The sequence below is a fragment of the Myotis myotis genome, unplaced genomic scaffold (genome assembly GCF_014108235.1).
Source record: "Myotis myotis isolate mMyoMyo1 unplaced genomic scaffold, mMyoMyo1.p scaffold_m19_p_31, whole genome shotgun sequence".
NCBI lineage: Eukaryota > Metazoa > Chordata > Mammalia > Chiroptera > Vespertilionidae > Myotis > Myotis myotis.
Window position 1 is genome coordinate 1,556,372 of NW_023416337.1, and position 142,413 is coordinate 1,698,784.

General features: G+C 53.4%; 1 protein-coding gene across 1 annotated transcript; it reads left to right on the top strand.

Annotated features, from left to right (window-relative positions):
- Window positions 1-39,709: 39,709 nt before the first annotated feature.
- SYK (spleen associated tyrosine kinase) lies at window positions 39,710-117,073 on the top strand. Its single transcript, XM_036302340.1, has 14 exons — window positions 39,710-39,877; window positions 73,212-73,650; window positions 75,721-75,881; window positions 87,661-87,799; window positions 91,127-91,208; window positions 91,580-91,629; window positions 92,985-93,053; window positions 99,404-99,488; window positions 100,100-100,277; window positions 103,492-103,701; window positions 104,427-104,616; window positions 108,713-108,853; window positions 109,491-109,603; window positions 116,033-117,073. The coding sequence occupies exons 2-14, from the start codon at window positions 73,246-73,248 to the stop codon at window positions 116,103-116,105; spliced, it is 1,896 nt and encodes a 631-aa protein (XP_036158233.1). The 5' UTR covers window positions 39,710-39,877; window positions 73,212-73,245; the 3' UTR covers window positions 116,106-117,073.
- The last annotated feature ends 25,340 nt before the right edge of the window (window positions 117,074-142,413 follow it).

Below are 142,413 nucleotides of genomic sequence, written 5' to 3' on the forward strand. Positions count from 1 at the left end.
ATACCTAAGTAGATATATAAATATCAAATAAACATTTACATTTATACCTTTTCAGTGAACAAGTACTTTTACAGTCTTGGGAATTTTGGCAGATAACAGGAACACTGCCCAAGTCCCCTGATAGGGGCCTGACAAGAACAGATGTGGGGTCCTTTGGCTGGGGGGTATAAAGTCTTCATTCTTTCTCTCTCGGCACTGCTAAGGACAGGATCATTGGAGAGGTCTCTTCACCTAGGCAAGGCTGTGCTGAGCCATCTGGGGTAAAAGTGGTTTCTGCTTCCATTTTGGCTAAAAGGTCTCTGCCCATTAGAGGGACCAGGTCAACTGGTAAATATAGGAATTCATGAACCACCTGATGGCTGCCTAACTGACATCGGTGGGGGTGGCAGAACAGTCTGCAGCTGTGGTACCGGTAGCTCCAATAATGGTGACTTCCTGTCCTGAGAGGGGAGCTACCTTCTGAGTAACTACCGAGTGCTCTGCCGCTGCATCAATCATAAAGTTCCCAGTCTGGCCACCGATCTTCATTTTGACCATCGGCTCATGGGGGCCCAGTTGGAAAAAGCCCAATCTGTCCTAGTCAGAGTCAGCTGTTGCCAGTCCGAGGAGGTCCGCCTCAGGCGGCTCTGGCCAATAGCGGCTGGGTGGTTTGGATGGCCTTGCCAGCTTCTTCTGGCCTTTACTCTGTCCCTTCTTACACATGCAGAACTGGACCCAAGGCAGCGAGGTTTGAGCAATTTTAAAATTCCTTAACATACATTTTATCATTTATGTTGCAGGGAGGGACTGGGTTGGCTCCTCCTGAATAAAGGAACTATTCAAGATAAGGCTTATTTTTTAACTTCATTTGTCCCTGGGTGTGGACAACAAATGACACTAATCAGATTGACATAAACGATTTAACCTTTGTTTTAGGGAGGTAAATGCAAAGCATTTACTCCCAAGTGTCATTGGTTTAGGGAAGATAGGATTTCTGCTCAGTTTCCCTATTTTACTTGTTCCAGCTTACTGGTTTATCATGCATTCAATTTTTTTTTTAAATGTATTCTGGCACAGGAGAAAGTTGTTTTGCTGTACAAGGTAGCTTAGCCCCTATATAACTGGGCTTGGACCTCTGCCCAGCAAACTGCAGTCTATAAGTTCAATATGCAGCCTCCGGTTTTTCTAACCCAACGAGGTTTCGGCCAGTCTGAGTCAGACTCCTGTAGGCTCTCCTTGACTGTGAGCACACCGCTTCTTCTCCACCAGGGGCTTCCGGGCCTTGCGGGCAGCTCAGGCATTCACCCCTCCCCCCCTTCTTTGACCTGGCTCTCAGGGGCTGAGTCTACCTGGCAAACAGTTCTAAATCACCAGGGGGGCTGTGGATTCTAGCTTTGTTCCTCCTCCGCTTTTCTAGCGGGAGTTCAGTTGTTGTTTTATTTCATTCTTAGAAACCTTAATCCTTTAATGATTACCAAAGGTGAACATTCGGCAATTTTAGATTAATATTTATGAACATATTTTAAATGTACTTTTACTCTCAAGATATATCTAGACATTTTGTGATAAAACTAAGAACAGGTATCGGTCTGATTCAGCATTGGAGGGGTTAAAAGAATAAACCAGGGCAGAGAAAGACTGTGCTTACAGTTACTTTTTGTAACCTTGAAGTTCATTGATAAGACCTGTTAGGTTTGCAGCCAGCAGCATAACTGCCAACCCCCCCACTTCTCTCAGCCCAGGCTGCTTTTCCTCACAGATTTTCACTCAGGTACCCGCCTGACCAAAGTTGTGGAGCCACACAAAGGAGAGGAGAGGGCAGGCCCCCTCCCTCCACACTCGCACACTTTCACCAGACATTCATTCAGCAAAGGCATTTAGCTACCACAACACACAGTTTTTCTCAATCAGTAACATTTTTAAGAATAACCTTCAAAAATGCAAGACATAAGTTTTCTATCATTTGAATTCAGTAAGCTTCAAGGTCCCAAGTTCTCAGCAGTTCTGGAAAACCACACCTGAGGCTGGCAAGCAGGTTTGACCCAGCCCTTGACTTTAAAACGACCATAATGCTTAAAGGAGTAGTTTGAGTCTGCCCCATAGCGTCCGTCCAGTGAGTCCACAAAATCAAACAAAAGAACACAGACACCAAACAAACAAAGACACCTAAGAACAGCCTTCCGACCCCGCGGAAGAAAAACTGAAAAAAAGCCAGATGGGGGCTTTTACACCCCGCCAGATGGAGGTTCAAGGCATCCCTTGACTCCTCCTGCCCGAGATCCGCCAGTGCGTCCACTTAGATCTTATCAGGCCAGATTGCAGAAGCGAGCTCGCATAGGACAGAACAGACAACACATAGACACTTACCGCGGACAGCAGACTCTCGGAGTGGGGTCCCTCGCGGGTTTTTCTTGGGGATCCCGGACACGCCCCCAAAATGTTATGCCCAGAGTTCGGGGTCCCCAATAATCCACCACCAGGGAGCCTCCTCTGATGCAAAAGCAACGAGTCTTTATTGATCAATTCTAGAATTGGCTCCCAGCCTCTATCCGGCGCAGCGGTGAGGCGAGAGAGCGTGTCCCAGGAGAACAAAGGTTATATAGGGCTAGCTATTTGGGGTGGGCTTTAGGGGTGACGTGAGTTACAGAGATTGGTCAGGGTTTTACAGCATAAGGGTCAGGAAGTGACCATCACATTCTGAAGGTTGGAGCCATCCTCCACTATAGCCTTATTAGGACCTTAGCTACATTTCTGGAGCTTCATTGGTCCACTCAGGTGGGTGGTTGGGAGAGTTAGGACAATACCAGCATTCTTGTGGTCACTCTCGGGGGTTGGGGGCGGCTTGGGCTGAGGGCCCAGCCTTGCAAGACAAGATAGAGGAGAGGGAGAAGAGTATGTCTCTGCTTCGTCCTTGAAGAGGGAGGAGGGTGCATTTCTGCTTAGTTCTTTAAAGTTTCCATTCTGTCCCTTCAGAATCGTAATGTAAATATCTGATATGCAGGATGGTCTTAGGTGACCCCTGTGAAAGGGTTGTTCGACCGCCAAAGGGGTCGCGACCCACAGGTTGAGAACCGCTGCCCTAAGGCAAGGCGAAGGAGTTTCCCAGAGCTGAAGAGCAAGCGCCCGAGAAAGACGTTTGCCCGAGGACGCTTTGAAAAGCCGGGAGGAAGCTGACCTATGAGAAAGCTAAGCACTACCACAGGCAGATGAGCAGAGCTGAGACTCGGGTGGCCAGGATGGCAAGAAAAGCTGGTAACTGCCAGGTACCCGTGGAACCGAATTGACATCATCATCAGGGTCAGAGGTATCAGTGGTGCGAGCCCAAAGGGCCGAGCGAGAGGTGCTGCAGCGCCCTCGCCTTCGCCAGGTCTCCAAGGGCCCCTGGCTAAGCTCAGCCAGGCTGGATGAACACGCCCAGGGAGCCGGAACCATACAGTGCATGGGGGACCCAAACCTGGTGCCAGTAAGCGCCCGATCCACAAGCGGTCATGGCAAACTCAACACAAGCGCACTGCCCTGACGGTAACAGTGATTGCTGGATGTCGCGGTAAGTATGACGTCATCGGCATGAGGGTCCCGTCCATGAGATCTACGCGGCTGGAAAAGCATCCAACAAGCAAACAACTTCCCGCGGCCCTTCCAGTGGTCTCCACGCAGCCGAATGAAGCAGACCCCCCACGGTGCAGAGGGCGAGAGGCGGGAACGAGACCAATCAGCAGGCTTGCTGGGAGGGTGAGCTGAGGGACACGCCAATGTGGCTTTTGCAAGTTGGTCAGTCAACAAACAGTGAGTGCTGTGAAATTGGAATAAATCAGGCGAGGCGCAGGCGTACTCGATAGCGAGCACATGCCCTGGCCCTTGCCTTAGGGGTTTGCGCCTGTTTCCTTAGGGGTTTGCAGGATTTCGGGGAGGTGCAGGGAGCCCCCGCAGAGCGTCCACCAGCTCTCCCGGGGGCTCCTCCAGGGCGTGGTCTCCACTGCTTGGTGGGCACAGGGCAGGGGCACTGGGCAGCGCAGCTGGGCTGGAGGAGCCACGTCATCACTGGTCTGGTCTGGCTGCTTTTCTGGGCCTGGAGCTGACACACAACTGAGGCCTAAGTACTAGCTCTAGGTTGACCAGAACTCGGGCTTTGTTCCTAAGATTGTTTGATGTGGCCACAACTTCCGTGTCCTGAGGGCTTAATGCTTAAGGGAGTGGCTGTGCAGGGCACGCATGCACAGCTGAATGAGACTATTCTCCGCCTCCTGTTCCCCCTCTAAGGGGTCTAAACCGCAAGGCTGTGCCCTGACCAGTGTGGCTCAGTGGATAGAGCATCGGCCTGCAGACTGAAGGGTCCCAGGTTCGATTCTGGTCAAGGGCATGTACTTTGGTTGCGAGCACATCCCCAGGGGGGGGGGGGGGGTGCAGGAGGCAGCTGATCGATGTTTCTCTCTCATCGATGTGTCTCTCTATCCCTCTCCCTTCCTCTCTGTAAAAAATCAATAAAATATATTGAAAAAATAAAAATAAACCGCGCGGCTAGCGACGGGCTAGTGGAGGGAAGGCCCCACTGCGGGAGGTCCTCGCCCTTCGCAATGTTTTCTCCGCTTCGCCCTGTGCTGGGCTGGGACTTCCCGCCACATCATTGCCGGAGGGGTGAGGCGTGAGGAAGAGGAACTCAGCCTTCCTGAAGCTGACAGAGCAGGTCGGGGAGAAGTAGTTGCAAATCCAGGACCTGCCCAGGGCAGCCTGGGTGGAAGCCGAGCGGGGTCTCCCCCCCCACCCCCCCTCCCCCCGCAACCCTCGCGGTTCCCCCAGCAGCCCGGCTCGGCACATGGTGAGCCGTCAATGTCATGAGACAACCACGTGCAGAGCCTGGGGAAGGAACTCACCATTCCTGATGCGCCCGCCCAGGCGGGACCGCCCCAGGGGAGCTGGTCAGGGACGCCCTAACCTGTGCGGGTGCAGGAAGGGCGGACCGGCTCCTTGCAGAGAGGCATGCAGACCCTGCTCATCTCCTTCGGGCTGTTATTCATGGAACAGGTGCTGGCTCTCATCCCAGAGGGGGGATTATGTCGTCCCCAACCAACCTGTGGTATCTCCTCCTCCCCCAGAGGCAGGCCCAAGCCCAGCCCAGCAGGAGCCTGGGATGGGTGGTGCAGCGGGAAGCCGAGGGGCAGCGGGTGGGGGGAGAAAGCGGGGTCCAGGCGTGGGCGGGACGGCACCCCTCCAAGCCGCTGGAGCGCCCCGCAGGAGACAGTGTCGGTGGAGCCCACACTCAGAGTTACCCCAGATCCGACAGGCAGCCATGCGGAGGCACCGCGGGCCTGTGCGCCGCAGTACTCAGTGCTCCGGCTCTGGGCACACACAGACGAAGCCAGGGACGACGGTTCCTCCCGCAGGTGCCCGCACGCCAGCTCAGCAGCCTCGCCAGTGGGCCGCCCGGGTGAAGCAGGCAGAAGGCGAGCTCAGCCCTGCAGGCAGACCTCTAGGCCGGCCCTGCGAGGCCCTGCAGCTCCGTGAGCTCCAGCAAAGCCACTAGTGTCTGCTTGACTTTTTCCTCTTTGCAAGGGGGGGGGGGGTGACAGGGGGGCAGTGTCCTGGTGAGGCTGTGGTGAGGATTGAGTGTGTTCATACAGATAAAGCACTTAAAAAGCACGCAGCATGATTAGTGCCCAAATGGTTTTTATTCTATAGCTTCTGTGAATTGCTTCTTTTTAAATATATATACTAGAGGCTCGGTGCACAGATTCATGCACTGGTGGGGTCCCTAGGCCTGGCCTGCGGAGATCAGGCGGAAACCAGCTCTCAGACATTCTCCGAGGGGTCCCAGGTTGCAAGAGGAAACAAACCAGGCCAAGGGACCCCACTGGTGCATGATCAGGGCTGGGGAGGGACTGCAGGAGGGCTCCAGGGCGTGTCTGGCCCATCTTGCCCAGTCCCGATTGGGATCCCAGCATCAAGGTAACCTACCGGTCGGAGCGTCTACCCCCTGGTGGTCATAGTGACTGGTTGAACAGTCGAACAAACAGTCAGACACTTAGCATATTAGACTTTTATTATATAGGAAATATATATATATATATATATATATATATATATATATATATGATAGAGAGGAAGTGAGAGGGAGAAACATTGATGTGAGAGAGAAGCATGAGGTTGCCTCCTGTATGCACCCTGACCCAGATCAAGCCTGCAACCTGGGAGTGTGCCCTGACCAGGAACTGAAACTGACCTTTGGGTGCAAGTGCTCAGAAGTTTGCCTCGTTCACTACAATGAACCAAGAACCGACAGAGGCATTGCTGGGAATGAGCTGGTCTCCAGAGAACCCTGGCAGTGTGGCCAGGGGCTGCGGCCGAGGTCACTTGCAGAGTAGCTTCATCACCGACAGCCACTGCTAGTTACTGCGATAATCCAGCACTCAGCTCCCAATCCTAGTCGCCTGTAATGTAAAAGGGAATAACCTAGAAAATGTATAAGGTCTTAAAGCACCTGAGAGCTGCCCAATGTGTAAACTGATCATTTCCAAGAATCTGAGCCTCGCCATGCTGGGCGGGGCTCCCGGTGCCCTGTCAGCCTCTGCCTCAGCCCAGGGAAGGGCAAATGGCTTCCACCACAGGCCTGCTAGGAACTTGTGTAAACAGAGGCAAGAGGAGGCACAGACTTTTGTCACCTTTCTGTGCATGAAATGAGAGCTCTATTTAACAAACATGCCTCATACCTCCCGAGGAGCAACACTGAAACTGTGCCTGTTGATGAGATGGCATTTCATCATCGGAATCTATTGCGTGCACCCGCAGGGCTCTCTCAGGGGCAGCCCTGGCCGGCTGGCACTGGCTGGTTCTGGGAGCTGTGAGACGCAGTGCCTCCCCCAGGGTGAACAGGCTCCCGCCTGAGACCGCACTGCCCTCTGCTGGGCATCAGGGGCTAAGCGCAGGAACGTTTTCTGGGGAAGCTTTTCCTCATTTTGAACAAACTTTATGAAATGTATACCGGAGCTTTGCATGGAAAGCAAAGTTGGGCTGTATCAGTTGCAAAGTCTCTCTCTCTTCAGAGGCAAAATTTGGAGAATTTTGAGAATTTGTAGCCGGTGGGAGTGTAGGGTGTGCACAGGCAGATTTGGAGTCAGGCTCATGCTGGGTCCCAGCTTTCCTGCCTGGTTGTATCATCTCGGGCAAGTTTGACATCCCCTCTCAGCCTCAGTTTTCTCATCTGTGAAATGGGACAATCGTAAGGATACCCAAACATTAAAGAGAAGGTATGCACAGTCCCCCGCAGGGCATGTGACACAGAATTTCAATAATACTGGTTATTGCCTAACCGGTTTGGCTCAGTGGATAGAGCATCAGCCTGCGGACTCAAGGGTCCCAGGTTCAATTCCGGTCAAGGGCATGTACCTTGGTTGCAGGCACATCCCCAGTAGGGAGTGTGCAGGAGGCAGTTGATCGATGTTTCTAACTCTCTGTCCCTCTCCCTTCCTATCTGTAAAAATATCAATAAGATATATATAAAAAATAATACTGGTTAGCATTATTGCTTCCATCTTCTCCTTAAAGATGCAGAAGCTCAGAGGACTGGATCAAGGGTCCCAAGGCCATGCGTCTCTGTAGGGTTGAAGGAGGGCAATCCCAGGCCAGAACCGTCCATTCCCCCCTCGGGTCCTGGGCTCCAATGAGCTCCTGTCACTCCCCTGCCTAGCTGTTGACGCCTGGCCTTGACCCTTTGCCTGAGCAACCCCGTCGTCCCACACAAGGAAGTGTTGCCTTCTCCCGGAGCAGGGGCTGTAATGCAGGGGCAATATGAAATCTCTCGTGGGGAAAGCATTCCCTAGCCATCACCAATCGGCTGGGGCAGTGAGGCCTGAGGGCGGGGCTGTCAACTGGCTAAATGTAGGACCCATAGGAGGGTTCATCCCTCACTTACATTCACTCACTCACAGGCCTTTATTGAGTGCCACCATCTGCCAAGCGCGTCTCCTCCGCACCCAGGGTGAAGGAGAGTGACGGTGACTGGGCTGCAGATGGGCTCTGCCCCGCCCCTGGGCACCTGGTGGGGCTGGTTCCCCTTTTGTGTGGTTTGTCACATCGCCAGTGTGACCAGAACCCACCCTGGGGCACCAGCCCCTGCTGTGGAGGGAGTGGCCCTCCGATAAACAAATTACAGACGGTGAGGGCTTACTCTGACGTTACACCGCCTGCCACCAAATGACATGGCGCTGGCAGGGTGACCACGAGTGCCCAGCACCGCAGTGTCCTCCCGGCAGGTCCCTCTGCAGCCCAGGGCCATTGCACAGGCCGGGCCGGCAGCACCGGCGCCGATGGCTCAGGTTGGCGTTCCAGGACTGACCCTGCTCAGCCACTCACACCGTGAGTTCCTGCAGTCAAGGGTTCAGTCTTTCCTGTCTCCAGCTTCTCATCAGATGATGAATAATTGTGAGGATCAGACAGTAAATGTCAAGCCCCCGGAAGCTGACTGAGATGGGTGCTCAATCAATGGCAGGCAGTCATTACCTCACACCTACGCGAAATGTGTGCACATATGTGCTGTGTATATGGAAGTTCACACACACACACACACACACACACACACACACACACACACTGATGCATGTGAAAACATGTGTACCAACTTCTATGTGTGTGCATAAAATATTTAGTCAAAATCTGGAGGCAAGGAAAATATGTACACTCTTGCGATTATAGGGGGTAAATATGCCCACTTGGCCCAGTGCAGAAACAGGGGAAACTAACGTCAGGTGACAGAGATCAGAAGGGTACCCCGCAGAGTGGAGACGTGCTGGACATGGCGGCCGCCGGGCGGGAATGCCTCTGTGTTCACTCGGTGGGGTTACCCAGCAGGCAGCTTGATACACATTTGTCAAAGTTAATTAAAACACGCACCGAGCTTTGTATTTATTGTCTGTGCATGTTGCCTCAATTTTATGAGTAGATCAAGGTCAACCCAGTGAAATGGAATTTTGCTTGAGGATTTTGTTAAAAGTCAGATGAAATACCCCTTACTGAAATCTTCCTATGGCTTCTTCTTGGTTTATAACAAACTCAAAGTGTTTACTGTGGTTTATGAGCTGACCTGACCTAGCCTCTCTCCTCCTCTCCCTCGCCTGCCAGCCCCGGCTTGAACGCCCAGGTGCTTCTGCCCCCTCTTTAGGACATTCTTGCCCACAGCTGCCCACAGACCCCTCGTGATGACTCTCCCTTCGCTCCCACCCTGACGTCTGCTCCAGAGACGCCTCTGGCCACAACCCTTCCCGCAGGGCCTGCCCCTCCGCACGCGCCCACGCGCCACTTCTGCCTGGAATCAAACTGCAGGTGTGTCAGCGGGCTGCTTGATTGTCTATCAGCTTCTGGGGACAGAGACCTTGCGGGTCCTGTGTCCCCAGGGCTTAGTACTGCCTGGTGCACAGCAGACATCACCCACATACGTACACACACATTCACGCATACATTCACATATATGTACATGCACACACGCACACATACACATACAACACACATATGCCTACATGCACACAATATACATACACACATGCATGTGTGCACACACACACAGACAGACTCACATACACGCTGAACAAGGACCGTGGGGGAGAGATGGCGCCCCTGGTTTGATTACATGAAGCACTTCCGTTTCCACGTGAACGCGGAGACCTCGGGAAGCGCTTTGTAGAAGTTTCCCTGGACGCTCTGCTCCTCCAGAGGCCCCACTGTTCACGCCGCGGAGAAGTGCTAGGGAGCAGAGCACACGCCCGAGACAGGCACGCCAGGTCACACGCGGGGCGCTGCTCTCCACTCGGCGGGAATGCAAACATCGCATCGGCTAACAAGTACCTGGCTTAGGCCACTCTCCTTGAAAAATAACGAGGTTGTTTCAATTCTACCTCAAATATAAATTAATTGAAAAAATCACTTATACCTCAGGAGAGAGAGAGAGAGAGAGAGAGAGAGAGAGAGAGAGAGAGAGAGGAGAGAAAAAGAAAGAGGGAGGGAGGGAGGGAGGGAGGGAGGGAGGGAGGGAGGGAGGGAGGGAGGGAGGCTGTTTAATATGTAAGAATCCACCGAGGAAAGTTTGGTGGTAAGTGCGTAGACGCCAGATGCCATAGTAACCACCTTGCTGGTGAGATGCACCCAGGTTCATGCAGTAACCGTCTTACCGATCGCTCATTAATAATGACACCTTGTCTGCAATATCAGAGCCTTTCAAAGGCTGAAGTTACCGGGTTTCACAGACGTAACCTGCTTTCAAGTGATGCTCCCGCAGCCTGACAAGCACACAGGAAACCTCGCTCCGTTTCTGAGCGGCAGTGGGAGGGCCGCTGTGAACGTGGGCACAGATGTGACCATCACCCCATCTGAGCGTTTCTTCCGTGACCCCGCAACACGCACAGCGATGCGGCTCTTCCTCCAGCGGCTCTGGTCCCGCAGCGGGCCTGGCCCCGCAGCGGGGTGGTGCCTTTCCCCGGACAAAGCGCGGCTGCACGGACGCTGATCACGGAGGCCCACGCTGGCGACACCTCACTGCCCCCATTTGCTTAGGTTACAACAACACTCTTACTATTTGTTGAACTAATACAAACTGCTTAGCTTGCGTTTTAAACTGTGAGAATAAGTTACTCGTGTTCTGAAGCAACTGTACACGTAATCCTGAAAACTGTTCTCGGGTTGGCGTGTACACGCGCTGGGGTCCCAGGAACTTAAGGAACAAAACTGGGAGTGAGGGATTTAAGAGCAAAGAGATCTGGGTTCAAATCCAGTGTCTACAACGTCCTGCCTGTGTTACTTCACCTCTTCTTCCTCGGGGTCTCCATCTATAACATGACCCACTTCACGATACCCCCACTTCACAGGGCCCTAACTAGGTGACCTGCACACTACTGGCGTTTGCCCAGTAACTGAATATATTCATAAACATATACTTAGTGCCTCTTATAAACAAAGGGCTATGTAGATGCTCTAAGTGCAATAAAAAGAGGGAAGTGCCCTGCCTAGAGTGAAAGGAGATACAGAAGTTGTTGTGTGCGCTAGAAAAAAGGGAAGTGGAATCCAGAGGGGTATAAATAAAATAAACACGTTCACTGGTGTCAGGGATCTGACACAAGTTACCTCTTTTAGTTTCACAGTAACAAAATAGAGCACCACATTGTTCAGTACTTCCAAACCTAACCCAAAATGGCTTAAGATCGAGAGAGAGAGAGAGAGAGAGAGAGAGAGAGAGAGAGAGAGAGAGAGAGGAATGTTTGCTCCCAGGACTGGGGCGCCAAGGTGGAAATGGAGCTTGGCTATGGCTACTAGTAAGAGGACCACAGGTTAGGTGATGTGTACATGGCTTTCTCTTTCTTGGGCCTTTCTCCCAGCTCCCGCCATATGCATCTCTCTTTCCTCCTCTTTGCCAGCCTCATTCCCTCCTAGTTTGGACCTGCTTCTCTGCGAGCCAAGCAGCATGGCCCTGGAAGCCTTGGCTATGTTCCTGCAGAAACAGTCCAATGGGAAGAGAGGCCTTGTTCGTGATTCCTACGCCAATGAGCCAGGGGAGCATCTAGGTGGGCCTACCTGGTGACATGCACACCATTTGCCCGGCCACTGAGCTTCAGCACATGGAGTGCCCTGATTGGCACTAGAGAAAAGAACAAACTAAGCCCAAAGTCAGAATAAGAACGAAAATAATAAGAGCAGAAACAAATGAAATAGAAAAAATTTAAAAATCAACAAAACTAAAGGCTGTTTTTTTCATTTTTATTTTTTTATTGATTTCAGAGAGGAAGGAAGAGAGAGAAATTGTTAGACACATCAATGGTAAGAGAGAATCATTGATTGGCTGCAACCCACAACCCGGGGGAGTCTGCAACTTGGGCAAGTCTGAGACCTGGGCATGTGCCCCCACCAGGAATCAAACAGTGACCTCCTGGTTCTTAGGTCGACAATCAATCACTGAGCCACACCGGCCAGGCAGGGCTGCTTTTGTTGGGGGGAAAAATCAACAAAATTGACAGACCTTTAGCTAGCGTAAAAAAAAAGAGAGAAGACAAAAAAATATCAGAAACAAAAGAGGATGCATTATAACTGAAGCCACAGAGATTCAAAGGATCATAAGAGACTACTATAAACAAATATACGCTAACACATTGCATAGTCTAGAAGAAATGAATACATTCCTAGAAACATATAACCTACCAAGATGGAATCATGAAGAAACAGAAAACCTGAACAGACCAACAGTGAGTGAACACACTGAATAGGTTATCAAAAACCTCCCCAAAAGAAAACCCAATATCAGATGGCTTCACCGGTGAATTCTACCAAATACGTAAAAGAATTAACACTTATCTTTCTCAAATTCTTCCAAAAACTAAGGAGGAGAGAGTACTTTATAACTCATTGTACAAGGCCAGCATTGCCCTGAAACCAAAAGCAGGAAGTGACACCCACAAGAAAAGAAAACGACAGACTAGCATCCCTCATGGTCTTAGATGCAAAAGTTCTCAACAAAACACTAGCCACCTGAATTTAAGAGCAAAGTAGAAGGATGAGACACCGGGATCAGGTAGGATTTATCCACAGATGCAGGATGGTTCATCATATGCAAATCAATAAAAGTGATAGACCACATTAAGAAAATGAAGGAAAAAATCAGATGATCATCTTTTAAAAGTGCAAAAAAAGCATTGAACAAAATTTAACATTCTTGCCCTCGCCGATGTGGCTCAGTGATTGGAATGTTGGCCTGCACACCAGAGGGTCATTGGTTTGATTCTTGGTCAAGGGCACATACCTGGATTGCAGGTTCCATCTCACCCCCACCACCACAGGTGAGGTGCATGTGTGGGAGGCAACCAATCAATGTGTTTCTGTCACATCCATGCTTCTCTCTCTCTCTCTCTCTCTCTCTCCCTCCTCACTCCCTTCTTCTCTCTCCAAAAATCAATGGAAAAATATCCTCACTCCTAGGATGAGGATAAAAATAAAACAAGTTTAACATCCTTTCATGATAAACACACACACACACACACACACACACACACACACACACACACACACTAGGAATAGGCCCTGGCCAGATAGCTCAGTTGGTTAGAGCATCGTCCTGAGAGGCCAAGGTTGTGGGTTTGATCCCGGGTCAGGGCACATACAAGAAACAACCAAGGAATGCATAAATAAGTGGGACAACACCTCTCTCTCTCTCTCTCCCCCTCTCAAAAATTATAAAATAAAAAAAAAGAAAACTAGAAAAATATAGGAGGAAATGGCCTCAAGTTAACAAAGGCCATAAATGAAAAGCTAACATCATCCTCAGTCAACAGTGAAAACCTAAAAGCTTTTTCCCTAACATCAGTAACAAGTCCAGGGTGCACACTCTATTCAACACAGAGCAGTCTAAGTCCAAGCCAGAGCAATTCGGCCCACCCTGCTCCCTGCCCCAGGCCCTCACTCCACCCCTGTCTGCATTTATGGGTTATGCATATATGCATACAAGATCTTTAGTTGATTACCTCCCACCCACCCGCCCACCCTCCTCTACCCCCCTCCCAGATTCCTCACTCTGTTCCCTGCTTCCATATCTCTGGATTCACTCAGTTCATCTGTTTATTTTCTTACTTAGATTCTACATATGAGTGAGATCATGTGATACTTGTCTTTCTCTGACTGGCTTATTTCTCTTAGCATGATACTCTCCAGGTCCCTCCATGAAGTCTCAAAGGGTAAGAGGTCCTTCTTTTTTACCGCTGCATAGTATTCCATGGTGTAAATGTACCACAGCTTTTTATCCATTCATCTACTGATGGGCACTGGGGCTGTTTCCAGATCTTAGCTATTGTCAATTGTGCTGCTATGAACATAGGGGTGCATATATCCTTTCTGATTGGTGTTTCCTAGAAGTGGGATCACAGGGTCAAATGGCAGTTCCATATTTAATTTTTTGAGGAAACTCCATACTGTTTTCCATAGTGGCTGCACCAGTCTGCATTCCCACCAGCAGCGTACTAGGGTTCCCTTTTCTCCACATCCTCACCACACTTGTCATTTGGTGATTTGTTGATGGTAGCCATTCTGACAGGTGTGAGATGGGACCTCATTTTCATTTTAACTTGCATCTCTCTGATGATCAGTGACTTTCAGCATTTTTTCATATGTCTCTTGGCCATCTGTATGTCCATTTTGGAGAAGTGTCTATTTAGGTCCTTTGCCCATTTTTTAATTGGATCGTTTTCTTCCTTTTGTTAAGTTGTATGAGTTCCTTATATATTTTGGAGATTAACCCTGATAAAGGGCACATACAGTGGGCTCCCTTTTTGTTTTGTTGATGGTTTCTTTTTCCGTGCAGAAGCTTTTTATTTTGATGTAGCCTCATTCATTTATTTTCTCCTTAGTTTCCTTTGCTGTAGGACATGAAGCCATAAATATATCGCTATGAGACATGTCTGAGATTTTGCTGCCTATGGTCTCTTCTAGGATTTTTATGGCTTCCTGACTTACATTTAGGTCTTTTATCCATTTTGAGTTTATTCTTATGTATGGTGTAAGTTGGTGGTCTAATTCATTTTTTGCATGGATCTGTCCAATTTTTCCAGCACCAATTATTGAAGAGACGGTCTTGATTCCATTGTATACTGATGCCCCTTTTGTCAAATATTAATTGAGTGCAATGAATTGGGTGAACTTCTGGGTTTTCTGTTCTGTTATGATTTATACTAGAGACCCAGTGCACAGATTCGTGCACCAGTGGGCTCCCTCGGAGTGGCCTGCGGGGATCAGGCCGAAACCGGCAGTCCAATGACACCTGCTGCTCCTGCTCATCCCAGCCCTGCTGCGCCTGCTGCCACCAACACCTCTTAGTAGGTTTGCTGCTGCTCCGCTACGGTCTCCAGGCTGTGGCGGCCAACTATGAGCCCTGCATCTGGTGCCTCTCAGTCAGCTGAGTGGCACTCCCACTGTGGGAGCACACTGACCACCAGGGGCAGCTTCTTCATTAAGCGTCTGCCCCCTGGTGGTCAGTGCACGTCATAGCAACCAGTCGAATGGTCGACCAGTTGAACAGTCACTTAGGCTTTTATATATATAGACTAGAGGCCTGGTGCATGAAATTTGTGCATGGGGGGGTGTCCCTCAATGCAGCCTGCACCCTCTCCAATCCAGGACATCCCTCTTGCAATCCGGGACTGCTGGCTCCTAATCGCTCCCCTGCCTGCCTGCCTGATCACCCCTAACCATTCTGCCTGCCTGTCTGATGCCCCTAACTGCTACCTTACCTGCCTGATCACCCCTAACTGCCTCTGCTTGCCTGCCTGATCACCCCTAACACCTCTGCCTGCCAGCCTGATCTCTTAACTGCTCTCCCTGCTGGCCTGATTGCCCTTAACTGCCTCTGCCTCGGACCCACCACTGTGGCTTTGTCTGGAAGGACATCTGGAAGATGTCCGGTCTCATTAGCATATTACCCTTTTATTAGTCCAGATGCCTGTTCTTGTGCCAGTACCAGGCTGTTTTGATTACAGTGGCTTTGTATTATAACTTGATACCTGACATTGTGATTCCTCCAACTTTGTTCTTCCTTATCAACATTGCTGCAGCTATTTGGGGACTTTTTTGGTTCCATATAAATTTTTGGAGGATTTGTTCTAGATCTGTGAAATATGCCATTGGTATTTAATAGGGATGGCGTTGAATCTGTAGTTTCCTTAGGTAGTATGGACATTTTAATGATGTTGATTCTACCAATCCATGAACACGAAATATTCTTCCACTTGTTCATATCTTCTTCTCTCTCTTTTTTTTCAAAGTAGTTCTCTGAGTACAGGTCTTTAGCTCCTTGATTAAGTTTATCCCTAAGTATCTTAATTTTTTTGTTGTTGTTGCAATGGTAATGAGATTGTTTTTTAGTTTCTCTTTCTGAGAAGTCATTATTGGTGTATAAAAATACCATCAGTTTTTGGGTGTTGATTTTGTATCCTGCTACATTGCCAAATTCATTTATTCAATATAGTCATTTTTTTTTGGTGGAGTCTTTAAGGTTTTCTATTACAATCTCATGTCATCTGCGAGTAATGGGGGTTTTACTTCCTCTTTTCCAAATCGGATGCATTTTATTTCTTCTTATTGTCTGATCGCTGTGGCTAGGACTTCCAGTACTATGTTGAATAAGAGTGGTGACAACAGACATTCCTGCCTTGCTTCTGTTCTTAGGGAAAATGATTTTAATTTTTGCCCATTGAGTATGATGTTCACTGTAGGTTTGTCATATATGATCTTTATCATGTTGGGATATGCTCCTTCTATTCCCACTTTACTAAGAGTTTTTTATAAAAAATGGGTGTTGGATTTTGTCGAATGCTTTTTCTGCATCTATTAATATGATCATGTGATATTTGTTTTTCAATTTGCTTATGTGATTTATCACCTTTATTGATTTGCGAATATTGTACCAATCTTGCATGCCTGGAATAAATCCCACTTGGTCATGGTGCATGATCTTTTTAATATATTGCTGGATCCAACTTGCTAATATTTTGTTGATGATTTTATAATCTATGTTCATCAAGGATATTGCCCTGTAATTATCTTTCTTTGTAGTGTCTTTTCTGGTTTTGGAATTAGGATAATGCTGGCCTCACAAAAAGAGTTTGGAAGTGGGATTCTCTTGGATTTTTTGGAATAGTTTGAGAACTATAGGTGTTAGTTCTTCTTTGAATGTTTGGTAAAACTACCCTGTGAAGCCATCTGGACCCAGGCTTTTGTTTGCTAGGAGTTTTTTGATTACTGCTTCTATTTCCTCAGTTGTTATTAGCCTATTCAGGTTTTCTGATTCTTCCTGATTCAGTTTTGGAAGATTATATTTTTCTACAAATTTGTCCATTTCATCCACATTGCTGAGCTCACTGGCATATAGTTGTTCATAGTATTTCCCTACAATCCTTTGTATTTCTGTAGTGTCAGTGGTTACTTCTCCTCATAAGTTTCTGATTTTATTTATTTGGGTCCCCTTTCTGTTTCTTGGTGAGTCTGGCTAATGGGTCTTCAATCTTTTTTATACTTTCAAAGAATCATTTCTTGGTTTTATTGACCTTTGCATTATTTTTATCATCTCTCTGTCATTTATTTCTGCTCTAATCTTTATCATTTTCTTCTTCTACTTACTCTGAGCTTTTCTTGTTGTTCTCATTCTAGTTCTTTAAGTTGTAGGGTTGAATAGTTTTTTATTTATTTTTCTTGTTTTTTAGGTAGGACTGGAGTGCTATAAACTTCCCTCTCAGGATTACTTTTGCTGTGTCCCATAGATTTGGAGTTGTTGTGTGTTCATTTTCATTTGTTTCTAGGGAGTTTTTTATTTCTTCTTTGATCTCAGCGGTAACCCATTAATTGTTTAATAACATACTATTTACCTCCATGAGTTTGAATATTTTGGGGTGTGTTTACTGTAGTTGATTTCTAATTTTATTCCACTGTGTCCTGAGAAGATGCTTGATATGATTTCAGTTTTCTTGAACTTATAGAGACTTGTTCTGTTTCCTAACATGTGGCTTATCTTTGTGAATGACACATTTGCATTTAAGAAGAATGTGTATTCTTCAGCTTTGAGGTCATATGTTCTAAAAATGTCAGTTAAATCCATCTGACCTAGTGTGTCTTTTAGAGTCACTTCTTCCTTGTTCATTTTTTTTTCTATGGAAGATAGATCCAGTGAAGTCAGTGGGGTGTTAAATCTCTCCCTTAAAGTCCTCTAAAAGTTTTTTATACATTTAGGTGCTCCTATATTGGGTGCATATATATTTACCAGTGTTATATCCTCCTGTTGGATTGATCCCTTTAGTATTATGTAGTGACCTTTGTTATCTTCATTTGGAAGTCTATTTTGTCCGATATGAGCATTGATACTCTAGCTTTTTTTTTCCCCATCACTTCGCTCTCATTCTGTGTGAGTCTTTTGTTCTGAGGTGGGTCTCTTGTAGACAGCATATAGTTGGGTTTTTAATTGTTTTCTCTTTTTGGTTCTCTGATTGAGTATTTTTTTCAACACTGTCTTCTAATTCACTGATTCAATCCTCAGCTCCCCTTAATCTGCTGTGTATTTCTTCTAATGTGTTCTTTATTTGTCCTGTGTCATTCTTTATTTCTGTTTTCATATTTACTATATATTTTCTCATGCTGTTAAGCATCTTTATCTTCATTAATCTGTACTCCATATCAGATGAATTTCTTATCTCCATTTCATTTATTTCTTCTTCTGGAGAATGCTCTTGTTCTTTCCTTTGGGGGGTTGTTTCTTTTTCTCCTCTTTTAGCTGCCTGTTGAGATTTGTGAGTATGTATTAGGTAGATCTGCTACACCTTTCAATCTCCAGTGCAGGAGTGTCAAATGCTGTTTCTGACTAATTAGATCAGGCAAAACTTAAAGCCCCCAGGGACTGCCTCTGCCTACAGACAGATAGGATTCATCTTGAATAGCCCTTAGGCAATTGTCCACAGATATGGCGGGATTTTTTTCAATAAGGTGGGGCAATTGCTTCTGCCTGGAGGCTAATTGTTATTCACAGTCTCTTACTGGGCCTCAGAAACACTGAACCACGGGGCAAGGTGTTTTCCCATAGTGTGGGTCACTTGTCTTCCCCTCAGGCAAAGCCACCTGTATAGAAAATGTCTGCATGAGAAAGATGACCTCTGCAACTGAGGGAATGACTCAGCACAGGAAACCAGGGTGTCTGAGTTCTAACCCCAGAGCCCCCAATCCTGGCCTTTGCTCACACAGCTCCAGGCACTCTGCCCTCCCTCTGCTGGAGCACAAGGTAAGTGGCTCCACAGGAATTTTGTGTGTTGGCCCTTTAAGAGGTTGCCTGAATTTCCAGCATGTCTCCCTGGCAGACTGCAACCCCAGTGCTTTTCACCCAGATGTTATGTGGGTACCCTTCTTATTTCTGGTGCTCTCTTCTGGGGGGCCCAGTTTGGGGATTAGACTCCAGAGTTCTCAGTGGCAACTCCCCATAGCTGAGATATCTCTCTGGAAATTTAGTTGCTGTCTGTCAGAGCCTGGCCAGCCCTTTTGTTCATCCACCCCTCCTACCAGTCTCTATGCAGTCTCCATTTTCTGTCCTCGGTTATCAGGGTTCTTTCCAGTGAGTCTTCTGTTGATTAGTCAGGAAGTTTTTCTATATTTTAGTTGTAATTCCAGTTTGGTCCTAGGAGCATGTCTGTGTAGCATCCACTTACCCTACTGCCGTTTTTAATCTTTACCTTCATTATTAAAGTTCCTACTGGATACATATTATCTTTGGAAAACCAGAGTTCTTTATAAACTCAGGTCCTTTCATAAATTTTGTTCCCATTTATCCTCACTTATCTAGTGGTTCCCATACTCTCCTCAGAATCCATTTTGTCTTTGACTCAAATCAAAGAGTCCCCCTTTGGAGAGGTGGGACCTGGGCTCCTGGACCCGCGGATTCAAAAGTCAAAGAGTGTAGATAATTTTAGTCAATCACTCCTTTCTTCAATTCCTACTTGACAATCACATTTTGCAGCAAACTGTGTTAACAATTACAAAAATAGATTGTTAACAACTTTTCATTTTTTAATGTTAAAAATAAATATGATTTATTTGAACTAAAATAAAAATCTAGTTTATTACACATTTATCCCACCACTCAACCCCCTGACTCTGGCAAACACCAACCTGTTCTCTATATCTATGAATTTGGTTATATGCAGGGTGTCCCAAAAAACGTATATACATTTTTTTGATAGCTCAGATGATGTTACTTTCTTTTTAGATTTAACCCATTAGAATGAATAATTATTCAAAGTGTGTATACATTTTTGGGACACACTATATATGTATTTACTTTCCACACACAAGTGATATCATACAGTACTTGTCTTTCTCTGTCTGACTTATTTCACTTAGCATAATGTCCTCAAGGTCCAGCCATGTTGTCACAAATGGCAAGATTTCATTCTTTCCTATCTACACTAATAAAAGACAAAGATGCTAACTGACTGTACCTTTGCTATGCCCCCAAGCCATGCCCACCAGCCAATCAGAGCGACCATATGCAAATTAACTCAACCAAGATGGCTGCCGGCAGCCATGGAGCTGGAGCAAGCAGGAGGCTTGGTTGCCCCGGTGATGGAGGAAGCCAAACCTCCCGCCTGCCCTGGCTGGCTGTGACCTTCGCTAAAGGCAACAAAGTTTCAATTATAGAAGCTAAATAACTCCCAGATACCTGCTTCCAGGCAGCCTCCACTGGGAGCTTGGGTGGTTGGGGGCTGTGGCCAGCCTGCAAACAGCCATCAGCCCCTCAGCCAGGATGGCCACACCCTCATGGGGTGAGGGTCCCTGCTTGGGGGCTTGGCCAGCCTGCAAGCAACCATCAGCCCCTCATCCAGCTGGCCACACCCTCATGAGGTGAGGGTACCCACTGGGGGGCTTAGCCAGCCTGAAAACAGCCCTCATCCTCTCACCTAAACTGGCCAGGCACCTCAGCAGGACCCCCATCCTGAAGGGGCTGTGGCCAGCCTGAAAATGGCCCTCAGCCCCTCACCCAGTATGGCCAGGCACCCTAGTTGGGACCCCCACGCTGAAGGGGCTGTGGCCAGCCGGAAAACAGCCACCAGCCACTCACCCAGGCTGGCCAGACACCCCAGGGAGGACCCCTACCCTGAAGGGGCTGTGGCCAGCCTGCAAACAGCCATCAGCCCCTCACCCAGGCTGGCCAGGCACTCCTATATAATAAAAAGGGTAATATGCAAATTGACCCAACAGCAGAATGCCTGAGAATGAGTGGTCACTATGACACACACTGACCACCAGGGGGCAGATGCTCAATGCAGGAGCTGCCCCTGGGTGGTCAGTGTGCTCTCACAGTGGGAGCCCTGCTCAGCCACAAGCCAGGCTGACGGCTGCCACTACAGAGGAGGTGGTGGGAGCCTCTCCCACCTCCTCAGCAGCACTAAGAATGTCCGACTGTAGCTTAGGCCTGCTCCCCGATGGCAAGTGGACATCCCCCGGGCTGTCAGAGGGATGTCTGACTGCCAGCTTAGGCCCAATCCCCCAGGGAGCGGGCCTACGCCAGCAGGTGGTCATCTCCTGAGGGTTCCCAGACTGTGAGAGGGCACAGGCTGGGCTGAGGGACTCCCCCAAGTGCACAAATTTTTGTGCACTGGGCCTCTAGTTGCTTAATAATATTTCATTGTATATACATCACATCTTCTTTATTCATTCAGCTGTTTGGACACTAAGGTTATTTCCATATCTTGGTTATTACAAATGCTGCAATAAACATAGGGATGAATTTATCTTTTTGAATTATTGTTTTTGTTTTCTTTGGATAAAGGCCCAGATGTGGAATTGGCTGAATTATGGTAGTTCTATTTTATTTTTTTATTTTTTGAGGAACCTATATACTGTTTTCCATAGGTTGTGCAATTTAAAGTCCTACCAACAGTGCACAAAGGGTTCCTTTTTCTCCATGTCCTCTCCAACATTATTTCTAGATGTTTTTCTTTTTTATATAATAGCACTAACTGATGTGAAGTGATAGCATATTATGGTTTTGACTTGCATTGTGTTGAGCACCTTTTCATGTACCTGCTGGCCATCCTATATAATAAAAGAGAAACATGGTAATTAGCATACATCCGCTACCCTTCCCATTGGCTATTCAGCGAGATATGCAAATTAACTGCCAGCCAAGATGGCGGCCGGCAGCCAGGCAGCTTGAAGCTAACATGAGGCTTGCTTGCTTCAGTGATGGAGGAAACCAACATTCCCCGCCTGCCTTGCTGGCCTCTGAGCTTGCAGTTTGAAACACTGTTACAAATATAGAAGCTAAACAAAACCCCAGAAACCTGCTTTCAGCCCTCCGGGATCACAGAGCTGGAGTTGATACAGTGTTTCGATTATAGAATCCAAACAAACCAGATACCTGCTTTCAGCAGCACAGGCCTCAGAGCTGGAGCCAGAGCTAAAGCTGGCCCAGAATAGAAAAAAGGAGCAGTAGGGAGCTTCAGTCACCCGCCAGACTGAAAACAGCCCTCAGCCCCTCACCCAGACTGGCCAGGCACCCCAGTGGGGACCCCCACCCTGATCCAGGACACCCTTCAGGGCAAACCAGCCGGCCCCCACCTGTGCACCAGGCCTCTATCCTATATAGTAAAAGGGTAATATGCCTCCCAGCACCAGGATCAGCAAAGCTGAGAGGCCTCCCGGCACCGGGATCAGCATGACAGGGGGCAGTGCCCAAACCCCCTGATCACCCTGCGGCTCTGTGTGTGACAGGGGGCAGGGCCACAACCTCCCTATCCACCCTGCTCTGTTCGTGACAGGGGAAGGTGCCCCAACCCACTGATCAGCCCTGCTCTGTGCCTGATAGGGGGGAGCTCCCCAGCCCCCTGATCGGCCCTCCTCTGTGGGTGATAGCAGGTGGTGCCCCAACCCCCTGATCGGCCCTGCTCTGTGTGTGACAGGGTGCGGTGCCCCAACCCCCCCCCCCCCCCAACGGGCCCTGCTCTGTGTGTGACAGGGTAGAGCCATAACCTCCCCATCGGCCCTGCCCTGCGTATGAGAGTGGCAGCGCCCCAACCCCATGATCGGCCCTGTTCTGTGCGTGACAGGGGGCAGTGCCCCAACCCCCTGATTGGCCCTGCTCTGTGCGTAACAGGGTATGGAGCCCCAATCCCCCTGATGGGCCCTGCTCTGTGCGTGACAGGGGGCAGCGTCCCAACCCCCTGATTGGCCCTGCTCTGTGCGTGACAGGGGACAGCGCCCCAACTCCCCTATCGGCCCTGCTCTGTGCATGACAGAGGGGAGCTCCTCAACCCCCTGATGGGCCCTGCTCTGTGCGTGACAGGGGGCAGCACCCCAACCCCCTGATTGGCCCTGCTCTGTGCATGACAGGGGGCAGTGCCCCAACTCCCCTATCGGCCCTGCTCTGTACATGACAGAGGGGAGCTCCTCAACCTCCTGATTGGCCCTGCTCTGTGCGTGACAGGGGGTGGTGTTGCAACCTCCCCATCGACCCTGCCTTGAGTGTGACAGGGGGCGGTGCCCCAACCCCCCAATCAGCCCTACCCTGAGTGTGACTGTGGGTGGCATCTCAACCTCCCGATCCACCCTGCTCTGTGCATGACAAGAGGCGGCGCCCCAACTCCCCAATTGGCCCTGCTCTGAGCCCGACCAGGGGCTGCACCTAGGGATTGGGCCTGCCCTCTGCCACCCGGGAGCAGGCCTAAGCCAGCAGGTCGTTATCTCCCAAGGGGTCCCAGACTGCGAGAGGGCACAGGCCGGGCTGAGGGACCCTCCCTTCCCCCCGAGTGCACAAATTTTTGTGCACTGGGCTTCTAGTCTATATGTATTCATGTACCTGTTGGTTATCTGTATAAATGAAAAGAATAAAACCTTTTCAATCTTATCTGAGTTTCATTTTTATCCAACCTTAACCCCAGTCAATCCTAAAAATTTAAGTCAGTCAGGTTTTTCAAACATTACTAATGGAACAGATGTGTGAGCAAGCAAGAAATGCCCACTCATGGAACTGAAACGTATTTGAGTCAGAAAATATAATTTCTGTTCCTTGTTTCTATGCATACTTTATTTTGGGTACATCTAAAATAGGTTGTGCTTCCCAGAGTAGTAATATTTAATAAGATTTCACAACAACACACTTAATGCTTTACATTAGAAGACTTTCCTAAAATCATGTTATGGTGTTTGTCAAGTTATTTTATATTTAATTTAATTTTTCTAATCAATAATTCACCATCCCCCTAAGACCACATATAGACTGAAAGGAACACTACTGAACTGAAAGAAAAATACCAGTCCTTTGTCACACAGTGTCAGTTTTGTGGCCTAATTTTCTACTGTCTGGGGTAGGCATTTATAATCTCTAGCATTCAGGGGCCAAGGACGACACACAGGCTATTTGTCTGGGCGGCCATGAGTAAGTTGGTACTAATACTTCAGCCCCAAGGACATCCTTAATAAGTGGCCTGGGTACTTGGCCCTCTTCCCAGTGCTGGATCCTTTTGCTCTAGTCAAGGCCTCCTTCCTGCAACCCCTGCCCTATCCTCCCGTTTGCTGTGAGGCACGTGCTCTCTCCACCCGCAACTCCTTCATAAAAACCCTCAAATTTCAGTGCCTAAGAAAAAAATAAGAGTCAGAATTCTAGAATGAGGAGTGCAAGGAGTTTGGGGAGAACTCTCTCCAGCGAAACTATTATTTAACTGAAAAAAACATTATATATGTCATTGAACAATTTTTAATCTCTGGAAGTTGTTCTGTGGTCATACAGCAAATAGAGAAATATTTATTCAAGAAGAATAGCAAAATCTCAGTAAGAATAGGAGGGTGTGTGTCATTTGAGCCATGACCCACTTCTACCTCCTCCCCCAAGCTCAGCAGGCCAGGGCCTCATTCTGGGTGGATGCAGCCAACAGGGCTGCCTCCCTCCCAGCTCCCAGTCTACAGCAGTGGTTCCACCCAGGAGGGGCAGACCACTGGGATCTCTCATGTTCCCCACATTCAGCTCCATGTTGCATAAGTTCTGCTCCAGGCAAGTTCATCCATGAGAACAGGGCTCCCTCTCCCAGCCCCCATTTGTAGGGCAGAAGTTCTAAAGGGAGAAGACCAAGACTACCACCCCACCCTATGCCCTGCTAGATTCAGGGATGGGTGGGGAACATCTAGCCCATGGACCGTATAAGGCCCTTGGAATCATTTGGTCTGTTCCTGCCAAGGCATTAAGGTGAGTTAATTAAATGTTTGACCAAATATAGCAGGCTAATGTTTAAGTTGATAATTTTATATGGCCCACGAATGATGTTATAAATATCCAAATGGCCCTTGGCAGAAAGAAGGTTCCCCACCCCCGTGCTGGAAGAAGGTATCACCCAGAAGCAGCAGACTGTGGCCCTCAGCCTCAGCCCAGTTCAGGCGCACAGTGTCTCTCCCAGGGGAGAGGTAGGTTGTAAGGACAGAAGTCTCCCAGCTCTCCATACAGGGCCTGGTTAGTTCCTGGGAGTAGAACATTAGGAAGTTCACACCTAAGAGTGTTGTTGAAAACAACGGAGGCTCCGGAGGTGAGCAATTATACTAGTAAGGAGGCTGGCAATTTGATGACAGTAGTAGCAACAAGCAGAACATAGAGCCGCTGAAAGATTAGCAGAGAGAAGCAGACAAGAGGAGCTGAGGAGAGCCTTCCTCCTGAGTAGTTAGTAGTTACAAGCCTCAGAGACTCAGAGACTGGTGATACCTGTCTCTGCAAAGAAAATGGGTTTTTCAGGGAAGCCCAGAGGTCAGAGTGGGACCATCCAGTTTGCAGCTCCATGGAACCATAAAAGACACACTTAGGGGGAAGACTCAGTGAGCACCAAAGCCCCATTGAAGCAAGTCTAGCCCCAGAGGGGTGTCTCCAGCACAGAAGTTCTCCCACTGCAGACACAGCTGATTCTCACAGCTAATTGGCCTGGAGGTCAATTCCTCCCAGTGATAACTACAACAATCAAGGCTTAATTACAACAAGACTGTGCACAAAGCCCACAAGGGGGTGCACCAAGAGTGTCTACCTCAGGTAATTGGGACACTTAGCACAGAAAGGAACTCTATCGACACAGCGAAGCATAAAAAATGCCGAGACAAAGAAACAGGACACAAACGACAGAATTGGAGGAAAGCAAACTGCTGGATATAGAATTTAAAACCACACTTTTAAGGTCTTTAAAGAACTGTCTAGAAGCCGCCGATAAACTTAATAAGGCCCTCGAAAAGACTGGTGAGACCGCCGATAAATGTAGTGAGATCCTCAAGAAATCTAATGAGACCCTCGATGTTGTGATAAAGGACCAACTAGAAATTAAGCATACACTGACTGAAATAAAGAACATTATACAGACTCCCAACAACAGACCAGAGGATCGCAAGAATCAAGTCAAAGATTTGAAATACGAAGAAACAAAAAACACCCAACTGGAATAGCAAAATGAAAAAAGAATCCAAAAATACGAAGATAGTGTAAGGAGCCTCTGGGACAGCTTCAAGCGTACAAACTTCAGAATTATAGGGGTGCCAGAAGATGAGAGAGAGCAAGATATTGAAAACCTATTTGAAGAAATAATGACAGAAAACTTCCCCTACCTGGTGAAAGAAATAGACTTACAAGTCCAGGAAGCACAGAGAACCCCAAACAAAAGGAATCCAAAGAGGACCACACCAAGACACATCATAATTAAAATGCCAAGAGCAAAAGACAAAGAGAGAATCCTAAAAGCAGCAAGAGAAAGAAAATTAGTTACCTACAAGGGAGTACCCATACAACTGTCAGCTGATTTCTCAACAGAAACTTTGCAGGCCAGAAGGGAGTGGCAAGAAATATTCAAAGTGATGAATACCAAGAACCTACAACCAAGATTACTTTATCCAGCAAAACTATCATTCAGAAGTGAAGGCCAGATAAAGAGCTTCACAGATAAGAAAAAACTAAAGGAGTTCATCACCACCAAACCAGTATTATATGAAATGCTGAAAGGTATCCTTTAAGAAGAGGAAGAAGAAGAAAAAGGTAAAGATACAAATTATGAACAACAAATACACATCTATTAACAAGTGAATCTAAAAATCAAGGGAATAAATAATCTGATGAACAGCATGAACTGGCGATTGTAATAGAATCAGGGACATAGAAAGGGAATGGACTATTCTTGGGGGTGGGGGAAGGGGGGGTGAGGGAAGAGATTGGACAATAATCGTGCACCTATGGATGAGGACAGTGGGTGGGGAGTGAGGGCGGAGGGTGGGGTGGGAACTGGATGGAGAGGAGTTATGGTGGGAAAAAAGAGTAACTAATGTAATAATCTGAACAATAAAGATTTAATTTAAAAAAAAAGAAAGAAAATGGGTTTTTCTTGTTTCAAAGGGTGAAGCAAATTATACCTTGAGGTGTTGTAGAAAACAACAAAGAAATCAAGCAAGTGAAAGAGACAACAACAAGCCAGACGCTTAGCAGGGAGACGAGAGAGAGTCAACGAGAGCCCTCAGACCACAGTCATTCCTGTGGTCAGAGATGCTCATGCCTCACGTCCAAGGCTGAACCCTGGGAGGAGCCAGGGACTCGTCCAGCCAGGAGACTAGAGAAATGCACAATCCAACAGGCAAACATCAACTAGCGCTAAAGGGAGGGGCCAATGTCCAGACTGATTATACGGGTATATATGTCACCTATCATGTCCAGTCCTCAACCAAAAAAGACAAAAGGGTGCATAGATTCAGGACAGCATCACCTGTCCACGGATATAGAAAGCAAGCAAATAGAAAGGGCCTTTGAGGGACCCAGATGTGTGAACCTAGCAGACAAAGACTTCAGAGGAGTTACAAATATGTTCAAAGAAGTAAAGGAACCATGCTTAAACGATTAAGAAATTAAAGAAGATCTAAAAACAAGTGAACTATGTTCATGGATGAGAATATTTAAGATTGTTAACACGGCAATATTCCCAAATTGATATATAGAATCAACACAGCCCTTGTCACAATCACAGCTTCTATTATAGAAAGTGTCAAGCTGATCCTAAAATTCTTATCACAATGCAAAGCAAGCATAATAGCTAAAAACGTATTGAAAAAAACAAAACAGAAACACAAAGTTGGAAGAGGCAAACTTTCCAATTAAAGAGTAACTACAAAACTACAGTAATTTGGACTCCGTAATTCTGGTGTAAGGATAGATACAGAGATCAATGAGATGGAATTTAGAGTTCAGAAATAAGCCTTTGTATTGATCTTCAACAAAGGTGTCAAGATAATTAGTTGTGGACAGAATACAGCTGACTCTTGAACAACAGGGGTTTGAATGGTGTGGGTCGATTTTAGGATGACTTTTTCAATAAATACATACAGTGCTGTAAATGTATTGTCTTTTCCTTGGAGTTTCTCAATATTTTTTTCTTTTCTACAGCTTACTTTATTGTATGAATACAGTATATAATAAATATAACATATGAAATATGTGTTACTTGACTATTTATTTGTCAACATAAGAAAAAATCAAATCTAAAGAATTTTTGTGAGTTTATTTGGGCCAAACTGTCAACAAATACTGGGCCGCAGAATTGCAAGGGGCTGAGCTAATGCTCCGGAGAGTGGCAGTTTTGCAGCTTGTTTTATACATTACCAACAAAGGAGGAGACGAGGCGTAAGTGGGTTACATGAAATCCACTGGTGATAGATTAAGGAGATGGAAGAAAGAAAAGGCGGGAGACCTCTGGGATTGGATAAAAAGTTAAAAAAATATATACACCTACTTGTTTTACTTAGATGGTGCAGGATAGTTAATAGTCAACAATCTATATATGTAAAAGCCTAAGTGACTGGAATGACCGGTCGCTCTGAGGCGCCCTGACCACCAGGGGCCAGACGCTCAATGCAGGAGCTCCCCCCTGGTGGTCAGTGCACTCCCACAGCCAACTTCCCCCAGCCGGCCAACTTCCTGCAGTCCCTCCCGGGGCCAGCAGGCCCCAATCACCTGATCGCTCTGGGACGGGGAACAAGGGGTGGGTGCTGGCAAATGTGGCCCCTTTCCCAGGTGGGCAAAGGGCCAGCTCCCTCCTCGGCACCAGTAGCCAACCTCCCATGCTCCATCCCTCCCTCCTGATAGGCCTGCCGCTGTGGTGGTGTAGTGGCAAGGGAAGGAGGAGGGGGGGAGTCCGGGAACCGCATGGCGTCCATTCCTTCTGTGCCTGGCCCAGCAACCATCACTTCCTCTCCAGCCTGGCCCTGATTAGCCTTGCCCCAATTGGCCCTGATCACTGGCCAGGCCTAGGGACTGGTGCACGAATTTTGTACACTGGGCCTCTAGTTAACTCAATAACAATAAGGGGACTTATGGTCTCTGCAGAGTGGTGCCTGTGCTTTGAGGGGGCTGGGAAAAGGTAAATTACTTTGACACTCCAACAGTATGTTAGATAAGTTATCTTAGATGCAAAAAGACAGTAGGCTAAGTTAAGGTAAAGATTGATCTTTTTCAGAGAAGATACTGGCCTAGGCATGACTACCCACCATAAATTGTTTTTTCATTAAAAAGTTTTAATTTCAGACCATGCTTTATGGTTACCTTAGGTCTCTGAGTTTGCAAGGTCACCATGTAGGCCTTCCCTGGGCTCATCAGATTAGCATGTGGCCCCTTTTTGTTCACAAATGTAAGAAGTAAATTGATAAAACACCTAGAGAAATACATAAGAATAAATACCAGGACCTTGGATTAGGGGATGGTTTCTTAGATCTAATACAGAAAGCACAAGCAATAAGAGAAAAATTAAATAACTTTAACTTCATCAAAATTAAAAAAGATAAGTGAGTCCATTGCAAATAACCTACATTTGCATTAGAGGCACATAGAGTATATGCAAATAGAGTATATGCAAATATGCCTAGGCCACTTTCTTTGTGTGGATTCAGTGTAGTGCTCTGATATGGCAAATTTCAATTTTGCCTTTTGGTACTTTCTGGGATTCCCCTCTCTCCCCTCCGCCCCTCACCCCTACCCCAAATATTTCTATCTGTAGCCCATACTGAGAGCTGGCTGTAATTATATTTTGAAAAAGTAACCTAGGCAAATGCATGGCTGCATGTTGAGGTATGTGAAAGGGAAGTTATGTTCAGCATGGTTTTCCCTCCTTTTTCTTCCTTTCTAGTCTCTAGTGCCAAGGATCACCTCTGGCAGTAAAGACACACAGTAATTGTTTGCCAATTTGAATTTCACAGAAGATGAGAAACCTGAAGTACACAGAGGAGACTTGACTTGCTCAGAGCCACAGGCCCAGGAAAGGAGCAGTGTTGGGTGCCTGGGCCATAGCCCATGCTGCGACCCCTGGCCAGAGTTCTCACCACCGGGCCAAGCCTCTGCACGTGGGCTAAGCTCTGATGCTATCCTAGGTCCTAAGTAACTTTTTCTTTCTTGTTCAAAACCTCACTGACAACAGAAAAAGAAGGAAGTCTACCATTTGTAGGTGAAAGGTCACTTTTTAAAATAATTATTTTTAATCATCACCCACAACCTTGTGATGTGCCCTGACGGAATGGAGCCTTCTGATGAACAGGGCTGCGCTCCAGCCAACTGAGCCACACCAGCCAGCTGAAAGGGCACTAAATCAGGGCTGAATGGAAGGGACCCAGCGGCAGATGGAGGCTGTCACATTCGGTGGCGTTCTGGCAGGTCGAGAGGTGTGGCCAGGTGGTGGGCATCAGGAGATTCAGTGAGGCTGGCCGAGAACAGTAACTTGCCTACATAAGACAAGATAGGGTTAAGTTATTTCAATGTAAAACAGTTAAAATGGTGAATTTCATGTTGTGTCACTTTTATCTCAACTTGAAATAATTTGTATAGCTCTAGCCGGTTTTGCTCAGTGGATAGAGCAGAGGCCTGTGGAACAAAGGGTCCGGTGTTAGGCCTGATCAAATAATTGACAGGATATCCCCTCCCCTGGGAACTGGCCTTTAGACTACTTCACACCAGACATCCTTTAGCTTAGCACTTGCTAAGACCACATCCACTTGCTAAGACCATTATGCTTCTCCTCAGGACCTGCCCAGAGAATTCTCCGCCCAGAAAAAGCCGCCTAGAGTCCTTTAAAAACCTCTGACTCCCCGTCTTTGGGTGCTGGTGCCATTTGGGGGCTCAGCCATCTGGTATCCAGATGACCTCCGCTCTCATCCCTCACCATTTGGCCTCATGTGTTCCTCCTTCGGTGACCTTTACACTTGGTGCTGAAACCCAAGAGGGTCACCCCGAGTTTGCTACTCGGAGAGCAGTAGGCAGCGGCAGCTCGTCCTGGGCTTACTTCCCAACCCTACTCAGGTGACTCCATTGCCGGCCTCAATCAGGCCTCCCTCCCTTACGGGCCCTCCCGAACCAGCCAAGGAGGACACCGGATCGGGAACCTCTCCTTCTCCATCGCTGACCCTCCATCCCACACCGGCCAGTCTTCTCTAGGTGAGTGACGTTCCACAATTTCCCTTGTCTGGAGTCTTCTGTCCACTCTCTCTCACTGACTTCTCGAAGGTCTCTCTTCTCGAAAGCCCTAGTGCTAAGCCAGAAGGCTCCTCAGCCATTCAGCCCCGGGTCCTTCTGGACTGGGGACGCCCAGTCTGGGGGGTCACCCCTTGTTTCTTGTGGTGATTTGTTTAGCGTTGGGGATGCCTGCCCTAAGCAGTCACCTTTGGATTTGTGATCCGTCACTCACCCTTCCTCTCTCGTGGGTCACACTACACTCCCTCTGCACACTCACAGGGCAGATCAGGCCCAAGGCCCTCATTTTCTTTTCTAACACTGTTTGGCCACAATGTGAGCTAAATAATAAGTCTCAATGGCCTGAAAACTGCACTTTCCATCTTAACATATTGCGTGACTTAGATAATTGCTGTCACTGCAATGGAAAATGGTCAGAGATTCCCTCCGTCCAGGCCTTTTCACCCTTCAGTCCCAGCCCTCTCTCTCAGTCCTGCTCTACCCGTCAGATCCTTCTCCTTCACACAAAACATCACCCCTAACACTTCTGATTCAAAATCTACTTTTGACCCAGCAGACCACCAACTCCCTTACACACGCCCTCCCTCACCTGCAGTAGATTCCCAAAACCTAGACCCTCCTAACCAGCAACCACCTCCCAGCCTCTGAGAGCCCAAATCCCATGAATGCAAGCTCCTAAATAGCCTTTTCCCACCTAACACTCACTCTCGGGCCACCCAAAGGCCACCCTCCTCAATAGCCTCTTTTATTCCCACACCCATTCAACCCCTGTGGGAGGTACCAGGAACTGAGGGTATTGTCAGGGTACACGTCCCATTCTCTATGTCCAGCCTCACACAGATTGAGAGGCGTCTTGGTCTTTTCCCATTGACACAACCACCTTTACTAAGGAATTTGAGTACCTGACCCAGTCCTATGACCTGACCTGGCACGACGTCTATGTCCTCCTGTCCTCCTCGCTCACCCCAGGACCATGCTGTGCCCTCCACAGACAGGCCTCAGTGGCCAACCCAGTTGGTGCTGATGTGGTCCCCCAACTGACCTGAGATGGGACTAAAGGTTCCTTCTCCAGGGCACCAGCTCTGAAGCCATATAATCACCTGTCTCGTTGCCAGACTCAAAAGTCTGTCCATAAGGTGGTCAGCTATGACACAATAAAATCACTCAGGGCCCTGACGGAAACCCAGCTCTCCTCTCCCACCTCACGGAGGCCTTACGGAAATTTACCACCTTAGACCCAACCTCTGCAGAGGGAACCCTTCTTCTGAACACACATTTCATATCCCAACATATGCTGCAAGCTTCAAAAAATAGACCCAGGTCCACAAACACCTTAAAAAGACTTTGTTAACCTGGCCTCTAAGGTCTTTAACAATGGAGATGAGGAGACCCAAATCCAACAACAAGGTGAGATCAGGTCAAGGCTGAGGCCCAGGAGACCTTCCAGCTCCTACCTACTGCTCTCACAAGCCCCAAACGAAGTGCTGGTCCTCCAACGAGGGTAAGTCAGGGTCTAAGCCTCCTCCAGGCCCTGCTTCAACTGCATCAAGGAAGGATACTGGGCCAAGTCCTGCCCAAACCCGAGACCCCCTCTCGAGCCCTCCCCAAGGTGAAGAAGGGAACGCCACTGGAACTCAGGCTGTAGTCTGGCCCCTCTAGATAGGACCTCAGCCAGCCCAGCAAGGCTACCCTATGGATCTGGTTTGGAGCTTCCAGACCTCCTGGGATTCGGCACTGAAGACTGAAGCTGCCCAGGCCCTGACAGGGCCCCCACAGACTTACATCACCAGGGCAGAGCCTCGGGTAATGATTGTGGTGGCACATAAGGCGATCACCTTTTAATGGACACTGGGGCCACTCATTCTGCCCTCCATGAATTCACAGGGACCCTTGTCCCCTCCTCAGTCTCTATTGTGGGGTTGACAGACTAGTCTCACAGCCATTAGCCACCTCACCTCTACATTGCATCTTACTAGACACCCCTTTATCCACCCTTTTCTCATTCTACCTCGGTGCCCGGCCAGGGCTGCAGTGCATCCCCTCATAAAGCCCAGTTGTCCCAAACCACAGTCACCTACCTCGGTTTCACTCTCACCCCACAAAGCCGAGCCATTCCTTGGACTGTAAATGCATTATTTCCTACATGTCTGTCCCCTCCTCTAGACAAGAAATATTCTCCTTTCTTGGGCTCACTGGGTACTTTCACCTTTGGTCCCCAACTTTAGTCTCCTCACAAAGCCCCTCTATGATAAGTGAAGGGACCCCTCACTGAGGCCTTAGATCCCAAGGCCAGCATTCTCACCCCTTGAATGCTCTGAAAACTGCTCTCACTTCAGTACCTTCTCACCCCCCTTCCCAAAGAACAACTTTCTTTACTGCAAAACTGCAAATGCTTACGTAACAGTCCTGCTGCTATCAGAAGCTGAACTCATTATCACCAAAACCTTAGCCTGTTATCCCTAAGGAAAATGTGGCAGTTTTAAATCCAAGCGGCTGGAGGCCTGGGAACTGCAGTCCTAGAACAGGCTGCAGGGCCTGCTCCTTCCTCCCCTGCCTTTTCTCCAGCCCCATGTGCCTGTACATCATTATCCACAGTCTTCAGGAACTTAAAGGCTTTGGAGCATTGCTGGGTTAAATGATAAACATCTAAATATTTTTAAATAACATAAAATACTGAAACATTGATTGCTAGACATGTTTTAATTTGCCTGTTCTTAGTTTTCATTACAGAAGGTCTCTTGTGCTCTGTTGAAGATATAATTTCTTGAAAGTAAGAGTGATAAATGTCAATCTGAGAAATGCTGGCTGTTTACTTTTTGGTTATCATTGGAAATTAAAGTTTCTAAGAGTTAAGAATTCTAATTAAATTGGAAATAAATTATGTGGTTTTAATAATAGAAGGCATAAGGCATAGTCATGCATTTTGAAGAGAAAAGAAAGTGAGAACGACACAGGCCGCTGAGCCAGGACAAGCAGAATAGGGAAACTAATGTGAAAGCACAGCTTGCAGACACCTATAAAACCAAGGACACTTAAGAATAAATGATTTGAGAATAAACCTCATTTTGGTATATTAGACTACAACCCTCCAAACTAATGTCTCTTTCCTTCCAGCAGACCATTTATCATAATTCTTACTGTTCTAGCTTTTGCCCCCATAGTACTAAATGTATAAAAGTTTGTCTCCACCAGGTTACAAGCCTAACTTGTATTCAGGAAATACCACCCCTAGACACTGTCACAACCTCCTTTTGTGCCCAGGCCTCACCATCCCTCTGAGCCCCAGAGCAAAGAAGATGGGCCAGGGCCAGGTACAGGTACAGCAACTCACTGGGGCAGAAAGCTCTGGATGCCTAGCAAAGGGCAAAGCTGTTAAAACAAGAACTTCATCCTCAGGGTAACCTATCCTCCCCTTTCATATCACTAGTCAGGCAGCTTAGACCCCTGATCTTTTCCTCCCTAAAGACAATATCTAGGCCTCAGTTGCATTTCAGCTCCAGGCCCAGAAAAGCAGCAAAACCAGGCAAGTAATGCTGTGGCTGCCTCAGGACCAGCTTTTGCCTCCCAGTCACTCAACAGGACACCCCCAGCCGTCACCAGCCCGTCTCTTGGGGAAATCATGCTGCAACCCTTCGTCCAGCCACTAACATCACAGTCCACCCCCTGTGGTCTCAACATCTGCCTCAGCAGGAAGGAGTTACAGAAGATAGGACCTTCTACTCTAGCCCATAACAAAAAGGCTGGAATATTAGGCTTGATAAAATAATTGAATTAATACCCCCTCCCCTGAGAACTGGCCTTTAGGCCACTTCACAACAGACATTCTTTTGCTCAGCACTTGCTAAGACCACGTCCACTTGCTAAGACCACGTCTACTTGCTAAGACCACAGCCACTTGCTAAGACCATTATCTTTCCCCTCAGAACCTTCCCAGAGAATGCTCCACCCAGAAAAAGCCCGCCTAGAGTCCTTTAAAACTGCTGACTCCCCGTCTTTGGGTGCTGGTGCCATTTGGGGGCTCAGTCCATCTGGTATCTAGATGACCTAATAAATTTATAATCCCTTACCACTTTGGCCTCATGTGTTCCTCCTTTGATGACCCTAACACCAGGTTCGATTCAGGTTAAGGGCAAGTACCTTTGTTGTAGGCTCCTCCCTGGAATGGGCCCTGGTCTGGGCTCATGCAGGAGGCAACCAATCAATGTGTTTCTCTCATCAATGTTTCTCTCTGTCTTTCCCTGTGTCTTCTACTCTCCCTAAAAGTCAATGGAAAAATATCCTTGGGTGAGGATTGACCAAATAATAATAATAATTTGTATAGTAAGCCTGATACTGTCCTCACTCTGGAGATTTCTCTCTTTTGTGCCAATAAAATTTTACTATGTCAATAGTTGGAGTTAAATATTCTTTTACTTGCAACCTAAAACATCCTATCATATATCTTGTGTGACTGGTATATTTTTAATTTGAAAGAGATAAAATGAAGATCTTGCATTCTAAATCTTAAAATGTGCAATGGATATTCTACAGTAAAAATGTGTGATATTAAATTTTGGATAAAAGTGGTGAACTATTCAGTGAGTATTAAGACCCCAAAATCTTTAGGAAAAAAAGATCCCTCCCTCCTTGCCATCCAAGATAAAAGGGAAGGAGGAGCAAACAAGAATGTAAAAGTTACCAACAGTGACCAAACAGGAAAAGGAGAAGGGCTGAAGAGACAAACTCGGGGAAATGCTGGCTCATGTAAAAAACAGAAGTTTGAGAGGATCAGGGTGAGGTCACATGCCCACCTCCCAGAAACCACACCTGGCCAGTCCACAAAATCCTGACACTTCTCACTCAAATTCTGAAAAAGGAATAACAATCTATTCTTAGCTTTTCCCATTTTGGATTATGGGGTAGTGAAAATGGCTGCAATGGAGTCAAAGAAAAAAGAGAAATGTCTGCCATCAGCATGGTTGTCAGGGTCTGAAGCCTCCAGGGACCCACGGAATGGGGAACCGATGCTTAAAGCTTCCTCTGAAAGAGCAGGGGATCTGTCCCTCTGCTTCCCGCAAAGAGCAGTGAAGCCGCCTATATTCAACTCAGTCTCATGTAGGAGGGAGGGCCCAGTCATTGCAACACAACTCCATCCTCCATGCTCAAAGGCTACGGAAAATCAGCAAAGGGGCTAATAAGCCCTCACACTGTCACCCAGAAAAGGGAAAGTAAAAGGACCTGATGATGTAAGGATCAACTGTAGCCTGCAGAGGAGGAGCAAATAGAAAGTGTGGAGAAAGCTGGCAAGCGTGGCCAAGGTAAAACAACGGACTAGCAACTATGCTCAAAGAATAAAGAATCAGAATGCAAAGATGGTAGATAAAGACTCAAATGGCTTGGATTTCTCAACAGAAACATTGGAAGCAAGAAAACAATAGAATAATGACTTAAAACTGTGAAGAAAAATAATTTCTGAAGGAGAATTCTATACAATCCAAGCCATCAATCAAATTTGAGGGTAGAACTGTTTGAATATGGAAGGTCTTTATAATATCTACTTCCATTTCTCCAGAAACTCCTGGTTGTTTGTGATCCACCAAAATGATGGAGTAAGCTAAGGAAGAGAAATGCATGCATACAAGAAACGAGGAACCTGAAATAGAGGAGAAGCAAAGGAAGCATAGAGCAGAGACAGAAGAAATGCATCCTTGAGAAGCTGTAACCACAAGTTGACCAAAATTGTACCCAAATTCACATCAGTCAGCTGGGCCAGAAAACAGAAGCTGGGAAATTTTCTTAATTGTCCAAAAACTAGTTGTACCCTGGGCTTCTGACAGAAGCAAAGGCAAATTCTTTCTGAAAGAAAATACCCTCTTCCTAGGCCTCAACTAATTCCCACAAATAACATTTCAGGGACAATGAGTGGCTGCCGGTCAGATGTGGCCAAGCACACACAGGAAGCCAGGCACCAGGGACAAGAACCACAAAAGCCCTCTGACAATGGCACCACACAGGGGACTGCATGTGGTGGAATTTCCACAGCAAAACTGAAAACATGGGTTGACTACTTTTAAAGAAATTTCAAGAAGACTCCACAGGGGACAAGAGACTTTAACCACTGACTTTGGATGTCCCTGAGACCATCCTGGTTCAAGTTTTGCCAGGAGGGCTTCCAGGACTCAGGTACAATCCCAGATAAGAATTATTACCATCCTATATAATAAAAGGCTAATATGCAAATAGACTGAATGGCGGAACAACTGAACAACTAAACAACTGGTCGCTATGATGTGTGCTGACCACCAGGGAGCGAGTACGGAACATGGTGGGCATCAGCCACAGTGGGATGGCGGAGCAGGTGAGTGGGGGTACCAGATCAAGGCAGGGTGCCGGTCACAGTCATCGGGGCAAGCCTCTGGTGGTTACTGAGAATTCTTTGCTCCCATGCACCACGGTCCCACCCAGCACTCACACCTGCTGCTGGCACCAGAGCTGCCACTTGCACCTGCTGCTGGTGCCAGAGCTGCTGCTTGCACTCACTGATGGCACCAGGCACTGGCCCCAATCGCTTGGTGCCATTAGCAGTTGCAAGCAGCAGCTACTGGCCCCGATCACCCCTCAGGGATTCTCCTGAGGGATGATCGGGGCAGCAGCTGCTGCTCACACCTGCTGACAGCACCAGCCCCGCTTGCACCCACTGCTGGCGCCAGCCCTAATCACTCTGCACCTTCAGCAGGTGAGGGGGCTGGCACCATCAGCATGTGAGAGTGGTGGCGGTGGGAGTGGGGCTTCCAACAGATAGGGGGCTGGGGGCCATGCTGGGAGGGGTGTATGGGGGCATTGAGGATGGGCCAAGACCCACCCCTGTGCCCACTGCAGCCTTGCGGCTCACAGTTCCTTCCAAGGTTCATGAATTCATGCACCGGGCCCCTAGTGAAAGATAAAAAGCAAAGTCAGGACATGGGGCAAAGGAAGGAAGCCAGTGAGAAGTGTGTTGACTTTTAGGAAGAAATTTTGTAGGTGTTTGTATGATGATTTTAACATATTTAAAAATCATTTCAAACATACATGCTGATTAACTTTTTAAAGTTTACTCATAAAGGCCCACAGCAGCACTACAGGGTGGCATGAAGGTGGACCTATACAGCTCTCATCTCCATGAGCAGTCCATAAAGAAATGGCATCTTAGTAAACTCAAGACAGGTCCTAGTGCCCATGGCCAGCAGCATCACCAGCTCTGAAAACCTGTGTAGACGTCCTGTAACCTTCATTTAGAGAACAATGGCGATTCGCTGGCTTTTGAAGCACAATACAGTCCAACGGTCAGCAAGTATCCTATCTAATAAAGAGGGAGTATGCTAATTGACCCTCACACCATCACAAAATGGCAGCACCCACAGCCAATAAGGAGGGAATATGCTAATTGACTGCCCTGCCCTCAAAGATGGCGGTGCCCACAGCCACAAGATAGCAGCGCCCAGTCGCCTCAGCCCCCCAGCTCCCCAGGCCCAGCCCGAGCTGCAGGCAAGCCTCAGATGGTGGTTGCCCAGCTGCCCAGGGCCGCCTGAGACTCAGATAATCAGGGCCAGCCGAGGTTTGTGCTGCTGGCAGTGGCAGCAGCTGAGGTGTGATGGGGCATCGCCTTCCCCCGATCGCCGGGTCGCCTTCCACCCCTGAGTGTTCCCGGACTGTGAGAGGGGCAGGCGGGGCTGAGGGACCCCCCCTCCAGTGCATGAATTTTCATGCACCGGGCCTCTAGTAACCATAATAAAAACCCTTCACTTGGGTTAAAAAGGTAATGCAAACTGAATGGGAGAGTGTCCGTGGGAAGGCTGAGGGGCTCCACGGGAATGCGAACATGCTCCATCACCCAGCTGTCTCCACGCATTTATAAGCTAACACACTGAGTGTTCTGTTTGGGTTATTGTATTTGGGCTCAGGGTACAGGTTTTAAAAACAGGCACTCCACCCAGTGCTAGCGAGAATGTGAGGGGCTGGAAACTTATAGAGAGGTTTTAAAGAGGACTGTCCAACAGGAAAAAAAGGGGGGGATGGGACGGGGGAACCTGGTGTTTTTAAACCATTTGAAGAACTGCAGAAAAACCATGAAACTTAATTTAGCTCCAGAGGGCAAGCCTCTGTCGGTATAAGGAAACAAGTTAAACTCACTGTCAAGAACTTGGTAATATTTAAAGCCAAAGGCATGGTGAATTCTGGCGTTCACTAAGGCCACCTGGCCCCATCCGTGGCCTCCTGGCCACCTGTCAGCGGGGATGTCTTGGGTTGGTGACTGGGAATCCCCGGCCGGAAGGAGACTCCCTCCTAAGCAGTAGCACCAGGGAGCGGCCTGCCCGGGGAGAGGGCCTGTCATCCCAGCAGGAATGGGCTGCAGGTGACAGGGGCAGAGGTTTCTGTTGTTGGCAGTGGCCCTCTTTGTGTAGAAGGCCCGTGCCTGTGCCAGGGAGGCAGGTGGCGCAGCCAGCGGGCTTCTCTCCTCCTTCCCTCTGACCTCTGGCCTCTGAGGCCAACCTTTCCCGTAGGATCCTCGCACGCTCAGGTGCAGCTGCCCGCCCTGAGCTCTCCGGGCGTCTTGGGCGCAGGGGGCACCCGGGGGCATTAGGCGCAGGGGTGCACTGGGCGCAGGGGGGCGCATTGGGCGCAGGGAGCGCACCGGGGACATTGAGCGCAGGGGGCGCCTGGGCGCTGGGGCGCGGCCGGGAGGAAGTGCGGGGCCTGCCCGGGCTCGTTAAGGAAGTTGCCCAAAATGAGGAAGCGCCGCTCTCTGGGCGGCTGAGGCCACTCAGGCGGCGGGAGGAGCGAGGAGGACCTCGCGGCCCGCGCTGCTCCGGGACAGCCCCAAGGACCCACCGCCCGCGCCCGCCACCCGCCGGACCCCGCGCCGCAAGGCCCGCTGCACAGGTAGGAGGCGCGCTCCCTGCCCGCCTGCGAGGCGCGGGCCCGACGCCTCGGGACGGGGAAGGCTGCGAGCGCGGGTTGGGGGGCAGTCGCGGGCCCACTCGGCCGGTTTCCGGGTGCCCGGCGCTGTGCCAGGGACGCTCGGAGCCCTCGGCCCTGGGACAACGGGACATTGATGAGAAAGAAGCAGGGGACGCAGCCTTTCGTCCTGATCCTGGAGCCTCCGGGGTGCGGCTCCCACGGGAGCGGGGCCTGGGCCCAGGGACTTTGCGGGAACTGGGGACCCAGGGTCGCAGCGGAGACGGTGCGGAGGCAGCGGGTCCTGGGATCCGCGGGCACGTTTTCCTTCCGCCACTGACCTGACAGCCTGGCACATGCCCTGGCGCTCACCTTCGTTTCAGTTACTCCCGGGCCGGGCCGGGCTGGGCCGGTCCCACCGCGGGGGGCGCAGGGCTCGAGCGCAGGAGCCCTCCGGACCTGCGACCTGCTCCTTTAGAGCGGTTCCCCCTTCCCCACGCGTTTTCATGGTAAAGCAACTTATTTGCCAGTGAGTGCTTGGAGAGCATGCAAGTTTTATGTAGTAAAACGTACATTTGAGCTAATTTTTTAGAAACTGAACTGAATAACTATTCAAAGGCGATCCATGTTTGTTTGTTTGGATGTTCAAAAACTAGAAAGACAATCATTGGAGACATAGAGTTTGAATCTTCCCACGTTGGGAACGGTGTTGTGGATTGTTTTAATGAGTTTCCTTGACTCGCATAGATTTCATTGAGCCGGAGTTAAACTGTTGGCTGGCGGATTGCGTTTTTCTTAAAGCGGCAGAGCGGTTCAGCTTGTAGTTAAGAAGAAGTCTGACATTTGAATCTTCATAATGAAAAGCTAATCATGCGACGACGGAGAATTTCTGGAAGCAATGGAATCGACTATACTAACTGATTTCTTGGTTTTAGTCAGAACAAATTCATCAGTATCATGCTGGAAGCATTTCAATTAAATGCAATTAAATTTATTAATGGTCCCTTCACACCCTCCCCCCAAGTGCATGGATATATTTGTATTAGAGCTAAAAGTGAGGAATCTGGTCAGTTAAAATTATTTTATCAAATCATTTTGTTTCTACATCATACTTTTTATGTTTAGAGAAATTTTGCAGTAAATAGAAATTGATTTGTTACTCCGTAGTGGTCAGATATATAGGATTATATAGTTTAACTAGAATGTTTTAATGTTTAAGCTAAGGTAAAAATTAGGTGTGTATTTTAGGTCTTTGCCTTTCCCGAGGGATGAAATTGACAGATCATTTCATTGCTAGGTTTGCATTTCAGAAATACCACCTTAGCCTCCCTTAGGCTCATATTTAATATTGTAAGTGCAGGTCTACTTTCTCTGTTTTTAAACCAAAGATTTCTTAGCAGGACATCACTTATGCAGCACATTGCATGTCCATAATCATTATTCAAGACCCTTGTGCTCAGATAAGTTTTTAACTCAGGACTTTTCAGAATTTAGAATTCAAATTTAGAATGTGAGGTCAGCGCTGAGAACGCCTGTGAGAATTTAGAAAGGTGTGCGTGCTGACACCTTGCCCCAGCACAGCGGCCTGGGACCCCACACCGGCTCTGCACCTGCACTGTGAATGCTCTCATCAGGTGGCACAAATAACAACTATAAATAGCTGTGTCGTTCAGGGCAGGCGTGGCCACTAAATGAAGGTCCCCAAAATTACTAAGAAACCTCCTTAGTTAGAGCTTTCTGGAGTTGGGCTAAAAAACAGTAGTGCTTTGGGAAACAAATTGCTTTCCTATTGCCCAATCCTCACCCTTTCCAGTAATTAGACAGGCAATTTCCCCTCTGCAGATTCTGAAATATCAGGACTTCACTGAACTTTCAATGATAACCATCAGCATAGGAGCCTGCAAGTGAGAATGGGAGGTGTATCCTTACTGATACACGTTGAAGCAGCAGCTTTCCTGCCGGTCTAGGATTGCAGAGCGAAAGCACAGCTCCCGGCAGGGGCGTGGTCACCCTCGGAGGCAGTGTCCCTGGGAGCAGAGCAGGTCCTGTCCATGTGCAGCTGGCTCTCCGGCCCTGGCACCGGACCGGGGACCGGACTGGGGACGGGGCCCTGGGCTCTGTCAGCCCTCGGCTCCACCCGCCATCGGTGCCCAAGGGATGGGAGGCGCTTTTCACAATCGGGGCTAATTTTTGCTTTTTTAACTTTAACTGTCGTAGACTTTTCCTAACTACACCCTAACTCGCCTCTTCTCCCGCCTGTGCAAGTTTTCACATTTTCTTCCACTTTTGGAATTTAGCTATAAATGAGTGGAGGAAAAATTAGGAATTTAGGCCTTTGGGGAGACTTTTTCTTAAATGTCTACATCCTTAACTTTCTCTTTCATAAAAAGCAATTGCAATCAAAAGGCAGTCTTTTAAGGAGAGAGTGGGATGAAATCGCCTGATGTGTCCTAGCATCTTATCCTTCTACTTCAGCGGTTCTCAACCTGTGGGTCGCAACCCCTTTGGGGGTCGAACGACCCTTTCACAGGCTCGCCTAAGACCATCGGAAAACACATATATAATTACATATTGTTTTTGTGATTAATCACTATGCTTTAATTATGTTCAGTTTGTAACAATGAAAATACATCCTGCATATCAGATATTTACACTACGATTCATAACAGTAGCAAAATTACAGTTATGAAGTAGCAACGAAAATAATTTATGGTTGGGGGTCACCACAACATGAGGAACTGTATTAAAGGGTCACGGCATTAGGAAGGTTGAGAACCACTGTTCTACTTTGATTTGAACAGGTTGGTTTCTTTTCACTTGGAAAAGAGTTTTTATTTTTTTAACTGAGGAATTGTGAGAAGGTTGAAAAAATAAAAGTAGGCTGATTAAATTTTAAAGGAAAATTTTATTCATTTTGATACTATATTATCAGGGAAATTTTCTGTTAGGTTATAACTTTGTCTGACAAAGTTATCTTGTATCACTTTGAATTTTTTACCCTTAATAATTAATTATGTACTGTTTGCCTATGAAACTTGAAAGATAGTTGAATTGGAATCTTAAGTATAATCAAATTTAGCCAAGGTAATACATACCAGCAGGAAGAACATTCAGTTTATATAGTAGTAGATTGAACAAATAAAAAATGACTCTCTTTTGATTCTTTCATTTCTTGGAGAAACCGTGCAATTATTTTTGGAAGCTGCCAAAGGTGGGTGATGAGAAGAGGAAGGTAGCAAGGATTTAGAATATTGGGGATGCCTCCATGGCAAAGGCGGGTGTCCTGATTAAGATGGGCAGGGTGTGGGGAGCAGCATCCTCTGTCCTGGGGTACCAGGCTCTGAGACGGAGTCCTTGCTCCTGAAGCTGGTGGCAGGACCCCTCCCTGCTGTGCTGGGGGACTGGAGGGAAGGGATGTGGGGTGCTGGCCTTCCAGACGGGCATGCTGCTTGTTGGAGACCTGGTCTGAGCGGGCCCAGCAGGAGCAGGCAGCAGCCACGGGGAGCATGGGCTGCGGTCAGGGTGAGACCCAGGCCTGGCTGCAGGGTGTGGAGGATGGAAGAGGCCTGAGGCAGGAGGTTCAGCAAAGGCCCGAAGCGTTGGATTGTGGGGTGACACTCTGTAGCTACAAAGAGCATTTGGATGTCCAACGCGTGACCTTCTACTTTCTCACTTTGTCTTAATTGATAAATCTTCATTCTGCTCTGCCCAGTATAATAATTTAACTTAATAAACCTGCCCGTTTCTGTTGAGCTGTCATGGAAATGTTTTGGTACGACCAGAGTTAATTTATTTTTTATTAATTTTAATTAATAACAATACTTTCCCATTCTGTAGTACTGCTTCCCAAAAGCAGTCTTTTAAATTTTTATTGCTCTTTCTTCTAGAATTCTCCTCATTTGCGTATCCTGTGCTTGTTTGCTTATGTTTGGCTGTATCAGTTTTGGACAATGTCTGCCGACTTCCTTCTGGGAAACGGGCTGCGGCCGTCCTTGGCTGGCCGCCGCCGGGAGGAGCACTCGAGAACGGGCCGTGTGCTATCGGGGTGCACTTCACGTGCTGACGTTCTCCGCTAAACCATGGGGTGTAATGTGGTCCCATTTTCCTGGTCTCCTTGTGACTTTTCCTGGGTAAATGCTTGCGTGCTGTGTTCTCAGGGGGTCCTGTGCCTGTTACATGAGTCTCCCCGATGCTCAGAGACTGAGCTCAAACTCTTGACACAGCTTCCCACTGAGTCAGACCAAACAGCCTATCAGTTCCACTTTTCTCTCTGCTTTTCTGGACCACCCCCCCCCGCCCCCGTCTTCTTGCTCCAGTCCGATAGTTTCTCTTCAGTCTCGCTGCACACACACTAATAACGAAGCACCCGTTGGTGTGAGTGTGGGGACTGGCTGTCTGAAAGCATTTCCTGCCAATTACTTAGAGCCTTTGCTTGACCTGTGGTGTCTTAACCCGCCTCCCGCTGCACTGAGGCACACTTTCCCTGCTGTGAGCCCTTGTCATTGATGGGAACACCTCCCACCCTTAGGATTTCTCTGGTTATTTATTTATTTGTAGCGTAGAACTTTTCTATTTCTTCCATCAGACATGACTTGACTCATAATAGTGAAAGATGATTTGTAACTCCATTTTAGTCATTGGCGTCTCCATTTAAAATCAGCCTCAATGTCACCTCTGTATTTGTCCGACACTGATGTTTTATCATCTGATTGCGGGACTTTGTACTTTCCGGGGAGTGGCGAGTCCGGGCTTTCCCCGGACAGCTGGCCGAGGCTGGTCCCAGAGCAGTGAGTGGGTGAGCGGGCGAGGTGGGGAAGGCAGCGAGCAGTGCTGTGCAGTGGTGGGTGGCGCTCTGGGGGAGCAGCCCTTGCTCCAGTAGGTGGAGTGCTGGGAGCACCATCGCCGAGCAGGGTAAGCACAGATCATGCGGCAGGTCCTCAGCGCCATGTGCGTGATGTGCACGGGCCGTGTCCTGTCCTCGCACACCTCCGTGGTGTGGGCGCACTGGTTCTGGGAGCAGCTTGGGGACCAGAACTCCTGGGGTCCGCTTACGGAATACGGTGGCCTTCTGCTCCCCTTTACAAGAGTCTCAGTCCTTGCTGAGGTGGAGGCAGAGTCCAGGGTTCATTGTATCTTAATCATCTGATTGCTCTAATGCCTCAGTCCCAGTTCCTGAATATTTGTGCCGGGGTGTTATCCAGCATCTAGGAGGGTTCAGGAATCTGGAGAAGGGCTGCGTTTAAGTAATAAAGAGACTAGAAATATAAATTTGTAATACGGGGGAGCCAGAGGAGACAGCTACAGCAGCCAAGTTCCCTGAGCCTCTGGACCCTTGGCTCTTCATTAACACAAATTGCCCTAAGGCAAAGCAGAGATACATTTGAAAGGCTGAGGTTTGGTGCACAGCAGGCGTGGCCAGGTTTGGGGGAGCTGCACCGGGCTATCAGGCAGCAGGCAATAATAGATGCAAATCTTTAGGTTTGGGGAAATGCCTACAGTTGTTCAGCTGTTTGGCCAGCTGCAGGTAATAACATGTAGATTTTCAGGTTTGGGGAAATGCTTTCAGCTATTCCAGGAGGCAATAATATATATCTTCAGCCCTGCTGAGCCTCAAGGTTCCATCAGCCTCTGATGAAACTGCTGTGTTCATGACCTGCTGGAATTAGCCTCCATCATATTTGTACCAACAGTGGCTGAGAGTAGCTTCTGAGTCCCCACTGGGCTCCAGTCCCACGCTGTGTTTTAAAGCTACTCTTAGTCTTCGTTGACGGGACGATCACTGTGGGTGTGACTGTGATGCAGGATGGAGGCCGCGCGGGCACAGGTACCTGGCACCAGCGGGTGAGAGCTGACGCCTCTGCTGCAGCCCCTCCTGGTGGGTGGCCCTGGGAGCCGGCCCCTGCCGTCCTGGGCAGAGCTAATGATAGCACTCCCAGACAGGTGGGCGGTGAGGGAGTTCCGTTTCTAAAACAGTTTTCTCTGACCTCCAAGGTGAGAGAACTCTCCATCGTTTTCTTTCTGAAAAGTGTTCAGTTGAGTAATGGATGCACCAGTCCATTAGTGAGGATTTCAGAGGTGACAGGCACCTGCACCCCTGGGGGCAACGGGAGGGATTTTCTCCACTTGGTTGTCCTGTGTATGTATGTGTGTATCTTCAGGAGACACAACCTTGTGTGTGTGTGTCTTCTTAATACCAGTATCATTCTGCACCTTTCTTTTTTTCATCAACAGCTACTGCTAGGGATGGGGAGCCCTGGCTCTCAATGACTGTGGGCTTACTCCGCCAAGGGGAGAGCGCCTGCCACTGGGGGATGCGAGGCTCCCCCTGACTGGCAGCACCAGCAGAGCCCGAGGCCCGCCCTCGTCCCCGCCCTGCCCTCTGCATGTTTCATGGAGCCGCGGGGCTGACCTGCGGGTCAGGAAGGACCTGTAGCCCACCTCCTGTCTTACATTGTAGCGAGCAGGTGGTTAATTTCCCGGGAGTGTGTTTAGTTCTTTATTTGTTGCTGACACATTGGGCTCTTGCTTGTTATTGCTGGTGCCAGTGTGGACATTCTCTTGCTGCTTCCTGATCTCTGCCCCGACCCCCTGCTCATCGTACCCTCCCGCACAGGGTTTGCTTCCGTGGTCTGCTTGGTATTTTGCTCCACCAGAGGGCTGGCCTTTATTTTAACTGGGAGTCAGTCTTCTAAGGCTGCATCTGTTGTGTGGCCCTCTCTTAGCCGGTGCCGCACGAGAGAGGAGGCAGGTGACCTGTGCATGGGGAATGTGAGCCCCTGACCAGTGTGTGTGGGGACTGGGGCTCCCTGCTCTTTGCAGCTGGCCATGCGCCTCTGCACACGGAGGCCTTTCTTGTAGAGGGTCTTCTGCTGCTGCTCGGGTGCCACAGCGGAGGGCTGGGAGAGGGCTCCCCCCGGCTCCCCCAGGCTCGGTCATGTCCAAGGTTTCTCCAGCCCTCCGCTGTCCTGCAGCAGCTGGGCGGGAGTCGCCCTCTGCGTTGGGGGCCACGTTGCTCTGTGTCTGTCAGGCCCGTGCTGGTTTCACACGCTGCTCTGCTCCCAGAACAGGCGTGGACTCACACTGTGCTATGTCCTCAGTGCTAGTTCTCTTCTTTCTCTGCGTTTAGAGCTGCTGCACATGCTTGCAGGGGAAGTCCACCACTTCCTTTTTTGTTTTTTTAGCAACACCAATCAGCTGATGGTTGCCCTGTGTGAAGGAAGTGACAGCGAGGAGGAGGGAGAGGAGCTCGCTGGAGCGGGGAGGGTCCCAGGATTGGGCTTCTCTGTTGCCTGGGAGCTGGGCTCCGGCAGAAAGTGTGTCTGCAGGGAGGGCGGCCTTCCCAGGTCCATTCTGATTTTCAGGAGCTCGCAATGCACACCTCATTCCTTCGCGGCCTGGGTGAGGATGCTGGGATGCTGGCGGTGCCCAGCTAGGAGCCGCCTAAGCCAACCAGCTGGGAAGACTCTGAATATTGCTGCTCCTCCAGGCCCCAGCCCGAGGTGTTTCTAATTCAGAACCAGATCCATGCCCACTGCTCTAGCAGGGAGTGAAAGCAAGGGTCTGCCCCGGCTTCGCGCTGAGGAGTGGAGCCACGTGAGTGGACTGGGGAGCTGAGAGGCAGCGCAAGGCCACGCGCTCAGCTCCGGCGGACACGTCAGTTTCACACGTCACCTGTAGTTCTGGAAAATATGTAACTTATCTTTATAGTTTTGTGTTGAAACGTTAAGCAAATTCAATATGACTTGGACCAAAAAATCCCAAATCAATGAGAGATGTGACAGCATCTCTTCCCTCAGCTTCAGCTGACTTTCCACCGGCCATCCAGCATGAGTAGAGCCCTGCGGGCAGCTGGTGGAGAAGGGTGGCAGCCCCCCACACAGTGAGCGCAGCCCGGGCAGTGAGCACAGACACCCCCGGCCCCCCCAGCACAGCCCCCAGCAGTGGGTACAGTGAGCGAAGCACCCCACCCCTGCCCCCAGCACAGCCCTAAGCTGTGAGTGGGCACAGCCCTGGCAGAGAGCACAGCGGGCAGAGAGCACAGCGGGCAGAGAGCACAGCAGCCTTCATGTCTGCTTCCCCAGCAGGAAGATGGCCTGCACATGCCCCTATCACAGGGCCAGGAGGGGAAGTACAAAGAGTCCTTAGGGGTGGGAAGAGAGCAGGGGAAAGGGGCCATTTCACATGCCTCTCCAGCCACTGTGGGAACATTGTGACACAGGTGGAATTTCAGCATCGAGTCTCCGGCTGGGGGGCTGGAGTCTGAGACCCAGGTGTCAGAGGCTGGCCCACCCTGAGGCCTGTGGACCGAGCCTGCTTCTGCATCCCCATCATCTTCCCGGGTGTGTCTCGCCCTAGTGTCCCCTTTCTATGTGGACAGGCATATGGACAGGGCCCACCCTAAGGACCGCATTTTAACTTACTAGCCTCTGTGGAAGCCCTGTTTCCAGAGTCCTGTTCAGAGGAAGGGAGTTAGGATCCAACGTAGGACTTGGGGAATGGGATCAGCCCCTGCAGGGGGTTAGGTGGGGCCTGGCCTCCCTCTGTGGCCTTGGCAGGACGTAAACACCACACTGAGCAAGTGGTTATGCCTAAGACACAATTTTCCACCTTAGATTGATGAAAAAATTTAAACGAACTGACGAGAAGACCCAGAGAAAAAATAAAAACTAGGGGTGATAAGGAGTGGCAAATTCTACAGGATCTTAAGGCAAAGCTACAATGTTGAGTGGACTGACAGACCCAGATTACACATGGAAAGTTATTACAAGGCAAGGATGGCACTTCCCTGCCGTCAGGGGAGAAGAGGTTATTGTTAATTAAAGGTCTTGGGAAAACTGGCTAATAATTTGGAAGAACATAAAGCTTTGTTCTTTATACCAAAACTAGGGCCCAGTGCACGGATTCTTGCACGGATGGGGTCCCTCAGCCTAGCCTGCACCCTCTCCCAATCTGGGACCTATCGGGGGATGTCGGACTGCCGGGCCTTCAGGGATCGGGCCGAAACGAGCAGTCCGACATCCCCTGAGGGATGTAGCAGTGCTGAAGCGGCAGGAGGCCGGGGAGGAACCCGAGCCAGGGCCGGGCGCCCCACAGCTTCTGCTCCCCGCTGCACTGGCCACCGCTGCCTACCGCCCGCCGCCCACCGCTACCACTGCCTGCCACCGCCACAGCTGTGCTCGCCAGCCATGACCCCGGCTCCCACAGCAACACTCACGCTGTGGGAGTGCACTGACCACCAGAGGGCAGCTCCTGCATTGAGTGTCTGCCCCCTGGAGGTCAGTGCATGTCATAGTGACCAGTCGTTCCGGTCAACCGGTCATAACAGTCGCTTAAGCTTTTATATATATACTAGAGGCCCATTGCACGAAGAGATTCGTGTAATAGGCCTTCTCTTCCCCTGGCTGCTGGCACCAGTTTTCCGCCAACACCCAGGACCCAGGCCTTCGCTCCCACCAGAGCCTTCAGTCTTTGCCGCTCCCACTCTGCTGCTGCACGCCTATGTATGCAAATTAATCGCCATCTTTGTTGGGTTAATTTGCATACTCTCCTGATTGGCTGGTGCACATAATGGAGGGACTGTCAATTTACATGTTTGTCTATTATTAGGTAAGATAGATACACTCCAGGTTGAACAATGAATAAAAATATAACAGTGAAATCATAAAAGCTCTATAAGAAAACTTAGGTGAGTTTTTAAATAATTGTGGAGAGAAGAAGGCCTTTGTAAATGGGACAGAAAATATGAAACCATGATAGAAGAAAGATTGATGGGCATGATTTATAAAATTTTAAGCAAGTTCTCAGGGGAATGAAAAATACATATAAATAAATGGGGAAAGTATAAGGTAAACTTATTTTTAATGCCTGTGGTCAAAGTATCAATAGGATAAAATATGCAGTGAGGTCTTCCAAATCACGTAGGAGAATAAGCACAGTCCAACAGGAAAGTCAGTCAAGAACTAGCAAGCAGCTAGACAGGCAGGGACCTGGTGCATGAATGCCCTGCTCCCGCAGCGGCATGGTTTGCTCTGTGGCAAGATGTGGGCAGAGGGTGGCGCAGCCAAGGGCACTGGAACAGCTGTTGGGTGGAAGCTTCTGAAACTTGCTTATTTATTTGTTTATTGTTGACACTATTACAATGTGCCCAGTTCCCCCTTTCAGACGCACATGTGCTTTGGCTCAACAGCCTCATTGTTAGGAACTTATTTCACACAGAAATTGACAAAGATGGAGAAGTATATGCATACAGTAATTCATTGCAACATTTTATTTTGTAAGAGCAATAAAAGAAAAGGAAGGGGAAAGGGCTGCATGTTGTGAAGGACTGTGAATCAGCCATGGTGTGCCTGTGCCTGGAACCCCTGTGGGCTTTGCACAAGTGTGGAGTCTTTGTGAACCAGATTATTGCCGGGGCTGACCAGCAGACCCTGAGTGACGGATGAACAGATTACTCTGACACACGTTTCTGTGAAAGAGAAGGCTAAGGGGCTGCTTCGCTTTAGGAACAAAGCATCCTTGATTGCCCACCTCCTTAGGCTTTTATTATAACAACAGCTTGAACTAAAATTAACCTCTAGTTACGATCATCAGGGTAAGTATCCTTGAGAAAGCACATGCTTCTACAAGGTCAGGTCTTTAAAGACTAAACATAGAGATTCTAGCAAAATACCCAGGGGATCGGACTTATTTGGAAAAGTCAACATAGGGGGTTCTGCCTTCAGCAAGGTCCCCCCAGAGAGCCCCAACCTTTTGGAGAATCCTCTTTACAGACCTTCCAACCAAGTCCCGTGCTTCCCCACAAATTATGAATATGTCCAACTGATACTCACTTAAAGGGAAAGATGTAATATATTTTTAAAAACACATACATGGCCTTAATGAGGTAAGTGGCAGTGAGTTATTATTTGCTGTGTACAGATGCAGGCCTGCCTATACAGGAGAGAGAGAGAGAGAGAGAGAGAGAGAGAGAGAGAGAGAGAGAGAGAGAGAATGAATAAGAGAATGCAGGGAGGTCTGGAAGCAAAGGCACCAAACTGTGAGCAGCAGTTAGGCGGACAGTGGGATCAGTTTGGAGAAAAAGGTGAAATATACTTTGTACTCTGCACACAGAAGTCTGCAGTGCTCATAATAGAAAACTCTTTGTTGGGTGGGGGAGTGAACAGGAGGAAACCAGGAAGAGAACTAACTTAGAATCAGGCATCCATCACGGCTGTTGGGACCATTCTGTCTCCAAGCAAGGACTTTGGCTTGGAGGAGGGGTGGTGTGTCTAGATGCGGCCGTCACCCACGCTGGCCCACCCTCGGCTGCACAGGCTGCCTCCCCGGTTCTGGTGTGGTCTGGCCTGTAGCCTGCTTTGGACTTTAATTAAGGCCACCTTCCCCACATGTGCAGCTGCCAAGGTTGAGAACCACTGGTTTAGGACCAGCTAGTGGTTTTACAATGCACAGCTGATCCATAAAGCAACAGAATTTCCACCAAATTTGAATTCACGGCATGCTGGGCATAGGGCAGCCACGTGTGCCTCTGACTGCAGACTCTGGGTGTGTTAGGGGTTAGAGTGGTGGGGGGTGGTGGGGGGGAGGAGACAGGAAGGGAAGGTGAGAGGGAGAGAAGGATGGAGGGAGGGAGAGGGAAACAGAGAGAGGTAGAGAGAGAGACCGGGAGAAGACAGAGAAGGACTATGTGTGGGCTCTGTGGGAGCTTGTAGTCAGGAGGCCAGGAGGCCTGCGGGGGTGAGAGTGGCCCTGTATCCTCAGCACATGCTCGCGACCTGTAGGGATGAGTGAGTGGAAAAGGGTCCTCAGAGGAAGAGTGCGTGCATTTGTGGCATTTTCTGCACAAGGTAATTTGAATATTTCCGTCTTGAATAACAGTGTTCAGCATTTTTCCTCTGTGCTTTTCTGCCAGACAATTCCCTGTCCAGCTGTTTCATGTGGATTCTTTCTCATGAGGACATGGTTTCTCGGTGTACGTGGCTTGGCTTCTGCGCCTTAGGGTGCAGCTGATGGGGAGCTGCGGGCCATTTCGGGATGCTCTGTAGCTGTGTCTTCCCTGGCCCTCCCACACCCACACACCCCCCCCCCCACACACACACACACACACGGAACACCTTGCAGCCAGGGCTCATCCGTGTGTCTGCGTTAGACTTTGTAATAAAACTTTTAGGAGTGGGGGCTTGAACTAGAAACGTCCAGTTCAGGGAAGTGGCTTTGAAGCCCCTTGCTGGGGGCGACGTGGTTGGCAGGAGCAAACCAGGCACATGCGGTGGATTCCACCATTTGCTGGAAGGGCTCAGGCTCTGGGACCGCACCTGCAAAGCGATGTGCCCGGGCGTGCGGCGGGCAGCTAGAGACGGGCTGAGCAGACGTGGAGCAGAGCGGCTGCCAAGGATCAGCAGCCAGATGCTCCAGGTCGGCTCCCGGCAGGTTGGCTCCTGGCAAGTCAGCTCCCAGCAGGTCGGCTCCTGGCAGGTCAGCTCCCGGCAGGTTGGCTCCCAGCAGGTCGGCTCCCAGCGATCAGGAACTGAACAGCCTCTGCTAACCTGGGGCTGAAAAAGCAGGCATGCGGGAGAAAGTGATTGTAGAAGATGGAGTGGGAGGGCCCGGAGGCAGCGTGGCTCTGGACTGTGCCGCAAGTCTGTTCCCTGACCATGTCCTGGGGACCCTGCCATGGGTCCTCGGCGGCTGTCCCCAGCGCGCAGGGACACCCCTCCCCAGGGCTCACGGCACCTGAAGCGCTAGGACACGGTGACTTTTTGGGGCGCAGGTCATGCACTTTAAAAACGTCCAGCTGGAGCCCTGTTGTAGGAATGCGTGTGCTCTGCTCCCAGCGCGCCTCCTCTGCACGCATTGGCGCCCTCACAGCTCCCTCCTCAGGTCCCAGTGGATCCATGTGAGCTCTGATACGAAGTTGAGGCATTTGGGGTAAATGCGTCTCTCCTTAATAAAATAAGGCCCGGAGTCACCACATCCGGCCTAAGTAGGAGCGGTGTTGGGAGGGCCACACAGCCTGCCCGTGGTGACTTGATCTATAAGACCCCCCTTCCCCCCCTCCCAGCCCACGCCTTGGTCTTTTTTTTTTTTTTTTTTTTTTTATATATTTTATTGATTTTTTACAGAGAGGAAGGGAGAGAGATAGAGAGTTAGAAACATCGATGAGAGAGAATCATCGATCAGCTGCCTCCTGCACATCTCCTACTGGGGATGTGCCCGCAACCCAGGTACATGCCCTTGACCGGAATCGAACCTGGGACCTCTCAGTCCGCAGGCCGACGCTCTATCCACTGAGCCAAACCGGTTTCGGCCCACGCCTTGGTCTTAAGGAGCACTCTGTGCTCCTCCACCTCCGACACTGGCCCAGGTGAAGGCAGGCCTTTCCCAGCTTCCCGGCCAAGAATCTATTGCCACGCTGTCCTGTGCACCCCCACGGCCTCACATGGCCATTCATATTCAAGTACTTAATTAAATAAGATTGAAAATTCAGTCCTCAGTCACACTCACCATACATGGAGGGCAGAAGCCACAGGCGGCCAGTGGCTGGCTCTGCGTGGGGCCGAGTGGACAGGCATTGGTCATCCAGCACGTGTGTGAGGCAGGTCCAGAGGCCACGCTACACCTGAGCCACAGCCGGTGCGTCCTGAGGACTCGAGAGAAAAGCAAGCTCCTCCTCCCACCTTCCTAACCGCTGTGATTGCACTTGTCCACGCTGACTCCTGAGCACACCCATTTCCTTAAGGGGACCTGACCGTGGGAAGTGACGGCAGCACCAAGAGACCCCGAACCTTGTCCACAGCCTCTGGCCTGGCCCTTTCATCCTCAGCATAGTGACAACCTCCCATTCAACACAGCAGCCTCACACACACATGCACACACACTGCACACGCAGCAGGTACATACAGCACACACAGCATGCACATGCACACACACTGCACAATGCAGCAGGTACATACAGCACACACAGCATGCACATGCACACGCAGCAGGTACATACAGCACACACAGCATGCACATGCACACACACTGCACACACAGCAGGTACATACAGCACATGCCGCATGCTCATGCACACATAGCAGGTACATACAGGCATACATAGCATGCACATGCACACACACAGCACATGCACACAGAGCAGGTACATACAGCACACGCAACATGCACATGCACACATAGCAGGCATACATAGCATGCACATGCACACACACAGCACATGCACACATAGCAGGTACACACAGGCACACACAGCGTGCACATGCACACACTGCACACCTGCACACAGCACACACATGCACTGTCACAGCCTGGCTCAGTGACAGGAACGGAAGTGGTTCCGTTCTCCCTGGAGCAGTGCAGGGGAGGCCGGCCTTGGAGGACAGGGAGGGGTCCTCGGGTTAAGCACACCCGGCTCCGTCTGGTTTCTGGAAGAATAAAGCACTTTTGTTCCAGAGGATTCAGAATTGAGAAACCTTAGTACTTGTTATGTTCTCTGCAGTAAAAGCAACTCCAACATCATTTTCTCAAAATATTTGGGATCCGGGTTTCTGTCCTTTAAAGGAAGGTTTGAAGAGGGAACATGTCCCTCATTAAGGCAAAATGAAGAAAGTGTGGCTTCGTCTGTTCCATCAAGTTCAGCAGAACAAGACTCCTTTCTGGGAACAAAGAGCCCGGGAGCAGCAGCGGCTGAGGGCTGAGAGGCGGGCGCACCCGTGGGAGGAGGGCGCACCCGTGGGAGGAGGGCGCACCTGAGGAGCGTGTGCGGGAGGAGGTGATGCGGGCACTGTGCCCTGGGCTGGAGCCCTGGCCCCAGGCTCCCCCTGTTCGGGGTAGGGGAGAGGGCCGTTTTGCTGTCGCTGGAATTCCGAGCTGCTGAATTTAGGAAAGATAAAGTACCACAGAGAAACAGTTTGGAAGGTTTGCAAGTTGTAGGACTTCCTTTCATGACTCAGCCCGACTTCAGGAAGTGGAGCAACGCGTGCTGCTCCTGCAGCGGCCTCGGGCATACGCCTGGGCACAGGGACCCGGGCAAGCCCCCCGCCCCCCAGGTTACTGCGGTAGCAAAACCAAAATGTCTAAAATAGCCCTAGCTGGTTTGGCTCAGTGGATAGAGCATTGGCCTGAGGACTGAAGGGTCCCGGGTTCGATTCTGGTCAAGGGCACATGCCTGGGTTGCGTGCGGGCTTAGTCCCCAGTGGGGGGTGTGCAGGAGGCAGCCTATCAATGATTCTCTCTCATCTTTGATGTTTCTCTCTCTCTCTCCTCTCCCTTCCTCTCTGAAATCAATAAAAATATATTTAAAATATAGTGTGTGAGGGTGCCAACTAACAGTATCTTCTTGAGTTATGGCTTTGGCATTGCTTTCTTCCATTTCCATGTGAAATTGCCAACTCTACTTTGGTCTGGCATCTTCCCTCGTTGTTGCCCTGCATCGCTGCCCACGTCGGGGTCAGCTCCGTCCAGGTCGCTCTGAGCCCCTGGTCCTGCTGTCCTGCGTCCTGGCTGCAGGCCAGCGTCACCTGGAGGCTGTGAGGAGACTGAGGTCCGGGCCCCGGAGGTTCTGCGTGAGGCCTGGCTCACAGGCCCCGGGAACCACAGCCCCTGCTTGCCCTGCAGGAGGGCAGCCCGGGTCCTGCCAAGAGCCGCCTGGCTCTGCCGGGAGCCGGCTTGCTGGTGAAAGCAGCCGCTCTTACGCTTGTCTGCACGTCGGAAACTCCTGGGGCCAGGCCCGGCCTCACATTTCAGGAGCATCTGGAGGGGGTGGGAAGCAGGTGTCCGGAAGGGTGAGGGCCCCGCTGCGCCCCATCTCTGCGGAGCCCCAGCGCCTTCCTACCTCCACCGCTGTCTCCGCCGAAGCGCTGCCACTGTGGGCTCCCAGCAGCCCGTGCCCAGGCTGCCCCCACTAGGATGGCTCCCGGTCTGCTGGCTCGGAGTGTGGCCAGAAGGCCTGGGAATTTCCTTGGCTGGTGCCTGGGTAAGAGAATCCAGGAGAAAAGCTTCTTTTATTTCTGGACGTTTACTTTCATTATAACTCGGGCGTGGGCGCCACTCCGTAAGTCTCTGCTTCAGGGCCTCTGTCTTGCGTGTTTTGGATCTTTGTCCTCGTGTCTTTCTGTTGCGTTGTCACTCTCTGTTAATTCCATTGCCTTTTCTCAAGCTACTCCACCCTGCCCACCATGCTCTCTGCAACCTAATGCCTGTTCCCTTTCGCTGTTGAAATAATACCGTCGCATCTTTCCTCCTTTGTTTCCTGATCCCTGTCGGCTGTTTTCTGATGCCTTTGTGCCTCCCGACTCATCCCCTAACTTGTGTGCATCACTGGTTTGATTTGCTTTAACGAAGCGTCTGCTGTCGTCACGTTCTTGGATCTCACGGAGGTGCGTGGCCTTGATGTCCTCTGCCCTCGGAACGGCTGTCTGGTGGGTGTTCCTATGGGCCACACGGTCCTCCCCTTTCATTTAGTGCAAGTGGGGACTCGGGCAGCTTCCTTATCGTGGAAGTGACTCGTGTTAGAGAGCAGCCCAAGATGTGTTCTAGCCTGCCAGGGTCTTTCTTCATTCTCACTAGCGCTGTGTGTGTGTGTGTGTGTGTGTGTGTGTGTGTGCGCGCGCGCACACACACCCCCCTACCCCCGAGACAGAGAGAGAATTGGTTGAATGTTTATTTCTCCCCAGGGAGGCTGCTGGCCATTCAGAATCTCTCCACCCTCAGGAAGATGCTGGCTCCCAGGGCTGTGGGCCCGGGTGTGGCCCGAGGTCTGCAGCTGCCCCTCCCGGACACTCTTCCCTGAGGGTCTCCGTGCCCCAGGTCCAGCCTTTACTGTGCAGGCTCTGCTCACCGTAGGGTTGGGGATCGAGGAATCTACTAGTCCCACGGCAAGCCCCTGTCTTGTTCTCGCGGTGGGTGATTTCAGAGAGAATGGGGTTGTGAAACCTTTACTCTGTCCCAAGCTACCTGATATTTATCGTATGGAGTAACTTAGAGCAGCGGTTCTCAACCTGTGGGTCGCGACCCCTTTGGGGATCGAACGACCCTTTCACAGGGCTCGCCTAAGACCATCGGAAAACACATATATAATTACATATTGTTTTTGTGGTTAATCACTATGCTTTAATTATGTTCAATTTGTAACAATGAAAATACATCCTGCATATCAGATATTTACATGATGATTCATAACAGTAGCAACATTACAGTTATGAAGTAGCAACGAGAATAAGTTTATGGTTGGGAGTCACCACAACATGAGGAACTGTGTTAAAGGGTCGCGGCATTAGGAGGTTGAGAACCACTGACTTAGAGTCTTGGGTATTTTTCTTGAACAACTAAGTGTCTGCAGGAACAGTTATGGCCCCTAAGCTGACGCAGCCTCGGCTTCTGCCAGCCTCTGACCCAGGGGCCAGCCAGGCCATGGTGTTGTTGGCTCCACCTTGCACTGGTTTCCACAGTAACCTGTCCTTTCCCATCATGTCTGCTTATGACCAACAAGGCCACGTGATAGTCTGGAGGTCTCTCACATGGGTAAGCATAAGCCTGAGGCCTGCGTTTAGCACTCTTAAGACAGTGTCCAGTGTGTCCTCAGATGTGCAGGTCTGCGCGGTGGCCGGGGCTGACCAGCAGACCCTCAGTGACGGATGAATGATTAACACACGTTTCAGTGAAAGAGGGGCTAAGGCACTACTCGGCTATCGCCGCCAAGGAGCCCCATTCGCCTGCCTCCTTTGGCTTTTATTGTCCTAACAGCTTGAACTAAAATTAACCTCTACTTACAATCAGCAGGGTAAGTATCCTTGGGAAAGTATATGCTTCTACAAGGTCGTGTCTTTAAAGACTAAACAGAGATTCTAGCAAAACACCCTGGGGATCAGACTTGTTTGGAAAAGTCAAGGTAGGGGCTGCCGCCTTCGGCCAGGTCCCCCCAGAGGCCCCTGACCTTTCAGAGAATCCTCCTCACAGACCTTACAACCCAGTCCTGTGCTTCCGCACACACGTGAATTCGCCTACTCACCACATGGATGGAGACGGCCTTGGTCTCATGATGGGGCAAGGCGCCTGAGTCACCCCGGTGTGCATGTGTCCCTAAGCGGGGACACGGGGACACTCGGCCCAGGGGTCCTTTTCCTGTCAACTGAGGGCCACATTTTCCAGTTTTGTGCTTTTTGTTGGGGATCTTACTGTTTAAAAATATTTCTAAACAAATATATTTCTCATAACCAGAGACTGATCTTATGGCAGGTTTGGTGCCGCCTTTACAAGTGGAAATAGATGGTGCTATAGTAGATGTGCACCCAGCAGGAGTGTGATGGAATAGATGCACACCCAGCAGGAGTGTGATGGAATAGATGCACACCCAGCAGGAGTGTGATGGAATAGATGCACACACCAGCAGGAGTGTGATGGAATAGATGCACACCCAGCAGGAGTGTGATGGGATAGAACACACACCCAGCAGGAGTGTGATGGGATAGATGCACACCCAGCAGGAGTGTGATGGGATAGAACACACACCCAGCAGGAGTGTGATGGAGTAGATGCACACCCAGCAGGAGTGTGATGGGATAGAACACACACCCAGCAGGAGTGTGATGGGATAGAACACACACCCAGCAGGAGTGTGATGGGATAGAACACACACCCAGCAGGAGTGTGATGGGATAGAACACACACCCAGCAGGAGTGTGATGGGATAGATGCACACCCAGCAGGAGTGTGATGGGATAGATGCACACCCAGCAGGAGTGTGATGGAATAGAACACACACCCACCAGGAGTGTGATGGGATAGATGCACACCCAGCAGGAGTGTGATGGGATAGAACACACACCCAGCAGGAGTGTGATGGGATAGAACACACACCCAGCAGGAGTGTGATGGGATAGAACACACACCCAGCAGGAGTGTGATGGAATAGAACACACACCCAGCAGGAGTGTGATGGGATAGAACACACACACAGCAGGAGTGTGATGGGATAGAACACACACCCAGCAGGAGTGTGATGGAGTAGATGCACACCTAGCAGGAGTGTGATGGGATAGAACACACACCCAGCAGGAGTGTGATGGGATAGAACACACACCCAGCAGGAGTGTGATGGGATAGAACACATACCCAGCAGGAGTGTGATGGAATAGAACACACACCCAGCAGGAGTGTGATGGGATAGATGCACACCCAGCAGGAGTGTGATGGGATAGATGCACACCCAGCAGGAGTGTGATGGAATAGAACACACACCCAGCAGGAGTGTGATGGGATAGATGCACACCCAGCAGGAGTGTGATGGAATAGAACACACACCCAGCAGGAGTGTGATGGGAAAGATGCACACCCAGCAGGAGTGTGATGGAATAGAACACACACCCAGCAGGAGTGTGATGGGATAGATGCACACCCAACAGGAGTGTGAAGGAATAGAACACACACCCAGCAGGAGTGTGATGGGATAGATGCACACCCAGCAGGAGTGTGATGGAATAGAACACACACCCAGCAGGAGTGTGATGGAGTAGATGCACACCCAGCAGGAGTGTGATGGGATAGAACACACACCCAGCAGGAGTGTGATGGAATAGAACACACACCCAGCAGGAGTGTGATGGAGTAGATGCACACCCAGCAGGAGTGTGATGGAATAGAACACACACCCAGCAGGAGTGTGATGGAGTAGATGCACACCCAGCAGGAGTGTGATGGAATAGAACACACACCCAGCAGGAGTGTGATGGGATAGAACACACACCCAGCAGGAGTGTGATGGAATAGAACACACACCCAGCAGGAGTGTGATGGGATAGAACACACACCCAGCAGGAGTGTGATGGAATAGAACACACACCCAGCAGGAGTGTGATGGGATAGATGCACACCCAGCAGGAGTGTGATGGAATAGAACACACACCCAGCAGGAGTGTGATGGGATAGATGCACACCCAGCAGGAGTGTGATGGAATAGAACACACACCCAGCAGGAGTGTGATGGAATAGAACACACACCCAGCAGGAGTGTGATGGAATAGAACACACACCCAGCAGGAGTGTGATGGGATAGAACACACACCCAGCAGGAGTGTGATGGGATAGAACACACACCCAGCAGGAGTGTGATGGGATAGATGCACACCCAGCAGGAGTGTGATGGGATAGATGCACACCCAGCAGGAGTGTGATGGGATAGAACACACACCCAGCAGGAGAGTGATGGAATAGAACACACACCCAGCAGGAGTGTGATGGAATAGAACACACACCCAGCAGGAGTGTGATGGGATAGAACACACACCCAGCAGGAGTGTGATGGGATAGAACACACACCCAGCAGGAGTGTGATGGAATAGAACACACACCCAGCAGGAGTGTGATGGGATAGAACACACACCCAGCAGGAGTGTGATGGGATAGAACACACACCCAGCAGGAGTGTGATGGGATAGAACACACACCTGGCAGGAGTGTGATGGAATAGAACACACACCCAGCAGGAGTGTGATGGGATAGATGCACACCCAGCAGGAGTGTGATGGAATAGAACACACACCCAGCAGGAGTGTGATGGGATAGATGCACACCCAGCAGGAGTGTGATGGAATAGAACACACACCCAGCAGGAGTGTGATGGAATAGAACACACACCCAGCAGGAGTGTGATGGAATAGAACACACACCCAGCAGGAGTGTGATGGGATAGAACACACACCCAGCAGGAGTGTGATGGGATAGAACACACACCCAGCAGGAGTGTGATGGGATAGATGCACACCCAGCAGGAGTGTGATGGGATAGATGCACACCCAGCAGGAGTGTGATGGGATAGAACACACACCCAGCAGGAGTGTGATGGGATAGAACACACACCCAGCAGGAGTGTGATGGAATAGAACACACACCCAGCAGGAGTGTGTTGGGATAGAACACACACCCAGCAGGAGTGTGATGGAATAGAACACACACCCAGCAGGAGTGTGATGGAATAGAACACACACCCAGCAGGAGTGTGATGGGATAGATGCACACCCAGCAGGAGTGTGATGGGATAGATGCACACCCAGCAGGAGTGTGATGGGATAGAACACACACCCAGCAGGAGTGTGATGGAGTAGATGCACACCCAGCAGGAGTGTGATGGGATAGAACACACACCCAGCAGGAGTGTGATGGGATAGAACACACACCCACCAGGAGTGTGATGGGATAGAACACACACCCAGCAGGAGTGTGATGCGATAGAACACACACCCAGCAGGAGTGTGATGGGATAGATGCACACCCAGCAGGAGTGTGATGGGATAGAACACACACCCAGCAGGAGTGTGATGGAATAGAACACACACCCAGCAGGAGTGTGATGGGATAGATGCACACCCAGCAGGAGTGTGATGGATTAGAACACACACCCAGCAGGAGTGTGATGGAATAGAACACACACCCAGCAGGAGTGTGATGGATTAGAACACACACCCAGCAGGAGTGTGATGGGATAGATGCACACCCAGCAGGAGTGTGATGGAATAGATGCACACCCAGCAGGAGTGTGATGGAATAGATGCACACCCAGCAGGAGTGTGATGGATTAGAACACACACCTGGCAGGAGTGTGATGGAATAGAACACACACCCAGCAGGAGTGTGATGGATTAGAACACACACCCAGCAGGAGTGTGATGGGATAGATGCACACCCAGCAGGAGTGTGATGGAATAGATGCACACCCAGCAGGAGTGTGATGGGATAGATGCACACCCAGCAGGAGTGTGATGGATTAGAACACACACCTGGCAGGAGTGTGATGGAATAGAACACACACCCAGCAGGAGTGTGATGGATTAGAACACACACCCAGCAGGAGTGTGATGGGATAGATGCACACCCAGCAGGAGTGTGATGGAATAGATGCACACCCAGCAGGAGTGTGATGGAATAGATGCACACCCAGCAGGAGTGTGATGGAATAGAACACACACCCAGCAGAACTGTGATGTAATAGAATCCAGGAGGCCCCTCCAGCTAGCAGGACCAGGGTCTCAGGCCAGCTCAGCTCACACTGGGCACAGGTTGTCTCAGAAGGCTGGCGGACAGAACCCCCTCATCACATCAGGGTGCCAGCAATTGTTTCCTTGGCTGGTGGTCGCTGCATCACACAGCATGGGTGCCATGGTCAGGCCTGTACCTGGAGCGGCCAGGTTGCCAGATTTCACTTTGAACACTGAAGGCACAGCGTCCATGGCCTCACCAGAACAGGCCCGAAGCTTTGGGCTTTATGGGATATTTATGGTTCAGTATTGGCAGGTGACAGTGGTGCTGGCCCCACCAGCCTCTCTGTGGCTCCACAAGAGTTTCAGCCCTCATCGAACGAGGACAGTGGTCAGCAAGCATGGCCAGTGAGTGAGGGCAGTGAGCGTGGCCAGTGAGTGTGGATCATGAGTGTGGCCAGTGAGCGTGGACCATAAGCATGATCAGTGAGCATGGCCAGTGAACGTGGCCAGTGAGCATGGACCATAAGCATGATCAGTGAGCATGGCCAGTGAGCATGGCCAGTGAACGTGGCCAGTGAGCGTGGACCATGAGTGTGGTCAGTGAGCATGGCCAGTGAACATGGCCAGTGACCGCAGTCAGTGAACATGGCCAGTGACCGCAGTCAGTGAGCATGGTCAGTGAGCGTGGTCAGTGAGCGTGGCCAGTGAGCATGGACCATGAGCGTGGTCAGTGAGTGTGGTCAGTGAGCGTGGACCATGAGCGTGGTCAATGAGCGTGGCCAGTGAGTGTGGACCATGAGTGTGGTCAATGAGCGTGGTCAGTGAGCGTGGACCATGAGTGTGGTCAGTGAGCATGGACCATGAGTGTGGCCAGTGAGTGTGGCCAGTGAGCATGGCCAGTGAGTGTGGTCAGTGAGCATGGACCATGAGTGTGGTCAGTGAGTGTGGCCAGTGAGCATGGCCAGTGAGTGTGGCCAGTGAGCATGGACCATGAGCGTGGCCAGTGAGCGTGGTCAGTGAGCATGGACCATGAGCGTGGACATTGCCCTGTGATGAAGAAAGGAGGGAAAATTGCCCTCACAGGCCTGCACTGTGTAGTCACTGTAGTTCTCTGGGTTAGTGCTCACATTTTGTTAAAGGCTGTGCATAAGGAAAAGAAGGAAATGAAGATGATAAGGCCCATAGTGGCTCCGTGATGTGGGACAAGGGCTGGAGGGCGGACAGGAGAGTGACTGAGGCGTCACTCCCAGCCATGGCAGAGGAGCCACCTACGAGGGTCTGGATGTCTGTCTCCCGTGGGCACGTGGGTGGCACTCTTCCGCCCAGGTTGTCAGACCTGAGCTCGGGAGCCCAGCGCCTGGTTCTGCAGTCGGCGGGGCCTGAGCATTTCCAGCTCCTGCAGGTTCCCGCCGTGCGGGTGGCACCGGGGCCAGGGCTGCGCGTGGAGAGCCGGGCCTGGGAGGTGGCCAGGAGGACCCTGCGGCCCTGGCTGTGGCTGAGGAGACTGCTGACCTGCACACGCTTCTGCCCGGCACTGGCGTGTCCTTCAGAGGCAACCGCCCACCTTGAGCCAGTGTCCAGCTGTGGAGTGGGAAGGAGGGCAGCGTGGCTTTCGGGGGCATCGTGTGGGTCAGCGGGCACCATGCCGGGCAGGTGGGTGCTGCTGGACCAGTGCTCCTCCGCTGTCCTGGGCCTCTTTCCCCGTCGTCCTCACGGCTCCCTGGCCGCACACAGATGGACGCCAGGCCCCTGCCAGTCCAAGCTTCTGACTGTACAACGGCAATGCTTGCGTCACAGCTCTGTCACCTCCCGGTTGGGTGAGGCCGGCGCCCGTTGCTTTCTGGAACACGTCCCTGTGCTACACCTGGTGCACCCACACAGGGCTCCTCCAGCTCCCAGGCGAGAGGGGGCTCCCCAATAGCCTGTGTCCCAGTGACGCGCCCTCCGGTGTGGAGGGGAGCCTGGCTGCCCTTCCCCCGGGTGACGTTTCACGTGTGGGAGGCAATGGAGCCTGGAGTGAAAGATTCGGGTACGCAAGTGTTTAGTGGGCGCTCGAGAAGCACCCCATGTCAGCCGAGGGCGCGGCCAGGAGCCTCAGTAAAGCCATGTCTGCTGGCTGGAGCCGCCATGTGCAGCACCTCTGGGCTCAGGGTCAGAGAGCACTGGTGTCGCCGTCCTGGCTTAGAGACCCCGCCACCCAGCCTCCCGGTCCCGCTGTGAGTTGGCACCCTCAGGTCTCACATAGGGCCTGGGTAGGATTTCTCTCCTATTTGGGGCTTTAGTATCACACTGTCCTAGGGGTTTTTAGAACAATGCAATAATGAAGAAATGTTGGTATGCACTTCCTGGCAGTTTGAGATCAGGTTCACTCGGTAAGAACTCTCGGGAGCGTGCATTTCAAGTCCATCGGAGTGCACTCCGGCTCCGGTCTGTTTGGGATCCATGGCCTTGTCCTTGGTGTGTCCTGGCCTCATTTACTGTGCAGTTGGAAGAGGCCCTGTGCGCGGGAGATCTGCATTTCTGCTCTCTGGCGGCTCTGCACGCGGACACGGGAGAAGCCCAGGTCCCGAGGCCCAGGCGGCCGGAGCAGGAGGCGCGCCAGCTTGCGGGCTGGGCTGCTGCTGTCTCGCTGTTTCTTCCCCCACCCCCGCCCGTCCTCCCTTCGGTCACTTCTGTCCACTTGGAGGGCTTTCTCCCCACAAATTCCACGCTGGCCTGGGCTCCTGATTCTGGCCTGCGTTTGGGTCAAATATATGAGTCAAGTCCAGCCAGAGCCGTGACCCCAGAAGTCCGCCCCCTGTGGAAGGCGCCTTGGTCTCAGCAGGCTCATATCTGTGCTCCTGGGTCTCCCCTGAGCGGCCGCGCTCCCCCGCTGAGCACCTGCCCGCAGAGCTGGGGTCAGCCCTCGGCCATCCTGCCTCCTGCACTCGCCACCTGGCTAAGCCTCCTGTCTCCCTGTCACATAACCTTTGCCGCCTGCTTAAGCATTGGGTGTGTTTATGTCACCGGTTTGTGAAATCTAAGGACACCGTCATAAGCTTCTCTAAGAGTTTGCAACGAGTCACTCAGTTATTCTTTAACTGATTAGGAAGAATGATAGAGGTTTTCACATGCATGCTCAGTAAAACTTTCTGTAGCTGTCCTGGTCCGCAGGCTCAGGCCCGGTGTTCAGAGCAGGAGGGCGCCTTCTGCAGCAGCTGCAGGGCCCGCAGACATCCTGAGAGAAGGGAGGGCTGGGCAAGGAAAGGGTGCCCACGGCTGAAAGCCCCACACAGCACCTGTGGACCAGACAGGAGGACCCCGTCACGGAGGTGGCCGGGCCCCCAGGAGCCTCTGCGCTCTGAGAGGGGTCTGGGAGCGCCACTGGGAGCAGGGCCATAGCCCAGGCACCCGCGGCCTGTCTGTCTTCCCTGGGAGGTTTGCCCGCTGACGAGAAAGCCAGCGGGAGCGCTCAGCCGCGCTCAGTGCGAGTTCTCTGTATTATTTTCTCTCTTGTTTTTCTTTCTCCGCAGCGGAGCGTGAGCAGGGAGGCGGCACGGGACACACTGGCTGGGTAACGGTCAGTGGGGAGGTGTCCTTGGACCCGCTCGGGGTCCAGCTGCCTCGGCCCACTGCATGCACCTCCCCTCCCTCTTCTGCTCAAGGGGAACGTCACCCCCCACTGTGGCTCAGCGGGCCGGAGCGTCGTCCTGGGCACCAGAAGGTTGTGGGCCCAGTCCCTGGTCAGGGCACATACCTAGGTTGCAGGTTTGGTCCCCAGTCAGGGCACAGACAGGAGGCAACTGATCAGTGTTTCTCACATCCATGTTTCTCTCTCTCTCTCTCTCCCCCTCCTCCCTCCTGTCCACACTCTCTCGCTACAGATCAATGGAAAAAATGCCCTCCAGTGAGGATTAAAAAAGATAAATTAACTAATTTACAAAGTAAAAAGAGGGACATTACGGTGACACCGTGGGTGGGCCCCAGTCCATGGGTCACTCACTAAGCCCAGGGCTCCTTTTAGCCAGGTGCCTCCGGCTGGCACAGCTGTGCGTGTGGGCGGGAGGTCGTGCAGAGGGAACCGCTCCTCCTGGTGGTCAGAACCGGGTTTGCTGTCACTTCTCTGAAACTGACCAGCCACCCTGACCAGCCAGGCAGAACCTCTCTGTAGGCCTGGCCTCTTTCCGCTTTCGTATGTAAATGAATTGAACCCACAGATGATGTTTTTCTTTTTACCCAAGACCTGACTCCATTTTCTTCATCATCAAGCTGCAGAGGAGACTTCCGAGCAGCTCCCAAGGCTGCTCTGCATTGAGCTGGCTGTGGCTTTGGCAGGAGACGCCCAGATGGCTGTTTGCATCTTCTTCATTTTGTTCCCCAACGTGGAAGGATAGGGCAGACATTGTCCCCAGTTGTTTGTTTCCCAGAGCACCATCCACTGCTTCCACTGTTACCTCAGCCATATCCTACGGGGAGGCTGTGGCCAGCGATGCGAATGCAGCCAGCAGCCGCCTGACTGCCAGTGCCGTGGGAGATGCTCTCGGCAGGAAGTGGAGGGGTGCACCCTGGGGCTCGGTGCCAGGGCTCAGTGCCAGGGCTCGGTGGGTCTCCAGAAAAGCAGAAGCCTTGGACCTGAGTCTGGGCCTCTGAGAACCAGGACAGACCCGCGGCCTGCTGCTCCCAGGTCAAGCTTAAAAGCACTGAAATGAGCACAGATTTGGGGAACAAGAGTGCTGCCTTTACAAACACTCTTACACCCAGACAAATGGTTCCCCTTGCAAATGAGGTTGGGCCTTATTGCAGGCGGGGAGAGCAGAACGTGGTTGACAGTTGACCCTCATTGTTTCTGAGATCTAGATTCATAGCTCACCTTCTCCCTAGTGTGTCTGTGAAACCCCAGTGAATACTCGCTGTGCTGCGTGCGCTCTGGGGGCCGGCACAGAGAAGGGCAACCTGCCTCACCCACACGCCCACTCCCAGCGGAGGCTGAAGGGGTGGCTGCTCCTCCTTGCCTCAGCTCCCACCGCACAGAAGTGTCCCTCTCATACTCTGCTCAGAGCCACTTGTCGGCATTTGTTGTGCTCTGTGTTGCTGTGCTGTTTGAATGGCCGCAGCACAGCGCCAAGTGCAGCCTGGCTCCGTGGTGAAGGAGGCCACGCTGTGCAGCTCTGTGGGCTCTGAGCTCGGTGTGACAACGTCAGCAACATGCACACAGTATGTTTATTTGAACAGCAGCACAGAAAACCAGGCTCTATGGACGGGCTGAGATGTCATGAGCACGGGCTTCCAGGGAGAGGCATTGCCCTTCCCCAGGAGCAGGAGTGGCTCGGTGCTGAGAACTCCGTGTCCACGGTGACTGTATGGGACCTGCTGCCATGCACAACGGAATCCACTAGAGACGCCCAAGGCGACGAGAATAGGGAGAGGAGAGGAGTTGATAGAATGAGGGGGGAGGAGGGAGCAGTGACGCGGTGGAGTGTGAGGGTCTCGCTGTGTGAATCCAGGCCCTGCGTGGAGAGGCAGCGTTCTGTGCACAGAGGCAGGTGTGGGTTCCGGGGGCTGGGGCCCTGGATGCATCTGTGGCCACTGAGTGTGGACACAGGCGGAGTTGTGCCCAAGTGTGTCTAGATCTCGGTGTCTGCTGCCTTTTCAGGAGGGTCTTGGGCAAAATGGAATTGTGTGGAGCCAAGCAACCAGGATAGTGAATGTGCTAGAATGACATTGAGTGTGGAGGGCTTGTGAGCCTGAGCAGAGCTGGGAGCAGGTGAGCCTGGAGCAGGTGAGCCTGGAGCAGAGCTGGGAGCAGGTGAGCCTGGAGCAGAGCTTGGAGCAGGTGAGCCTGGAGCAGAGCTTGGAGCAGGTGAGCCTGGAGTAGAGCTGGGAGCAGGTGAGCCTGGAGTAGAGCTGGGAGCAGGTGAGCCTGGAGCAGGTGAGCCTGGAGTAGAGCTGGGAGCAGGTGAGCCTGGAGTAGAGCTGGGAGCAGGTGAGCCTGGAGTAGAGCTGGGAGCAGGTGAGCCTGGAGTAGAGCTGGGAGCAGGTGAGCCTGGAGTAGAGCTGGGAGCAGGTGAGCCTGGAGCAGGTGAGCCTGGAGTAGAGCTGGGAGCAGTGAGCCTGGAGTAGAGCTGGGAGCAGGTGAGCCTGGAGTAGAGCTGGGAGCAGGTGAGCCTGGAGCAGGTGAGCCTGGAGTAGAGCTGGGAGCAGGTGAGCCTGGAGTAGAGCTGGGAGCAGGTGAGCCTGGAGTAGAGCTGGGAGCAGGTGAGCCTGGAGTAGAGCTGGGAGCAGGTGAGCCTGGAGTAGAGCTGGGAGCAGGTGAGCCTGGAGTAGAGCTGGGAACAGGTGAGCCTGAGCAGAGCTGGGAGCAGGCATCTGAAGACCTTGGGGATGCTGATCCGGATGCCCTATGCATCCCGAGGGCAGCTGAGGGTCAGGGCTGGAGGCGCCGAGGCAGGGCCTGGGCTGAGAGAGCCCTTTCCGCCAGGCGCGTCCTTCCCAGGCTGGACCAGGGCCACTGGGGTGGGAGCAGTGAGCTGGTGCCTGCGTCCTGCTCCCACAGGACGGGGAGTCTCGGGCTGGATGCATGTTCCCCAGGCTCCTCGGGCTCCACACTGCGCCGTCCACGTGGGCGGACCACCCCTGCACGGGGAGTTTGTGCTGCGACGGCGTGTGCGCTCACGTAGAAATGGAACAGAGGCCCCTGTGCTCCCAGATGGCAGCCTCCATGGTGAGGGGCCGGGGACACTCCGGCTCGAGGCTCAGGGCCAGGCCAGAGGGCAGGCTGAGCTGACGGAGAAGGAAGCGCTCACTTGGGTCAGATAAAGATAAGCGGGGCCATGAAGCCACCTCGGCCGCGGTCCTGGGCCCACGCCTCTCTGAGGTGGCCGGAACTGAGACCACGCGCCTGAGAAGGAGAAGCCCAGCAGGTTCGCGTGAGGCCTGGGGTCAGGAGAGGCCACCACGTGAGGACAGGAAGGAGGGCCGAGCGCTGGGCAGGGCGAGCACGGCGCAGGCGGGCAAGAGGAGCCAGGGCTCTGGCCGTGCAGGGAAGCAGGGTTCGGGGAGGATTTGGGGTGTCCGGGGGCTGGGAGAGGGCTCGCCTGCCTCACACTGCCCACGGTGCAGGGCATGGCCAAGAGGGAGGGCTGGCGAGGGAGGGCTGGGTGCAGCTTCTGTCCACATCAGGGAGGGGTGCCGCGGCTCCAGGCAGCGTCGGGGAGGACCGCAGCCAGGGCTTGGGTCGTGTTAGAGAAAGCTGTGAGGTCCCTGGATACCGGCTGGGGCTGTCTCCTAGGCCCCCAGCCCGGGCAGGTGGTCCCTGCCTGGACTCCTGCTCCCTGAAGGAGCCCGTTCCCGCGTCGGGTGGTCACGTCGGGTGGTCACGTCATGTCTTTTCTGACTCAGTGGGTGAGACGTGCACGAAGACTGAGAGGAACCCTGGAAGTCCAGGGCCTCACCTCGGGCGGTTGGTCAGGGCTGGTGCCATTTGCTCAGGTGGGAGAGGCTGAGGAAGGGCGTGCTTGAGCCACGAAGGCTCCATGCTGAGCACATGAAGGCTGAGTGTCGGGCAGACCCAGGTGGAGGCCTCAGACGTGCTGCATCCGGTCAGGGCGGCGTGGAGGGGCCTTGCTGGTAGGCGGTGTGGATGGAGACCACGGGCTGCAGACCCAGCGCTGGGTGCTGAGCGAGAGGAGGGGAGCCCCGAAGGGAAAGGGGCTGTCAGGAGGGAGATTGACCCCTGAAGTGGGCACTGCCGGGAGGCTCGGCCCGTGGAGGTGTGACATCAGGAGGAGCAGAGGACAGGGGGGTGGGGTGGAGGGGAGGCGGGGAGAGGGGTGGGGGCGGAGGGGAGGGCCGAGTGGAGGGGTCAGCAGTGGACGCATGGGAAGCTGCCCAGGCTCTCTCCTCTCCCTCGTGTGTGTACGGTCACGTCTTTGCACACAGAGCCTTTAAAAATAAAACTGGACTCTCTGTACCCTTATTTGGAAACTGGCTTTCATGTAATTTTAAGTCTGTCCACCTGCCAGGTGCAGGAATGTTCCAGGGGTGGACAGGGCAGCGGGAAAGGCATCCCTTCCTGCCCACTCTCCGCTGGGGGAGCCCGGCTGGAGGGGTCAGGTGTTAAAGGGCCTCGTCCGTGGGGAGACGTGCGGAGAAGGGTGAGCAGGGTGCATCCTGGGCGGCCTGGGCATCACAAGGCATTACTTCATGTCCCACAACATGTTTCTATCACGAAATGTAGTTACCTGTGCCTGGGAAGGCCCAGACCATGAGGGAGCTCACCTCACAATAGCCCGAGGCCTTGCCTGCTGGCAGCACCTGTCCAGGAGCTCACCTCACAATAGCCCGAGGCCTTGCCTGCTGGCAGCACCTGTCCAGGAGCTCACCTGACAATAGCCCGAGGCCTCGCCTGCTGGCAGCACCTGTTCGTTTCTCAGCGCTGAGCATTTGAACAGGTGGTTCCCCACCTGGAGAAAAGGCCTGGAACGTTGAGTTGCACAGGGACGGGCAGCCTTCTCGGCCACTGAGGACGTTCCCGGGTGTGAGGTTTGAGCGCAGACTCTGGGTCCCAGGAGAAGGCAGAGTGAAGCAGCGCCTGTGATGAGTCCCAGGGCCAGCCAGGTTGCTGGGCGCGGGGAGGGTGCAGAGCAGGAAGCCTGTCCACCTGGCCGGCAGCGGCAGGAGCCGGCAGCGTGGCCCCACCTGAGGCTGAGCGCCAGGCAGACTCCGTAGTGAGCGAGTGGTATCTACAAAACGGGCTGGAACTGCGCCGTGGTGACAGCACCTGCAGACAGCGGCCGGGACAGAGGTGGCAGCCCCATCACCATGGTCTGTGTTGTAGGAAGCAGGTCGGAGACCAGAAGCAGGCTCTGGGTGGGCACCTGTGGGAGCCAGTCCTGACAAGGCATGAACGGGTATCAGAGATGTTCACCCCCCAGTTAAATAGCCCAAGAAAGTGCACGCATTGTCCCTGCAATAGCCCATGCCTGCCGTCCGCCGGCACAGTGCGCGGAGGCCATCCTCCGCACAGGAAGTGGCCCGGCAGCCATGGCGCCACGCAGGGCAGCCAGGAGGCGCACCGCTCCGCTCGGGTGACTGCAGTGTCCCGCGGAGCCACACAGGAGTGCCCGTGGGCCTGCCTGCCCCATGCCGACTGCTTCAGGGTGGGTCACAGCAGAGGCGCACCAATGTACCTGTTAGATGAATGTAACTTGTGTTGGGAGTTATGTAACTTTAAAAGTATGTGTACACACTTAAAATATTGTTCTTGAAGACTTACAGCTTCAGTTGAGCTCACGGTGGGCAGCCGCTATGCCAAGGGCCCTGAGTGTAGGGACAGTGGACAGCAAGGGTGCTGAGGCCGGGCTCCGAGACGATCCTCCTGCCCCGCCCAGAGCAGAGAGAGTGAGAGCAGGACCTGGCCAGGGCAGCCGTGGCCCGGGGAACAGCCAGCTGGGATGAGGCTGACCGGCATGGAGGGACAGGGACAGAGGGACAGGGACATGCTGCCGGGATGGGAGGAGGAACAGGACGGGAAGGAGCAGGCTGGCGGCCGCCATTCTTGCAGAGTGCAGCTGGGACAATGCGGTCAAACCAGACAGGGAATGTGTATGGACAGAATGGAGGTCACAGTAAAGGCATGTGCCACTCAAGTCTTTGGAAGGAGGCTGGGCCCTGGCTGGGCAGTGCCCGGGCGAGGGAGGCTCAAGTGGTGGAGGTCCCGGCCACAGGCACGGCCCGGGCCCCGCATCGGCAGCACCGAGATCGCTGGCCTGCAGCCCCACAGGCCCTGCGTTTCAGATCCAGGTGATGCTCATGTGTGCGGGCTTGTAAGTGCTGGGCTGAGGGGGCTGAAATGCGGATGGGGCCCAGGGAGTGAGGGGTGGCCAAGGCCCAGGGAGCGAGGGGTGGACGAGGCCCAGGGAGCGAGGGGTGGCCGAGGCCCAGGGAGCGAGGGGTGGCCGAGGCCCAGGGAGCGAGGGGTGGCCGAGGCCCAGGGAGCGAGGGGTGGCCGAGGCCCAGGGAGCGAGGGGTGGCTGAGGCCTTAGAGACGGTCGCGGGAGCAGAGCGAGTGTAATGAAGAAGCCGAGGCCGCACTGCGAGGCAGGGCCCCTGCGAGGCGAGCGCCGGGCAGAAGGCCCCGCAGAGCAGCAGATCCCTGGCCTCTGGTATCTGCTTCTTAGCTGAGCCCTCGGCCTGACATGCGTGTGGACTGTGCTAACAGGTGGATTTTCAGAAACTGGACAAAAGAAAGCAATCACTGATACACAAATGCTGGAAGCAAGAAATCAATTGTCCCATCAAATCATAATAAACGCAGTGTCCTGGGCCCGTCGGGGGCCCTGGGCTGGCACATGGCCAGGAGGAGGGTCTGCTTCACGGGCACCTGTGCTCCCGGGGCCACCACGCCCAGCCAGCACCTCCTGCTCAGGGCTCCCACCCTGTCCTGTGTCGGGGTGTGTCTGTGTGTGTGTCTGTGTGTGTCTGTGTGTGTCTGTGTGTGTGTGTGTGTGTGTCTGTGTGTTTCTGTGTGTGTCTGTGTTTCTGTGTGTGTGTGTGTGTCTGTGTGTGTGTGTGTGTGTGTGTGTGTGTGTGTGTGTGTCTGTCTGTGGGTCTGTTTAGTGAAGAAGTGTGTGTGCTGGAACAGGTCTCATCGGTGTGGAGCCTGCACTGCTTCTCAGTGGGGAGGGTGGGCAGGTGCCAGGAGCGATCTGGGGGAGGGCCGGAGGGGACAGGGACAGCCGAGGCCGGGGCCCTGGGAGGATGTCACTCTCCATGCCCCAGGGCAGAGGCTGGTAGGCCCGTCTCTGGGCCTGGGGTGTGCAGCCCTGGGGATGCTGTCACAGGTCTGTGTGTGAGGCTGGCCTGCACTCCAGTTCCTAGAAGTAACTGCGTCGGGCAGGTGCCTGGCACCAGGGGAGCGTGTCCAGGGAGGCTCCCTGCTCACAGCTCTGACCAGCCGCCAGTTCCGCGCCGGGTCTCCGTGCCAGGGAGTGCAGGCACTAGCACATCCGGGCCCCACCTGCTCCTTGCTGACCGTCGGGCCAGCACCTCAGCCCCGCTTGCAACAGGACTTCTCTTTCTCACGCGTCTCTTCGAATCCTGTCCCGTGGGCACGAGTGTCCAATTCTCTGGTTTCAGGCTCCATGCAGCGCGCGTGTGCGGGAAACCCAGTGCCTCTGTGAGCGGATGGGGTGGGGTGGGGAGGAGGGGGCTGCGGGGTGAGGAGGGGGGACAGTGCGTTCACTGGTGCCATGTGCTGGCTCCCGGGAGGGGCTCCCCTGGAGGCCTGTCTCCTGTCTCCAGGGGCGGAAGGCTGGCAGTTTCACTCCAGTTCCTGCTGTTCGGGCGCTGACCCCTGTCCCTCTTTGTGCTGCCAGGTGGACACGTGTGGCGTGGCGTGAGGGAGACAGCATGGCTGCCGGCGTGGCTGACCACCTGCCCTTCTTCTTTGGCAACATCACCCGGGAGGAGGCCGAGGATTACCTGGTCCAGGGCGGCATGAGCGACGGGCTCTACCTGCTGCGCCAGAGCCGCAATTACCTGGGCGGCTTCGCCCTGTCGGTGGCGCACGGGCGCAAAGCACACCACTACACCATCGAGCGGGAGCTGAACGGGACCTACGCCATCGCGGGCGGCAGGGCGCACCCCAGCCCGGCTGAGCTCTGCCTCTACCACTCCCAGGAGTCCGACGGCCTGGTCTGCCTCCTCAAGAAGCCCTTCCACCGGCCGCCCGGGGTGCAGCCCAAGACGGGGCCCTTCGAGGACCTGAAGGAGAACCTCATCCGGGAGTACGTGAAGCAGACCTGGAACCTGCAGGTGAGCCGCCGCGGGCGCAGCCCCGCCCTCCCCAGGGCCCGCTGCCCCAGATCAGCAGCCCAAGCCATCACCCACTTGGACCAAAGCGCTGCCCCAGGAGGCAGCCTCCTCCCTGTGCTCACAGCAGCGAGGGTGGCCCCTGTGTGCAGCGATGTGGGTTTCTCCACCAGGAAACCGCGTCACCATTCATGCCGGCCTTTTCGGAGAGCGTGGCAGGCACCCTGTCCGTTATTTACCCGAGGGGGTCGCACTAGACAGGATTCTATAGCTCCGTGACCTCTCGCAGGACATTGGGTCAGCACCCATGTTAACTAACCGCTGTGGCTGCCCGGCATTCCTCCTGTCCCCGGGGTTCACTTACCCGTGGTCGACAAACAGCGGCTCACGAGCCACATGCGGCTCTTTGGCCCCTCGAGTGTGGCTCTTCCTAAGCCTTAGGAGTACCCTAATTAAGTTAATAACAATGTACCTACCTATATAGTTTAAGTTTAAAAATCTGGCTCTCAAAAGAAATTTCAACCGTTGTACTGTTGACATTTGGCTCTGTTGACTAATGAGTTTGCCGAGCACTGACTTAGCCGGTTCCACTGATGGACTTCCATTGTTTACACGCAATGGGTGGGGAGCACCCTCCACAGCCATCCTTCCGGCCACCGCCGTGTCTGCGGGGCGGGCCGAGCACCTGGTTTGCCGCAGCGAAGGGCGTTCGTGTCTGGTTTGTGTGTGTGGACAACTTGTCGTCCACGAAGGTCCCGGAGGCTGTAACCACTCACACCACGGCCTCCGGGCCCTCTCTGGGCTGGCCTCCTCGCCAGCCTCTGGTGCGCCTGTGCTCCGCCGAGTCATCGCCCGTGCAGGGACGGCTGTACAGGCTCCCGGGCCGCGTGCCGTGACTGCTTCCTCCCGGGAAAACATTCTGGACTAAGTTCCACCTTGCAGAGCGTGATCGTACTGTGCCCAGCGTGCTCGATAGCAGGCACTGGGTGTGTTAGACCATCCTTCTCCTCCTTGAAAGTCAGGTGGATCAGATTCATTGAGGTGTAATTTGCACATCCTTTATAGGTACCATTCTGTGCCTCCTGACTGACACATTGTATAACGAGGCCCCATCCAACCAAGATACGCAGCAGCTCCACTACCCATCGAGCACCCTGTGCCCAGCCCCCGGAAGCCCCCATCTGATTTCGGTCCCATAGCTTTGCTGCTTCCGGAACTCCGTATAAACGAGCTCATGCAGCAGGTAGCCTGTCAGACCGGCTGCTTTCGCTCAGTGTCATGCCCTGGTGAGGCAGCCGCGTGGGCCTGGCGAGGAAGGCAGTGTGTCGGCCACGGTCATCCTCTCTGTCAGGGCTGTGCAGTGCCACACCCTTCCACTCGGACCTTGATGCACTTGCTTTGCAGCCTCCCTGGTATGTAACTTATCGCTGCTTTGCTTTCTCATTTCATCTGTGAGGCATGACCAAACTCCCACCCTCGCCTGCCCTTCCCTCCTGCTCCTAGTTTGGGTTGGTTCTACTTTTACTTTTTGACTCTTGTGGTTTGTTTTATAACTTCAGACCATCAGGCCCTGGTCCTTCATTGACTGCTCTGCGGGATGTGCGTCTCCCCCACTAAGAACAGAGAGGACAGAGCTCACCCAGGGCTAGCCCCTCCTGTTTCTGCTCGGGGCCATCGTTTCCACAGCGAGGCGCGCCCTGCAGTGCCCGCGGTCCCACCCCTGCAGGACAGGCAGCACTGTGCGCGTGGTGCCCTCGGGGCCGGCAGGAGCGCAGGGCTCGGTGCTGCTCCGTTGCTCATGGGAGATTGACACGGAACACTGTCCTAGACGGCTGAGCCAGGGACAGGGCTGGGTCATCCCGGCGTTTCTCGTCCTGGTGTGGCCTTTGGAAGGCCAGACGTCTCAGTGTTCTGAAGTCTGCTTTGTTGTTCACGTCTGGAAGGTGCTGGAATACTCCGCAGATCTTACTGGCTTTATTTATGGGGGCGTGCACGCGCACACTCGGTGATGGTGCGTCAGGACTCAGGCCGGTGGGCGCCTGAGGCCTTGCCTGAGCGCAGCTCTGCCCGCAGGGCCAGGCGCTGGAGCAGGCCATCATCAGCCAGAAGCCGCAGCTGGAGAAGCTCATCGCCACCACCGCCCACGAGAAGATGCCCTGGTTCCACGGGAAGATCTCCCGGGACGAGTCTGAGCAGATTGTCCTGATCGGGTCCAAGACGAACGGGAAGTTTTTGTAAGTACTGCCTCTTTTCCTCTCCCGCACCACGGCCTGCTGGGCGTCAGGGCTGACTCGGGCCTCCATCGCCCGACCCACATGACCGGGAGCCCACACTCTCACCCGAAGACACATGCGGGCTCCGTCCCATCCGGGGCGTTTCCAGTCTGAGCTGCCCCTCGTCTCTCCCGTTTGTTTAGCCCAGTCTGACCCACGGGGAGCCTCCTATGGGCACTGGGGGCATCATTTAACGGCTGTGCCTCAGCCTCACAGCCAGCTCTTGATGGCAAGCTCGGCTGCATGGGGATGCCTGTGGCTATTCGTCTAATCCAGAGGCTGAGCGGGGCCCGCCCAGTCTTAGCCTCCCCCCCTGTCTTCCTGGGGACTAAGTGCCGGGGGTGCAGGCGGCGTAGGCCTTTGATCACCGCCGTCTGGTCTTTGCCTCCTCAGCTCAGGGGGAGGCGGGCGCCCCGATCCTGCTCACTGTTATCCTCAGAGACCAGGAGACTCTCAGTGTCGGGTCCTGGAGACACAGGCCACCTTGAGGGTGGGCATGGCCCAGAGAAGGAAAGAAGCTGCCTCGGGCAGGGTCCCCCTCCTCCCCAAGGGGCCTGGCCAAGGCGACACCACAGCCTGCTGGCAGGGCCGCTCTCCTGTGTGTCCCGGCTCAGGGACCCCAGAGGTGCTCACGGGGGCTTATGAGGGCAGGCGCCCCCCTCACCTGGACAATGACACGGCCAGGCAGCCCGTGAGCAGGTAGGCTCATCCCAGCTGACTTCGTAAACTTTCCCTTCAAGTACAATGTTTCTAAAGTATCTCTTCAAAGAATTTTTTGTAGACTTTACCATAATGCCTCTTATTTAAGAAATGATCTTAAACACATCATCTTATTAAAAAGTCATCCTTAGAACCAGCACAGACACCCAGGTCGCCTGGCAGTGGCGGAGCGATGGTAGTGGGTGCGGCGGCCGGCAGGCCCTGTGCTCAGAGGCCTCCACTGCTGCCCGAGGTTTGGACGATTACCAGCTTCTCAGGAACAGTTTCCAACACAAACGTCATGGGGCTGTGGACAGGGCGTTCAATGTGTTAATCAGCCAGACTGCATCTCTCAACAGCCGGTGAGGCCTCTGCCTTCTTGCTGGTCCAGGGCTTGCAGGACCCGGAGGACGTGTCCTTAGGACCAGGTGCTGCTGTCCGGGAGGCCACGCCCCTGGGCCAGGTGCTGCTGTCAGGGAGGCCATGACCCTGGGCCAGGGGCTGTGGGGGGAGGGGAGGAGGCCACGCCCCTGGGCCAGGTGCTGCCATGGGAAGGCCGTGCCCAAGGAGCCTTGAGACGGGTGCTGCAGGGGGTGCTGCAGAACGGCCGGGTCCACAGTGGTGGCTCCTCCCCACATTCACATTCACCTGAGACCGTGCCTCCTGCCTACTCTCAACCATGTAGACTGCGTGTCCCTCTCTGGACCCGCACTCACTGGTGTCCGTAGCTGTCTGGGGCGCAGAACACCGGCATTGCTCTGGGCACGGTGGAGGCGTGAGCCATGCCAACACGTGCCTCGTGGAGCCTGCCTCTTAGTGGGGAAATGGACGTGGAGCCTTGAACAGAGCGGCACAGGACGCTGGGGCTCGACACAGGACGGGGCTGCTGCCAGGTGCCTGCGCTGTCCTGGGCTGGGGGTGAGGCAGGGCCTGTGCGAGGAGACCTGAGCAAAGACCCGAAGGCAGTGGGGCCACCCGGTGGGGGATAGCCTGTGGGTGCCCTGAGGCAGGAGCATGCTGGGAGCTCCTGGGTAATGGGAGGCCTGGCTGTAGGCACGTTGGTCTGCCCATGTATGGGCACGTGTCAGGGAAGATCCAACTAAAGTTCAGTGGGACCTTCCTGGGGGTGCAGAGGAGACGCTCCTGTGAGCACCCACAGGTGCCAGCCCAGGGCCTGCCTCGCTGGTGACACCAGGGACTGGGGCCGTGGGGGTGCCCTGGGCTCCTGAGGGCTTGCATGATGGCGCAGTTGGCCATTTTGAGAAATCAGTCATAGCTCAGGTGTGACCAAAACACAAATTTGTTAAAAAAGGGAAACAAACTTATTTTCCAAAAATTATGAATTCCTTCCCTAGGGGAAGGATCCAAGATCAGTGGGGTTCAAAGCATATACAATTAGGAGACCCTCTTTTAAAAATAGAAAACATACTTTTTTAGAATAAGAAATAGATCACAATAAATCGTCATTTTAAAGCTGTAAGCGTACACAGTTTAGAAAAATGGTGTAATGTTTACTTCCCTGCCTGACACATCGATAGCACCTTTTCTTTCCCTTATTTGGCCGCCCAGCATTTGCCTCTTCATTTGGTTATAATTGGGCACGACCACTTTCCGCTCATAGGAGAGACCCTCCCAGGCCCACGCTCGCTGTGAGTAATGCAGGCACGTTCTCAGTTAGGACTGCTGTCAGCTTTGGAAGGAAGTTGGAGTAGGAGGAAAAGCAGTCTTCTGTGGTTATGATTAAGCATCTTTTACTAATCAGATAAGACCCTAAAGCCATGTGGTCACATTGCTGGGCCCGCTGGGGCTGGCGGAGGCCGGGGGGCAGGCTGTGGTGAGCAGGCCTGGGCCCTCCCTGCAGGAGTGCCCGTGCGGTGTGCCCAGGGCAGCACACGGCCCGGCATGGTGCTGCTCCTGGTGCGTAGCCATCTCCTCCGTGCCATGTGCTGCGCTCTTTGTTTCATTCTGTAAAATATGTTACAAGTAAAATGCTCCCAAAATGTCGTGTCCTGCAAAAGAAAGAAAAGGAGTTGTCATTGTCTCTGTGTTTAGTACCCAGGTAAATATTTTATCGTTTTGGGCTAAAGTTCTTATAAACCCGGAGCCGAGCCCGGGTGCTGGCCGCAGGTGCTATTTTGGAAATGCCCGTGAGTGCCAGGCAGCACTGACGTGGGATCGGAGGGCAAGGAGTGGACGGCGGAGGTCACAGGAGAGTGGGGTCCTGGTCGGGGCAGATGGCAGACTGGAGAGTGGGGGCCGCCATGCAGAGCCTCCCGGGTCACACCAGCAGGCCAGGCACACCTGGGAGACTTGTCAGGTCTTAGAAGGACCCCGATCTCTTGAATGGCCCCGGAGTGGGGACCGTGCAGGGCAGTGGCCCCAAGGGTCCTGCCAGGAGAGGCAGCCCAGAGGCAAGGATTAGATCAGGCACAGAAGTTTGGAGAAATCAGGAGAGTGCTGCCCATGCAGTAGCTGAGAGTGTTTGAGGTCAGGGATGTGAGAAACTGAGGCAGAGGGAAAGCCCAGGAGAGGTGGAGTTCCATGATCTGACAGACGCATGTTTTGGCAAGCGTGCAAGGAGGCCAGGCGCTGTGGCCTGCGGTTTCACCGCCCCCTCTCCCCCCGGTACCCGCTCGGTGGTGCGGGCCTCAGCGTGCGCTGGCCTGGGGTTGCTGCACATGATGGGCGGGACCCCTAGACACACTCCCTTCCCATCCTTCCATGGCCGCTCTCCAGTGTGTTAGTTAGTCATCCCGGGGGCCTCTGTCCCGCACGCAGAGGCCTGGGCAGGGGCCAAGGACAAGTGTGGTTTGCCCTGCAGAGGCCATCAGTGTCCCGTCCTCGGGGACAGCTGGTGGGTCTGCGTGGCGGCTCTGACCCGCCCTGCATCTGAAATGCAGGGCCCTGACCTTTCTGTCCGTCACTCTCGGGGGAAATGAACACTGCAGTCTTTGAGTCGAGCCTTCTGTGTTAGCTCCCATGACTTTCTCTCTCCCTCCCCCCCCCCTTGCCATTCTTCCTGTCCTTACACACACTCACATGCACACATTCACTCACCCACTCACGCCTCCTACTGCGGGGCCCTGTGGGAGGCGCTGCCCTGAAGCAGTGATCAAGATGCACAGATGGACCGGTGAGGGCACACTGTTCTGTACACACTGGAGCCTGGAGGACTCAGTGCCAGGGCTCTCTAAGGAAAAGGCTGGTGTCCACCAGAATCAGAGGAGTGCAAATCAGAGCCTTTGTCCAGGACGGACCTGGCTCAGGGACACCAGAGGGCATCCCTGTCCCCCTCGACTATCAGAACAATACCTTCCCCCAGTGTCCTCCCCTCTGTCCCCGCCAGGTGGACTCGATTGCAGGTGGATGCCTCCCTTTGGAAATAGATCCATATTGGGAACACTTTTCAGTGCATGTGCAGCTGTGAAAGGTAGCCATAAAGAAGTATTCCCAACATGGCACATTTCTCAGGGATGTCTGGATGGCTTATAAGAACATATACTTGTATTCCCTATGGGCAAGGAAACATGTAAATCAGGATAAAGGATGAGGAATGAGAGCTGTACCTTCCATTGTGTTCCACAAGATGGATACAGAAGCCCAAGATGATTCTCAACCTTCTGTGGGGGAGGAGGGAACCACCTGGAGGAGCTTAAAGGCACAGATTACTGGGTCTCCCCCTCCCCGAGTTTTTAACTCACTAAGCTGGATTATGGCTCAAGAATTTGCATTTCTAGCAAGTTCCCAAGGCATGCTGATGCCACTGGTCTGGGGACCACATCGAGGCTGTCGGAGTGCCAGTACCCACTCATCGAGGTTAAGAATAATGATCATTTGAGATTTTCAGAGTTCATGGGGTGGGGGGGTGGGGGACGGGGGTTCTAACCATATGTGCAACACATCCCAAAGCCTGTGTTATTTCACTGGTTGGCATAGATAACCTTAAAATTGCTTCTATTAGTAAAAATTTAAGTGAGATAGTAAAGAAACTCAGGCCATGATGTCCGACAAGCCCAGACAGGTAGCTCTGTGAAGACCACTTAATTCATGTCTCTGACCCCGGTGTGCTCCACGATAGAATGGGGAAGCTAGTGTTTTATCTCAGTTGTTTTGGGGTCGAGCTAGGTAATGTGTATAAGTCTAAGCCAGTGGTGGTCAGGTTTTTGTGCTTCTCACAACAGCAGATTCTTTTCCATCATCAGTTCTGGAAAATACTCAGGTACTTTTCCTTCAGATGTGACTTCATATTTTACCGCTTATTCCTTCAGAAGCTCTTATTAAACATATGTTAGACCTCAATTCATCCTCTACATTTTTTCTTATTCGCTATTGCCTTACTGTGTGCCACATTCTGGCAATATCTCTAGGTTTGTCTTCCAGTTCACTAATTTTTGCTTCATCTGCTTCTAATCTGGTGTTACACTCATTTGCTGAAATTTTCCCACCAATTGCATTTTGTAAACATTTCTACCAGTTTTGTTTGTTGTTGTTACTGTTGTTTCAAATATCCCTGAGCATTTTTTGAGAGTATCTTACTGCTTGCTAGTTTTGTGATTCCATCCTTTGTTTCTTTGCATATTGCATGCATAGTTAGTCTATATTCCATATCCGATTGTCACAGCACTGCAAGTCCGGGGGGGTGTAATCTCTGTCTCTCCTGCTCTTTTTCTCTCCCTGCGCCCTCTCATGACTCATGTTTCCTGATGTTTTGGGTGGCCTTTTAGCACTTGTACTTACCACTATTCATCTGTGGGGACCTGGCATATCCTACTGGGGATTGCTGTTCTCCAGAGTTGGCGAGGGTCCCTCCTCCACAGGTCTGTGCTCTAATGAGGGGCTCTCGGCCTCAGTAGTCCCCCCGGGTGCTGGCTCTCTGTCCACTGCAGGGCTAATACTGGACATGGCCCTTGGGCCAAACTCACTTTTTTTTTTCTTTTTTTCCTATTTGCCACTCACTTCTCACTGCTCAAATTTCAACTCACTTTTTGCTATATCCTTAAATTTCAAAAGCAAATGTGCGTTTAGAAAAAATTTTATCCTTGCTCATTGATGAATGGAACAGCATATGGCTGTCTTGAGCCTCAGATGTGAAAATAAAAGCTAAATCCTATCAGCACCTTCACGTGCTGCTATCGTTGATCAAAGTCCACCATTCCACGTGACAGGTGTGGCTGTGCAGTGCAGACTGGCATAAACACTCGCGACCTGTCTGAAGTAAAACGGGCAAAGCGAGTGGCAGACGGATCAGTATCAGTCCATCAGTCCAATCGCGGTCCCCACAAAGCTGACTGAGAAGACTGACCCTGTCCCACCCAGGAGCGTGCGCACAGGGGGAAGGAGAGGGGCTGTGGCGCAGCCTTTGGAAGGAGACATGGGGAGAAGCTGGGCCTGGCCAGGTGTGGGCTGTGCCCTGCACTGTCCTCCGTCACATGGGAAGCACGTGCGCCTGCACTTTGCGATGGTGCAAGGCAGTAGCACCAAGATGCTGCGTTTCTTATGCCTTTTGTGTTGTTAGGGCTGTGCCTCCCCTGAGTGAGGGCTCTCCTCATACCAGCTTGCGCACCAGCAGGTCACTCCTACACGCTCTGGCCTGCCTTCCACGCTGACTCCCTGAGAAGGCGCTGCTGGGCCCCCTGTGGCAATATTTGACCGCCTGATGCTGTGTGGGGCCTGGACGGAGGGAGGAAGCTGCCATGGCACCCTGCTTCTGTCTGCACAGACCACGGGGGTGCCATCATCGCAGGCACACCACCCGTCGCAGGCGCCTCCTTCCCCTCCAGCCAGCCACGCTCTGCTCCACCACGCACGATGGAGAGGAGAATGGGAGCCTGGTGGGCTGGGTGTCCCCCGCTCTTCTGTTCTGTCAGCAGCGGACACTGAGATGTCCTGGGACCTTAGTGGGTGGAGACCGCCGTGAGGGTCGCACCACCTCCTGGGTGCTCACCTCCCGCCAGTGTCTGGGCATCACCCTGTGGGTTCTCTCCCATAGAGGAGGGCCTCAGAGTCAGCCCCTCCTTGCAGAACCAGCCTTGTCCCCACCGCCCCTGCCCTGCCGTCACAGAGCCTGCCACTGCGCCACTGGCCTCCCCCGAGGAGAGTGTTCATACCGCATGACACCAAGACGGCCCAAGGCCAGGAAGGCCCTGCACAGCCCAGCTCCAGTTCAAAGCAGTGACCCCCACGCTCTGTGATAGCAAAACACAAGGCTGTCGTGAGCTTGGCTCTTCCAGGAGATGCGGGGGCGGGTGGAGGGGTGGGGGGTGGGTAGCGGGGAGTGAAGCACCCTAGGGTTTCCATGGACGTGTATGCCCGAGGGCTCGGCAGGAGGCTGGAGGTGGGGCCCTGAGCGTCCCCTCTCTGGGCGCCTGTGTGGCCAACTTGGTGGGTGTGGGGCGCAGCGCACTCCCCTGAGGAGCAGGGGCCCACGGAGAGCCGCCACAGCAGCTTCCGAGCCCGTGTTGCCCATCTTTTAGATTAAAACAGCCAGGACCTGCCCCAGCAGCAGGCACCTCACCGTTGCTGGCCGTTAATGTCACCAGCCTCTGGTCTGCGCCACCTCCAGCTGCCGGGCCTGTGGGTTTCCCTTCTGTGCCCTCGCTTCCTGCCAGCTGCGGGCCCTCAGGCTGCTCGGCCACGCCGCGGGCCTGGTCTTCACAGCTGCTCTAGGCTGCGGTCATCTGTGTCCTGGGCCCGGCGCAGGCAGAGTGGCTGGAGCTCGGGCTAGAAGGTCCTCGGCCCTGTGCCCTGCGGAGCCTAGGAGGTGATGCCTCCCAGCAGCGCTGGCCCACAGCAGGAAGCACCCACTCCCCCTGCACAGCTTCCATACTTTTGACAATGAAGTGACGCCCAGGAGCGCGGGCCCCTCTGAGAGCCTTTTCGAGTCATCACCGAGCCAGCACCCTGAGTCAGGACAGAAGCACCTCATCGCAGCAGGTCCTGCTCACACCCCGCCCAGGACACCACTTCCGGGGCTGGTGCCCAGCAGGCCTTCAGCCTTCTTCCTGTGCTTCACTTTTTTCATTTTTATTTCCATTTTGCCACCTGAGACCAGTGCACTCTCTGAGCAAAGCCGCCTGCTGGGGCTGCGGGGAGCGTGGTGCGTGTGGTGCCGGGAGGGCCGTGCCGAGCCAAGCCGGCCGTGCTCGCCCTGCTGCTCTGCTCTGAGCGTCTGTGTGAGCGCCTCACGTGTGTTTGCTCCCTCTGTCGTCGGGGGACAGTGCAGCTCCTGGTGACCGCGGGTGCTTTCGGGGTGCAGAGTGCAGACCCGGGAGGGATGCTGACTCGGGATGAGTAGGTTTGATCTCAGTAGAAAATTCCCATCGTTTTCCAAAATGGCTAGATTCACACTCCCTCCAGCAGGACAGGAAGGAGCTGGCGGCCCCATTCTCAGCAACACAAGTATGCTCAAGCCTTTGAGCGTTTGCCTGTTGGAACGGTTTACCCTAGGTCCACTTCTTTATTGTGGTCTTAATCAGCATTTCCCAGAGCTCTAGCAAGGTGACTGCACTATGTCCCTGGGCAACCTGTGATCTTCTGTCTCAGTTTAAGGGGGGAGTCCATCAAGGCACCAGGGAAGGTGGAGATGGGGCATAAGCTTGGAGACCAGAGCTCAGAGCCCGTGTACTGTCCCAGAACGCCAAGGTCAAAGGGCAGGGATGTTGGGAGTGTCCCATGGACACTGTGCTCCCACTGCTTTCACACTGTGCGCTTACGTTCTCAATGCTTACTAGTAGTCTTAGCAGTTGTTGTAGTTCCTTAAATCTCCCAGCTCTCCTGCTTGTTTACACTAATCTATACTAACAATAGAGGAATATGCACATTGTCCCGGACACCGTCACATAATGACCGGATCAGCAGGCTGCGTCCCAACCCCTGCACTGGCCCCGGGTAGGAGCCCAAATCCTAGCCTACCTAAAACATGGCTGTGTGCCATCATATCAGGAAGAAAGGGACATCCCACACTTGCCTGGGGCATCCAAGTCACTGGCCTAGAGAATCAGGGTTTCAGAGTTTGTGGTTTCCAAGGAAACAGCCAGAAAGGATGATAAACCCTCCGAAAACAGCTCAGCCAGCACCTATCTAAGCTGTGGCTTCATTTAAATCGAGCCTTTCTCGCAGTGAATGACCCCAACCCTCCCTGGATCAGGCAGGTTCCTGTGGAGCTCGATCTCCACACAGTACAACGGGGGCCCCAGTTCCATCCCTGGCGATCTCATGCATGTTAGCTTGGGGCAGCGGGAAGGAAGGGAAAAGGCATCACGCAGGGCAGCTCGGGCGAGCAAGCAGAAGGAAACCATGTCTGGCGGATACTCCCCTGCCACCCCCTTCAACATGTAAGAAGAATTGAATAAACCAATGCAAACACCTCTCCCCCGCCCTGGAGAGATCCAGGACTGAAGGGCATCCTGACCAGGCATTGCGCACCTGCTTCCCACCCCCTTCCTCCACATGGACAGGTTAGGGGGTTAAGGGGAGGAGGAGGAGCCTTGCAGGAAGGGGGATCCCCAGGAATCGCACCCCTGCCCTCCCTCAGGACCTGACCTCTTGGAGTGCAGGGCCTGACCCCGCCCCCAGCAGATTTGCATATCCCAGACCCTCCAGTGCTTCCAGGCACTGGGCATCCCCATGTCTTCCCTGCCTCCCAGCCGCTGACCCTCACTGTCTCCTACCCCAGAAGCCTCTGCCCTCCCCAACTTTCAGTCTTACAGCCTAAATGCATGGTGGGCTTAGTTGCTTCTCCATGGATTTTATTTGATAAGAACCCAGCGAAGTCCATCAGCAACTGAGCTGCTCAGGCTTCATCAGGGACAACGAATGACACGCCTTACTTGGCTTTGATAGCAAAGCAATCTTATTCTTTTATTTTTTTAAATAGATATTTATTGATTTCAGAGAGGCAGGGAGAGGGAGAGAGATAGGAACATCAGTTATGAGAGAGAATCATTGATCAGCTTCCTCCTGCACGTGCCCCACTGCGGATCGAGCCCGCAACCCAGGCATGTGCCCTTGACCAGAATCGAACCTGGGACCCTTCAGTCCTCAGGCCAAAGCTCTAGCCACACCAGCTAAGGCAAGCAATCCTATTCTTAAAGACTTGATTTTTTGTCACAAACAAGTGGATTTGAATCATATCAAACCAATATACATTTTTAATGAAATGTCTTCTTTTCTACTAATGCAATTCTACCTTAAAGCTTATGTTGTATAATCTATACTAATAAAAGGGTAATATGCTAATTAGATCCAACGTCTTCCGGATATCCATCTGGACGTCCTTTCGGACAAAGCCACAGTGGCGAGGGCTGAAGAAGAGGCGGTTAGGGGCTACCAGGCTGTCAGGGGAGGGCAGCTAGGGGTGATCAGGCCAGCAGGCAGAGGTGATTAGGGGTGATCACGTAGGCAGGGGAGTAATTAGGGGTGATCAGGCCAGCAGGGGAGCAGTTAGTGGCAATTATGCCAGCAGGCAGAGGTGGTTAGGGGCTATCAGGCAGGCAAGCAGAGGCAGTTAGGGGCAATCAGGCAGGCAGGCGAGCAGTTAGGAGCCAGCGGTCCCAGATTGTGAGAGGGATATCTGACTGCTGGTTTAGGGATTGGGCCTAAAACGGCAGCTGGACATCCCCTGAGGGGTCCCAGATTGGAGAGGGTACAGGCTGGGCTGAGGGAACCCCCCCTCTCGTGCACGAATTTCATGTACCAGGACTCTAGTGCATATATAATAAACAAAAATAGCTAGTCCTGTGTGCCCCTTGTGAAGTAGGCTTGGTTCTCCCCCTGTAAAAGCCTGTTTGGCCTTTACTGTGTAGTTGGTTCTTAGTTTGACAGCAACCAACTGGCCTCCATGGGCCACGTGGCTGGGAAGCATAGCTCCCACTCAGGGTACTGGACTGGCAAAGGGGCAGGAAAGGCTGTCTCTCCACCTGCACCAGCCGCTGAGCTGCGGGCATGGTGGGAGCCCATCCATCATGCACAGCTGAGCAGGACTGGAGAGCTTTATTTTTTAACCAAGTTCCACCCCACACACCACAGCTCAGCTCTCAAGTCTCGGGTCAGCTTTGGAAAAGAATCTATAGGAACGACAAGGGGAAAGTGTGGCCATGTCTGTTTCCAACGCCCAGCTGGGAGGAGGCATCACAATGTCCCCCAAACATAGAAGCCCAGGCAGTGGGCACATTGGAGCTCTTCCCGGGATGAGGTGCATTTGGGCCCTGAGCATTTGGGGCCTCAGTTCCCTCGTTGTAGGAAATGCCAGGACTGCATGGCTCTCTGGCACGTCTGGACTCACCCTCTCTCCGCTCTCATGATCCAACAGGCTCCAGTTGCTAGAAGGGGAAAATGGGCTGAGAGCCAGGTGGCTAAGCAGCTCATTTGGGGAGGTCCCGCCCATTCCGTTCCTCTGCAGCCTCGCCTGGCCTTCCCAGGGGGCTCTCTCCACTGCGGGCAAAAGCCCCCCTCTCGTGCACTGGATAAGGGAAGGGTCACCCAGTGACCCCACCAGGACGCGGAAGCAGAACAGGGCAGTCCCTGATTTCGCCTGTCACTCCCACCCACAGTGGGTGACTTCCCTTCTCCCAGGGTTCCTCTCACTGCATCCTGTGCAACAACCATGAAATCCCTCCTGAAGAAGGGGGAGCGCGAGCCACCCTGGGGGTGGTCCTGAAGTTCCCAGAAAAGTGTGCATTACCCCAGCCTGTGCCCAGCTGGTGGGAGCAGCGGCTGGGCCTCTGCCCTCAGCAGAGAGAGGAGGTGGTGGAGGGCTCACAGCCCCGTCCGCCTCGGGGCCTGTGGGTCTCAGTGCTGGCGCCTGAGTGGCTCTGCGCCCAGGTGAACCTCAGCCTCTTCTGATGCCCAGCGGAGTCCAGCCCAGTCGCTGGGACGTCTTCGTCGTAAGCTCGTGGTGTCACGGAGCTGCATGGGGGCCTCCCTGGGCACAGTGGGCAAAGCCCTTGATTCTGAGGTGGGGGCGCTGTGGCCGGCAGCAGGCCCGGGGCACTGTTTCTGCCAGGGGTGGGCTCGGGAGTGACTGGCTCTTCCTGTCTTCCAGGATCAGGGCCCGGGACAACAACGGGTCCTACGCCCTGTGCCTGCTGCATGAGGGAAGAGTGCTGCACTACCGTATCGACAAGGACAAGACAGGGAAGCTCTCCATCCCCGACGGGAAGAAGTTTGATACGCTCTGGCAGGTACACGGCCACCCGGGCAGTGAGGGAACAGCCCCAAAGCCTGCGAGGAAGCCCCTGAGAGTCCCTGCCTGAGACGGGCCCAGCCAGGGCCTGCTCCCAGCTCAGGGGCCGAGTACCAACACCCAAGTTTGGGAAGCACTGGTCTAGGGTCCTCATGAGATTCAGGCAGCTCCAGAGGTTCTGCAGCTTCTCCCGGCCCGCCAGGACTGGGAACCCCTGGGCAGCGCCACTCGGGGCTGTGTGCCTGCAGCTGGGAGGCACTGGGGGAGAAAACAGCCCTGAAACATTTACACACAAAGACAGTGTGCTTGGCGGGGAGGAGGGACGGAGATGGCCGATCAGACTCGTTTTGAGCTGGGAGAGGCCGAGTTGAATATAAGATGTCAGTGCCATTCTTGCTGCAAAATGAGCCTCCATTGAAATGAAGCACCTCGGACGGCAAGGCAGCATCCCTGTGCCGGCCACCGCCGGCGGGCTGTCTGCGCTCACGGGCCGAGTTCAGTCCTGGCCAACTGCTGGCAGCCCTAAGCAGCTCACCATGCGGGGGTTGCTCAGGCGCAGTGAGCACTGACCCACACTCGCCGCTGTGTTCCAGGGCTGCCATGTGTGGAACTAGCTTGCCTTTATTTTAAGTCACAGCTGTGTGACTTTAGCAAAGCATGCTGGGGCGGAGACTGAGAGTCCAGGCTCTGCCTCCCGGGAGCAGCAACTGCGTGAGCTCCTGTGGGTGAGGGAGGTGAGCAAGCAGACGCTCCCGGGCCTGGCCAGGAGCCTCCTGTGGTAGCAGCAGCCAGAGGTCCCAACTCAGAATCCTGCCTCTAAACACTAGACCAGGACCCTCCTGACCTCAGAGCACTTACAGGAACCACCGCCTCCTGTGCTGTGATTAGAAAGAGAAACCCTTCTTTTTTAAATGCTGGACGTGACGCTATTCTCGTCATCTATGGCATTGACCTTGTCTTTTGGTTTGTAGCTCATTAGCTTATGGCTCATTATTGACCAAAGACTTCGCTTTATTTTAATGGTATCACTTTGAAAGAGCATTTAGCCTACCAAGTAGTCCACTGCAAATTAAAGAGATGAGTGGAATTCTGCCTGGCGGTATTAATTTCCCACCGGAGTCTCTTGGCTCCACGTGATGTGTCGGGCGTGTGACTGTTGTCCCCTGCGCGTCCCCTCAGTTTCAGAGTCTGTTGCTGCTGCAGTGCTGAACAGCTCCGCTCATTGGGAAGTTTCTTCCCAAGACGTTGTCCCAGCTTATGGACTTCTCTGGCGTAGTATAGTCTTCCGCCCTAATTACTCCCTTCCATGGCCTATTGTCTAGCCGCTGTGTCTAAGAGACAACACCCAAAATGCTAGCACCACCTTTCAGCTTTGTAGGCATGGCTCCATGGGTTTTTCTGGACAGCAGCGTAAGGTGCCTCTGTGCCCGGCCCCACCCAGGCGGCCGGCGCTGTTTCTATTGGTGATTCCTACACTAGCCTTCCTTCCTGCAGCGCAGGAGTCAGCAGCAGGAGCCGGATCTGGCCCCGGACTGGCTTGGTGCAGTCCCTGATGAAAGTGGCTTTTACACTCTACAGGATTGTTTTAAATTGTGACAGAGATGGCATGTGGCCTGAAAAGCCCAAAAATATCACTGTCTCGCCCTCTACAAAACACGTTTGCAGACCCCTGCCCAGTGGGAAGTCCCTACGGGTCCACCTACCCGAAGCCTCCCTTGCAGAATAGATTGTCTGAAAACACAGCAACTTTGGAGAGATGGCGGGATGTCTCCCTTGTTTTAGGGACCTCAACACTCTTGGCCTGAGAACACACCACTGCACTTAACAGACAGGGGGCGCTCTGGGGTCCTCCCAGCAGCAGGTGAGGGCTCATCGGATTGAAACGTGCTAAGAGGGTAGATTTCATGTTGTGTTCTTACCACAATAGTTCACATTTTGAAAAAGAATGTCACCTGGAAGGATAAAATATATTCATTCAACAAACATTCACACAAGTAGGTAAGTTTGAGGACTGGAAAAGTACCAATAAACAGACAGGGAAGGGGTATCAGATATAAATATTTTAGGTTGTCTGAAGAGAAAATATCTGTTATGAGAAAAGAAAAGCTGAAATATAAGGACTGTCTTTTTCTTTAAGATTTTTTATTGATTTTTATTTATTTTTTTAAATATATTTTATTGATTTTTTACAGAGAGGAAGGGAGAGAGATAGTGAGTTAGAAACATCGATGAGAGAGAAACATCGATCAGCCGCCTCCTGCACACTTCCCACTGGGGATGTGCCTGCAACCAAGGTACGTGCCCTTGACCAGAATCGAACCCGGGACCTTTCAGTCCACAGGCTGACGCTCTATCCACTGAGCCAAACTGGCCACGGCGTTTATTGATTTTTAGAGAGAGAGCAAGGGGGAGAGAGAAGCATTGATGTGGAGCAGAACATCAATCTGTGCCTTGTACATGCCCCCCCCCTCCACCCCTTGGGTCAAGCCCACAACCCAGGCCTGTGCCCTGACCTGGAATCAAACCACCAACCTTTCGGTGTGCAGGATGATGCTTAACCCACAGAGCCACACCGGCCAGGGCTCAGGGCTATCTTACTGCATAGTTTTGATAAGATAAAAATAAATCCACTTGCATGAATTTACTTTTAATGTCGCGATTAGACTTCATAATCGTAGTTTTCAGGAACCATTAGCCAAAGATGTCCAGGGCCTGTGAATATAAGGTTATTTTCCAAAAGGCCACCTTTCCCCATGTCCCGGCTCCTGTCACCTGTACTATGATGGCTTCTCTCTGAAACTTTTGGGCAGAATGACTTGGTCCCTCCAAAGTCTTGGCCCAGCACTGTTACAGCATTCCGCACCATTTCTCTGTCTCTCCACCGAGAAAGGAAGCACTTTAGGGCAGGAAATATGTGTCCACCCACCATCGTTTACCCCGTCCTCTCTCAGGGCCCGGAGAAGCGGCGCTTGTTGGAGGACTGACTGACTATGAGTTTATGTTCATAACATCACACAGATGCAGAGCATGCGAGCAAATCTTGGTTATGCAACTTGCTGAGAGAGAGAGAGAGAGAGAGAGAGAGAGAGAGAGAGAGAGAGAGAGAGAAAGAGAGAGAGAGGATCCCGAAGGGAACACGGCCTGTGGACATCTGTCCTGAGTCTGAGGGTGGGAGGAGACAGACATGGGGAGGGTCAGGCAGACACACCAAGGAAGTGAAGGGTTGTCTTTGAATCACTTTTAAAGTTCAAGAGGGGAGCTAGCTGCCCCAGGTCCGACTCCCTTTCCTGCCCCCTTACTGCACTCCTTACCGCTTCTCTTCCAGCTGGTCGAACACTATTCTTATAAACCAGATGGTTTGCTACGAGTCCTTACAGTTCCATGTCAAAAAATCGGCGGGCAAACGGGTGAGTGACTAAGACATTGGGATTTCCATCTTTTAGATAATAATAATAATGCCATAATCACCAGCCGTGTTTCAGATTCCGCCTGTTGCAAATTCAGGTGGGATGAGGTCTTGTTTTTACTGAGTGATTGATTAAAAATGTCAGATTGCTCCAATTTTACATATATCATTGATTTAAAAAAAAATAGCCAATACCTTTAACTTTAAAAAAACTAGTGCTAATTGCAGGGGTGAGAAGTGGAGTGGAGATAGTAATGAGGAGTGTGTGCAGACGCCCATGCTCCCCAGCAGCCGTGCTTTGCGGTCGAGGCGTGATCTCGGAGGGGGTCCTGGTGCTTCGGGGCGAGCAGTAACCATCCCCTTCCTCACCAGGAAATGTGAATTTTGGAGGCCGCCCGCAGCTCCCTGGCGCCAACCCTGCGGTGAGTGTTTCCGGAAGCACCACGGGCGGGGAAGCAGGGTAGGGGAGGTAAGGAAGGGCGCTTTGGGCTCACAGGAGTAGTGGTCATCATTGTGTCCATTACGCTAAACGGACTGCGGGTGTCAGCTAGGTCAGCCCCGTCCCGAGCTAGCCAAGTTCATGTTTTGGGGGGTTAAATCCTCTCCATTCCCTAAAGGTATGCAAAAGACCGTGAAACCCAGTGTTAAATTGGAAGTGTGCCTCCCGGCAGATTGGGGAAAGGGCAGAAGTGCGGCTCAGCCTGAGCCGTCTGTGGAGCCGCACGGCCGCGTGCACGGTGGGGGAGCACGCCTGGGGTACGGGACGTCTCCGTGTGCTGTGGGCCAGTCCGCTGGGCTCAGTCAGCCAGGACAGGGTTAGGGGAGACGGGCCCTGCCCCGAGGCTGCTCGCCCGGACCTCCGCTGGAAGGCCGAGGGGCAGTGCTGGATGGTCAGTGAGGAGCCTCAGGGCAGCGGGGATGCCAGCACTGGGCCAGAACCCATCTCCCTGCGTGCCAGGAGGAGGTGAGAAGGTGGCCTGTCCATACTTCTCATGGGTTTGCCCGAAATGTGCCGGACGCCCCCAAAGAGAGCGAATTCCAGACGGCGAGGAGCTGACGCACCGTCTCACACTCAGCGCTCGAGCTGGCTCCTGCTCCCTCTGGAGGGCCTCACTGTGGGCCTTTGGCTCCCCCCGTGTCATCTGGGAAGTGTAAAATCACCCCACTGCGAGCTGTGCGCCCCTTTCCGGCGGCTCCTGGCCAGTCAGTCCACTGCCCCCCGTGCGCTCCGTGAGGCCGAGTCCCCTTCCTCCCGGGTGGATGGCGCTGGAACTCAAAGAACCCAAGCGCTCTGTTTAGCCGCGTGTCACCCAATGGCTTCAAGAAGCCAGGGCTTTGGGACGACTTGTTATTGACTGATGAGATGTGCACAGAAGAAAGGTGCACAGCCCGTGTTCCCCCCCGTGACCGCCCGCTCTCCTGGGCCGCCCCCAGGGAGGCGCGCAGTGGGCTGGCAGGTGTGCCTTCACTTTCTTGGGTGATTTACCTGCAGTTGCAGCTGAACAACTCTGTGAGGCACGGGCTGTTTAGTGCAACAGCCCCAATCGTATAGCCTTTTGTGCAAAATAGTCCCCAAGTGATTTTCCAGGTCCTTAGCTCAGGCGCCCAGCTCTCCTCGCGGAGTTACTAATGGCTACGAGCGAGTCACGTGGGCACAACCCAGAGGTCCGGCATTGTGGTTAGAAAGCGCGTTTATTAAAAGGGGCACGTTGTGGACCGTAGCCCACATTTGTCTGCTCAAACACTGACTCTTCCTCTTTGCTGTTGCGGTTTCTAGACTTGGACAGCAGGGGGAATCATCTCAAGGATCAAATCGTACTCCTTCCCCAAGCCCGGCCACAGAAAGGTACTCACGCGCCCCCTGCTCGCTGCCCCTGGCTGAGTGGTCGGACTGACCCGCGCTGGGCACCCTGCTGTGTGTGCTGCTTGCCCGCTCTGTGCGCCTCTGCCCGCCTGCCGCTCTGGCCCTCGTCTCTTGCCAAGTGTGGCTCTCACGGGCAGCCACCTGGGACGCACTGTGCTTGCCATGCAGGTCCTGGCCACGCTGTGTGCGTGCTGCCTCTGTTAACGTGTGCCCGCAGTCACTGCGTCAGCGTGACAGGTTGGAGCTGATTCTCACTTTGCCACGTGAGCCGGTTCCTTCAGTTGCAGGAAGTCCATGTTGAGTGTTCTGGTCACTGGAGGCACAAGCACATGTGGATGGAGGAGCCGAGGTTGGCGAGGGCTGCCCAGCGAGGGCCTGCGCCGTGTGCTTCATAGATGCCAGGGGCTAAGTATGACGCGGATAGAGATGAGGTGAAACTGAAGGGTTAGAAACACCAATTTTGTCTGAGGCAGTAAGATTGCCATATATTTTTATATTGTGCTATATTATTGAATTATGAGGGAAATAAGTTCTTTTTTAATGACTTTTATTTATAATGAATCACCTCCCTCAAAACCCATATATCATAAATCCATGTATATGGATTTCTTTTTTCCCCTTTCCTATTTTTACCATTGGTGCTGTAAAAGTGATTCTTTTACTAATAATTCTTTCCATTTTCATATCAGTTGGTATTTTCCAAACATTTCAGCACATCACTGGGCACCAGCTCATGAAGCAGATTGCCTAAGTGCTTATGAGAAACCAATAAAAAGCATAAACGCCCAGAGGCTTTATTTGGTGAAAGTTTTCCGAGGGGGCGGCCATGCTCAATGCCTTCTCACCTGTTGACTGTGGAAGGCAGACTGCACGGCCGGGAGTGTACGGGGGCTTGAGGGAAAGCAATGTGTTAACCTGAGCAGAATACATCCTGGTAACGTCCCGGGCAGTGTAGGTCAGCCCCTGGAGATGCCCGCTCCGAGGGGCATCGCTCTCGGGGGTGACAGGCAGGGCTGCCCATGCCAGGAGCTGGGGCCAGGCCTCGGGAGCACACCCTCTCGCAGTTCCTTTGCCCACGATTAGGTGTCCATTTCCAGGTCGGGACCAGGAGGTCCCACCTGTTCATTCACCACTTGCTTCATAGCGGCCCAGCCGGGCAGCCCCGGAGGGGAGCACGGTCACTGCAGGCCTGACTCCGTGCTCACCCTGGCCTGTGCTTCCAGGCGTATCAGCCAGAGTTCAGCCGAGGTGCATGACCACACAAAGACTTACGTGTGAAAGAGACATGCCCTCACACACACACATAGGTATCTCCATAATCACGCATGCACATGCCTAGTGTCTGCACACATCTGTATGCAGATGCACCCCCACACACATGCCGATTAACCCCAGGCTGAGCCGTACACAGTTGCAGGGGCTGGATAAGCAGGCCGCTGGATGGGGCGGGCAGGACCGGACGGAGCCGCTCGGGCACACACGCTGTCCCCACAGCCAGGGCTCAGTCATGGCCCCGCCTCACCTTTCTCTCTCGGGAAAGTCGCAGCCCTCTTCGAAGGCCCCTGGACTGATTGAACCAGGCCCCCAGGATAAGCTCTCCCATTTAACTAAGCTAATTAGGGACGTGACTGACATCTGCAAAACCGGCCCAGCAGTGGGAGGCCGGGCAACTCAGCCAGGCTGACAGCCAGAAAGGCAGGATGCCCAGCCCGCTTCGCGAGGGGCAAGCCTCCCCACCCGTCGGTCCCAGTGGAAGCCACTCTGCTCACTCACATGGACTAAAGCAAATCCAGAAAATAAGTTTTAATAGAGCTTTAGACTAAGGAGACGTGTCTAACGTAAGTTGAAGGAAATATTAGTAAGGCTACCTAAAAATAAAGAATCATGGGTAAGAATCATAACACCATCAAAAGAGAAATAATAAACTGGAAGTATTAGTAATGACATACAAGATTACTATCATAAAATATAAGGAAAGTCAATAAATCACTAAAAGTTTTAACTTTTAATCACTAAAAGTTCAGAGATTGGGCAGAGAATGTCGGCAGGTTGATTTTAGTAAAGCAAACATACATGGCCCTTAAGTGCAGGCAAAGATGTTCCATTTTATAATGAGTTTCAAGTTAGACCTGTAGTCCTCCATGTCCACCTGCGAACTGATCCAGACAAACAGCGTGGTGACAGGGTGGGGCAAAGGAGTGGGAAATAAGCACCTCACACTTGCTTGAAGTGAGAAATGATACAATCTCTCAGGAAGGCATTTTCACAACACCCATCAAAACTAAAAGCAGGCTCTCATCTCTCAGCATTTACACACATATTTTTGCACTCATATGAAGGTGTTTATTGCAACATGGTATACTTGACAATCTGGAAAGAACTCAAAAGTCTATCAATGGAAAAGACATAAAATCATTTACAGTAATATGCATACTGTGAGAGGCAGCTGAGATCTAAAATTGTTTCCAAAATCCAATGTTAATTGCAAACAGCAACATCATACACATATGGTTGTGCTGACATGGCATAGAATATTCTGGAAGAATACCGAAAGTAGCTGCTTTGGGAGTAGCAGATGGTGACAAGGAGACCCACTTCTCGCTGTACACCCTGTTGTGCATTTCTTTTTTTAAATATATTTTTATTGATTTCAGAGAGGAAGGGAGAGAGAGAGAGAGACATCAATGGTGAGAGAGAATCATGGGTCGGCTGCCTCCTGCACCCCCCCACCGGGGATCGCGCCCACAACCCAGGCATGTGCCCTGGACTGGAATCGGGCCCGGGACCCTTCCACTGAGCCAAACCAGCCAGGGTCTGTTGTGCATTTCTAAACTTGCACCTAGTAAAGTTACTTCATCAGTTTTTAAAAGAATTAAATATTGGGAAAAAATTACTTCGATTAATACTGTGAAACTACTTTTTTTGGCCAAAAAGGGGGCTTATTTAAATTTATAACAACTTTGAAGTGTGCATTAAATTTTCATGGATGCCAAAAATATCAATAGTTAATTGATAAAAGAATTGTGAGATTTAAACTGTAGGTTGAAAGCATTTTAGTTGCTCATAAGAAATATTTTAGGAGAACTAATATTTATGTTTTCACAAATAGAAGGGGATTTTCCATTATTTAACCAGTTATAAGAAAAGACTACAAGGAATTATTTCAAATATTTCAGTTGTTTAACTAAGGTGTAAATAACTTTCTTGAATTTGTTAATTTGATCTATATACATAGTTTTTAATAATTCAAGCACAAAAAAAGGTGGATGTTAAAGCTTGAATTAAATCTAGCATGTGTGTAGTTAATGAAAAGTGTATTTTGATTTGAAGATGATTATTAGTCAAATAATCTTAAAGTTTATAATAAAAACTTAAGGGCAGATGTAGTTTAAACATTTCTTTAGATATTAGTAACATTTCAATACTTTAAAATATGACAGGATTTAACTGAAGAACACAGGTGTGACTCCCCTCTGCCCGCCCCGTGGTGGGCCTGGCTGTGATGACCCTCCGGGTGGTCCTGGCACCTGGGTGCTTACGCTGGAGACACAGGCACCTCTCCTTCCCTTAGGAGCTGGACTGAGCAGCCTCCTCCCAGAACCAAAGACGGGGTTTCAGTTCCGCAACCCAGAGGCACGTCCCACTTACCTCAGCCGTGGAGTGTGTCCAGAATTTCAGATTACAGTCCACTCTCCATGTCTTATTCCAACACATACAGTGATGGTTGGAATATTTAAGACATTTAAATACCCAGTCCGCTAGGGTCCCGCTGAGGGAGGAGGAGAGAAAGCAACTCTCAAGTCATACTGGTTGGAAATGCCAAGGCAGGGCCAGGCCTGAGAAGGCCGTTTTGTGTCATTCTACTAGTAAAGGGCAAGATTTAATACCTGTGCTTCCAAGGTGAGGGACGCTCATTGTGAAGGTCAGGTGGATCTTCGTGGATCTGAAGGAAACCTCACCTCACCCCGTGCCCTGGCGGAGGAGGCTCACCGGCCGTGGGACCTGCTCCCCTCTGGCGCTGCGGCCTTCCCACTGGAGACTAGAGCAGGCCAGCTTCCGGCAGCCAGTGCTCCTGAACCCTGCCGGTTCTTTCTGCCGCTGCGATTGTGACAAGTCTGTCTATATCTTCGTCACTGCTATTGGCTGATTCAAAAATGTCTTTGAAGGAGTCCAAAAATTACAGCCCAGAAAGGGCATTCCTGGAGCATGCCCAGGACTCCGGTTCAGGACACTGCACTCGCCTGGCAGCTCCATAGAGCAATTCTGTCTCCCCTTTTGTTCACTTCTGAGTCCCCACTTCTTACACACAGGCGCACGTGATAATGTGTCAGATGCATTTTCTACTTGCAGTTAATCCTGGAAAAAAAGAAAAGAGACCAGGGATTGTGATTTGGAGCCTAATTTTTATTTTGTTACTGTGTAGTGCAGGGGTCCTCAAACTTTTTAAACAGGGGGCCAGTTCACTGTCCCTCAGACTGTTGGAGGGCCGGACTATAGTTTAAAAAAAAACTATGAACAAATTCCTATGCACACGGCACGTATCTTATTTTGAAGTAAAAAAACAAAACGGGAACAAATACAATATTTGTATTTGCATGTGGCCCGCGGGCCGTAGTTTGAGGACCCCTGGTGAAGTGGTCTGTTTTTACCAGAGTCCATACAGCTGGAAGGGCACACATTTCTCCTTGCAGAAAGCTAAGGCAGCTAGTGCCACCTCGTGGTGCCCTGCTGGTTTGACTTCTGTTTGGAATATCAGCAAAAATAGGAAAAAGGCAATTGTCAACTTTCACTTACACTTTGTTCTCTAAGCCGAAAAGGTGATGCTATTGATTAGGGAGGAATAAATCATCAAATACAAAGCAGACCAAGTAACAATCAATGGTGTAGTGACTAACAATATGATTTTCATTAAACTTTAAATACTAATCAGTACTGTTATAATTCACCATTATGCCTTAGATCTCACTCTCTTTTTCAAAAAAATATTTTTAATTGATTTTAGAGACGAAGGGAAAGAGATGGAAACATTGATGAGAGAGAATCATTGATCAGTTGCCTCCTGCATGCCCCCTACGGGGGATTGAACCCACAATCAGGGCATGTGCCCTGACCTGACTGGGAATCGAATCTTGACCTCCTGGGTCATAGGTCGATGCTCAACCACTGAGCCACGCTGGCCAGGGCTACAGCGGCTCATTCTTTACAAAGTCTTCATTCTTCTTTCCCCCTGAGCATAGACTCCAGCGGGTTTGCTGTCGGCTGTTCTGCTAAACGGCATATTCATCCAGTGCTTAGGGAACATGAAACTTGCTCTCTGTCTTCATTTCACCATAAAGTCACTACTGCCCTTTTAACGGAAGCAACAGAAAACCTCCTGTTTCTTTCAGAGAAGGGCCCCCAGGTGCAGCGCCCTCCTCTGTCCCTGGCGGGTAGCAGGGCATGGGTCAGGGCCAGAGCTGCCGAGGTGACTGAGGGCAGGTGGGGCCAGTGCTAGGGCACTGATAAGGTCAAGGGAATATAAAATTTCTACTCAACTCACAGCAAACAAACAAACAAACAAACAAACAAAACAAGAGGTTTTTCCATGAGTCAAATTTAGTAGCGATGCCTGGTCTAAGTTGTGCTGAGGGTGGGTCGGGAGGCTCGAGATAGAGACTTTCAAAGGGGAAGGCTATGGGAATAGCAGGATTACATTTCCCCGTTTCACGATGCAAACTTACATCAAAGAAACAATCCAGTCGGGAGGTTGCCATTAACACCAGCAGAAGGCTTCCCGCGGCCTCTGGCGCCTGCTCCGGTGTGAGGTGTGAGAAGGATGGCTTTCCTGGGTTAGTAGAGGCTCCGCCTCAGAGGCCGTGATGGTGCCAGTGTGATGGTTGCTGACTGTCCCCGGCCACCCTCCGCTCACCCAGATGTCGCTTGGTCTCCACAGAAGCTCAGACAGAGGCCAGGCCCCGCTGCGTGAGCTTTGGAGTGGGGGGCGGGGGGGCGGGGGGCAGCTGGTGGGTGTTCAATGCCTGCTTCTAAACGACTTCCACGTGCAAGTGAAGAGGAGAATGAGAAGCCGCAGCGCCTTTGGGAGGTGCAGGTGGAGTCCGAAGGGGCTGTGAGCAGGCGGGAGCTCTGCCCCAGCAGGTCTGGGGTCCCAGTGGCATTTAGCCGCCCAGGATCCAAGCAGTTTCCCGGAGAATGGGATAAGCCCGTTGTTTCTGCTTCCTTCCTCATTCTTCCCCCAGTCTTTCTGCACCAGCTAAATGTGATTGCTTGCAAATAAAAGTAGTTCCACAGCAGCCAGCAATGCAGAGGTGACCTGCTCTCTGTTTGTGCTTCAGGTCTCCTCGCAGGGGACCCGGCCAGAGAGCTCCGTGACCTTTAACCCCTATGAGCCAGAGGGAGCGCCCTGGGCCTCGGAAAGAGGTGAGAGCCGTCCTCTCAGCCCCCAGAATTTCCTGCCAGGTGAACGGTCCCCACAGCCTCCCTCATAGCGGGTGGGCCTCCTGGGAACCGCTCCTCCCGCTGCTCAGAGCTCCCGCCTCCTCAGTGCTAGCTCTGCTCCAGGTCCGAGTCCTGAGGGCACGTCTAGGCGGGTGCTGCGCCCACTACACGCCTGGGCGGGGGGGGGCAGGGTGGGAGGTGCACCCTGAGCAGACGCCTGGGCCGCGGGACGCCTGGTGAGGGAGGTGCCGGCGGTGTGAGGCCCACGCCGGAGGCTGCCCAGGGAGACCATGCTCTGCGGGCTCAGTGTCCTCTCTGGACTCGCTATCAGAAACGGGCCTCTGCTCGGCCTTCTCGGGTCTCTAGGTGACCCCAGGACATTTTTTATTCAACATTCGTGCAGGAATGGGAGTCACGGTCAGCGGGCCCTCGGGCTTATTGCTGCCCCCAAGGGCCGGGTGAGGCCCGCCTGACTCTCCCTGGCCCCATCACTACCAAAGTGGCCAAGGGCAGCTGTGGCCCCCGGGAGGTAGGCGGGTGGATGGCGGGACTTCACCCGCCCCCGTCCAGCCTGTGCTCCCCACTCCCTGCAGAAGCCCAGAGAGAGGCGCTGCCCATGGACACGGAGGTGTACGAGAGCCCCTACGCGGACCCCGAGGAGATCCGGCCCAAGGAGGTCTACCTGGACCGGAAGCTGCTGACCCTGGAGGACAAGGAGCTGGGCTCCGGCAACTTCGGCACCGTGAAGAAGGGCTACTACCAGATGAAAAAGTAAGTCGGCTCCGGCCCCCCACCCCCACCCCCACCCCACCCCACCCCCCCGCTCCCGCCTGTGTGGGGCGTGCTGTGTTCGTTTAATCCCAAGCACGAAGGGTAACGCACCAGACCTGAGTCTGTCTTTGTTAATAGTATAATTTTTGTCCATTTCTGGTACAGTTACCATGAAAGCACCCATTATGTATATTAAGTATGTAGATAATAATTATATATGTTAGTTTGGAGGTTACACAGGTGTCTTGTAGAGACTTAGAAAATAGAAACAAGTGAAAAGTAAGAATATGAAAATGTCATATTTATACCAGCCAAATATCACCATTGTGAATCAACCATAGTGTGTGTGTGTGTGTGTGTGTGTGTGTGTGTGAGAGAGAGAGAGATCTTTATATGCACACACATACACATGCTATTTAATTAAAATGTAATCATTCAGTAAGTGTTGTCTACTTATTTTCTTTGATTTTTTCAAATTATGTCTCATTTTTCTTACCCAGAAAATTTCTAATTTCAAATATCATTATTTATAATTATTTATTTGCTTTTACGCATAATTTCAAATAACAATACCTATTATGCAATAATTAGAATTGCTAAACTACTAAAATCTCTTTGTACTTCATTTGGCCTTTGGAAAATTACCCACATGGAATGTTCAGTGAAAATACTAGTTTCTAAAGTCCTTTGGCACAAACCCCCTCTTTGAATATGTGTATTTGAATTAGTTTGTTACTGGTATGAGTAAAGTCGGTTTTGTTGTTCGATGCTGTTTTAAATGTAAGGAATTTTTGTAGTGTTTTTGAGTAGGTAAGTCGCATGATACAGGGCCAAGAATGTAGATAAAGGCCAACACCAAAGTCTTGCCCCGCCACTCGCCTTCCATGCATGTATGCTGGTGTATGTGTGTGTTTTAAATGTACATTTATATATGTTTGAATAATGTTCTCACTTTAGAATATATGGACGCATACCACAGTCATTTTGCAAAATGGGTTACATTATCCTGTACTAAAGTATACATTTTCATAACTAGTCTGTGATAGTAAATGTCTGGCTTAGCTATATGTGTACATGAGCATAGACATGATTGTGGATCACAACCTCAGCTGGAGGGATCGGAGAGGAAGGCCCTGAGGCCAGGGGCACAGGAGGTCTTTGCAGCACCCAGCACCGCAACTCCCATCAGCAAACACGGCCCGGCCCGCTTTCCTTGCGCCCTCTGTACTTCTCGCGGCCTCCCCAGTTGCTTTTCCGTGTCGAGGTCTGGCTCAACTTGTTGTTGGGTCCATTTGAAGGTGTTTAGTGCTTTTGATGGTGATATGTACGGTATAATTTTTAGGGTTTGATGTGCTTATCCCTGGTGTTGGTTGAATATGGAAATGTAACTGGCTTTGCCTGTTGACCTGATACCCAGCAGCCTGGCTAAATTCACCTGTTATTTCTGACTAATTATTTCTAGTAACGTATCTTTGCAGTCTTCCACCCAGAAATGTGTCATCTATGACTAATGAGTTTTACGTCCTTCTGTTTAATCCTTACGCATGCTCCGTTTCTTTCTTGCCTTGCTGTAGTAGCCAGGAGCTGCGGCTCAATGTGAGAGGAAAGTGGCAGTGGCCTTCTTCTCATTCCTGATTTTGGGGAAAATGTCAGTGTTTCCCCACTAGGTTTGTAGCTGCTCTTATTGGATTAAGAAAGTTTCCCCTTTTTCTTACTTTTTTGAGAGCTTTGTTTTTAATCATGAATGTGTATTACATTTTTTTTCACTGCTGAGATAAACAGGTTTTCTCCTTTATTGTGGTACTTTATACACTGATTGAAGGATATATTTATTGATGAGAGAGAGAGAGAGAGAGAGGTAATAGAGAAACATGGATCAGTGGCCTCTCATATGCACCCTGACCAAGGATCAAACCCAGAACCTTTTGGTGCACAGAGGATGCTTCTACCACCCGGCTATACTAATTGATTTTTCAAATATTAAACCCATTTTGCATTCCTAGAATAAACTCTTCTTGTTCATGAATTATATATTCATAATTTTTTATAATTTACTGAAATTTTTATTATTTCTCATAGAACTTTTGTATCTTATGTTCATGAAGGTCATCAGTAAATTATATTCTTGTCATTTCTTTGGCTAGTTTTGGCATCAGGGTAATGCTGGCCTTATAAAAATGAATTGGGGAATTTTTCTTTCCTTTTCTCTATCCTGGAAGAGGCTGTAGTGTTATTTTTTTCCCTTAAACATTGAGAAGAATTGAGAGGTTTTTGCATGTTAATTTGACCCCTACCTCACACCATACACAAAACCAGTCTGGATGGATGGTTGATGAAATGTGAAGGTCAAACAATAACTTGTCTAGAGACAGCATAGGACAAACAGTGCTTCCATGACTGAGGAGGAGGAGGGGTTCCAGCGCCGCTCTGTGCCCGTCTGTGTGGGAGAGGGCAACTGAGAGGCTCGCTGAGCTCTGCTCTGCACTGCCTGCACCTGTCTGAGAGCATGTCAGACCTACTCTGCTATTCTTTTACTTGACCTGTTTTATTCCATAGTTCTCGTTTTATTCTCCCATTGTGGAGTTCAACAAAAGAGCTCCATACTCCCTGCATTTGTGGGAATCGTATCACAAAGAGATGCAGTTTTCAAATCATTCATAGTTAAGTTCCATTCATTGATGTAAGCCCCACTGTGTCAAGATGTTTTCCAGAGTTCCAACATGATCTGTGTGATGTTATTAGAAAATAAAAATAAAAAATTCATTTTTTTGCAAAATTGTTGAGGCTTGCTCAAAATTCACAAAGCACATTAAAAGTTGTGTAAGCTGAACTTTAACAGCACATGCTTGTTATGTCAGCATCTCTGTTCACCTACGTTACATACAATCTGAGATGGCAAATCCCAAAACGTTACCGGAGCCCACTCCTGCCTTGTCTGTCAGGTCTCATTGGAAGTGACTTACCTGCTCTGTTGTCCTAGGCTTGCTGCTTGGCTGGGGCATTCTGCAGCACCCACCCCTGCCCATTAGTTTTAACTGAAGAATTGTTACTCCCTTTGTCTGTGAAGTGACAGAACGTTGTGGGAAAACTAGTCACTTACAGCTTCTTACGATGCATGTTCCTTCTAGGCTGTTATGTGTATAGCCTGTTCCTAAAGGACATTTCTCTCAAGGGAGCCCGTTGAGCGGTTCTGAGGTGTGTGGCTTCTTTGCAGAGTTGTGAAAACGGTGGCTGTGAAAATCCTGAAAAACGAGGCCAATGACCCGGCTCTGAAAGACGAGCTGTTAGCAGAAGCCAACGTCATGCAGCAGCTCGACAACCCGTACATCGTGCGCATGATCGGGATCTGCGAGGCCGAGTCCTGGATGCTGGTCATGGAGATGGCAGAGCTGGGCCCGCTCAACAAATACTTACAGCAGAACAGGTACTGCCGGCCCCGCGCCTCCGCTGTGGCGCGCAGAGCACCGGGTGCCCAGGGAGCCTCTCTCCTCCGTCCTCCCAGGCACCGTGCGAGAGGAGGTAGCTGCTGTCTTGGGATCAAATGTGTTTTAGCTCCTTTTAGCTGCAGAATGTCTCGGCAGTCAGCGTCGCCTCCTAGGAAAGACATGCTTTTCACAAGGACATCTCACGCGCTTTTATAGGGATGACCACGGCAGCTTGCCTGTCTGGCTGACCTCTCCGTCCCCACGAGTAGTTACTGCTGAGAGTGCCGCTGCGGTGCTGACGGGATCACTCCTAGCCTAGCCGCTGGCTGCTTATTCATCCACTACATTGCGTTTCTACTTAGGCTGTGCCTTTAATCCCCTGGAAGGGAGGCATTGCTCCCACTTCATGGGGGAAAACTGGGGCTCAGGGTGGGTTTTGTTTTCTGTCCACTAGTGAAGTCTGGTTCTCCTTCAGCCGGAATGGCCAGCCTGCTGTACGCTTGCATGCAGTTCAAAGCAAGCCTCGAAATGGCACCATTAAACACTGGGAGGATGGTGCTCACTCTTGAACAGCTATCGGGTAACAAGGTCCTTTGTCACCACTCGTGAGTCTTGCTGGAGGAGAGTAGGAAGTGAGAGGACCCACCCCTGTCTGTGAGGCGCACGTCGGCTGTTCCTAAATGGACCCCTGTCCACTGTTACTAATGACACACTTGCCTTGCAGACACGTCAAGGACAAGAACATCATCGAGCTGGTTCACCAGGTGTCCATGGGGATGAAGTACTTGGAGGAGTGCAATTTCGTGCACAGAGATCTGGCGGCAAGAAATGTCCTGCTGGTGACTCAGCATTACGCCAAGATCAGTGATTTCGGACTTTCCAAAGCACTCCGTGCCGACGAGAACTACTACAAGGTAGGCATAAGCAACCAGCTGGTGTGCAGAGCAGCAGGCGGTAACAATCTGAAGTGCAAATGCATCTCCTTATATTTTATTATGATGGGGTTTCAAGGAGCCATTTCCCTATTTAAAAACAGCTATGCAAAATGTGCTTCTTAGGCTTGATTCTATTGTTAAAATGGAAATACTGTAATCTATCGCAACCTGAGATTTACTCAGAATAGTATCTTCCAAACCATGTTCCTTGGACAACAGGGAACCAACAATTAAGTGTCAGAAAGGGAAATTAAGAACACAACCCCATTTACATCACATCAAAGGAATAAAAAACACAGAGGAATAAATTTAACCCGGGCGGTGGGAGCCCCGTGCTCCAGGGGAATCTCCTCACCCGTCAGGCGGCTGCTGCCAAAGACAAGAAGGAAGGCGTGTTGGCGGGGGGAGGGGGAGAGGCCGCCTGGGCACTGCTGGTGGGAATGGGCACAGCCACTGTGGAAAGTTGGATGACGGCTCCTCAAAAAATTAAGAACAGAGTTACCTACGACCCAGCAGGCCCGCGTTTGCATACTCTCCTGAAGGAGAGACAGCCGCTGTGTGAGGGAGGTCTGTGCCCCCCATGTTTATCGCAGCGTTATTCACAATGGCCAAGATCTGGGAACAACCTAAATGTCTACCGGGGGGTAAACGGATAGAGAAAATGCACACACACACACGCACACACACACATCAACTATAAAAAGAAAGCAATGCTGCCATTTGCAACAACACAGATGAAGCTTGAGAGCATGATACCGAGTGACATCAGACAGAACAAGACAAATACTCGACCGTCTCACTTACATGTGAAACCGAAGAAGCTGAGTCCCTGGGAACAGAGAAGGTTCTGGGGCAGGAAATGGATGAAGGTGGTCAGAGTACAAGCTGCCAGCTGTGAGCCGAGTAAGCGCTGGGCATCTCGTAAGCAAGGAGGTTGCTAAGAGAGGAGATATTAAATGTTCTCACCATGGCAACAACTACACGGTAATCATGTCAGGTGAAGGACGTGCCGCTAACTATACTGTTGTAAACAGCTCACAAGATACATGTGTATGAAATCATCCTATTGCACAAAAAATTAAAAGCCAAGTTAGAACCTGTAAAAAGAGACTAAACACTCCAAGAAGATGGTGACATGGAGGGTATTTCGTAAGCAAACAAAGCAAAATGGGGTAAAAGAATAAAAAGTTGAAGGGGATTAAAAAGTGACAGGGGTGGAAGCAAATGAGCGTGGCCCTCGGTGTTTGTATGCGGGGCTGAGGCCACGCCACACGGAGCCTGCAACGCGTATGCCCTTTGCCATGCCGCTGAGACGGGCCCGACGTGGGCACAGACAGGCTCCCTCGTGTGGTCTCCGCAGATGTGTCTTCCACAAATTGAAGGTTTGGGGACACCATGCATCACACAAGTCTATTGGCACATTTTTCCAACAGCAATTTGCTCACTTTGCGTCTTTGTGTCATATTTTGGTAATTCCTGCAATATTTCAAACCTTTGGATTATTATTAGTTTTGTTACGCTGATCTTTGATCAGTGATGTTTGATGTTGCTGTTATTAACACTTTGGAGCAACATGAACTGCACCCACATAAGACAGCAAACTTAGTAAATGCTGGGTGTGCTCTGATTCTCCAGCGGCCAGCCTCCCCCTCTGTCTCCTTCCCCGCGGCCCTCCTGCTCCTGAGACACAGCACTATTGAAATTAGACCAACTATTAACCCTGCAGTGGCCCCTATGGCTGCCACAGACCACGGCTCCTCCGATGGACCTGGGCAGAGGAAATGAAACCTCTCCTGTCCCTGGGCACATTCAGATCCCTGGGAGAGGCCAACATGTCAGCACCCAGGAGTCTGGGAGAAGTGGGCGGTGCCCGCAGGGCTCCGGCTTCAGGAAGAGGCACCTGCGGACGTGCTGGACATGCCAGGATGGACATGCGGGGACAACGAGCGGCCGCCAGGGGAGCTGCGGGGGAGAGCGCTGCCATCTGGTGATGGAACCCTAAGGGCCGGGAGCTGCAGCAGAGCAAAGGAAGTGGTTGCTTGAGACGGACCGACCCCTGGCGCCGGGCCGTGGAGACTGTTGCAACGACAGCCAAGGCTTTAGAATCTCACGTGAACTTAGTCGGGGAAGCGGCCGCAGGTGTGAGAGGGCTGCCTCCAGGTCTGAAGGTTCTGTGGGCGAGATGCTGTCACTCAGTAGCCACAGAGAAATCGGTGTGAGAGGAAGTCAATCAATGCAGCCAACTTCACTCTTGTCTTATTTTACCAACTCCCCCCCACACCACCACCACCTCAAACTTCAGCCACCACCACCCTGATCAGCCAGGAGCCATCAACACTGAGGCAAGACCCTCCATCAGCAACGATTCGGACTCGCTGAAGGCCAGGTGATGGTTAGAACATTTTAGCAATAAAGTATTTTAATTAAGGGATGTACACTGCTCTCTTAGACTGGATGCGTTTGCACACTTAGTGGACTGCAGTATAGTGTAGACATAACTTTTATGTCTTTGCTGTGGTGTCTCGAGTGGAACTCCAGAACCTCTGAGGCCCGCCTCACACACTGTCAGCTCTGTCCATTGTAGCAGGATGTGTAATAACAAAATCCGGAAGCCCCTACTGGCCTCTCGCTGGAGGCTGGTTAAGTTAGTTGTAGGAGATTGATATGAAGCACACCATTAACTCTTCAAAAATTGACTTCATTTGCATGTACTGACATATACATATATCTAAGACACATGGTTAGCAGAAAAAATAAAAAGTAAAGTGCAAAAGGGTATGCCTCTAACTTATTACCCCAGGAGCATATGTTCCCTGTTTACACTTGTATGTGTATTTTTCTGGAAGGATCCAAGGAAAGCTCTCAAATGTGGTTGTCTCTGTGGACTAGAAGTAGGAGGTGGTGGTGGGCACAGCTGCTGAAAATCTAAATCTAAACATAAAGCACAACGTGGACGAGACAGAGGTGTGGTCAGTGTGGCACAGAGAGCGGCCGGCACTGTGGTCTCACGTCCATTCCCCAAGGGGCCCCTCCCAACCCGCCTCCCTCTGCCCCGGGGACTTCACCAGATTAAAGTGACAGCCCGGGAGGCAGCAGGCCACACGGACCCCGAGCCCCTAAGCAAAGGCCTTTGGCAGGCACAGCTTGGGTCTCTTACTACCCCCTTTAAAATGAGAGCGTGTGAAGTGATACTGTCAGCAGCCTGTGCCAAAGCAGGGAGTGCTGGCTCAGAGCTGCGGACAGTGCACCTGGAGCCGCCGGGTTCCTGGGCGCCGGACCTGGACGCAGTGATCCGCGGGGCTCGCCTTGTGACCGGCCCAGGGGCTGTGAGGGCCAGAGGAGGAGGTGAGAGAAATGACTAAGATACACAAAAGTCCATCTCAATCATTTAAAAATGTATTTGAAAATGAAGTTTAAGATTTTCAGATTTAATCGTATGTTTAAGATTCATACCAATTACACGCACACATGCATGTGGGTGCACACTCACACACGGCACATGCATGTGTGCACATACACATGGTGTGTTGTGAGTCATGATTTCATTATTTTTTTAAATTGTGGTAAAATACCCTTAACATAAATTTTACCATCTTAACTGTTTTCAGGATTACAGGTCAGTGATGTGAAGTACGTTCACTTTATGTACAATAATCTCCAGAATTATTTTCATCTGACCCAGCTGAAGCTGTACTCACTACAAGCTAGGCCCCGCCACTCCCTCTGCACCCGGCCCTGCGCCCCCTCTACTTCCTGTCTCTTCCTCGGCGACTCTAGGGCCCTGGATGAGTAGAACCGCACGGTGCTTGCCCCTTGTGACTGGGCTGGCCTGTTTCACGCAGCACCTGGAAGGGCCCTCGTGGTTCTGCCATGCCGGCGCGTGTGTCAGAATCCCTTCCTTTGGAAGGCTGGGACACCCGCTGTATGTCGGAGCCCATTCTGTCTGTCTGTCTGTCTTTCTGTCCTCGGTCAGTGGGCGTTTGGGGTGTCGCCTCGGGCTCTGGTGAGCAGAGCTGCGTGGACACGGTGTGTGTGAGTTTGTTCTCACGCAGGCCTCCGTTTGCCTTGCTTTCAGGCGCAGACGCACGGGAAGTGGCCCGTGAAGTGGTACGCCCCCGAGTGCATCAACTACTACAAGTTTTCCAGCAAGAGCGACGTCTGGAGCTTCGGGGTGCTGATGTGGGAGGCGTTTTCCTACGGGCAGAAGCCATACCGGGTTAGCCTCTGCTTCCCATGTCCTGTCCTGCGGCCTAGTCTGTCTGAACAGATGAGCACCTGACACCATAGTCTTGGCCTTCCTTCTGAGGCTGTGCTGTCTTTTGACAGTCAATAGGACCTCAGTTTATTCTAAACGGCAGGAGAAATATTTCATGCTAGCTGAGCAGTACATCTTTTTTTCATTGCATATTATGCATGTAAATATGCATCAAATGTACCCAAATCAGCATTAATTAAAATTGAAATAGGAAGTATGGCTATTTCAGTATCAAATTGGCAGCTCATTACAGTTTGTTAGATTTTTTTAAACCAAGGTACACATACCAAAAAGGGCGCAGTTGCTAGGATGCAGCTTGATGAACCTTCACAGATGGAACATGATCGTGAAAGCAGCCCCAGATGAAAACAGACGGAAGCCAATTCCCCTGCCCCTGCACGCACGCCTCCCGCCAAGGGTCACCTCACTGACTTCCAGATCTTAGCTAGGTGCTCCTGCTTTTGTTCTTGCTATCACTGAAATTGCGCTTCATGTACTCTTGTTTCCCTGGGGATGGCAGATGGGATGTATTTGTGCCTTTGTTTTGTTTTGCTGAGTGCTATGTTTAAAATTCTCAGGTGTATTTTACATGTTTTAGGGTATGAAAGGAAGTGAAGTGTCCGCTATGCTGGAGAAAGGAGAGAGGATGGGGTGCCCTCCGGGGTGCCCGAGGGAGATGTATGAGCTGATGACCCTGTGCTGGACCTATAAGTGAGTACCCCCACTTCCTGCCGTCCACGCAGCCACTCGGGCACAGCGTGCCGGGCTGTCTCCCCTGGGGCAGGGTGTGCGCCCTCCTACACCAGCGGGGCAGCTGCCTGGCTTTCTGGACCAGGCACTTCTATTCTTTAGTCTAAGAATAAGTTTAGACAATGACTCTAATCCCGGATGTCAAATTTAAGTGTAGATGATATTGGCGGGGCGGGGGTGGCCACAGTAGAAAGATGTTCCTACGTCTGGCCCAGTGCTGTGGACCGTACTTGGTGACAGAGGGTGAGAGGTACTTGGAGGGAAACGTGTACTTTCCTAGTTCCTGACCACCTTTCGGAGTGGGCGTGGACACGATGCTGGCTGGCTCTCAGATGAACTGTGAGGTAGCACTGCCACTGCCGAGGAGTGCCCCAGGCCTGGGAGGGTGGCCCTCAGAGTCGCCTGGAGCGCATGTGATCTTATGGCAACTCAGCAGGAAGGGAGACCCATCACACCTGGGATCAGGGAAGAATCACACCTGGGATCAGGGAAGCATTGCACCTGGGGATCAGGGAAGCATCACACCTGGGATCAGGGAAGCATCACACCTGGGGATCAGGGAAGCATCACACCTGGGATCAGGGAAGCATCGCACCTGGGGATCAGGGAAGGATCACACCTGGAGATCAGGGAAGGATCGCACCTGGGGATCAGGGAAGCATCGCACCTGGGGATCAGGGAAGCATCGCACCTGGGGATCTGGGAAGCATCACACCTGGGATCTGGGAAGGATCGCACCTGGGATCAGGGAAGGATCGCACCTGGGATCAGGGAAGGATCGCACCTGGGGATCAGAGAAGGATCGCACCTGGGGATCAGGGAAGCATCGCACCTGGGGATCAGGGAAGCATCACACCTGGGATCTGGGAAGGATCGCACCTGGGATCAGGGAAGCATCGCACCTGGGATCTGGGAAGGATCGCACCTGGGGATCAGAGAAGGATCACACCTGGGGATCAGGGAAGGATCACACCTGGGATCAGGGAAGGATCGCACCTGGGGATCAGGGAAGGATCATACCTGGGATCTTGGAAGGATCGCACCTGGGATCTGGGAAGGATCGCACCTGGGATCTGGGAAGGATCGCACCTGGGGATCAGAGAAGGATCACACCTGGGGATCAGGGAAGGATCACACCTGGGATCAGGGAAGGATCGCACCTGGGGATCAGGGAAGGATCACACCTGGGATCAGGGAAGGATCGCACCTGGGGATCAGAGAAGGATCACATCTGGGGATCTGGGAAGCATTGCACCCGGGGAGGCACTCATAATTTGCAGTAGATTTAATAATGGAGTACTAGCTGTGCTCTGAGATACAGTGATTAGTGATGCTGGAGCATCCTGGGAAGAGGAGTACTGCAGGTGCCACCTGGGACTCTGCACCCAGGGAGCACCACTCACCACGGCTGGGCGTGCACGTAAGGGATCGCACTCTGGTCTGGAAGCAGCATGTGGTCAGCCCAAAGGGAAAGGGTGGTATGTCCAGCTGCTGGTGCTGACCTTCTCAGAGAAAGGCCCTCTCTGTACCAAAGCTGCCCGCTGGGCCCTGGGCGCTTCTTGAACTGGGCTGTCAGTGCCAGCCAGGAAGAGAGGCGAGAAGGAGACTTTAGGTGGGGTGCCCATTCTTTGAGTCTTGACTAACTGCACCCCATGGGGCCCAAACTAGAATCATTAGACTCATTGACAGGTAGGTTCCGGCCATTTTCAAAGTGGAACTCAAAGGTCTGGACTAGAAATTGCGGTTGGGGTGGGTCATATAGGAAACGGAAGACCAACGGCCCTGAGTATGTTACAGACCTCGACTCGACACCTTGCACCTGCACTGACTCAGGCCCCGGCCACCTGCCTGGAGGTGCCTCTGGAAGGCAGGCAGGGCAGAAGGGTGGACCTGCCCCCTGAGACTCCGACAGGAACCAGGGCGCCCACGCTTCTCTCCCAGCACCTGTTCCTCTGCGCGGCCCGCGGGAAAGCAGGGACTGGCCTGGCTTTCGCAGGGGCTGTGTGCTGTGCTGCTGGCGGGGCTCGGGGCCCTGGTGGCTGTGAGGCGTCACCGGAGCAGAACAGACCCAGGTGGGGAGATGGCGAGGCCGTGGGAGGGCCGCCAGGGCCGGAGCCTGGGGCATTTATAGCTCTCCAGCCTGCCTGCGCCGTCATGTGGAAGGTTTCACTTCCTCTGAGAAAAATGAACTTGAAATCATTCTGAGACAGGTGGAAAAAAGAATTAAAGTGGACTCTCGGGAGATGGTTAAAGCTAGCGTTCTGCTCTGAATGTGAACCCTGACGTGTTATTTCTGTCCGCTGCTCTCCACGGTGGAGGCTGACCAGTGAGGAGTGGAAGGGTGTGCAGGGGGCACTCAGGGGGAGAGGGCATTAGGGGATGTGCTCCTTGGGGGGTTGGGGGGTGGTGATGCAGCAAGGCACCCCGGCTTGGCTGGGGGAGGGGTGACTCAGTGAGGTGCCCCAGCTTGGCTGGGACTGGGGGTGATGCAGTGAGGTGCCCCGGCGTGGCTGGGACTGGGGTGATGCAGCGAGGCACCCAGGCTTGGCTGGGACTGGGGGTGATGCAGTGAGACACCCAGGCTTGGCTGGGACTGGGGGTGATGCAGTGAGGTGCCCCGGCGTGGCTGGGACTGGGGTGATGCAGCGAGGCACCCAGGCTTGGCTGGGACTGGGGGTGATGCAGTGAGGCACCCAGGCTTGGCTGGGACTGGGGGTGATGCAGCGAGGCACCCCAGCTTGGCTGGGGGAGGGGTGATTCAGTGAGGTGCCCTGGCTTGGCTGGCAGAAAGTGATGCAGTGAGGTGCCCTGGTTTGGCTGGGACTGGGGGTGATGCAGTGAGGTGCCCCGGCGTGGCTGGGGCGATGGGGCGGAAAACCTGTACCAGATCTGCTCGCCGCCTTTGTCCCCCTGGACACATGGCGCTTGATGCTGCTGCCGCCAGGCCCAGGAGGGAGGCGAGGAGGAAAGGGCGCGTGGCAGTGGCGGGAGGGCAGGCGGAACTGCTCTGAGACAGCCCTGGCCCAGGTGCTTTCCAGCGGAGACTGAGGTCACAGCCAAGTGAGGTCCAGGTGGCGGTCTCCCCATCATGCCACCCAGGGACGCTGTCCAGTGATCTACGCAGATCCCTCCTCTAGGAATGGGCAGCAGGGCCCAGGGGTCCGTGGAGGAGCAGCAGTGATGGCGGCCATGCCCCAATTAGGAAGGACAACTCCTCGTCACACTGAGGTTCTATTCCCAAAAGCTGGATTTCGGAAGCTTACAGGTTTCTACAGATGCCTGGGTGCCAGTGCTGGTCAGGGAGCAGTGGTCGGAGACTTTGTCTGCTAGAAGCAGTTAAATGATGTGCAGTTGAATGAAGAAGAACACACAGAACCTTTTGGGAGCATGGCCAGCCAGGAGGCCGGGGAGCGCAGGAGCTGGTGACGGGGAGTCACCTCGGCCAACCTCACAGAGACCCGCCCTCCCTGTAGGAGCCTGCGGGTGAGGAGGAGAGGAAGTGGCTGCCTGGGCATGACACCTGGGAGCTTCCAGAACCTGAAGTCAGTGAAGCAAACACAAACGACTCCTGTGTAGTCTCCAAGCTTTCCTCCACTGTAAACAGTCAGCCACCTTTTCCAAGGTGATGGATTTTATTTTTTTATATGTTTTATTGATTTTTTTTAGAGAGGACAGGAGAGGGATAGAGAGATAGAAACATCAATGGGCTACCAAGGTGATAGATTTTGGTAGCTAGGTATGTAGGTAGGAAGGTAGGTGGGTAGATAGGTAGGAGGGTAGGTGGGTAGGTAGGTAGGAAGGTAGGTGGGTAGGTAGGTAGGAAGGTATGTGGGTAGATAGGTAGGAGGGTAGGTGGGTAGGTAGGTAGGAAGGTAGGTGGGTAAATAGGTAGGAAGGTAGGTGGGTAGATAGGTAGGAAGGTAGGTGGGTAGATAGGTAGGAAGGTAGGTGGGTAGATAGGTAGGAAGGTAGGTGGGTAGATAGGTAGAAGGTAGGTTGTAGGTAGGAAGGAAGGTAGGTGGGTAGGTGGGTAGGTGGGTAGATAGGAAAGTAGGTGGGTAGGTAGGTAGGTGAGTAGGAAGGTAAGTGGGTAGGTGGGTAGGTAGGTGGGTAGATAGGTAGGAAGGTAGGTAGGTAGGTAGGTGGGCAGGAAGGTAGGTGGGTAGGTAGGTGGGTGGGTAGGAAGGTAGGTGGGTAGATAGGTGGGTTGGTAGATAGATAGGCAGATGGAAGGCTGGGTGAACGGGTGGATAGAAAGACAGATGGATAGTTATATATATTGATTGATAGGTGATGGGTGGAAGGATAGATACATAGAAAATAGGTAGACAGATCAATAGATAGATAATAGGTGACAGAGGATAGATCAGTAAATCAATACGTGGTAGGTGGGTGATGGATAGGTATGGTGGGATAGATAGATACCAGTAAGTAGCAATTTACTCAGAAAGACATGCCCACACACCTGAGGTCGATGGCAGACGCCCCGTGCATTGCCCTTCGTTTCCTGCACACGGAGACACTCCCTCCTGCAGGCCACACCTCTGGGCTGGCGGTGCGGGGCCAGCAGGAGGCATCAGCCCAGACAAGCATGTGATGGCACATCGCGGTGGGTGCTGCAGCGCAAGCAGCCGGGAGCACAGGACGGGAACAGGGTTAGGGGTCGCACTTCTGTTAGGGTCCATGTGGCCCCTTTGGACGGGGTTTCCACCTGACAACTACAGGGTGGGGAGCTTGGGGTCAGGAAATGAGAGGGAAGAAGGGGTGCACCGGGCACAAGGGGAAGAGTGGACAAAGCCTCGGCCTGGGCGGAAGGTGGGCGGAAGCAGCACAGGCCCAGGATACGCGGTGCCCCCCCTGCCCAGGCTCAGGTCGTCCTGGGTTCCTCCCAGCAGCCCGACCCGTGCAGCAAAGGAGAGGCTTCCTGGGACCCCGGCCGCTGTCTTCCCTGAGGCCCAGTCTGTGTTGCGGTTCTCTACATGAGTTTCCTGGTGCTCAGCTGCCGGGTGAATGAATCCCGCACAGCAAGCTTCAAGCAGGTCTTGTGCACTCGGGGCCCGTAGTCGGGGCAGAACTTTCTGATTTGCAAAGATGATCAGTGTGTGTTCCCTTGTCTGTCTGTGTGGACATAGTTTCTGCCCGTGTTTCTGCACCCCGGGCTTGGCCACCACATTCCTTCCCAGACCACAACCTGGTGGCCAGGACACGGCCCCCACGGCGAGGCCAGGTCCCAGCCTGACCACAGTGGCTGGGGTTCTCAGCAGGGCTGCTTGCTTTTGAAAGCTGTAGGTACAGCCATGACAGCAGGTCTGGAACGACATCATTTGTGATGACATTGATGAGGTGCGGAGGACCTAACTCTTGCTTATAGCAATAGCCTGTGGTCAGATTGGTTCGGTTATATGTTGTTTCGCTTAAAGTCACAGACACACTGCGGGCTTACTCTATGGTGATGCCATTTGACTAGACAACCCATTTTGGTTCTAGAAACCGCTCTGCCCTTACAGTGGTGGGTGACCCCTGGCCTCTTGCACACTCCCTAGCTGTTCTCACACCTACACTGAACCTTATGAAATTGTAGTCGTAGGTCAAAAAGGTTGACTCTGGACAGTTCATAGTTTAATTTCAAGTTTTGTTTCACTTATTGGGCAAGTTTACCCACTTAAAATATAGCCAAAAATCTTGCAAAATAAGAAAAATTATTCCCAAACAAGGATAGGTTCTTTGATTTTTAAGAAATACTTGCTGGCAACAGGTCCTGCTCAGAGTGCCTGTGGTAGAGCAGAGACGTGTGACGTTTGTTCAGAGACTGCAAATTGTGAAAGGCTTTCCCCACGGGGTTACTGACGCCATTACGGCACCTGGCAAGCAACCAGAGGGAGGCCTTGCTGTGCTAAGACGACGACAAGGCCCACGTCCCCGCTTCTGCCCGACAGGCTTTGAGTTTTGATTAGACCCTTATCAACAGCACATGCTCAGAAACCCTGAGCCATCCAGTTGGGGGGGGGGGGGAGGGACAGTTTAACTGTGGTTACTTTCTTCTTAACAAGGTTATGAGTCAAACCTAACGGAGTGTCCGCGGCATGTTGACCAATGATACCTTCCAGACGTGGCTGTTTTGCTACATCCTGGGTTAAAGGATCCGGAGTTCCAGCGCAAAATTCTCCATCTTTAAGGTGGAATGAGCCACCTGGGTCTTGCTGAATGCAGATTGGGTTCTGTAGGTCCGGGAGGGCCTGGCTGGGTCCCAGGCTGGGAGCAGGACTTGCTGAGAGCCGCAGGTTCAGGAGGAAGCCACCAGGGGCCGCACATGCACACTCGCCCCAAGGCCCAGCTGTGGCCTGCTTGTCACCAGGGCGACTGACCCTAATGCCTGTCTTCCCTTTCCAGCGTGGAGAGCAGGCCTGGCTTCGCAGCGGTGGAGCTACGGCTGCGCAATTACTACTACGACGTGGTGAACTAAGACTGTGCCGGTCGCGCCGCCTGTGAGCAGATGAGGCGCAGGCCAACGTATACAGTCACTGATTTTGAGTCTCCATCTCCCTCTTCCCGTCGGGAGAGCCAGCTTCACGGGACATGCCTGACTGTGGTCCCCAAAGCCCGTCCCGGACACACCCTCCACAGAACAACCGCCCGTCCAGGGAGCATGGAAGAAAGATGGACAGCAGGGGCAGAGGGCTGTGGCTTCCTCCGTGTCTGTCGCTTGAGTGGTTCCCCAGGCTGGTCATCTGCAGGGTCTGTGTCCGGAGGCCCTCGCTGTCTGTCCAGTCCTCTGGCTCCCGGCTGCACCGGAAGCCACCGCCCAGAGGCACCATGTGCACTGAGTGCCCCTCGCCGCGTCTTGGCGTGCCCGGGGCAGGGACACGATGCGACGGTGAGGCAGGCAGTGGGAGGAGGGACTTGCTGGAACGGGCCACGGGACTCGCCCTGGCCCCAGAAGCTTTCCCGATGGCAACGCGCTTGAGGCTTTCACAGGTCACTTTCTACCAGCGCGTGTGTAAGGCGTAGCCAGGCAAGGATCAAGTCAGGAGGCTGCTTCTGCTCCGTGCCCTCTGAGCCAGAGACTCTTGTCTCCCGAGGGTGGCCTGCGGGAGGGGTGGCGTGCCTCGCTGACCCCAGAAACCCTCTCCCGAGGCCACTCTGAAGACTGTCCTCGCGCATAGAAGGTGACCTCCAGGGAAAGGCTGTCTGTTGCCTGGAGCAGGAGGAGGACAGACAGCAGGCCGCTGCCGCTGTGTGGAGCCCATGCCTCCTCTGCCTGGAGAGGGTGCCGCCAGCACTCAGCCTGCGTCCGCGGCGGGCCCCCGGCCAGGGCAGGTGGAGACGAGTTCCTAAAGAAGGTGTGAATCCATAATAAAGCGCAGACCCACTTCTCGCCACAAGCTGGCTTTACTGGATGTGATTTGGGGCTGAAGATACAAAACCCAAGAATTATCTTCTCGTTCCCTGGTCGTAATTAATCCTTAACTAGTGTCTGATTTTACTCAAGACCATTGCTAGTCAGTTTTGCTGTGGCTCTTGAAAACTAGAGCTACTTAGCCATCCTCCTTGGGTCAGTCACGCCACACACTCAGACCGTCCCGTCTCCGCTCTGCTCACACGTTGCAGGGGTGCATCCCCCGTGTGCAGCCGTGAGGCCCTGCTCCAAGGGGAGTGCGGCTGGAGAACGCAGCGGGGCCCTGGCCTGGCAGGAGATGTCAGTCATGGGGCTCCTGTTGAGAAACTTTTAGAAACCATTCCTTCTTCTAGAATTGTGCTACCTGGTGGTTTAGTGGTTTTGTTAGAGAGGATCCCTGTGTGCTGAGCAGATAGTCCAGTGGTTCTCAACCATCTGGCCCTTTAAATACGGTTCCACATGTTGTGACCCAACCATAAAATTATTTTTGTTGCTACTTCATAACTGTAATGTTGCTACTGTTATGAATTGTAATGTAAATATCTGATATGCAGGATGGTCTTAGGCGACCCCTGCGAAAGGGTCGTTTGACCGCCAAAGGGGTCGCGACCCACAGGTTCAGAACCGCTGATAGTCCAACCAGTGGCAATACACATAGTGCCTGAAATTGAAAGGTTAATGATGAAGCCTGTAGTCAGGCGATTCAGAACCCTGAGAGGAAGGGCTGGACACAGCGGAGGTGACCTCTGAGGAAGGCTGCGTGCTGTCCCTCCTCTGCCCGAGGGGCAGGCCAAGCCGCAGAAGGCGTCGCCCATGCCCCCATCGCTCCTGCCCCTCCCAGAGGCGAGTGGGCAGAGGGAGGAGGGCCGGGAGCGGCGGCCCCAGTGCTGGCCCAGGGCGGTGTCCCGTGTGTGGGATCCCCGCTGCGCCCTGTGTCCATCTTCTCTAGTGAAGGGTCCTGTGCCAGGTCTTCCCCGGGTCTGCAGGGGAGGGGAGGGCGGGGAGAAGAGCCACTGCAGAAGGATTTGTGCAGGGAACGAGCTGAAGCTGGAAGCCGAGGGCTCCGTCCTGGCCTCTGGCCTGCGCTTGGTTTTCACGCGCCTGCTGCCTTCTCGTGGGCCTAGCCACGTCCTTGCCTGGTCTGGCTCACTCCACGTGCTTCCCACGCTGGCCCTGGTTGAGTGGGAACAAAGGACATCATGGACAGACAGGCTCCCTGGCCAGGCCAGGCCGTGACCACTGGGGCCACCACCCCCCCGAGCCCGAGCGAGCAGGGCAAGTTGTCTCACGAGGCAATACTGCACCAAAGCCACCTCAACTGCAATCTTTCCACTTCCAGGGCTTCTAATGACTGTTTCCATGGCTGCCATTAAACTACTAGAGGCCGGTGCCCGACATTCAGACCTCTTGCAGTCCAGGACTCCTCAGGGGATGTCTGACTGCCAGTGTAGGCCTGCTCCCCCCGGGGGATCCTAGGGCAGTCGGACACCCCCCAAGGGCTCCTTAGCTCTGTCCCAGAGGGAGAGGCTCCGGCCACCGCCGCTGCACTCACCAGCTGTGAGTCCGGCTTCTGGCTGAGCGGCGCTCCCCCTGGGAGTGTACTGACCATCAGGGGCAGCTCCTGCATTGAGAGGCTGCCCCCTGGTGGTCAGTGCACGTCATAGCGACCAGTTGTTCCACTGTTTGGTCGATTTGCATATTACCCTTTTATTATATAGGATGGAGCATTGAGGGAAAATGCGCAACAACCCTTCCTCATTCATGCACAGAGCCAGTGTCCGGGGCTGCTTCTCTCCACAGCGCCCACAGGAGACACTGCACCCACAGACCACCGGGTATGGGCACTCCTCCCTCCACAGCGCCCACAGGAGACACAGCACCCACAGATCACTGAGGTGTGGGTCTCCTCCCTCCACAGTGCTCACAGGAGACACTGCACCCACAGACCAGCGAGGTGTGGGTCTCCTCCCTCCACAGTGCTCACAGGAGACACTGCACCCACAGACCACTGAGGTGTGGGCACTCCTCCCTCCACAGTGCTCACAGGAGACACTGCACCCACAGACCACCGGGTGTGGGCACTCCTCCCTCCACAGTGCTCACAGGAGACACTGCACCCACAGACCACTGAGGTGTGGGCACTCCTCCCTCCACAGTGCCCACAGGAGACACTGCACCCACAGACCAGCGAGGTGTGGGTCTCCTCCCTCCACAGTGCTCACAGGAGACACTGCACCCACAGACCAGCGAGGTGTGGGTCTCCTCCCTCCACAGCGCCCACAGGAGACACTGCACCCACAGACCACCGAGGTGTGGGCACTCCTCCCACAAACACAGCGCCCACAGGAGACACTGCACCCACAGACCACCGGGTGTGGGCACTCCTCCCTTCCCTGCTTGGGGCAGAGGAGCGGCCAGGCCTCGCAGGAGCCAGGCTAAGGAAAGCATGCAGAAAACCATCATGTTACATTCCAGTTCTTTTCAGGGGCGGTTTCCCGAAGATGAGGTTACGGGGACGCAGTCCCCATGTGCGCAGCTCAGGAAGTTGGTTCTCCACAAGATGCGGGCAGCATCTTCTCCCACAAGGACAATACCTGCGGACCCGGTACTGGCACTGATGTGCCCCGATGCTGCCCCCCAGGATGCCCCCAGGTTGCCTCCAGGATGTCACCAGGATGCCCCCAGGATACCCCTCAGGATATCCCCCAGGATGCCCCCAGGATATCCCCCAGGATGCCCCCAGGATATCCCCCAGGATACCCCCAGGATATCCCTCAGGATGCTCCCAGGATGCCCTCAGGATGCCCCCAGGATATCCCCCAGGATGCCCCCAGGGTATCCCCCAGGATGCCCCCAGGATATCCCCCAGGATACCCCCAGGATATCCCTCAGGATGCTCCCAGGATGCCCTCAGGATGCCCCCAGGATATCCCCCAGGATGCCCCCAGGATATCCCCCAGGATATCCCTCAGGATGCTCCCAGGATGCCCTCAGGATGCCCCCAGGATATCCCCTAGGATGCCCCCAGGATATCCCTCAGGATGCCCCAGGATATCCCTCAGGATGCCCCCAGGATATCCCCCAGGATGCCTCCAGAATATCCCTCAGGATGCTCCCAGGATGCCCCCAGGATATCCCCCAGGATGCCCCCAGGATATCCCTCAGGATGCTCCCAGGATGCCCTCAGGATGCCCCCAGGATATCCCCTAGGATGCCCCCAGGATATCCCTCAGGATGCCCCAGGATATCCCTCAGGATGCCCCCAGGATATCCCTCAGGATGCCCCCAGGATGCCTCCCAGGATGCCCCCAGGATGCCCCCAGGATATCCCCCAGGATGCCCCCAGGATATCCCTCAGGATGCCCCCAGGATGCCCCCAGGATGCCCCAGGATGCCCCCAGGATGCCCCAGGATGCCTCGGGCAGGAAGTTGAAGGTCAGATAGACCTGAGTCCCAGCAGGTTGGGTTTCTCCATTCCAGGCTAAGTGGTGTGACTTGGGACCATGGCTCACAAGTGCCTCAACAACTCCATCCTGCTCCAGGTGGCCTAGCCCCTGGGCTGGCAGGAAGGCTGGCTCTTTGTTTTCTCTGTGAAACGCCGTCACTCTTGGGAGGCAGGTTTCCACATTCCATGGGAGGACCGGGAAATCGGTAGCAGGGGAGGTCAGTGTCCTGAGCAGCCCGTCTCTGTTGGCTCTCAGATCGGGAACAGCTGGGAACAGGCCGCATCCTTCACGCGGCCTGTGCATAGCAGCTGAAAGATTGGGGGCAGGTCAGCGGGCACATTGGGAGCCGTGGTCAGCCCAGGAGGACCCAAAGGGACCTGCGGGGTCCAGGCCTTGCTCAAGAGAAGTACCAGGAAAGCCCAGCTTAAATGCCACACCCAGTAGCCGTGTTCCCAACGGCTTGGAGATGCCCAGCAGTGAGCAAAACCCAAGGCAATTGCGGCCAGAAGCAGTTCCCCGGCAGACACCCGGCAGAGATCCACATGGGTCAGCTCAGACATCCGGGAACCGTGGACAAGTCCCTCCCCAAGCAGCGACCCAAGGGTCCCTCAGGCCATCCCAGCGCCAAGGCCCTGCCGGCTGTGGGCTGATGCTCCCGCCACAGGGGCGCAGCCGCTAGAAGGGAACGCCCGGGCACCACAGGGCTGCTCTGGCCCAGGGCACAGAGATGAGGCGTGGCCCGGGGCTTGGGAGCAAACAGCAGGGAGGACACGAGCCTGTCACCGGCCACCTCCTGTCCCAGCAGGCACCCAGGACAGGGGCGGTGGCCTTGGTACTGGACAGCTGGGGTGACTTCGCTTGGGAGGGACCGGAAACCGCTGTAAATCATTCTACTGCTGGGCTGTGGGACCCCTGCTGGTCTCTCCTTCCCCTGAATCCTAACCTGCCCGCAGCGGTTCCAGCGCTGCCCAGGGGATGGGAAGAGACGGTCCTGAGAGGTTACAGGTTAAACTTCTCCCTTTGGGAATTTTATTTAAAAATGTGACTGGCCTTTGCTCCCAGCACCTGGAAGGAGCCCATGCAAACGTGGCCCGAGGATGCCTGCATTGTTTCCTGGACAACCTGCCTGCCCACAGCCAGTGCGAAGGAGAGGCCAGAGGAGAGGAAGAGGGAGGAAAGGAGGAGGAGGAGGGAGAGAGGGGAGAAAGACTGAGGAAGGAGAAAGGGAGGGGGGAGGGGAGAGCTGGGTGTAGGTGGTATGGGAGGAGGCAGACGGGCGGGCAGTGCCCCAAGAGAGAGCCTCCTGCTAGGGACACGTGGTGTGGCTGCCTGCAGCCTCACTGCCCCCTGCAGCCTCACTGCCCCCTGCAGCCTCACTGCCCCTGCAGCCTCACTGCCCCCTGCAGCCTCACTGCCCCTGCAGCCTCACTGCCCCCTGCAGCCTCACTGCCCCTACAGCCTCACTGCCCCTGCAGCCTCACTGCCCCTGCAGCCTCAATGCCCCCTGCAGCCTCACTGCCCCTGCAGCTGCAGGCGGGGCCCAGCGTGCTGTGAGCACCGCACCAGGCCCAGAAGACCCTGCCCAGCACATTCTGCATCTGCTCTCCTTTCCCCAGGCCTTGCCGCTGTGGGTGGAACCAAGATCAAACTTAGAGAGGATGGAACATCCTGGATCCTCTCACCTGTGAATGCCCGCCCACTGCTGGGCGACCCGGGTCTCAATGTGGGCCGAGGCCAGAGATGCTGATGAGGTGGCTGGCCGTGCAGACCAGGCCTGGCCACGTCCGGGCCTTCCCAGGGGTTTTCAGATTGCGTCCGCTGCACCTGTCTGCACACCTGTGCACATCTGGAGGGGGTGTGGCCACCAGGCCTGCCCAAGGCCACGCTTCACACACTCTCCCTGAGGCCCCCGCTCTAGCCTGGCTCCCAGCCTCATCGCTCGTGGTCTGTCCCAGGGAGCCTACGGGGCCCAGCCTGGCTTTTCTCACTCCTGGTCCCGGGGCTGGCATCTCAGGTCCCGGGGCCACTCCCCTGGGTGTGTAGGCACCCTCTCCTCCTGTCCTTAGGCGCTCGTCCCTCTGTGTGCGTCCAGCTCTGGTTCCAAATGTCCCCTTTTTTATAAGTGGCTACACTACTCGCCTATGACCCTAGTTACTTCTTAACTAATTACACCTGCAGTGCCCTAACCCAAATAAGGACGCATCTGTGGGACTAGGGCAGTGATGGCGAACCTATGACACGCGTGTCAGAGGTGACACGCGAACTCATGTTTTTGGTTGATTTTTCTTTGTTAAAGGGCATTTAAATATATAAAATAAATATCAAAATATAAGTCTTTGTTTTACTATGGTTGCAAATATCAAAAAATTTCTATGTGACACGGCACCAGAGTTAAGGTTTTTCAAAATGCTGACACGCTGAGCTCAAAAGGGTCGCCATCACTGGACTAGGGGCTGGGACTCCAGCTCGTGAACCGGGGTGGGGGGGGGGCCTGGCTCAGCCCACCACGCTGTGGAAGGGCGCCCTCTCCACTGCCCACTCGTCTCCAGCGCTCAGAGGGGCTGAGTCCCCATGGGCTCAGACCGGGGCCTCGCTCCCGGCTCAGTCTCGGGCTGACCTGCTGGCGGCCCCTCCCCAGCTGGGCCCTGCTCCCAGCTGCGAGTGGCAGAGCTTCTGAAGCCCTGGGGCCCTGGACCCGCAGCCTTCGGGCGGGCTCCACCCCCTGCTGTGGGGCCAGCCTCACCTGAGACCCTCGGGCAAAGTTCCAAGGTGTCCCCAGCAGGACGTTGGGGTCCTAGCCAAGCGCCGGTGAGTGTGGCCGTAATGAAGGCCACGTCTCACGTCTTTGCAGAGGACCTGGGTCAGGAGGGTGGTTCCCGGGTCCTGAATTCATCCACCAAGGACGAGTGGCCCCCCAAGCTCTGACGCCCTGCCCACGTGGGTTTGCCCAGCCAGATCTGTGGGGCAGTCGTGCCCAGTGCAGCGGCACGTTCCGGCTTTACCCTCTGACCTCAAAGGGCCTCGATACCGCCATGGGGTCAGCTCCAACCCCACCAGGCAGGCCAGCGGGCGGAGCCCTGTGCTCCCAGGCCCCTCCCCTGAGAAAGAGTCTGTGAAGCAGCCACGGCTTTGAAGGTCAAAGGAAATGTCACCGAAATTCTGGGACTCAGCCTAGCGTGTGTGCACGTGTGAGACAGAGATAAAGAGCTAGTAGATGCCCTGGCTGCTCCGTGGTCAGAGCGTCGGCTCACAGACCAAAAGGGCACATACCTCAAGGCAGGTTCCGTCCCGCCCCGACGGGCGCATGCGGGAGGAACCAACCGATCTGTCTCTCTCAAGTCAATATTTTTTTTCTCTCTCTCCTCCCCTTCCTTCCTCCCTCCCACTCTCTCAGGAAATCAATGGGAAAAATATCCTCAGGTGAGCATTAAAAACTAAAATAAGTAAATAAATAAAAAAGAGCTAGTCAAGAGGAGAAAGAGGCAACAGAAAGTGTCCTAGCGCCAGAGAAGGACTGGAGCTGGGGCCTGAGGGCAAAGAGCCCAGGGGAGACACGCCGGCCTGCAGGGAGGTGAGGCTGGAGCCGGAGCGGGGCCTCCCGCCGCCTGGCCGTGGCTTGTGCAGGGACCAGCCCAGGCCCCACTGTGGCGCCCACAGACCTTGAGGAACCCACGTCCCGGCCCTGCTTCAAGGCCAAGTCAGCAGCCCTCCTGCACTGGGGGTCCGCGAGGAGCTGAGACACGCTGTGTGCAGACACTACCCCACAGCCTGTGGGGAGCCTGGGCCCCAGCTCCGCGCTCTGAGGGTCCGTCCCCGCATGGGCAGCGGCTCTGTGATGCCACCTAGGGGAGCACCGCCTGGCACGGCTGCAGGGCCCTCTGATGACCACGTGGCAGCTACGAGTCAGGCCCAGCGCTGGGCCCCTCGGCACCTCGTCATCATAACCGACGACCAGCAGGTGCGGAGGCCAACAGTGTCCCCCAGAGCCTGCGGGCAGAACCAGGAGGCCGCGGGGCGGGGCTACCCTTGGGCAGCTGGGAGTGCAGAGCGGAGCTCACCTGCGCCAGGGCCAACCCTGGGCCTCTGCTCCGGCTTCGTTTCTTTGGCTTGAGCCTCCTGTAGGCCAGGGGAGGGGAGGAAGAAGGAAGGCGGCCATCGGACTGAGTCTCCACGCAGAGGTGGGCGGAGCAGCAGGCACAGCCGGAGCTGCAGGCGGCACCGCCAGCCGCTCCCCACGTGTCCACCAGGTGGCAGCCGACACCTGAGCACGAGCTCCTCCTGGGTCCTGGGGCTGCTGCTCAGGTTCCAGCTCTTTCTACAAGGGCATGAACCCGCCAGCAGGGTGCGATGAGAAGCCACCTGCTCGCAGGTGCAGGAGGACCCAGAAGTGATTTCTCTCCAGAGCGAAGAGCTGGCAGCTGCCTCCTCTTCCAGGGAAGCATGTCTAATCTGCCATGGGCACAGCAGTGACGGTCCGAGGCTCCTTTATCTCCTCCTGCTATAGCTCTGCCGGGCACGCTCTCGCTCCTGCCAGCCTGACCGTGGCCTTGCCCATCTTGAGGCGGAGGCCGAGCTGAGCTGTTGAGCTGGACGCCCCCCCACCCCCGGGGCCTGGAGTTCTCGGGACGCATTCCTGGAGACTCACCCCTGGGAGATACACGGGCTCCCTACTGGGCCCCGCATGGTCAGGCCTTGATGGTGGGAGGGAGCGAAACGTGGATTTGCTGGCAGCCACGTGGTTGGGGGATAACCCTTTCCGAGTGTGGGTTCTCAGGGGTGGCACAGGACCCAGGTCAGACGCACCCTCTGTGATCCCAGGCCAGCTGGGGGCACAGCCCGAGGTGCCTGCGGTGGCGAGGACCCAGCCTCGCCCTCATGGCCGCTGCTCGGAGCTGCTGCACGGCCGCCGGGGGCCAGCGCCAGGCCAGCTGCTGTCCCAGTTCCCACACAGGAGGCAAAGCAAGGGGCAGCCCCTCCAGACACACCCCAGCCATGTTTGAGGCACGTCAGGGGAGTGAGGGGGAACTCCTGGCCGGAAAGACGTCTTTTCTGTGTGTGGTTCCGCCCCCTCCGTCCGCTGGCTGTCCGCAGGCCTGAGGGTGGCCCCCAAGGCCGGGATCGAGACCCCAAAGCCATGGCCTGGTCTCCTGTCCCCATGCGTAGGCTGCACATTCAACCAAGAGCTGTTCGCAGAAGGGTTGAGGGACTCCCTCCCACCATGGATTTTGCCCTTTTGTTCGCTTGTTTGTTAATCCTCGCCTGAGAATGCTGTCCATAGATTCTTTGAGAGAGTGGAAGGGAGGCAGGGAGGGAAAGGGAGAGGGAGAGAGGGAGAGAGGGAGAGAGGGAGAGAGAGAGAGAGAGAGAGAGAGAGAGAGAGAGAGAGAGAGAGAGAGACTTCAATGTGAGAGACACCTTGATTGGTTGCCTCCCGCATATGCCTGGACAGAGGACAGGGATTGAGCCTGAAACCCAGGTACATGCCCTTGACTGCGAATCGGACCCACAACCCTTTGGTCCGCGGGCCAACACTCTACCCACTTGTCCACACCGGCCAGGCATGGGTTTTGCCCTTTGAGGCGCCATGGTTTCTTGGTTCCATGCACCCCCGGCCTGCAGGAGGCTTAGCTATGCTGGGCCAGGACCAGGACGCACCTGCCCTGTCACCACGGCACCGTGGCCATGACAGCCGCCGCCACCTGCTCACAGCAGCGTGCAGGCTGTCTGTGTGTCGGAAGAGCGGTGTCCTGCGCTGAGGGCGTACGGAAGGTGCCCTCTGTGGACTGCGCCCCCCGTCGGAGACCCGGGGGACATTCCGACACACACAGTTCCCATGTCACAGTGCCAGCTCTGCTCTGTCCCACCTGCCCTCGCTCTGGGCTCCCAGCCCAGCAGCCAGCGCCCTTCCCCCAGGAAACGTGCCCTCTCCCAGCCCCCACACCCTCGCCTCCCTCAGCGCTTACAAACCTGGACCACAAGGTCCCAGCCCGCGGAGGTGCCTGCCCTCGAGGGGCTGCTGGTCCTCGGAAGGCGGGAGTGGCCTTCTGTTCTCTTCCCTGCCTCCTCCTGGAGGACTCGGCCAGGCTGGCCCGCTCCTGCCTCCCCCATGTGGGCAGGGAGGGCGAAGGCAGAGCCCCGCGCCTGGGCCTTGACCAGCTCCTGACGCTGGCAGGCGTTCACTGGGCCAGACGGCATGACCTTCTGTCTTTGAAGAACCAGAGGAGAAAGTTCCATTGCCGGGCGTGTCTGTGAGTGACATGTACGTATGTGTATGTGCTTGTGTGTCGGCCCGTGTGTGCTCGTGTGTAACGCCTGTGTGCGCTTTTATGTGTAGCTGAGTGCTGGGCATGTCTCTAGGTGTCACTGTGTGTCTGCATGTGTGTGCTTACCTGTGTGTGCATTGGCCCACGAGTGAACCAGGCCTCAGCGAACGGTCCTTCCCTGCTGCTGACTCCCAGGCAGCCTGGGGCCCTTCGTCCTGGTCTCCTGCCAGCCTGACGGGCCCTCCGGCCTCCGGAGCTTCCCGCTGGGCCAGGTGCCCACAGCCCTGGGACGGCCGGCCTCTCCACACACCCCAGGCCTGCCTGGCTCCAGGTGGCCCTGCTAGGTCTGTGAGGAGACCCCGGGGGTTCTCGCCTCCCACCCTCTGCCCAGGCTGCTGTCTTCTCCTTCCTTCTAGACCAGAGGGGGGCAAGGTTTGGCCTGGGCCACTCCTGAGAATGTTAGGTGTTCAGGGGCTCTGAGCCCTGCCCAAACCACCTCACCGAGTGGGGGTGTCTGGAGGGATGACCCCTCAGCTCCCCCCGCCCCCACTCCCCAGCCTGGGGCAGGCACAGTCCCTACCCCTCTCGGCCATCACTCGTGGGCGCTCTTGGTTCTGGTAATGTAAGCACACTCTTCTTACCCTTTCTGGAAACCTCAAAAAGTTCACTTTACCTTTACAGTTACAAAGCAAATTTTTTAAACATATGTTTTTATTGATTTTTAGAGAGAGAGGAAGGGAAAGGGAAAGAAAGGTAGAAACATCGATGATGAGAATCATTGATCGGCTGCCTCCTGCACGCCCCCTGCTGGGGTTCAAACCTGCAACCCAGGCAGGTGCCCTTGACCGGAATCAAACTGTGACCTCCTGGTTCATAGGTTGACACTCAACCACTGAGCCCACGGGCTGGGCACAAAATAAGTATCTTGTAATGTTTTCTGCTGTGAATTTGCCAGGCCCTTTTAAATTTCACACACGGGCCCCGTACAGAATTAAAATGTGGGCCTGTTCACAGGCAGGAGGGGGTGACGCTGCCGAATACAGAGCCGTCCCTCCTCCAGGCCTCTTTCTTGACCTGCGGGTGCTGTCATTCTCGTCATTCCCCTCGCGCAGAGGGCAGCCCTGGCTCCTGGCGAGCAGTGTAGCAGGCCCCGCGCAGGCGGCTCTGAGCCAGGCTGGGCGTCCCGGCGCTGAGCGAGGTTGCGGGCATTCTGCCCCCCCCCCCCCAGGGTGCGGGCGTTCTGTCGCGTGGCCTGGGGAGGGCTGCCCGAGCCACCACCATTCCCACTCCCTCTCGACACTGGCTGAGTCCAGGAGGCGAGACCGGGAGGACCCAGGGCCCCTCTGCCTGGCGTCACGGTCAGGGGAGCGCCTGGCGGACCCAGGGCCACATGGGGAGGACGGAGGCGTGTGAGGGGGGGCCGCGCTGTCCGTGTTTCTGAGGCGTCATTGCCGTCCCCCTGCATCGGAAGCAAGTTCTCGTTCAAATGGAGAGAGTGGCTTCCCGGAGCTCCCAGGCCCCGCTGGCCCCCGCACAGGCGACACGCACACCTGACCTCGCTTCGAGTCTCACTAAAGCCCACGCGCCGGCTCACGGGATTCCGTGTTCGTGCACCCCGTGACCGCGAACAGCCGGACACAGCAGACCCCGCCATGCCCACACCTCCGTCCTCAGGGACTTCATTTAAAATACAGGCCACGGCTCAGACCAGCATTTCAGGTGGAGACCTGAGAGTGTCAGGCGGAGCGGAGAGCCTGCCGAGCCCAGGCCTTGGGCTGCAGAGGCCGCGCCTGGGGCCGGGCCTGCTCAGAACCAGGGCTCAGGCACCGTGACTCACCCGGGCCCTCCTCCCGGAGCCCCTGGTAACACCTGCCACACCTGGCTCTCCCCGGGGCCACCTCTCCCTGATCTCGGTCCGCGGTCCTTCTGAACGTCCTGGAAGAGCCCCTCTGGGGGGCACAGGTCCTCAGAGGCCGGTATTTGACGAAGACACGAGGCCGCAGGCACATACGGGACAGACTTTATTGTGGGTGAGTAGCCATGGCCGCTCTAGGAGCCAGCAGACAAGGTAATTCTTTGAAGTAGCCCCACAAAAGCGGCCACACAAGGCAGCCCGGCTGGTCAGTGGCAATGTGTACACACACTTAAACCGAAGAGGCCTGGTGCCAGTTGGCAGCACGCGTGTGGCAAATGGCCTTGGCCACCCAGCATCCATTAGGGTTCCCACACCCTCTATCCTTTAGTCATTCTTCAACGAGGCCTGTTTCGCTGTTGAGCCTATTGATTGAGGTTCCAATAACAGACATTTTTAAAACGTCAAAGGAACAGAGTTCTTTCTCATGGCGTCTCCTTGTTCTGTGGGCAGTGATGGGGTCCAACCCCAGCAGGTCCAGGGGTCCCCAAAGGTGTGGATGGAGTCGGCGAAGAAGGAAGGACACGGAGACAGTGTTCAGTTGATCAGCAGCCTAGCCAGGATCTCTAGCCAGGATCTCCAGCCAAGTTCTGGTCTGGATCTCCAGCAAAGTTCTGCTTAGGATCTCCTGCCAGGGTCTGTGTCCATGTTCTCTTGCTAGGTTCTCCAGCCAGGTTCTGTAGCCATATTCCCTCGCTAGGTTCTCCAGCCAGGTTCTGTCCAGGTTCTCCAGCCAGGTTCAGTCACCAGGTTCTAGTCAGGTTCTCTTGCCAATTTCTGTAGTCAGGTTCAGTCCAGGATCTTTTGCCATGTTCTCTCGCTAGGTCTGTCTCTAGGTTCTGAGGCCAGTTTCTGTCCAGGATCTTTTGCCATGTTCTCTCCAGCGAAGTTCTTCTGTCTCTAGAGAACGTTCTGTGTAGGTTCTGTGCCTAGGTTCTGTCTCTCTTGGTTCTGTCTTCTTACATCTGTATTTATACCAGTTGATTCCAATCCTATCAATCTCTATTTCAAAGGTTAGGGCGTTTCTTATCTCCATTCCAGGGAGTAAAGATTATGTAGCTTAAGCATGATTGTTCGTAGTTAAAGTGATTAATTACCCACCTGGCACTTAGTTAAGAGGTTTTATTCCCTCCCTAACTTCAGGGGAAAATCCCTACCTGGGGAAACAACCTTTCTCAGAGAGGTGACCTTGGTTAAAACACATAGTGCCAAGAAGGTGAGCAAACATATTAAGAACAGTATGCCATATATGCCAGGTCCCTTGAAACAGCAAGCATGGACCGGCTCCCGGCAGGGCAGTCTGCTCGACAGGCGCCTGGACTCACTGACGGGCCACCTGTGACCGCGGGGTGGCCGAGCCCGCCCTCCTGCTGGGCTTCACTGTGGTCCTTCCCGGCGCCCCTGAGCGCGGTGCTGACAGTCGTGCAATCTTGTGTCGGAGTGCCGATCGGCCGTTTTGTCTGTGAAGTAAGGGCCTCAGGTAGACCAGTGCTTCTAACTGTTTTCACCTTTGGCAAATGTCAGCTCGGACCGTGTGGGGGAGCAGAGTGCGTGAGCGGGAGGCACAGTAGGACCGGGCAGGCGCCACCCGGGGGCCCTGGCCCTGGGAGCCCTTCGCAGCCCCACCTCACAGGCCCGCTGGCTCCCACGCCTGCTGCCCAGGCTCTGAGTGGCCAGCCAGCAGTGAGGGACCCGGTTGTCCAGTGGTCATTGCCAGCTCCAGGACGATGGAGTCCTGGGGGGGACACCCAGACTCAGCCACCTGTGAAACCCCTTCCTGCGTATTCCTTCCAGCAGGTTCTAGAAACGGAAGGGTTCCGTGACGGGGAGACTCGCAGGGACTTGCTCGCCCTCATGCTTGGGCGGAGAGCAGGACTCCCATCAGCGGCTCCCAGGAAAGCCTCATCGAAGGCAGCTGCAGATGACCGGCGAGGCGGGCCAGGGAGCACACGGGGCAGTCCTTTGCTTTAAGTGGGTCTCCTGGTGTCAGAGGGAGCATTTCCGGGAAAGACCGGCTGACCTCCGATCTTGTCTGTGTATAACGTCGTAGCAGATGCTGTGAATTAGCAACCTCGGGCACCCCATCATAGAGGAGAAACGGCCCCCCTGCGCCCCAGGCTGCCGGCTCCCTCACCACCGGGCCCTGCGGGCCCTGCCTCCAGTTCTGACCTAGAAACAAGTCCAGCACCTTGTGGAAAGGCCTGCTGTTCCCATAGGCCTGCGGCCTGTCCCCCCAGTGCCCCGAGGTCCCCCAGAAACGAGGAAGTGAGAGTTTTGAACTGCTTTGTTCTCCTTATCGGAGGAGAATGGTTCTTTTTGTAAGGGTTTCGGAGAGAGGAATTGAATTTCTTCCTCTCAGGAGGTTCAGTTTTGCATGAATCAAACCACTAATCATAGTAGTAACTCCGGTTACCGTCTCCGAGCGGCCTCGGGAAGCCGTCCGTTCCTGCGGCTCAGGGACCCCCAGCCCCCGTCTCCCAGCTCTCCCCGCAGAGCCAGGCACTCGGCTGCCCTGGCCTTACTTCCTCTTATGCTCCCATCTCCATCCTTTTGCAGACATTCAAGGAGAACCCGGATCTCCCCCTTCAAGCCCCAAATGCCCTCAAAGCTGAGATCCCCTGGTGGGGCCGCTCAGGGCTTCCACCACAATCGCCTGCCATTCCCACCTGTCCCTGAGCTTGTGGCTTACAGCAGGGGAGGGAGTCAGAGCCCCAAGGAGCAGCGAGAGGTGGCCCAGGCCGGGGCCGGAGGTGTCTGGTGATGGCCAGGGTGTCACCTTTATATCTGCCCCCCCTTCCCCCCCCCCCAAGCCCCATGGCAGTGCCGGCCGTGCGCGCGTATGTGTGTGTGTGTGTGTGTGTGTGTGTGCGCGCGCGCGCATGTGTGTATCTGTGTGTATCTGTGCGTGTGTATGTGTGTATCTGTGTGTGTGCGTGTGTGCGCGCGTGTGTGTATCTGTGCGTGTGTGTGTGCGTGCGTGTATCTGTGTGTGTCTGCGTGTGTGTGTCTGGGTGTGTGTGCTGGAAGTCTCTCAGCCGCCCCTCCCCTGCCTCCAGCGCAGAGCCCGAGCGCGGTCAGCAGCTCCCGGTCACGCCGGTGACAGCAGGGCCGCGGCCGCCGTCCTCCTGGTCCCACAGCTTGGCCCCCGACTGTGACTGTGTGGATGGAGCCACGCAGTCTGTGCGTTTCTGTCCCTCCTGTGAGTCACTCCTGTAAGATCCTCGCCGTGTTATCTCAGGCGCGGCGGGCCACCCGTGCTCACCGCGGCGGCTCACGTGCGGGAAGCTACGTGTCCGCGCAGTCCCCGCGTCTGCAGGCCGCTGCTGGACGGCATTTTAGGTGGAAGCAGGGCTGTCGTCTAAGGATTTTAGACACAAAACAAGCCCAGCCCCTCCCCCCGCACAGCTCGCAGGACCAGGGGGCTGGGGCCCTGCTGGACGCCTGGACCACAGCCCGGCCCCGTGCTCTGGGAAGGCAGTGCTGCCGAGCTCTGAGGACTCGGAATAGAGCTGGCGGTGCTGGGGGTGCTGCTCCAAGTCCCCCCCACAAGTTGCTGAAAGAACTTACAGTGAAGATGGGGATGGGGGGCAGAGCAGGAAAGAAAGGAGGGCGATGACCGCATCCCAGGGACACTTTCCAGAGAAACCTGTGCACTCGACCCCGCCCTCCCAGAGGGCTGTGAGGCACAGCGGCCTCGGCCTCGCTCTGCGCCGAGGAGGGAGGAGGTCACTCATCATCCTCAAACGTGTCCCCTTGGACTCGAGGAGGTCGGGGTTGGGGAGGGGTCAGAGACCTCAGGGAGGCGCCGGCCATCCGAGCTCGTCCCGGGGCGGACCTGCTGCCTAGACATTTCTGGCCCCAAATCCAATGTCCCCGCCCAGAGGAAGCCCTGGCAGGCGGTAAACAGAGAGGCCGTTGGCGCGGGAGACTCGGAGCCGGGTGCAGGCTCTGTGGCTGGCACCCATTGACAACCCCGGCGTTGCGGCCCCTGCTGAATGCATGTGACCACAGGGGTCGCCTGGTGCTCGCGGCTCCGGGCACCCCCACACACAGTGCCATTTGCCAGTCCATTCAGTGAACACAGAAGCAGATGAAGCTGCTGAAGGAGGGGGGGCCTTCCCCAGGCTGGTTGCCACCGCCACTCCCTGCGCCCACGGCAGCCCCCTTGCAGCCAGGCGCGCCAGGCCTCTGCTCCCGGAGACCGCTGCCCGCCCGAGTGCGCCCCATTCCCTCTCAGAGCCCCTCTCCTGGGCAGGGTGTCAGGTGAGCAGGAGGCAGCGGCAGCACCCCTGCCTACCTGTGTGTGGCTTCTCCTGACGCCAGACCTCGCTGGCAGCCTCACCGGGTGGTGGTACCAGGCCGTGGGGAATCCTCTGGCCGGTGCCTGCCTTGTCCGCCCCCCACCCCCGCCCCATGTCCCCGTCACAGCTGCTTCCCACAGCACCTCTGGCCCCCAGGCAGAGGGTCACATGACCGACAGCCTTCGGAGAGCTTCAGGTTTGCAAAGGGTTTGCTGTGTTTTCTGGGTTCCTGGAGGGGAAGGGGGTGCTGTGGTACTCTTGCCTCCTACCCCAGTGGGCAAGGCCCAGGCGGGCAGCAGGGCACCAGCTGCCTGGGGACTGGGGAGCGCACGCCCGAAGCACCGTCCATGAGGGGCCGGGAGCACGCGGCTCCTCCTCACCTGACCCAGGTCCCTCCTCTGATGTGGCTTCAATGCCAAAGCCGCCCCAATACTCAACACTGGCTCCCCAACTATGGCGGGAGCTGATCGCTGTGGCACAAGCCCTTCCGGCTACACAGGATCAAACTTCATCGAAAACTGGGGAGGGCCAGAGGGCTGACCGTATCTGAAAGCCCCTCCGTGTGCTGAGGCCGCCGCGCTCGCCAGGCCTGCAGGAGGGGCGCCCGCAGTGGCCACTGTCCTTTTCCTTCTCACGGCCTCGCGGCCTCCCTGGCCTGGCAGGCCTGTCCTCCGGGGATGTGCAGACTTTGGCCTGTAAACGGGAAGCCTACGTTGAGACAACTGTATCAGAAGGCAAAGCTTTTAATCTACAAGAGAAGAGTATTTTGGCATAAAAAATAAGCATTTAAATGGTTTTAAAAGCCAACGGTGAATGCCTTTGGCATAAATTGCCAATAAGAAGTGGTTACACGGTAGCAGACGAGTGGCTGGCCCGTCCAAGGCTGGGGAGGTGGGCGAGAGGGGGCCCCGGCCCTGCTCACAGCGTCAGGGAGAGGAGGCCGGTGGCCTGCTAGGCAGGAGAGCCGGGCTGGAGGCCGCTGGGCAGGGCCACCGCATGCAGCAGCCCAGCGCCTGCCATCCACCTCGCCCCAGTGAGCCCGGAGCGCGGATCCCATGAAGAGGAGTGACAGCGGCCTTCCGCTGCTGACCCCTCCGGCCCTCACACGGCCGTCCCCCGGAATGCCTCCTGGGGTGCCTGAGACCACCCTTAGCGCTTCTGAGGGCCCAGAGCCCCGGGTGGCCCAGGCACCCAGAGGCTGTCGCTGTGGACAGAAAGGGAGGTGTTGCTGATGGAGAACTTTGTGTCGCTTGGTGTGGCCACGAGGGGCCCAGGCCTCTGGTGAAGGGCTCTGGTGCGTCCCTGTGCCTGTGGTGTCCCAGGGAGAGACTTGCAGAGCAGCTGCTCCCCTGACGGGGCGGCCTCTGTAAGCAGCTGGATCCCCAGGAAACGAAAAGAGAGGGAAGGGGACTCGCTCTCTGCCTCTGACTGTTTAAAACTGGGACAATGGTCTTCCCGGCCCTCAGCGGGCCCTGTGCCATTGGTTCCTGGGTCTTGCATTCGGTGTGGGCGGAGCAACACGGCAGTGCCTCGCCCCAGCTGCTGACCGGACCTCTCAGGCTCCAAAAACTAGGGGCCAATTCCTCCAAAGAAATCTCTTTTTCTCTCTTTTTCTCCCTCTCCCTCCTCCCCCCTCTCTCCCTCCTCTCTCTCTCTCCCTCCTACTTCCCCCCTCTTTCTCCCTCTTACCCCTTCGCTCTCACCCTCCTTCCTGCTGTGTGTGTGTGTATGGGTGTGTGTGTATGGGTGTGTATGGGCATGTGTGGGCGTGTGTGCATGTATGTGTGTTTGGGTGTGTATGGGTGTGTGTGTATGGGGTGTGTATGGGCATGTATGGGCGTGTGTGCATGTATGTGTGTATGGGTGTGTGTGTATGGGTGTGTGTGTGTATGGGCATGTATGGGCATGTGTGCATGTATGTGTGGGTGGGTGTGTGTATGGGTGTGTGTATAGGTGTGTGTGCATGTATGTGTGTATGGGTGTGTGTATGGGTGTGTGCATAGGTGTGTGTGCATATATGTGTGTATGGGTATGGGTGTGTGTGTGTATGGGGGTGTGTGTATGTGTGTAGGGGTGTGTATGAGTGTGTGTGGTTTGTGTGTGCATGTGTGTGTATGGCTGTGTGTGCATGTGTGTGTGTATGGGTGTGTGTGTGTAATCTTCTACTGGTTCCGTGTATTTGAAGAACCCTGAACAAGAATCTCTCCCACTTGTCTGCAGTGGGAAGGCGAGATTCGCCGTCTTTCTGCATGACACGTGACTCCCCCCACCCCCGGCCCCATCACCCAGTCCTTTACTCTGATCCATGGAGGCAGGAGCAGGAGGAGTTGAAGCAGAAGAAAACAGGAAGCTCATGCCACGAGGGTCCGTGTAGCAACGCTTGAGCTCTGGATCCCTGCCCAGCGGCCGCCGTGGGCCCTGCGAACCCCCAGGAACAGAGGAACAGGGGAGGCCACAGGGACCGGTCCTGCCCGGGGCTGGGTGATAGGAGCGACGCGCACTGCATGTCCCAGCTCCATCCGCTGCCGGATGTCGGACTGTGCTCCGTCCGCAAGTGACTGGGAACCAGCACCTGATGTCACTGTGCGTCTCCCCATGACACAGAGGGACTGTCACAGAGCGCGCCCTGCACTGCCAGCCCGCCCCCGGCGCCGCGAGCGTGGGTGCCGCGGCTGGGAGGCCCGCTCGGGCGTGCGGGGCGCAGCGGGTGATGCCTGGCTCCCAGCCAGCAGTGCCCCCGCTAGCATCCCTCATGTCACCGCCCTCGCCGGTCACTCCGGTCCTCAGGCGTCCAGCATCGTTCCCGGCTTTGCCGCCTGCGGGTCGGCGGCTGGGCGGGCTCCCTGCCTGCAGATGCTGCGGTCAGTGGGGAGACAGGCTGCAGAGGGAGAATGGGCCCCGCCCTGCCCAGGTCAGTGAGGCTCCAGAGAGGGGCATTGCGTGCAGAACGCGGAAGGTCAGAGAAAAGGCCCGAGATGCAGGAAAGGAGGTCCTCGCCCACGGCCTCCTCCATCTGGGTTCGCCCAGATCTCAGGGCATCCCCAGAGGTTCATTCCCGCTGCTTCACTCCCACCGAGTGGCTGGGCGCCCCTGGGCTCATTCCAGCCCCCGTCCGGGGCCCGTGCAAGAGGCGAAGCTGCTCTGAAAGGTCGTGAGCAGGCGGGTACCATGCCCCCGACTGATGCACATCAGCTTCGCCCTTCACTATGGGCCAGCCTTCCCACGGCCCCTGGCCACAGGGCCAGGACCTGGGAGACTGCAGGGAGGGTGGGTAACGTGTACCCCAGGGCCTGGGCGCCACCGGGGTCAAGAGGGGGCCATGGATGCATTTGGGGAAGAAGGCACAGGTCCGGGATTGGATTGATGTAGATGGGGGCCTACGGCGGCGGCGGGTGTTGTAATGGAGTCCCCAAAACAGACCCTGACTTTTGCAGAGGCAGCAGGTTGGGGAGCACTCTCGATGGATTCAGGGGCGGGGAGGCAGAAGAAGAACTGGGGCTGTGGGGGCGGCGATGGGATGGGTGCCATGGAGGACCACCGGTGGGCAGGCCCGATGGGGCAATGGGCTGGGCCACTGTACCCCATGCACACCGCGTGGAGCAGCCAGGACCAGGTGACCCTGGGGTAGGCGGTGCTCTGGCTAAGGTGCCTGGGGAGGGCCTGGCTGGAGGCCTGCAGGATTATGGGGGTCCCTTGTGCCCCCACAGTGGTGAGCACAGGAGAAATGAGCCAGGTCCTTGACAGGCCAGGCCGCAGGTCTTTAAGCAGTAATTCCCATAGAGTCCTAAACCACCTGGAAGAAAATTCCAGAAGTGCCCACGGGCACACCTTTCCTCTGGGCTTTTAAATAAAGACACAGTGACAGTTACCACTCAGCAATAGAAAAAGTGGCAAAATGTGCGAGGTACCATGTACCTTTCAGTATGCATGTCCGCCAGGTGTGGATCTCTGCCCAGGTGTGGATCTCTCTGCCAGGTGTGGATCTCTCCCCAGGTGTGGATCCCTCTCCAGGTGTGGTTGTCTCTCCAGGTGTGAATCTCTGCCCAGGTGTGGATCTCTCCAGGTGTGGATCTCTCACCAGGGGTGGATCTCTCCAGGTGTGGATCTCTCCCCAGGTGTGGATCTCTCCAGGTGCGGATCTCTCTCCAGGTGTGGATTTCTCCCCAGGTGTGGATCTCTCTCCAGGTGTGGATCTCTCCCCAGGTGTGGATCTCTCCCCAGGTGTGGATCTCTCCAGGTGTGAATCTCTGCCCAGGTGTGGATCTCTCCCCAGGTGTGGATCTCTCTCCAGGTGTGGATCTCCCCAGGTGTGGATCTCTCTCCAGGTGTGGATCTCTCCCCAGGTGTGGATCTCTCTCCAGGTGTGGATCTCTCCCCAGGTGTGGATCTCTCCAGGTGTGAATCTCTGCCCAGGTGTGGATCTCTCTCCAGGTGTGGATCTCTCCAGGTGTGAATCTCTGCCCAGGTGTGGATCTCTCCCCAGGTGTGGATCTCTCTCCAGGTGTGGATCTCCCCAGGTGTGGATCTCTCTCCAGGTGTGGATCTCTCTCCAGGTGTGGATCTCTGCCAGGTGTGGATCTCTGCCAGGTGTGGTCTGATGGAGCAGACCTGGCACGGTACTCATCTCCTCCGTACGTGAAACCATTGTCCGTAATCATCATGGAATGAAATAAATGTATTTCATATGAACCCAAAGCAGAACTTACCAAACAAAAATATTGCTCCTCACAATTCTAACTTAGGTCACTTTGGAATTTTAAACAGAAATGCTATGCTGGCAGGTCCCAGGGCCCCTCAGCGCTGTTTCTTCCCCTGTGCCTCTGCTGGTTGTCCCGTGCATCTTGGGTTCCCTATTTGGACGCAGGAGCGGGCAGCATTCAGACTGGGGACACTGGCTGTGCCATGGCAAGTCGATGCCCAGAGCCCTGAGCAAGCTCTTCCATGTACTGAGGCGGGAAGTGGAGGGGAACGAAGGGGCGGTTCATATTGATTTGCATCTTCTGCTTGGTCTCAATACTGGTCACTTCTGTTTACACAAGCTGCGGAGCACCTACCACCTCCTGAAAGCCCTCCATGGGCCGAGGGCTCCCTCCGCTGGGCGTGGCCTCACTGCCCCCAGGCTCCCGGGTGGCATTTGTACCCCCTCGAAAAGCTCAGCTGCTCTCCGAACTTTCCCCCCCACGTTCTCCTGCCCTGTCCAGAGGGATTGCAAATCTTATTTAAAACTAAATTGCCAAACGTCTTCTGGCGATGAGTTCAGTCATCTAAAACACCTTTCTGCTGAGGACGAGTGAAAGCTGAATGCAGTGGAAGTGTCAGGGACCTGGGTGAGGCGAGGATCTGCACAGGACACGCCCGGAGGCCTGCCCTTCCTGGGCCCTGCCAGCTGCAGAGGGCCGCTGAGAGGCGGGTGCACGTTCCCCGACTCAAAGGAAGTGGCTGAAGCCAAGGTATGGACCGAATTTAAAGCCACAAAGAAGCTGGCCTTTGAGAAATAGAAGTCTCCTCAATGCACGGTGCTGGGTCAGCTGGAGACCCGCATGGAGATAAAAGGAAACTGGCTGCTAACTCACACTGTACACACAAGGGCACAGCTAAATGTGAAAGGCAAAGCAACAGGCTTAGAAAAAAATATAACGAATGTTTTCTTGAACATGGGATAGAGAAGGAGTGATTAAAAAAGATGCCAGGAGTATTATCCACTAAAGGGAAGACGACAAATTGTTCTACAATAATTTTAAGACCCTCTAACATCAAAAGACACTAGAAAGAAGGAAAGATGAGCCATGAAGTGAGAGCAGACACCTGTGGTGCACTCACCTTCCAAGGGGCTCTCTGCCATGTCTACCGGGGATTTCTACAAACCAAGTAAGAAATGACGATCAGTCCTAGACGATTTGGCTACGTGGATAGAGCGTTGGCCTGCGGACTGAAGGGTCCCAGGTTAGATACAGGCCAAGTGCACATGCCTGGGTTGAGGGCTCAATCCTCAGTGGGGGGCATGCAGGAGGCAGCCGGTTAATGATTCTCTTTCATCATTAATGTTTCTATCTCTGTTTTCCTCTCCCTTCTGCTTTGAAATCAATAAAAATATATTTTTAAAAAATGACAATCAAATAGAAAACTGAGCAAGAGACTGTAAATGCCATTAAATCTGTGAATAGGCACTTAAATCAGAGAAAATTAGTCACAGTGTGGCGGCCCTATACACACCAAACGGTATGACAGCTTGGCATCATATGTGGAAGCCAAGGACACAAATAAACAGAGTCCAGCAATTTCACCCCAGGAATGTTTCCAACAGAATTGCCTGGACATGTGCACCGAGATATACAAAATAATATTCATAATAGCAATGTTTGTCACAGCCCTAAACTGAAAATAGCCCAAATGTACATGAATAATAGTGATCTACTATTCATAAGGTGTGCTAGACAGGAATGACAAGGAATGATCTACAGCTACATATAGCAAGCCAGAGACAAAAGCATACTTACCGCATGCTTTCATCCTGATAAAATCAACAGTGAGCCATAGTATTCAGTTGCTAAAGAAAAGCAAGGAAGTGATTTCCATGGAAGGCAGGATAATTGTTTCCTGTAGGGGCAGGGCCAAATGGGGAGGAGTCCCGGGCCTGGTAGTGTTTCCCTTCTTGTCCTGTACTGGTTATGCAGGTCTTTACTTTGTGATGAATTATCTCGGCTCTGTGCAATTTCCTGATCGTGTTTTTATTTTACAATAAAAGGAAGATAGAAGGAGAATGTGCAGGAACCACCACGGAATGAAGCCTTCAGGCCAGGCGCCGGCACCCCGCGTTTACTCACAGGCACACCGTCCAAGGGACTCGCGTGGCTTTTCTTTGCTGTGGATCTGTAAGCTTAGCATCGCCTGCAACCCTTCAGGATGCACCGCAAGCCTCCAGGGAGCTGCCCTTGCTCAGGGCTTTATTATTTGCTCTCCTCCTAATTTCCCAAGTAACTTCCTCCATGATTCATTGGAATTTTTTATTTTGTGAATTTTGATAATTAATTTTATATTTTTCCATCTTATTGCGGTGTTTATAACTAGTATTGTCTCGATTATCTATTGCTGTACAACAACAACACTAACACGGTGAGATAAGACTCTGATGGTTCTTCCTCATGACTCGGCCGTCTGGGCTGGGCTGCAGGGTCTGCTGGGCTGCAACGTCCAAGGTGGTTTTTGCACTTGGCTGGGCATTCTTTCTAAACTCCATGCGGTTTCCACAGTGGATCTCTCTATGTGGGGCTCGGGGTTCCAAGAGAGAGCCTTCCACAAAGTCTAGCCCAACCAACATGCAAGCTTTGCAAGTCTCTCCATCATGCTGCTAACGTCACTTTGGCCAAAGCAAGGCACGTAGTCAAATCAATAAGCCTCCTGGCCTCCTCGCCTCCAGCTTCCCTCACTCCCTCAGCACCCCGCCGCCCACTGGTAGCCCGCCATGTTCCGCCCACCGACCCTGGTGGTCAGCCCACGTCATAGCGAGCAATTGAACTCCCAGTCTCCCATTCGAACTCTAGAGGGAACAATTTGCATATTAGCCTTTTATTATACAGGAAGGAAGGATGTTAGAGGCCAGGTTAAGAGGTCTTTTTGAGGGGTTTGTGGACCTGTGTCTATTTTTTTGAAGCTTGCTGCATATGTTGGGGGCTGGTCAAGCTATAAAGTGGGTGTTCAGAAGAAGGGTTACCTCTGTGGAGGTGGGGTCTAAGGTGGTAAATTTCCATAAGGCCTCCGTGAGGTGGGGGAGGAGAGCTGGGTTTCTGTCAGGGCCCTGAGTGATTCTATTGTGTCATAGCTGACTGCCTTATGGACAGACTTTTGAGTCTGGCAACGAGACAGGTGATTATATGGCTTCGGAGCTGGTGCCCTGGAGAAGGAACCTTTAGTCCCATCTCAGGTCAGCAAGTCCTGTCTATGGAGGGCACAGCATGGTCCTGGGGTGATCGAGGAGGACAGGAGGACATAGACGTCGTGCCAGGTCAGGTCATAGGACTGGGTCAGGTACTCAGTAAAGGTGGTAAAGGTGGTGGGGTCGGTAGAAAAAGACCCAAGACGCCTCTCAATCTGTGCGAGGTCCCACATAGAGAATCGGGCGTGTACCCAGATAGTATCCTCAGTTCCTGCTGCCTCCCTCAGGGGTAGATGGGGCACACGAATAGAAGTGTCTGTTGAGGAAGGCGGTCTTTGGGTGGCCCGAGAGCGAGTGTTAGGTGGGAAAAGTCTATTGGAGCTCGAGTTCTCGGGATTTGGGCTCTCAGGGGTCGGGGAGAAGGTGGTTGCTGGTTAGGAGGGTCTAGGTTTGGGGAATCTACTGTAGGTGAGGGAGGAGGTGCACAAGGGGGTAGCGGTCAGTGGTCTGCTGGGTCAAAAGTAGATTCAGAATCAGAAGTGTTAGGGGTGATGTTTTGTGTGAAGGAGAAGGATCTGACGGGTAGAGCAGGACTGGCAGAGAGCGGGCTGGGACTGAAGGTGAAAAGGCCTGGACGGAGGGAATCTCTGACCATTTTCCATTGAGGTGACAGCAATTATCTAAATCGCGCAATGTGTTAAGATGGAAAGTGCAGTTTTCAGGCCATTGAGACTTATTATTTAGCTCACATTGTGGCCAAACAGTGTTAGAAAAAAAAAAAGAGGGCCTTGGGCCTGATCTGCCCTGTGAGTGTGCAGAGGGAGTGTAGCGTGGCCCACGAGAGAGGAAGGGTGAGTGACGGATCACAAATCCTAAGGTGACTGCTTAGGGCAGGCATCCCCAACACTAAACAAATCACCACGAGAAACAAGGGGTGACCCCCCAGACTGGGTGTCCCCAGTCCAGAAGAACCCGGGGCTGAATGGCTGAGGAGCCTTCTGGCCTAGCACTAGGGCTTTCGAGAAGAGAGACCTTCGAGAAGTCAGTGAGAGAGAGTGGGCAGAAGACTCCAAATGAGGGAAATTGTGGGACGTCACTCACCTAGAGAAGACTGGCCGGTGTGGGATGGAGGGTCAGCGATGGAGAAGGAGAGGTTCCCGATCCGGTGTCCTCCTTGGCTGGTTCAGGAAAGTCCATAAGGGAGGGAGGCCTAATCAAGGCCAGCAATCGAGTCACCCAAGTAAGATTGGGAGGCAAGCCCAGGACGAGCTGCCGCTGCCTACTGCTCTCTGAGTAGCAAACTTGGGTGACCGAAGCCAGGGCAATGGCTCCCCTTCCCCGAGGAACCCTCCCAGGTTTCAGCACCAAATGTTAGGGTCTCTGAAGGAGGAACACATGAGGCCAGTGGTGAGGGATCATGAATTTGTTTGGTCATCTGGATAGCAGGTGGGCTGAGCCCCCAAAAGGCGTCAGCACCCAGGGACGGGGAGCAGGTTTTAAGGGACTCTAAGTGGGCTTTTTCTGGGCGAAGCATTCTCTAAGCGGGCGCAGATCCTGGGAAGGTCGGAGGGGAAGGATAA

Coding starts and splice junctions, on each gene's coding strand:
- SYK (XM_036302340.1), top strand. CDS start 73,246: ATGGCTGCCGGCGTGGCTGACCACCTGCCCTTCTTCTTTGGCAACATC. Junction 99,489..100,099: donor GCCCTGGGCCTCGGAAAGAG/GTGAGAGCCGTC, acceptor CACTCCCTGCAG/AAGCCCAGAGAGAGGCGCTG. Junction 108,854..109,490: donor ACGGGCAGAAGCCATACCGG/GTTAGCCTCTGC, acceptor TACATGTTTTAG/GGTATGAAAGGAAGTGAAGT.